Here is a 144,179-nt window from a genome sequence, read left to right as displayed (position 1 = left end):
CCGTGAGATCGTGACCTGGCTGAAGTCGGATGCCCAACCGACTGCGCCACCCAGGCGCCCCAAAGCTCACATTTAAATGTAATGTTAAATTGCAGAAACCTACTTCTCCCGAAATCTTGGTATATTTACCCCCTCCACCTCCTCTATGTGATATGCCCCGATTCGAGAGACCCCCCGAAAACAAACCACCAGAGTCCAGAGTCAAAGCCAAGCGGCAAGGGTCCTTTATTGCAGGTTCGAACCCGGTCCCCCGCGCACTCGTTGCTGGTGACGCTAAGAGGCCCTGAGCAAGGATCTTACAGCTTCTTTTATAGACAGGCACAAACAAGTTAGGGATATTTTTTTAGAGGTTACAGAGCTGTTGTTGGTTGACATTTAAATTTGAACGCTCAGCAGAACTTGATTGGTTCCTGCCTTTATTTCAAACCATTCAGCAGAACTTGATTGGTTCCCGCCTTTATGTCAGACTACAACCGGGCACGCCCTGGCTGGTTTCGGGAATGGCGGGGGAGGGGGGGGGAGGTCTTTTCTTTGCAGTTGTGAGTACACCTGGTAATTTTTCTCTTAGTCTCTCACGCACTATGATATTTCTGTGTAAAATGTTTTCTATTTATAATTTTTAACAACAATAAATGCCATTTGCATAGTGTTCTACAACCTGCTTTTTATTTCATGGCGTTCTACACCCGCTTTTTTTCTGACTGAATAAGTGTCCACATCCTCTTTCTTAGAACAGCTTCATAAGAGATTATGGTTATTAATTTTTTTCAATTCATCCCTTACTAGTGGAATTTTAGTTGCGTTATTATTGTCTAATAAAAACAGTGCTACTGTGGACATTCTGGTACATCATCTTGATGCTCTTTCCCTTTTTATATATTAACTATCTCCACTAGCTCTATTAATATTGTCAAGCACATAATTTATAACTCCTAAAGTCACTGCATCACTGTCTAGTTAGTTTGCTGTATTCAAGCAAGTTTTCTCCACTTTTTGGGTGCGTTGGTTTCCCGGTGCTGGGGGTCTTTGGGCAATACTGATGGAGAACCACTGTTAAGTGTGATATAAATGGTGTTAAGACGGTAAAAACGGTTCAATGGGAAAGTTCATTTCTCATAGAAAATACAAAATTTTTCAAAGCCTAGACTAAACCAGAAATTAGAATTAAGTTAATTAAAATTCTGTTGGGGTGCCTGGGTGGCTCAGTCGGTTAAGCGTCCAACTTTAGCTCAGGTCATCATCTCATGGTTCGTGAGTTCGAGCCCCATGTCAGGCTCCGTGCTGACAGCTCAGAGCCTGGAGCCTGCTTTGGTTTCTGTGTCTCCCATTCTCTCTGCCCCTCTCCTACTTGTGCTCCCTCTCTCTTTCGAAAATAAACATTTAAAAAAAAATTTTTTTTAGATAAAATTCTGTTTAATTATTTTGAAATGGATGCCATTTAGTAGAGCATACTAATAAGAGACTAGGTGGTTATTTATTAGTGATAGGAAATTTTTTTCTGTGTTAAGACAAGCCAAGGTTTTGTATATATATACTACTTTAATGAATGCATTGTTCTAGATACTGTATTAAACAAATATTAAATGAGCTCACACATATATAGTATAGCTCTAATGCAAGCAAGCTCACCATATGTGTCGACTTTTTTAAATGGGTATATTGTAATGGTTAAGGGTGCAATTCTCCGGCTACACCTGAATTCACAGTCTGGCTTCATCATGTAGGGTTCTGTGCTCTTGGGCCAAAGTCCACTCAACTTTATGTTCCTCAATCTTTAATCTGTATATAACAAGAGAATAATGATAGTATATCTCTTAAATCCTTCCTTAAGAATTTAAAGAGTAAATATATGTAAAGTGCTTTAAACAGTGCAATTCTTATTGAGTCCTTACTATGCTATATGCCCTGGGGGAAGTAAATTAGGTAAGACAAAAATCCTTGCCCTCAAGTGGGTTTCTGCAACTTGAGTCTAAAGACATTTGAGAATGGTACGGGTTTATAATTTGGCGTAACTGAGTAGTCATAGGGTACAGTGAAAACATTTAGGGTGGGCCCTAGTTTTGAAGAGTATAAGTTTCCTAGGGGCAGAAATGGCTAAGCTAACACCTGAACAGGAAGGCGAGAGAAAGAAATTTTCAGATGGGCAGAAGAAAGTCCATCTGTTTTAGGTACCTTTGGGAACTGCAAACAGTTTGACAGGGCTGAGTCATAGAGTGATGTGTGGGGAATAGGAGACACAACACTAAATTGATGGGTAGAGGCCAGATGATAGAAACTCTGAGCTGCTATGCAAGAGTTTGGACTTTATCCTGAGGCCAGGGCATAGACATTGAAAGGTTTTGCACAGGAAAATGACATGATCAGATTAGAGTACTAAAAATGATAAATTTGATAAGAGGGGTAATGAGGTGATATCTTTGGCTATTTAAAAAGTAGAATGGACAGAATTTGCTGGCTGCTTGCTTTATGGTGGTAATGTAGCACATGGTTAAGGGTGTGGCCTTCTTGACCAGATGAGCTACGCATCTAACTTTTCCATTTATTGTGTGACCTTAGGCAAATCACTTCAGTGCTCTGAACTTCAGGCTTTATAAGATTGGCTAAGTGTCATCTACCTACAGATTTATCAAGGGAATTAAATGACATAATGAATACAAAGTGAGCGGCACAGTGTGTCTAGTGTATTACTACATCAGTAAATGTATACAATAACAGAATATTACTCAAAAATTTAAAAACCAGCCAGTTATGGTTAAGTGGTCAGGTCTAGTCAGACTCAGGTTTAAATCTCCACTCTGCCATTTACTACCTGTAGGACATTTCCTGTGCCTCAGTTTTAGTATTTGTAAGATGATGAAAATGATAGTGCCTCTCAAAGTGTTTGGTAAGGAAGATATGAGACAGTTGAGGCAAAGTGCCAGCATATTAATTCATTTAAACAGATTATTTATTGAGTATATGTGCCAGGCACTATTCTAGGCCCTGAGAAGAGACAGGCACAGTAGTAAATAAAACAGATGAAAACAGCACATGGAGCTTAACTATATCAAACATCTGGCACATACAAGTGTTAGGTATTCTATCTGTTACAAAGCATTATTCAAAGACAAGTTCTGTGGTCCTAATCTAAATTGTTTCTATAATTTATATTGTAATAAAAGAGTAATATTCCATAAACATTTGTAGTAGTAATAGGAAGACAGAGAGACACAATCCAAGATAACTCAGACATTGTAAAGACGCCAGGTATTGGAAAGGGGAAACACATATTTGAGGAAAGATTTGCTGATAAGACGATGACTGCATTAACACTTTCTTTTTCCCAGGAAAAGCTGGAAGCGCGCGCGGGCACCTGCCTGAAATCTCCCTAAGAAGGTGTGATTATAGCCTATTTGCTTAAACCACGTTAAAACATTTGAGGAACGACTTGGAAGAAAATAAACATTAGTTTCCTTCTTATAAGATAAGGTATGCAAACACCAGAGATTCCAGACATATTTATTTAGTTCAAATGCCTCTACTTACAACAGAATCTCGGGGGTTTGTGCACCGGATGTTTAACAAAGACCTGATTAAGCATGGTGCAGCCTAGAATAGCGAGGCCCTGATCCTCCGTTGCTAAGGCAACCAACTCCGCGCTGGCCCAGAGGAGATGGAACCTGAAACCTCGGTGACCCGGCGGGTGGCCACCTTCCTTTTGTGTGTGTGTGTGTGTGTGTGTGTGTGTGTGTGTGTGTGTGACCTGGGAGGGTAGCCACCTTCCTTCTGTGTGTGTGTGTGTGTGCGCGCGCGTGTGTGTTATGGGTGAGAATAGGCCAGGAATACAACGGTCAATGGGGATGCTAGATACGTTGCCTGCCTCTATTCTCGGTAGAGGGCGCTACAAAAGCAAGTTCCTCTAGAAACAGCAACCCCTCTTTCGCGCCTCACCGCCACAAAAGCGCCCAACACTCCCTTCGCTAGCTTACTTGATTTTGGCCGGAAAAGCCCCGCCCCCAGGGGAGAAAATAGCTCCACCTCCCAATAGCTTCTCGCGATCGTTGCGACGGAGCTAGCTATGGGTAACTTCCGGCCGCGACCGCTTCAGCTCTTCGGCGATTGGCCCATTTCCACCGTCTGCGCTTAACTTCCTGTATGGGTTCCGGGGTTGCATGTGTGGAGAGGCCTAAAGACGCAGCGGGGATTCGGGCTTTGCTGGCGTTTTGGTAATAGTCATTTTCCCGGGGCTGGCAGCGTGCCGTCGTCACTCTTCTCTGGAGTGAGCGCCGCGCAGCTGCAACATGGTGAGCAAGCCTCGTTGTCTCGGGTACGGGGCGCTCTGGTTTTCCAGACGCCTGGCGGCTTCCTCTGGTGCCAGTGGCTACTACGGTCAGGGTTTGGGACGGCTGGCCCAAAGGTGTGGGGAGGCGGCTTGGCGGCCCTGTGCCCCGTATGGGTCACCCTCACCACCCTGGGCATCCTTTGCAGTTTAGAGTGCTTCTCCCACGGCCAGGCCTCCCCGGGGAGTGGAAAGAAGAGAATGGCTTCCCATTTATTCCAAGGGGCCTAAAAAACCCTGTGAACGCAAAACACACAAACGTATCATCCTGTGCTTTCTGCAGTCGGGAGGGGGAGTTGGCTGGTTTCTCCAGACGTTGGAATGCCAGTTGTCTGCTCATCGGGTGTTCTCGGCATAGGCAACTTGTGGGAGAGTCTAAGTTTGGGCCCGAAGCAAGGTGGCTTACTCAACTGGGATGATGCTTTCTCAGTTTAGGAAGTCAGAGTTGGGTAGGGTAATAAGAGTGTAGAAATGATGAATCTTACTGTAGTTGTGCAGTCCTGGTTTCACTTAATAGTTGGTACGCGCCGTGCATAACTTGCTGGAAATGGTCTTCCCCAGATTTTCTGTGGCAGGCTCCTCCTTGTCATTCTGGTTCCACCTGTCCGGGACCTTCTCTGAGCACCCAGTCTAAAGTAACTGTTAGTCATTTGTAAGTTACTGTGTTTTATTTTCTTTACTTGAAATCTTTTTTTACTTATGGTTTGCTTGATAAGAGTAGGGACTGTGACTCTCTCATTGCTGTATCCCCAGAACCCATAACAAGGTTTGGCACAAAGTGCCATCAAATGTTTATCGAAGGAAGGTAAGTACAGATTTTCTCCAACATTGTTGATGTTGCTTACCACAGAAATGTGAGTTTTAAAAATCTGTTGACCCTTTATGTAACTTCCTGAAGGTGCCTATGTGGATTATGGCCTTTTTTATTCTTTTTCAACGGCTTATTCTGATTCCGTTGCTTTGAAGCCTCACAGGAAGAAGAAGCCTTTTATAGAGAAGAAGAAAGCTGTATCTTTTCACCTGGTCCACCGGAGCCAGCGAGATCCTTTAGCTGCGGATGAGACTGCACCCCAGAGGGTTCTATTGCCCACACAGAAAGTAGGTCCTGTTATATAGCCAATAAGTTTGCAGGCAGACTGTCAGATTTTAAATAAATTGTTAACCGCTGCTATTCTCAGACAACTGTGATCTTCTGGGAAACAAAATCTGTGACTTAATTTTCAGTAAATGTGCTGATTTTTACGTCTTGGGTATTTGATTGAGAGGATAAAGCATCTTTATTTGAGATGTTTAAATGAGCAAATGTTATAAAGTAACAGTGGCTATTTACTAAACTAGCTACAGTGCTGCATGATTATTTAGGGCACATCTTTGCTTTCCTGTCATTTCAAAACCACGGACTCCCTTTTGGAGTGATGATAACCTCATCGCTTCTCTCATGAATTAGCTTTAAAAAATGCCAGGAGGGGCGCCTGGGTGGCGCAGTCGGTTAAGCGTCCGACTTCAGCCAGGTCACGATCTCGCGGTCCGTGAGTTCGAGCCCCGCGTCAGGCTCTGGGCTGATGGCTCAGAGCCTGGAGCCTGTTTCCGATTCTGTGTCTCCCTCTCTCTCTGCCCCTCCCCCGTTCATGCTCTGTTTCTCTCTGTCCCAAAAATAAATAAAAACGTTGAAAAAAAAATTAAAAAAAAAAAAATGCCAGGAAACCTTTAAAAAGTTGACTTGATTGTCAGAGTGTAAGTGTTGGTAAATTTGATAGGAAGTCTTGGAGAACATTGACTGTATCTAGCTTTTTAGTAAAGCCTGCTTGTGTTGTATGTTGGGAAGGGTTTTTTTGCATATAAATACAAGAAATTGTACTTACTTTTCAGGACCCTCTGGTCTTTTAACCCTCCAAGTACGTGATAAAATTCTGTGTGTGTGTGTTTCTTGGCCTGAATTTAAAAAAAAAAAATTTTTTTTTAAGTTTTTAAATTAAAAAAATTTTAATGTTTTAAATTAAAAAGTTTTTAACGTTTTTTATTTATCTTTGAGAAAGAGAGAGACAGAGTGCCAGTGTGGGAGGGGCAGAGAGAGAGGGAGACACAGAATCCAAAGCAGGCTCCAGGCTCTGAGCTGTCAGCACAGAGCCCAACACTGGGCTGGAACTCATGAACTGCGAGATCATGACCTCAGCCAAAGTCAGACGCTTAACTGACTGAGCCACCCCGGTGCCCTGGCTGAATTTTTTTAATTGAACTGTAGTTAGACATACAATGTTACATTACTTTCAGGTGTACAGCATAGTGATTTGACAAGTCTGTACGTTAAGCTGTGCTCATCACAAGCATAGTTACCATCTGTCACTGAACAATGCTATTATAGTACCATTGGCCATATTCCCTATGCCGTACCTTTTATTTCCACGACTTAACTCATTCTATAACTGGAAGACTGTATCTCCTGTTCCCCTTCACCCATTTGCTCATCCCCCCACCCTCCCCTTTAGCAGTCATCAGTTTTGTTCTCTGTATTTATGGATCTACTTCTGCTTGGTTTTTTTTTTTCTTTTTTTAGATTCCACACATAAGTAAAATCATATATGTTTGTCTTTCTCTGACTTACTTCGTTTAGCATAATACTCTTTAGGTCTGTCCATGTTGCAGTGGCAAGAACTCACTGTTTTTGTTTTTATGGCAGAGTAATACTCCATTGTGTGTGTATGTGTGTATATATATATATACACACTACATCTTTATCTGTTCCTCTGTCAGTGGACACTTAGGTTGTTTCCATATCTTGGTTGTTGTAAATAATGCTGCAGTCAACATGGGAGTCCATATATTTCTTTCAAATTAGTGTTTTCATTTTCTTTGAGTAAATCATAGTGGAATTACTGGATTATATGATATTCCAATTAATTTTTTGAGGAACTCCATTCTCTTTTCCACAGTGACTTCACCAGTTTATATTCCCACCAACAGTGCACGAGTGTTCCTTTTTCTCCACATTCTCGCCAACACTTCTTTTTTTTCTACCTTGGCGTGAATTGTTGCACAGAAATGTCTAGTAGAAGCAGTAATTGTTTTCATTCCATTTAACTTTTATATAGCACTTGGGTTCAGAATCTCTGTTTTTCCTGAGTTTTCAAGAATTCTTTGTCTCATTCTTATTAGCCACATCTTTCGTGTGCCATCTGCCTCCTATTCTGAAAGCTGTGTTCACTGGAAGGTTCCTGTGGCTTGTGCTTGGAAGAGGTGCTGATTCCATTTTGTTTATTATCCTAGATAAATGACGAAGAACGGCGAGCAGAACAGAGGAAGTACGGTGTGTTCTTTGATGATGGCTATGACTATCTGCAGCACCTGAAGGAACCATCTGGGCCCTCAGAGCTGGTTCTCACAAGTGCCTTCAGTGCACCCAACAGAAGAGACGAAAAAGGAGGAAGTTTAGAAATTTCAGTAAGGCTTTTTATCAATATGTGTGGGAGCGAGTGAAGAAACCACCATTTATAAATCAAGATAACTAGGGCGAGAAATGGTGTCAATCTGAACACAAAAATAAGCCACGCTCTCACTTGAAATCATGTATGTGTGTGTGCATAGGAGACAGTAGGCTTCCTGTTCTCTGGGGGCAGCGGTTGGAAGTTGCAGCCTTTGACGGGGTTAGAACCTTTCATTAATAGATGTAGTCATGTTAGAAAGCACCTTCCAATAGAGGAAAAGCAGCTGACATTCCATGCGTTAACTATTTAGTGTCATAAACTGTCTTCTAAGGTAGAACTTAATTTTTGTGGAATGTTCGGATCTTTAACAGTTGTAAAAAGCTGTAAGCTGACCAGAAGAGAATAGAAGCAATAGATATCATAATGAAGTTTCTGATACTCTTCTCAACAAAAATGCGGTGTACTTTAATTTTTTCTTTAAAGTATAAGCTAGAGCACATATTTCTTTGAAATTAATACTACTAACAAGTTCTGTTTCCTTGTTTATGTTCAGGATACTCGTGTCATACGACTTTATCTTTTTATTTAGTATTAGTGTATAGTAAATTTTCCTGTGAAACTTTTATATCACCTGACACTTAAAAAAAGCTATTTATTTATTGGGTTTGTTGACAAAAAGAAGAGTTAAAAAGGGCACGAATTTCTCCTGCTTCTCATTCTTCAATCCTGTCATGGTCTAGGTATTGTTTTCCTCAGTGAAGTGTGATTATAGCTCCTTCAGTCTATAGCTTGTTGCATTAAGGAGGGGTTGCATTTCAGGGTATCATCCCAAAGGAAGGTAATAACTGCAGCTGCTCTCGTTCACTCCCTAGGTTGTAGCTCTCTTGTAAGGCTGCATAGTCCACTCCACAGCCCTGTCCCACTCCCACTGGGCTGTGTCCCACAGCCCACTCCCACATCTCTGTCCTAACAGAACCAACTTCTGTACTGCTTCTTTCCCAAGGTGATATTACTATCAGGAGTAGGGTAGGTATCTTATTGGCTCACCTCCTTCCATGACCCAGTGAGGGAGGGAAGAGGGTCTGGTAGTGCTTCAACTTTATCATTTTTTTTTTTTTTTTTAACGTTTCTTTATTTTTGGGAGACAGTGAGAGGGAGACACAGAATCCAAAGCAGGCTCCAGGCTCTGAGCTGTCAGCACAGAACCCAATGAAGGGCTCAGATCCATGAACTATGAGATCATGACCAGAGCTAAAGTTGGATGCTTAACCAACTACCCAGGTGCCCCTTGCTTCAACTTTATTTTAGGGAGAAAAGTCTTAATAAAGTTCTTACATTTTTCTGGCTGAATTGTATTGGCTTTTAAAAGATTAGCTTTTTAAGGGGCACCTGGATGGCTCTGTTGGGCTTTGGCTTAGGTCATGATCTTGCGGTTCACGCGTCTCAGCCCCACGTCGGGCTCTGTGTTGACAGCTGCAGAACCCAGAGCCTGCTTCTGATCCTGTGTCTCTCTGCCCCTCCCCCACTCATGCTCTGTCTCTGTCTCTCAAAAATGAATAAATTGTTAAAAAGTTAAAAAAGATTAGCTTTTGAAAGATTAAGTTTTAAATTTTCTTTTTTTTTTTTTTGAACGTTTATTTATTTTTGGGACAGAGAGAGACAGAGCATGAATGGGGGAGGGGCAGAGAGAGAGGGAGACACAGAATCGGAAACAGGCTCCAGGCTCTGAGCCATCAGCCCAGAGCCCGACGCGGGGCTCGAACTCACGGGCCGCGAGATCGTGACCTGGCTGAAGTCGGACGCTTAACCGACTGCGCCACCCAGGCGCCCCGAAAGATTAAGTTTTAATCCTCAGTTAATTTTGGGTAAGAGTAATCACTGTCTAATTGGCTTTGTAAGAGAATAATGCTCTTAAATGGACGCTTCAGTGATATTTACAAGGGTGAGTGAATTCTATTTAAAAACAAAAATGCCATCTGTTTTCTGTAGCATGATGCAAAAATATGGATGAGTCCTTTGTGCTTTTTTGATTTTGAAGTATTTTGTAACAAACTGCCAAAGTTGAGTAAACCAGAAATATTGAATAAACCCTAGAAACAGGAAATGAAGCAGTACAGAAGTAGTCCTGTGTGAGCAGCTCGATTGTCACATGAAGGAAAGGAGGTCCTGCTGTGGTGGAAAGCAGCTGGGCAAACTCAGCAGAGTTCACAACTACTGCAACCAATAAAAACATACACATTTTTTTAAATGTTTACTTTTATTTATTTTGAGAGAGAGTGAGCACGAGCAGGGAGGGGTAGAGAGAGACAGTCCTAAGCAGGCTCTGTGCCATATCAGTGCAGAGCCCGACAAGAGGCTCAGTATCACAAACTGAGATCATCACCTGAGCCGAAATCAAGAGTCATGCGCTTAACCGACTGAGCCAGCTAGGTGCCTCCACCTTTCTTTTTTAAGAACGTAATCCCGGGGCGCCTGGGTGGCGCAGTCGGTTAAGCGTCCGACTTCCGCCAGGTCACGATCTCGCGGTCCGTGAGTTTGAGCCCCGCGTCGGGCTCTGGGCTGATGGCTCAGAGCCTGGAGCCTGTTTCCGATTCTGTGTCTCCCTCTCTCTCTGCCCCTCCCCCATTCATGCTCTGTCTCTCTCTGTCCCAAAAATAAAAATAAACGTTGAAAAAAAAAAATTAAAAAAAAAAAAAAAAAAGAACGTAATCCCTAAACTCTGTGATTGTGATTCTTTGACTGTTTTTCAAAATTCGAAAAATACCTCCAAAGGTGAATTCACTAAACACAAGCTGATCCTCCCTTTTATCTTTTTAAGGTTTATTCATTTTTCAGAGGCAAAGTGTGAGTGGGGGAGGGGCACAAAGAGAAGGAGACAAAGAATCTGAAGCAGAATCCAGGCCTCTGAGGTGTCAACACAGATCCCGACGTGGGGCTCAAACTCATAGACTAGCAAGATCATGACCTGAGGTGAAGTTGGAGGCTTAACGGACTCAGCCACCCAGGTGCCCCTGATCCTTTTTTTTGATCCCACCTTCCAAGAATAACCAGAATATCTTACAAACAAAACAAAACTACATACATATTTTATAATTTTTAAAAATAATTTATCAAAAGTCATTAAATTGTGCACTTTAAGTGGCTGAGTTGTATCATATGTTAATCCTATCTCAGTAAAGCTGTTTTTTCTTTAAAAAAAGAACTCTGTAGCAGAAACCAGATCTTTTCCTGTACTTTATGCCACCAAGAAGCGCCTTTTGGAAGCTAAGTTTGCTTGGTGTGCACTACTCCATAGCTTTTACTCATGCTCCTCAGAGGTTTCCAGTTTCACATGCTCCATGAGCCAGCGAGAGCCAACATCTCAGCTATCTGCCTGCTACTAGACTGAGGATATGGTGGGTGATGAGGTACATGAGACAGATAACATGTGACCCTCACATTGGTAACTATTTGATTGAAAAAAGATCAAACAGAGCATAAGGACCAGTCAGTTATATGTGCCAGCGTAAGTGGAGGTATTTGTGTGGTATGAAGAATGAGAGAGATTTCACTCAAAGGAAAGTTCTGGGAAAGTGATCCAATAAGGCCTTCATGGAGGAGGGAGAAACTGAGCTGGACACTAAAGGGTGGGTCGTATTGAAGAGAGGAAGGAAACATTCCAGTTAGAAGGAGCATAGGTAGTAGTTGGATCAGTGTGTGACATGTGTGCTCCATAAATTACTTTGAATTATCCCATGATGTGAGGAACTGGACCTGAGTTACATGGCAGTCATCTTACCAGAGGTACTGAGTAAAAGTAATTTGGATACGTAGAATAGGCCTGGATTTTACAGACCCTGAAAATCAGGAGTGAAAAATCAAAACCCATTACAAGTTTGAGAAGGGCACCTTATAAAATATTACAGGAGTGTTAATCTGGAAGTGATGTGAAGGTTGGATTAGGTGTGGACTAGCTAAGCAGTGGTGGTAGTAATCTACATCTTGGTTAGCCATGAGCAAGATGGTGCCTGAAAGACTGATGTGAAATCACTTTATACAAGAGAGTTCAAAGGGTTCTAGGGATGGAGAGATGATTTATGACCATCCCAGGATTTAAGATACCCAGTTCAGGGAAATGCTCTGCTATTAACCAGAAATTGGCAGGTTATCTCGGTTTAAGAGGGAAAAGATTAAATTTTTAGACGAGGACAGTGGCATTGCAAAATCTGGATTTGAATCCCAGAACTTCACTTGAGCACTTTGAGGCAGGCATGGCATTTGATCTTTCTTAGCTTTTGTTGACTAAAACATGCTGATATCTCATGAGCATTAAATGGAATACTGGAGAACACTTTGAAGTATTGCTTTGAAGCTGCTTGTTGCTTCAGCTGATGGAATATACATGTTTAAGATATTTAACTGGAGCATAAGTGAGAGACAATGCAGGATATAGTTGTATTAATTTTCCTGGGACTGCCATAGCAAATTACCACACATTACCACTGGGTGGCTTAAAACAACGGAAATGTAATCTGTCACAGCTCTGGAAGTCAGAAGTCCAAAAGTAACCTTTCGGCAGCATTGCTTGCATTGTGGGGGCTCAGGGCAAGAACACTGTCCCACACCTATCTCCTCGCTCTTGGTGGTTACCAGAAATCCTTGGTGTTCCTTGGCTTTCGTAGACCCATTGCTCCAGTCCACTTGAATCTTCACATGGCATTCTCCCCTGTGGCTTCGTGTCATCACATGGCCTTCTTACAGGGACACACACCAGTCTTGATGAATTAGGGCCCACCATAATCTACTGTCACCTCATCTTAACTAATTACATCTGCGAGGATCCTATTTCCAAATGAGGTCACATTCTGAGCTATTGGGTGGACAAGAATTTGGGTGGGGGGAGGACACTTCAACCCAGTTCAGAAGTATTTCTGAATCTAACCATTGTGTAATTTCTCTTTCAAGACCACGGGAATTCAGTTGCCTTCATCAGTATTTGCATCAGAGTTTGAGGAAGATGTTGGATTGTTGAATAAAGCCGCTCCTGTTTCAGGTGTGCTTGATTTCTTGAACTTCTCAAGTGATTTGATCTGTGTTTTACAAACAAAGCATAGTAATGATAGTTTTTCTGTCTCTGATAAAGTGATGAAACAATTTGAGATGTGTGTAAATTCAGATTAGCGGTCATTAGGAAAGGATGAGTGAACAGGATACTTTTCTTTCATTGCCATCAAATTCTTAGTCTTTGAAGTTCCTTTTTGGAGAGGAAAGTAAGAAAACTGTTTTTGGAGATCCAGTAGGGGAATTTTAACCTGGACCTAGCCTCTTGCAGTGGAAACGATGACATTCGGTTAGCCTTAACATGTATATAGACTTGGGGGCGCTTGGGTGGCTTAGTTGGGTGAGCATTCGACTCTTGATTTCGACTAAGGTCATGATCCCAGGGTTGTGGGATTGAGCATGGAACCTGCCTGAGATTCATTCTCCCTCCCTCTCCCCCCTGCTCATGCACTTTCCCTCTCTCTCAAAAACAACAAAACAACCCCCCCAAACATACTTATGATAGACTAAATCTGCTTTCAGAATTTCTCCCAAGAGTGTATTTTGTGGAAGTCCATTTTACCATCTGTTGCAGATACACTGAAAAGTTTTATTTATTTTTACTATCAACATTGTATTTTAGAACAAACAGAAGTGATGTTTGGTATTTTCTGTTGAATTGTCTTAATTGAGTAATATTTGCCTTGTAGCATTCATTCGTTCATTCCACAGATTTTTGAGTTACCACTATATGATGGGCTCTGGGCTTAAACCAGAATAAAGCATAATATCTGACTTCAGGGAATTTATTATGAGTTGGGAAAGATGGATAATAAAGAAGAAATTACAGTTAATTGTGCAAGTGAATAAATGGTTTAGGTAATAGTGGGCAAGTTGTCCTGGAGAAAATGGTGTCTGTTATTTCTTAAGTAGAAGTTAGGCAGGTGGATGAGGAGGGGGGTGGGAAGGAGAGGATATTCTAAACAGGAAGCTGCATGTGCAAAATTGAGAGAACATGAATACAGGAAACCATATTTTAGCATGCCTAGAATGAGGCAAGAATTAGTATGAAATGAGGCTGGAGAGTCCAGCAGGGCCCATGTTATGAGGGGGGGTTGGAATGGAAGCCATGTCAGTTTACAAGTTTGAACTTGAGGTTTTTCATAGACTATTTTTACACACAGAAGACCATAGCTGAAGAAACAGGATTTATTAAACTCTCCTAGGCTAGAAGTTTAACAGGCCACACATACTTAGAGTTACTTTTTTTTAAGCTTATTTATCTTGAGAGAGAGAGCAAGCACACACGCGCCAGGGAGGGACAGAAAGAGAGAGAGAGAGAGAAAATCCCAAGAAGGCTCCATACTGTCAGCGCATAGCCCAATGTGGGACTCCAACCCACAAACTGTGAGATCACCACCTGAGCTGAAATCCAGTTAGACATTTAACCCACTAGTCACCCAGATGTCCCAATTTGAGTTACTTCTTACAGGTGAATTTAAAACCTGATTCTAACTGCAGGTGTATGCTGTGAATTTTATAAGTAGATGAAGTTTAATATAGTCTGTAATGCAAGAGGTTTTATGATTTGAGTACTGAAACCAGAGGTGTTTCCCCATCTCCTCCCATTCAACCCTCTATGTCTGTTCCACACTAGACTGAAAGTTTTTTTAATTTTTTATTTTTAAAAAATTTTTTTCAATGTTCATTTATTTTTGAGAGACAGAGAGCATGAGTGGGGGAGGGGCAGAGAGAGAGGGAGACACAGAATCTGAAGCAGGCTTCAGGCTCTGAGCTGCCGGTGCAGAGCCTGACGCGGGGCTCTAACGCACGAACTGGGAGATCATGACCTGAGCTGAATTGGATGCTTAACCAACTGAGCCACCCAGGTGCCCCTGAGCTTAAAGTTTTTAATCATTTTTTTAATCCTCAATACATTGATAGGTAGAATGTGGCATAGAATAGGTACTCAGATTATGTTACAGAAAGGAATGCTGTTTTCTTGGGAATTAGTGCTCAGTTTTTGTTTTCCTTCTAGGACCTCGACTGGATTTTGATCCGGACATCGTTGCGGCTCTTGATGATGATTTTGACTTTGATAATCCAGACAATCTGCTTGAAGATGATTTTATTCTTCAGGCCAATAAGCCAACAGAGGAAGATGGAATGGATATACAGTACGTGTTGTTTCTTTCAAATTGGGAATGACCTGACTTGGTTCTTCTGTAGGGTGGTATCTATAGAATGTTAAAACTGCAAGAGACCTTTGAGAACATTTAATGTGAGGCTTTTGTATTTTAGAGCAGAAAATGTGAGACTTGAGGTCTTTACAAATTGACGATAGGTGGGGCTAAAGTCCCAAGTTGCCTGATTGCTGGTTCATTACTTTTCCAGCCATACCAGACAGGTCAGGCAGCACAGCTGTTCCTGCCTTAAACAGGAATCCTCCCTGAAATACCCTCAAATTTTACTTGTGTAAAGTCATTTGGTTCTGTTGTTTCTCAAGTTGTTTTGACAGTTAATTTATGACTCTGACTTTAGGAAATCTGAGGCTGAAGATGACAGTGAGTGGGAAGATGTGGATGATGAGAAGGAAAGAGGTAGAGATGACGATAACTATGGCTCTGCGGACTCATCAGATGAGGCCATGTCTGTCCCTGGAAAACCTCCTGGGGCTGTAGAAAATCATTTGTTCTGGGAAGAGGAAACTAAAAGTCGCTTTACTGAGTATTCTATAACATCCTCAGTGATGAGAAGAAATGAACAGCTGACTCTTCATGATGAGAGATTTGAGAAGGTAAGGTTCCCAGATAAGGAACCTTTTGATACTGGTTCCTGGTAAATTTCTTATGACATCGGAACTCAAAGCTAAAACTTTCAACATTAGAAATCGCCTGTCTTATTAAAACAGATCACAAAACCATCCTAGTTTTAATTCTGGAAAGAATGCATATAGATCTGAGACAGCTGATAGAACTTCCTGACTTTCCTTAGAGGTTTGATATTTTGATAATGAGAGTCTGACTCCAATCCCCAAGATTATGCTGTTTTCCTCAAGCATTGGCCTAAGCATAAACAAAATTCCATTACTTTTCTGTTTTTTTGTGTATGTTTGTTCACTGATATAGCCCCAAGTCTAATGTGGTATCTGGCATATGGTAGGAATTCAGACTGTTCAGCAAATGATGAATGGGTGGATGGTTGGTTTCCTTTAGAGTGAATCTTAAAGGTTCTAACTTTGCTACCTTTTCACTAAGTACCAGTAGGTGAACTGTTACTACAGATAACCTCACTCTTCAGGATTCACATCATCCCATTTACTCTTAACAGAGTTTGAATAATACAGTAAACATCTAAACAAGAATGAAATTTGTAACTAAGCCCCCTTAAAGTCTGCATAATCACTGAATTTGAAAGCATCTGTAGAGCCTGAAGTAAAGATTTCTACCTAGCATTGTTCTCTAAGCTGGACAGAGTGATCATCTTTCACTTTCATTAAATGGCAGCCTATTTTCCATCTAAATGTAAGTCTTAAAGTACTGGGTAGAATGTCTTCCACATACCATTGTAATGGTGCTTGTGATCTCATGGTAGTGCTTAAGTAATTGTGTAGAAAGGAAATTAATGTAAAAACCAGGGTGCGTAGCTGATTGAGTTGGTGGAGCCTGCGACTCATGATCTCAGGGTTGCGAGTTCAGGTCCCACCTTGGGTGTAGAGATTACCTTTAAAAAAACTTAAAAAAAAAAAAAGTAACATTTTAAATGCTGTAGTTTTAAAACATTTTTTTTCATGGTATCTTTTCTCTTTATATACAAGTTTTATGAGCAGTATGACGATGATGAAATTGGAGCTCTGGATAATGCTGAATTGGAAGGTTCCATTCAAGTAGACAGCAATCGCTTAGAGGAAGTCTTGAATGACTACTATAAAGAGAAGGCAGAGAAGTACGTGCCTCTTCCTTGTTCACTTACTTTTTTTTCCACTTTCATTTTTCTGCATGTTTTCTTACGGTCTTAATGGATTTCCATCCATCATTAAAATAGTGTTTATTGTCTCAAATGGAGGGTAGACTCAGCTCAAGACAAAATAGTATTTTCTAGCTCTTAGTTCCAAAAAGTTTTTAAAAACCATAGCAGAGATAAAAGATGAAAACCAAAGTATAATTGTTTTGCAAGGGTCAGATCCTTGAGAGAGATGGTCTTTAGATTTCTGAAAACATTATTTTCAAATTGAGGAAATCTATTGGATTCAATAAAGCTGAATTTCTCTAGAGAGTGAGTAGGTAAGGATTCTTTCTGTCTTTATTTCTAATTTTTATAGAAGGAAGGGTGATGATTAGATATTGGGTACCAGAGGACCAGAGTTCTAAGTCCATAGTTGAGAGGATACAAGAATGAAAGGAGCATCTTGGTTATGGGGAACACTGCCCATGTCAAAAGAACATTCTGAGAGCTTTACTTGATAGGATTATTTTATTGAGAGAAACAAAGTGTTAATGAACGAGGAGACTTCATACCTGAAGTTGGTATGGAGCTCGGAGGCATGACAAGCAGGGTGACTTTTCTTTTTTTCATTTTCAAATAAAGTTTTTAGTTCAACATCTGAATCTAGAAAATCACCCAGTCAGAATCTATATTGAGAAAATGGTATGTTTCCTTCAGTGTTGACTCACATTTTGATACTGAGGTTCAGAAGCTGACTGTAACTTTGGGTGGGAACATACTGAGAACCACTTTCTTTATGGCTCTGACCTGAGAGTCAACAATTGAAGGGCTTGAGGGTTAGAGTGGGGAGGTGGAAGATCACATTCCACTTGGAGAATAAGGTGGTGCTTTTAGCCTCCTTGGCTGAAGAATTCTGACTTCTGATTATATATGCTCTTCTCATCTTTCTGAAATGCCAGGCATTCTGAGAAGTTGATTTTTATGGCTCATAGAAAAATAAGAATTTGTCTCTCCAGCCATATTAGTATAACTTTATGGCCAAATATTTGGCAAATCAACATCCATATTGAGGTGATTTTTCTGCGAGAAACTAATGAAGTGTTTACGTCTGCTGGAAGGGTCTCCTTTTCCGTGATCACTATCACTTGCAGATCCTACAGTGGAACAAGGGCTACATATAATGAGTGAATTGTTTGATCACTTTGGAGAGACAGATTGGGTAATAACTTTTCGAGGCTTTAAGAAGACCATGTTTTAGGAAAGCTGCCATCTTGTTTATTGTAACCTTGCAGAGATCTCTTTTCTCTCAGTGGAATGAACATTGGGGCTGGGGAGAGCTGGGATTTTTTTGAAATGCTATTGTTTCTGGGGCGCCTGGGTGGCTCAGTCGGTTGGACGTCCAACTTCGGCTCAGGTCATGATCTCACAGTTTGTGTGTTCGAGCCCCGCGTAGAGCTCTCTGTTGACAGCTCAGAGCCTGGAGCCTGCTTCAGAGCCTATCTCCCCCTCTCTCTGCCCCTTCCCCGCTCTCACTCTGTCTTTCAAAATAAAGGTACACACACACACACAATTTTGAAATACTCTTGTTTCCATAGCTCGTCAAACATCCATACCAGTTTTAGTAACATACAGTATAATAATGGGTGGTCTTTTGTTTTTCCCTCTTTTGCTGCCTTTTTCAAAAACTCAATCAAAAGTTGTGTAAAACTGAATGCTCTGGAACCCTTTGAGGATCAGGACCTGCTAATGAATGAACTGGATGGGTCTGAGGAAGAAGAGATTGTTACTGTAGTTCTTGAAGAAGCTAAAGAGAAGTGGGATTGTGAATCTATTTGTAGTAAGTATTTTGGTGTCTTTTTTACTGATAAAGGTATGGTAGTGATTTTAAAGTATTAAATACATCAGTATTTTGAAAAAGTATGTTTTCTGTGAAAATGATTTAGAAAAAGTAATATTCCTGTTACTAAGTTGCAAAAAATTTCAAAACATCTGTAATAAGAGAGACTGCCATTTTGGCCCCCATGCTATAACAGAGACTTCATTAAAGTATGAAAAGATCAAAGTTGGGAAGATAGTAGGAACTCAGTAATGTTTTCTGAATTGAAAGTGGTTGTATCGATACGTGTTTATTTGTTTTTTTTTAAAGGTACATACTCCAATTTATATAACCATCCGCAAATTATCAAGTATCAACCAAAGGTAAGTCTTGGTGTCCTGAGCTACTTGAAGTATGCAATGCAGAAAACAGTGGATGAATCATTTTTTCACGGTAGCTGTATCCTTTTGTGGCTGGAAACACTATTGGGAAGAGCAACACATGATATGTCATTAGTGAGCTGTGTGTATGTGTGTGAGCTCTTTTTTAATAGGAATGGGAAATGACCTTAGTATGATTTTTGTTTTTATTTCAGCCCAAACAAATCCAAATATCTTCTAAAACAGGAATACCTCTCAATGTCTTACCTAAGAAAGGACTCACAGCAAAGCAAGTTGAAAGAATGCAGATGATTAATGGCAGTGATCTGCCAAAGGTGTCAACCCAACCTCGATCTAAAAACGAAAGCAAAGAAGATAAAAGAACGAGAAAGCAAGCTATAAAAGAGGAACGCAAGGTGAAGTACTTTTCTCAAATGGAAGATTTACAAAGAGCTTATGGGGGCAGTGGTCATAGAGATTTTCTTTTGTAAAATTAGTCTGCGTTTGTTTGAAGATTTGAATAACACTAATGTATTCTTATACAGGAACGGAGAGTGGAGAAGAAAGCTAACAAATTAGCCTTCAAACTGGAGAAAAGAAGGCAGGAAAAGGAGTTGTTGAACTTGAAGAATAATGTTGAGGGTCTCAAGCTATGACAGTAGAACATTTAGGAAAAGGTGCCTTCCCCATTGGGGTTCTTTGTTATGTTCAGTAACGTACAAGGATCTTCAGAGAGACAAAACTATGTAATCTGCCATTTTTACTAGCAGGTATTTATACTACCAAGTTTTCTGTGCCATCTGTCTTGTAAATATTGTAACATTTAAAAAATATTATAAACGTAGAATATGCTCTGAAATAAATGATGTCACAAATGTGAAATGTTTGGATGAGTTGAAGGAAAACATCTTCATAATGTAAATGGAATTGGTGTATTCTTCATTTATTTGTATGATTGTCCCAGCTGTCTTTTGCAGATGTTCTCATATTTCTTTGAAACCTCTCCACTCCTTTTCAGGAGTTAAGTGGTTTAATTTGCTGTATGTAGAAAAGTGACCCCAATAAACCCCATTTTGAAATGCTAAGTGGTAAGAGTTTTCCTGAGAAGATTCCACTGGTAAGAAACTAAGTTTCCCCTGCTGTATGCAAAGGCCTATTTCAAAAGGATGGTAAAACTGAATATTAAGGTTGTTGGGACTCAATTACTGGATGACTGACTTTTGGAATTTAGGAACAGTGAAGACAGGAAGCAGAAGAAGAAATAATCAAGAAAACTTCCTTGGCTTCAGTAAGTACCTGGCTCAAAATCAGAAATATTTACTTCAGTTAAAACTAGAAAGTTTGTCTTTCAAACATTATTTAATGCTTGGAATCGTTCATATTTGATTAAAAGACATAGTTGAAAACTTCCTTGTTTTTTTGGTGAGGTTTTTGTTTTTTGTTTTTTGTTTTTTCGGTTTTTTCCCCTGTAAAACCTCTTCAAGGCTCAAGCAATGACACCATCACAATTGTTAATTATTTGGTAAACTGTGACTTCCTTGCAACAGATGAGTTGTTAGTGACCCTTGTTCCTGTGTCCATGACTAATGTGTTATCTGGACTGTTCTGGGAAAAAAAAAAAAAAAAATCCGTGGACACTGTTGGTCTGAGTTGGGAACAGAATGGCTGAGACAGAAGCATTTTTAGCCGGTGAGCTGCATTTGGTAACTAAATTATTAGAAAGGCTTTTCTATAATTCATTTGATTACAACGTTTCCAAACTTGGTGGGTGTTATTTTGTTCTGTTTGTTTTAAATTGTAAATCTGGGTACTCAAGGATTTTTAAGAGCTGTGAAAACCAGTAGCATTAGGTACTCAACCAGCACTGATACTCAGCAGAAGAGCTTGTCTTTATAGAAATAGACTCTGACTGGGGAGTGTATGTTTAAGTGTCAGTCTGCAGAAGCACAAGGTCAAGTGATGGTTTATGTTAATAACTCTGTGAATGTATTAAATCCTGACAAGATTGACCGTTTATTTTGGTAGCTATCTCAGTTGAAGGTATTAAAACCAGCAAACCATCAAGAATCTTAGACTTGGAATATTATTTTGACTTGGTATTATTCAGATTCCTAAGGAGCCTCTTTTTTTACTATATATATATATATATTTTTTTTTTTTTTTTTTTTTTTAAGTTTGAGAGGGATAGAGAACAAGAGCAGGGGAGGGGCAGAGAGAGAGGGAGACAGAGAATGCATCCCAGCAGACTCTCCGCTGCCAGTGAAGAGCCTGATGCGGGGCTTGAACTCAACTGTGAGATCATGACCTGAGTCGAAACCAAGAGTCAGATACTTAACCCACTGAGCCACCCAGGTGCCCCACCTTAGGAGCTTCTCATATCACTTCACTTGATTCAACACATTTAAATCAGCACATGTTATATTTTGCAGTCAAGGAAAGGTGACTACAAGCCATGAATCTTGCTGACGTATTATTGTGACTTAGGCTGGTTATCCTCCAAATGTAAAGATCATCTTTCTATTCTAGAGAGCAAAATTTACATATTTTGGGTTATTGTGTAAAATTTTGGAGTATTTATTATTTGAGTTATTTATAAACAATGGTTGGGAACTTAACAGAAGGTCCTTGTGAATGTTGAGTCCAGAGCGATAAGGGGGCTTTTGCCTTCAGAGACCACATTATCTGTGGAGGCAGGGTGTGCAGCAGAATCTGACCACACGAAGTCACTGATAAGTACCACTTGAAATGGGGATCTTGGTACTTGCTGTTCCCCTTGAAGGGCTTACCTCAAATAAAGCTTACTTAAGGTTGGTTTTCAGTTGTCACCTCCAACTATAAGCTTTCACCTGACTGTATTTAAAAATAGCAACATCCCTCCCCTGCATTTTTTACGCTCCTTCCCTGCTTTATGGTCTCCATAGCATGTGTTGGCATCTTGTTTTTCATTCTCTCACTATGGCAGGGAATTTTTGCTGCTTTATCTGCATGGTCTAAAACAACTTGTGGCATTTGATAAATGTTCACTAAGGAGTATATAAATGAATGGATAGGGAAGACATTTCACCACTGCTTAAACTTGGAAGGAACGCTAGGACCTAAGCCTCCAGGTTAGCTAGGAGAAAAAAGGCCTGAGGCATCCCAGGTAGAGGGCAAAGTCATGAAGAATTTGCCTGCTGTACTGGAAGCCCCTATTTTGTATGAGCTTACTTTTTACTTGTTATAAAGTCACTTTCAGATACTTCAAAACTGTTGATTTACAAGTTTAAGTATCAAGAGCTATTACCACTTGTGTATATTGTTGTGTGGCCCATTGTATCCATACCTCCATTGTGATGTCATCAAATCATCTCAGGTAAAGGACAGACAGCTCCAGCCAGCTTGTAACTTTACTATTATCAGTACATTTATGTCGCTTTTTCTTGCGCATTGATTAGTATGTTTTATCCACCTTGGTTGTTACAATGAAGAATCAGGATAAGGTAAAAATTCTAACGGCCTTTTTTTTTTTTTTTTTTTTAAGAACTAGAACATAGCCACCTGTGGTTCCATCCTCAATTTCATTCCACTCTTTCCCCTCAGGAACTCTTAAGTACTGTCTAGATTATATTAATCATCACCTGTATGGTATTCCTAAATACAATATCTTGTGTAGTGTAGTTTTGAAACACTAATCTGGCTTTATGAGGGTAGTAGTTACTACCAGTTGATGAAGGCATGCTTGAGCTGAATGGTCTCTGAGCCTGAGTTCCACATCTAGAATTTACAAGAGCCCCAGGTGGAGATGTCACTGAACCAGATGATGAGTGAATCCTAGGGAACACAAGTCCCCTCAGTTGAAACATCTTGGATCTCCTGCATAAATATGCTTCATGGCTGAATGCTCATTTTATATTTTCTGCTTCTAAGGTCACCGTGATCTAAAGATCAATGCAGAACCTTCCTGTGGAGTGAAATGGGTGTCCTCAGCTCATGTAGATGTCAGAATGGGAAGGGAAGAACAAGCACTCCAATGGGACATGGTCAAATAAGCCAAGTATAGAACAGAATGGGAGCCAGATACACTAGGACATCCTGTCCTCCCATTAAAAGGCAATGAATATCTTGCTCACAGCAGCCTTCAACCTGGCAGTTTTTCATTACACGCCTTCAGATATGGACTGGTTGCCTTCTAGTTTTTCCAGCTGTTATCTTGGGAGTTACTTTCCCTCTTGTGTTGAATTGCCTATTTGCTGTATGTTTTACTCACATTGTGGAGCACATCCTCCAGTAATTCTTGAGACAGGGTATGTGGGAAGTCAACTTCTTGAAACCCTGCATGTTGAAAAATACACTCAAGTCTCATATTTGATAAATAGCTCGGCTGGGTATGAAATTATAGGTTGTAGATTATTTTCCCTCTGAAGTTTAGAGGTTTCCCCCCCCCCCCCCATTTTATAAATTTACTATATGGGAATCTGAAGCCATTCTGGTTCCTAATATTTTGTATGTTGTTATTTTTTTCATCTCCGTAGAATTCTGTCTCTAGCATTCTGAAGTTTCACGATGTTACAGATGTATTTTCATCTATTGTGTGGTGTCTTTTCAATGGAGGCTCATGTCCTTTCACTTCTGGAAATCGTTCAAGTTTTTTATTTTCTTCCTTGTGTTTTCTCCTTTTTTTCTCTTGAATTGTTATTTGGAGTAGGACCTGCTGGACCAGAGGTACTCAAATTGCTTGTTTCTCTCCCATCTCTGTGCCGTTTTACTCTACTTTCTGAAAGATTTCCCTAAGTGTATCTTCCAAACTTTGTTGAGTTTTTCATTTTTCCTAGAAGACTTTCAATTTCTAAGAGTTTTAGTTTTTATTTAGATTGCTTTTTTATTTGTTTTGGGCTTACATGCTAGAGTTTTTCTTCAGATCTCTGGAAATTCTTGTCGGCTCATTAAGACTAGAGAAAGGTGACACTGGAAATTCTGAATGGATAAGTGACATTTGATAATTTTGAGCTTTATTGTAGTCTGAGTGAGCTCTTTGGGTATCTTTCCAGTGTGGGTATCTTTAAGTATTTTGTCATGGAATGGTTATATTCTCAGGGAAGTTTTCATTCTGCCTTGAGAGTAAGTCTGGTAGGCAGAGTTCTATGAGCCAGTAGAGGAAGGGGATTTGGAGTATTCTCTGCTTTCAGCATCACTATTCATGAAAGTAATCACTAGGTTAATCATCATATATGCACACATATGTCATCAACCTTGATTAATCGAGTCCCTATTTGCAAATTTGCCTACTTGCTAAAATTTGAAAACCTAGAAACAATATTGTGGTGCTTTCATGGTCATTTGCAGACCTGCACATAGCAGTTAAAAAGTTGAGTCACAGGGCACCTGGGTGGCTCAGTCTAAGGTTAAGTGCCCAGCTTTTGCTCAGGTCATGATCTTGTGGTTTGTGGGTTCAAGCCTGCTTGTGGCTATCTACTGTCCATGCAGAGCCTGCTTCGGATCCTGTGTCACCCACCCACCCACCCTCTCTCTTTCTCTTTCTCTCTCTTTCTCTCTCTTTCTCTCTCTGCCCCTCCTCTGCCAGTGCTCTCTCAAATACAGATATTTAAAAGAAAAAAAGGTGAGTCACCCGACATGCATGTTCCCAGCAAAATTAGAACAAAGTGATGCCCTGACTTCTTGTTTCAGCTCTCATCCTGTAAACAAGTGTCCTTTTCACAGTCTGTGCCACATTTTTCATATTTTTGCAATTTTTCTTGGTGATTTTGCTGTACAAAATGACCCCCAAACACAGTGTTGAAATGTACTCTAGTGTTTCTGAGTACAGGAAGTCTGTGATGTGCCTTATGGAGAAACTATGTCTGTTAGATAAGCTTCATCCAGGCATGAGTTATAGCATTGCTGGCTATTCGTGTTCATGGTTACTGAATCAACAATATATATTTATACAAGGTGTCTTTAAATAGGTTGATAGGTTGATAAAAATAGGGTGACCAGAGGCTCACAGGACCTTGACACTGTATTTCCCCTAGAAGTAGTAAGTCTGTATTTGCCCATTCAGTGCTCACAGAGACTTTATAGAATGTAACTACCACAAATAATCAGGCAACATGAGGCGCTGCTGAAGACATGGGTAGGCAGACCTCCTCTTTCAATCCTTTTGGGAGAGTAGACAGGCTACAGTTGGAGAGGGCAGTCACCCAGAAGGTATGGAGCGCGGGGGGGGGGGGGGGCGCGTCTAGGAATCCACTCTTTTCAGAACTCTTTCATCTTGGCCCTCCATATTTTAGCAGGCTCTACCTCATTTATCTCATCCTAATTCCAGAGATACTTGCTGCTCTGGGGATTCCTACAACTTTGAAGGGTTCTGCAGTGTTGGTTGGGAAGTGGATGTTGATGTAGTTTTAAGTCTTCTGGGTCACTTATGTCTATCAGTTTTCCAGAGTCCAATTTTTTTATTGTCTTCCTTCCTCCATGACCTGTGGCTCTTTTTGTCTCTTTTCCTTTACTGCAGTTTTTTGGGGACTTGGGGGGAAAGCAAAAACTGATTTGGGTGTTCTCTCTGCCATCCTGTCTTAATTCCTCTTTTTTCTTTCAGAACTCATGTTCCTGAGATAAGTTAATAAGTTGTTACCCCCTTCACCATAGGGCCATGGAAGATGTTGATATTGGTAGTAGTTGTATGTTCTGGACTGCAAAGGACAACATGAGAGTTTTTTGATTCGCTGACAACTGAATGAGAAAATATCTTCCTTTTCTTTTTTCTACCATGCCTTTGTAAGGAAGTGTGGATTGGTAGGTGTCTGTACAGAGCATTCTTAACTTCCAGCTCAGAAATAGTAGGTCTAGTCAGAAGTAAAATTTTTTCCAATTTCATTACAGCCATAATCCTCTCCAGGCTTCTCATAAAATTTTTGAACCGAGATCTTTGTGATGCTTATTTTTCATTGTTAACATGCTAAACAAAACTGTTGATGGCTTCCAGATCACTTTATTTTCCTTATTTAAAAAATTGTCTTAAGATTTTGAACCAATGTATAAAAATAATAGCCAATGTGTAAAAACAGTGGCCACTTTAATAGTCTACTAAGTAATACTCCTCTTAGGGTAAAGACAAATAGCTAAGTTGGTACTTACTGTTTTAGAATATTTCCTATCAAATGGTTCTTTTTAAAAATGTCAGTGTTTTAATTTTTAAAACAATAATGAGTATTCTTTGTAGAAAAATTGAAAATGCAGGAAACTAAACGTGCACCTTTATTATCACTTAGGTGTGTGTATCACATATATATGTGTGTGTGTGTGTGTGTGTATCTATACATGTAATGATCTGTTTCCAGTCTTTATTTGTAAATATATGAATAAAAATGTATCATTAACATTTTCCATGTTATTCTCCCACAGATCGTTTTTAATCACTATATTCTCATTCACTGATTGGCAACCTATTTTTTAGTATAAGTTTTGACTTTGTAGGCCATACAGTCTCTGTTAACAACTACTCTACTGTTGTAGTGTGAAAGCAGCAATAGATATTATATAAACAAGCAAATGGGTGTGATTCTTTACTAATAAAGCTTCATGTACAAAAACATACAGTGCCAGATTTGGCCTACTGGCCACAATTTGCTGACCCCTAGATGTTTTTTTAAACTTTTTATTTTGAATAAAATTCGTGCACAAGAATTGCAAAATAGTAGGATCCCATTCACCTTTTACCCAGTTTCCCCAGTTTAAGGTCCAGTTTAACTAACTATAGTACAATATCAAAACCAGGAAACATGCATTGGTGCAATGTGCATTTATAGTTCCAGACCATTTTGTTACATGTATAATAACCACAACCACATTATAGCTACAGAACTATTGCATTACCCAAAGGTCTCCCTCATTGTATCCTGTATAGTCGCAACCACCTCCGTGCCTTCCTTGTTGGCAATCACTATTTTCCATCTCTATAATTTTGTCATTTTGAGATTGTTACACAAATGAAATCATACAGTATGTGACCTTTTGAGATCGGCTTTTCTCAGCATTGAGATCCATCTAGGTGTTGCATATATCAATAGTGTTCTGTTGCTGAACAGTATTCCAGGGTTTGGATGTTAACAGTATAACCATTCACCTGTTGCAAGGCCTTTTGGTTGTTTTATTTTTTTTTATTTATTATTTTTTTTTATTTTTTATTTTTGTTTTAAATTTTTTTTTTTCAACGTTTATTTATTTTTGGGACAGAGAGAGACAGAGCATGAACGGGGGAGGGGCAGAGAGAGAGGGAGACACAGAATCGGAAACAGGCTCCAGGCTCCGAGCCATCAGCCCAGAGCCCGACGCGGGGCTCGAACTCACGGACCGCGAGATCGTGACCTGGCTGAAGTCGGACGCTTAGCCGACTGCGCCACCCAGGCGCCCGCTTTTTGGTTGTTTTAAATTATTTTAAGGTTCTAGTGATCATATATTCTATGTGATTCAGCATTCTGGAACAAGTACTATAGACCTCATTGATCTCCATGTTTGGTTTAAGTGACTTAGGCACGTGTTCCCTTCCTTATAGTCAAGCTTCAGAATGCAGTATTCCAGGTGTTCTGTTGAATATTGTATCTCATTATTTTAAACTCATTGAACTAATTAAAACTCATGGATTTAAATCAGAGGCTATTTATCCTTCAGGGACTTCCATTTGTTTTGCAGGTTAGTACTGACATCTGCACTTATGGTAATGGTTGGATACATAGTCTTAATACTTGTAGAGACAGAGACTCAAGTTTTGAGTCTCAGTGTTACTGCTTACTACCTGTGGTCTCGAGAAGTCCCCCAACTTTCAATCTCTGTTTTCTTATCTGTTAAAAAAAAAGGTGGTACCAACTCTGTCTTGCAGGGCTGCTGTGAGAAGTAAAGGAGATTACATAGGAAAAGCGCTTGGGAAACTGGAAAACACTACACAAACGTCACAGTAATAATCATAAAAATCATCCTTCATTAGCAGTTTAGAAAAAGCAGTTTTGTAATTAAGATGAGTACCTTTTATTCACTAGTAAGTGTGTGGAAGGGTGGAATATTCTTGCTGAAAAAAAAAAAAAAACCCACAATTTTAAGACCCAGTTTTACAGAGTTAGAAGGCCAAAAGAACAGAGAGGAAGAGTAATATTTCTGTATGCTGTAATGGATGACCTGTGTTGCAAATACAATACCATCTGGCAGATGTGAGAAGAAATCATTTAAATCAACAATGTCTGTAATGAGCTACCATCTGATTCCTGTTAATCAGTCCTTCCTTTTTCAAACCTTTTCTTGGTTTCCATGACCCTGTTCTCTCCTGTTTCTCCTTCTGGCTTATCATCCTCATCTTCTTGGCCCTTAAATACGGAGTTCCCTAGGGATCATCCCTGTACTTCTCTTTCCATGACCTCTTCCCTGGCAATATCATGCCTTTACATCACTCTCCAAACAAAGCCTACATCTGTGTCTCTAGCCCTGACCTCCCTCATTTCCATCCTGCTGGCTGGATGACTCTCTCAAACTCAGTCTTTCCAAAGCTGAGGTCATTTTTCTTACTAAGATGGCCCTTCTTTTCAAATTCTGTTTCTGTCCACAGCCCGACCATGTTCTGTGTCCTTCAGCACTGTTCTCTCTTTGCCACTTCCCCACTGCCTCCACAGCTAGTCATGTTGTCAGTTCTTTGAGCCTGGTGTCTCCCATTTCCTCTTTTCTTTCCAGTTCCAGCCTACACCTTTAGCTTTTTAACTGAAATCCCATCTCCCCTCCCACTACCGTCCATTCGGCCCTCCTCACCTTTGTCACATGAACCTTCCACAGCTCTGTTCAGATTCTTCTTCATGTCAGCGATTGTTCCCCTTGTTTGTAGGATAAAGCCCAGATTGTTAACCTAATATAAAGTCCTCTCCATGATCAGCTTTTCTAATCTTTATGTATTCAATCCAGGTGAACTTTAAGTAACATGAAGCAAAATCTTCTCAGAAGTCCATGTTTTCCTTTTCTTTTGACACTTATCTAACTTTAATGTAATTGATGCCCACATTCTTTTCTGTGCCGGACATATGTATGGTTTCTCTCAATATTTCTACAGAGTTGCATGTAGCAGATATTTATTGAATGACTGGTCTTGTGATAGAAACTCAATTCTTGTTTGGCCCATACATTCAACAAGTATTTACTAAGCACCTTACTATGGGGTCAGGTACTTTGAGACATGGGACATATGTGGGTGCAATCTCGTGCCTTTTTTTTTTTTTAATTTGACTTTATTCTTCATTTAACTTTTAAAACACTATAGTTGAACATCAATAACAATAGCAAGTAGTGAGCGTATTGTGATTATAGTCCTTCACTCATTCACAACTGTATGTAAAATGCCAGCAGTGAGTGTTCTTCACTGACCTCAGTAAGAGGTCTGACACCAACACCACCCCTAGGATGATGCTTATCCTCACATGCTTCTCCACTGTAATTGTCCCATCTTTCTTGATTTAGATAGAACTCCTCAGTTCTTTCTACTCGGTCCTTTTCATCAGTATTTTATACTCTCTCTCAGGTAGGAGTTTTTCCCGCAAAACTCTTTGAGAGAGAGAAAGCCATTCTCAGGAAAGTTGACCTTAAATTTGATTATTAGGTGATCTTTTACATATGACCTATGATAAATTGCCATGCCTTCATTTAGCACACACACAGACGTTGCACTCTAGTAGGCATCTCAAAGATGTTACTGTTAGAGAATTTATCACTTTTAAAAAATATTTATTTATTTTGAGAGAGACCGTGCGCACAAGTGAGGGGATGGGCAGAGAGGAGAGAGGGAGAGGATCCCAAGCAGGCTCTGTGCTGTCAGCATGGAACCCAGTGCAGGGCTTAATCCCACAAACCCGTGAGATCATTGACCTGAGCCAAAATCCACAGTCAGACGTTCAACTAGCTGAGCCACCCAGGTGCCCCAGTTAATTTATGACTTTATACTAAAGTATTAACTTTGTACTTCAGTCTAAAGCAAAGCTATCAGGTGCTTAGTTTAGGAGTATATTAAATGTACTCTGGTTGCCTGAAGGATATGGAATTTACCTGTTTAGTGAAGTGAGAAGTCTCTGTTAGAAGAGGAAAATGGGTGAGTTCATGAAATATCTTCCTAAGAGAAGTTGGTGGGGAGGGAAAAGAGTGAGGAGATCAAGCTATTGAGGTCCCCTCCAGTTAGTCATTTCTTCTTGGGCAGGCAGTTCCACGAAACTAACATAATGTGCTTTTGGATCTTATACAGATGGCAATCAGGAGTTACTTCCCTGTGAAGTCTGTGGAAGACGCTTTGCAGCAGATGTTCTGGTAAACATAAAGACATTTTGTAGATGTGTTTCGTTGGAGTTAAATGAACTGTCAAGTCAGTGAGGAGGCTGTAGCGGCAAAGATTAAAGACAGATGTGGAGAGAAAGCGAGGGAAGAGGATAGGATAACCTATGGCTGGCAGGCCCGGAGGACACTGAGGCGGATAGATGCCACCCCATTCAGAAGGGAGTGTAATTAAACATGGTACTCTTAGAAAAAGGATGCCAGATGAAAGTGTTTTGGCACAGCTCATTGTCTCTTGAGAGCTTTTGGCTCTTTTGCCTTTTCTATAAGCATCAAAAATTCAAATTTTAAGGCCAAAGCACCAGGGAAATTAGCTAGTCAAGAGGAATGAACATTGAATTTGGAGCATCTGGAAACTTGGCTTTTAGCCTCAAATTTGTCACTAATTCTGACAAGTCCTTTAACCTCCCTCTGTTTCCTGCTTTGCCACGTATGAAGACAGAACCTTTCAATTTCCAGGGGTTTTATGTAATTTGAACAAAATGGATGTAAGGCCTGTTCCAAGATTTAATTGTTAATCAGATTCAAGCTAACTGCATGTCAAGTCCCCTGATTGATGCCTATAAAGTGGAATAAAAGCTTAATTTATTTAAAAATTGGGGAATCAAACAGGTATTAGACCTCAGTATTCTAAAGAGATGCCCAAGAAAAATGATTAAAAACAAACAAACAACTTAAGGTGATAATACAACTATGAGATTGAACATTTTAGATCAAGGAGACATAAGCAGACTTAAAGGTTTTGGACCATATACCTGACTACATTTGAGGCAAAAGACTATATAATAAGGTTGTAAGTTTTGTTTCTCTGGGGAATTTTAAAAATGAACTACCTGTTCTGATTAACTATAGTTAGCGCTTCCTGAATTTAGAAACAGGAGTTCACAGGGCCTGTTGTGGCCCAGGAATCCACCGGTGTGCTGCTTTTTGCCAAGCCAGGCTTGCACCCCATAAGGATGAGTTGCAGAACTAGGAGGTACCATTCCATTTGAAATGGAATCACTGAATGTCAAATGTGTCTTGGCGTCTTCTTGGTTTTTACTTTCTAGGCCTATCTCCAGGCTACAAAGAGCATTTGATCGAATGATGTGATACCTTTCTTTCCTTTAATTTAAAATGGAGGGGACGCCTGGATGCCTTAGTCAGTTGAGTGTCTGACTCTTGATTTCAGCTCAGGTCATGATCTCATGGTTTGTGGCTTCAAGCCCCCACATCCAGGCTCCGCAGTGCGGAGCCTGCTTTGGAGTCTCTCTTCCTCTCTATCTCTCTCAGAATAAATAAACTTAAAAAAAGATAATAATAAAATGGAGGGCACCTGGTGGGCTCAATCAGTAGAGCATGTGACTCCTGATCTTGGGGTCATGAGTTTGAGCCCTACATGGTGTGTAGAGATTACTTAAATAAAACTTAAAAAAATAAAATGGTATAGCTTGTTTGTAACCAAGTATAGGGATTTTTTATAGAGCCCGTATTTTGTTGGGTCTGGACAAAGGAACTGTGTGTTAACCATTATGAGTTCCATATCCACCAAGGAAGAGGCCATTTAGTGGAAAGTTGTTGGTATAATTCTATAGCAGTGATGCCCTAGCAGATTTTGTAAGGGTGGTACACAGGCAAAGCTCTGTTTGTTGGTGCCGTTTTTTATGTACTAGAAATGTTGACTGCTTAAAGGATTACTTGGCTGGAGTAAAGAATGTTTTCCCTGCCGATTATCTGTTAAATGTTAAATATTGTAACACTTTAAAACTTAATATTAAAAGTTTAGATTTGCTCTGAAATAGATGACTTCATGGATGTGAAATGTTTGGATAAATTAAAAGAAAATATTTTCATAATGTAAATGGAATTGGTGTATTCTTCACTTATTTGTATGGTTGTCCCAGTTGTCTTTTGCAGATGTTCTCAAATATTTCTTTGAAACCTCTCCACTCCTTGAGGAAGTTAAGTAGTTTAACGTGCTCTATGTAGAAAAGTGGCCCCGTTGAATTCAATTTTGAAATTGCTGAGTGGTAAGAAGAGTTTTCTTGAGAAGGTTCCATCGGTAGGAGCTAAGTTTCCCCCTGCTGTATGCAAAGGGCTATCTCAAAAGAATGGTAAAATGGAATATTAGGATTGCTGGGACTCAGATTCCCTGTATGTTACTGGATGCCTTGCTCGTGGAATTTGGAAACCATGGAGGCAGGAAACAGGAGACAGGAAAATTTCCTTGGCTTCAGTGAGTACCTAGCTCAATATCAAAAATATTTATTTCAATTTAAACTAGAATGTTTGCCTTCTCAACGTTATTTAATGCCTGGAATCATTCACGCAGCCCAAGTGGTAGAGTTCAGTGTATAAAACCAAATTCGAAATAAGTCTCTGTGCTGTGGAGGCCTTTTCTTGACCTTGCCCTCACGCAATATCTAGTGATGTGTAACATGGGTGGAGAGAGCCAGATGGATTTGCTCTGCTGTGATTTGAGAGTTAGAGAATGAACTTGGCTCCGAAGGTGAACCCCGTCATTCTAGTGGGGGCTGCCTGAGTACAAACCTTGTGACTATACATGTTAAAAATTTTAATCCCCACTGTTTCTTTTCTAGGAAAGACATGGACCAATATGTAGGAAACTCTTCAACAAAAAGCGTAAACCTTTCAATTCCCTGAAACAAAGATTACAGGGCACTGACATTCTCATTGTGAGAACAGCTCCTCAGTCCAAGGTACTATCAGTATCGTGCTTGTTCTTCTTGATTACATCCTTAAGTACATTAAAGCCCCTTTTTGGCTCTCTGGTTTCATTTTTGCTTGATAGTGCAGTGTAATGTCATGTAAGTATAATCCACCTTTACTGTTTTCTTTTTAATCATGCTCACTTAGATTCCGAAATGTATTTCAGATACTTTCCAGATGTGGCAAAAAAGAATCTCGTTTATGTTTTCATTAGTGTAGCATTAAATCTCGCAATTAACTTGGAAGAAAGTCCCTTTTCATCTTACAGTTAAGTCTTTCTGTAAAGTGTTGTCGTTTGTTTTTCTGATTGTTATTTTGTGTTTTCCCACACTGTTGTGACTTGCAAATTTTATTACTGTATTTTTCCAAATCTCTTTTTGTACTCTTGAAAACAAATTTTCTTTTCCCTCCAAATTTCACAGTCCTATGTCCTGTAAATTTAAATCCCAGCTTAAAATAAAGTTGCAAGGGACAGATGTACAGTCGAGGTTAGTATATATTGGTTTTCTTTTTTATAGCATCAACCTGTGAGGAGATCTAACTGGAGACAACAGCATGAAGATTTCATTAATGCAATCCGTTCAGCCAAGCAGTCTACACTAGCCGTTAAAGAAGGCCGACCTCTCCCACCTCCACCTCCTCCATCCATCAACCCAGGTGTGGGGCCAGTTTGGTTTGCTTTGGGCATTTTATTCTTAACCAGTTGTGCTTGATTTGGGGCCAGATCATCATGCCTTGCTTCCTCCTCTGCATTCTAAAATTAATAATAACAAATTATAAAAGTAATTTTATCATACAATATATCTTATCCTAATTTTATTTTAATTCCGTATAAAGATTCTGTGTTTCTTTCTAACTCTATTTCAAAATAAGACCACTACATAACTCCAGGGGACACCGTTCACATCATGGTCTATGAGAATGGGGCTGTGCAGGATACTTCTCCAATACAGTGTCAGATACCCAAGCTCTGGGTTTGTTTGTTTGTTTGTTTGTTTGTTTTTGGTGGGGAGGGCAGGGGGATAGGGTTTTGTTGTGAGATAAAAATCCCATTATATGAAATTCACTGTCTTAACCATTTTAAGTTGTGCAATTTAGTGGCCTAAAGGCTTTTTACCCTAAACTTTTCATTTTGAAAATTTTCAAATTTACAGAAAAGAGGAAGGTATAGTACAGTAATCACTCATACACCATACCTTCCATTGAAATTTGACAGTTGTTTACATTGTCATGTTTTCTGTCTTATTTTTGGGGGGACAGAACTATTTAACACTAAGTTTCAGACATCATAACACTTTACTTTTAACTGTATCAGTATGCATTTCTGAAGTATGCGTGCATTTTCTTGCATAATATAGGGACTCATATTTTCCCAGTTATCTTAAGAATGTCTTTTAAAGCTCACTCCTTGCTCCCTAATCACAATCCAAGAATCATGCATTTTTTGTTGTTGTCTCTTTTCTTTAATCTTGCACAATACCCTTACTAAGCCAGTAGGCTTTTAGGATATCTTTTAGGACATCTTTTAGGATATCTCTTGTTCTAGATTTGTCTGTTTTTTTTTTACTCAGGCTAATGTTTAACCTGTTCCTCTATCCTCTGTTTTTCTGTAAATTGGAAATTAGGGCTAGAGACTCTATTAGATTAATATTAATATTAATCCCTATCAGATATAAGATTTTCAAGTATTTTCTCCCATTCTGTAGACTTTCTTTTCACTTTTTTTTGTCTTTACACTTTCTTGATGATATCCTTTGATACACAAATTTTTTTAAATTTTGATAAAAGTGCAGTTTATTTTTCTTTTGTTTCCTAGCTTTTGATTGTCAGATCCAAAAAATCATTGCAAAATCCATGTCATGAAGCCTTCCCCATGTGCTTTCTTCTAAGAGTTTTATATTTTCAGCTTTTACAGTTTTGTATTTGAGCCAGGTGGAGTTAATTCTGTATGTGGCATAAGGTAAGATCCCAGCTTCATTGGAAGTTGCATATCTAGTTTTACATGTGGGTATCTAGTTTTCTCAGCACTGTTTGTTGAAAAGACTATCCTTTCCCTATTGAGTGATCTTGGCACCCTTATAAAAAGTCATTTGACCATATATGTGAAGGTTTATTTCTGAGCTACTCTAGTCTGTTTTTCTATATGTCTGTCTTTATGCCAGTAACACCCTGTTTTGATTACTCTAGTAAATTTGTAGTAAGTGTTGAAAGTCCTCCAAGATTGTTTTGGTTATTTGGGGACCTCTGAGATTGTATATGAATTTTTAGGATGGATTTTTTTTGTTGTTGTTTCTGAAAATGCCACTGGGATTTTTATAGGGATTGCATTAAATCTATACATTGCTTTGAGTAGTGTTATCGTCTTAACAAAATTGTTTTCCAGTCCATGAACATGCAATGTCTTTTCATTTATTTATTTTCTTTTTAATTTCTATCATCAACATTTCATTGACTAGGTATAGGAACGTACAAGTCTTTTACCCCTTTGGTTTGATTTATTCCTATTTTATTATTTTTGATGTTATTGTAAATGGAATTGTTAAGTTTATTTTCAGATTGTTCATTGCTAGTATATAGAAATACGACTGATTTGAAGGTATTAATTTTGTATCCTACAACTCAGTTGAATTTTGTTAGCTCTAACAGTTTTTTGGGGTTTTTTTGGTGTGGAATTTTCAGGGTTTTCTACATATAAAATTATGTCATTTGTGAACTGATGTAATTTTACTTCTTCCTCTCCAGTTTGTCTCTTTTATTTCTTTTTCATGTCTAAATCCTCTGGTTAGAACTTCCAATACTATATTGTACAGCAGTGGTGAAAGCAGATATCCTTGTCTTGTTTTCCACTGAGTAAATGTTATCTGAGAGTTATAACTGGCTATTTAAAACATAAATAATAACATATTGTGAGGATTATGCATGTGGAAGTGGTGAAATGTATGAAAACAATACAATAAGGTTAAGTAAGGAAAATGGACATACATTGTTGAAAGTTTTCTGTGTAATAGACATGAATAAGTTTAGTACCCATTATACATGAATAGGTGTAGTATTGTTTGAAGGTAGAATATTATATCTTAAAGATGTCTATTATAAACCCTAAACACACAAAAGTGTTGACATATCAGTAATAAGACAATAGGTGGAGTGGAGATAAAATGGAAGAAAATTCAATCTAAGAGAAGATAGGAAAAGAGGTGGGGGGGACAACAAAGAAAAGATGGGATAAAGACAAATAGCAAGATGGTAAACTTAAACCCAACCATATGGATAGTTGCGTATAAATGACCTAAACCCTTCAGATAAAAAGCAGATTGTCAGACTGAATAATAAAGCAAGGTCCAATTATATTCTTTCCACAAGAAACACACTTTAAATAGAAAGATGTAAATAAATGTGCCAGGCAGGTGAGCAAACAAGGAGGTGACCCAGGTAGGCCTACAGAGACCACACTCTCAGGACAGCTGCTCCTATGTTAGCAGGCTGCTGCCGCCTCAAGGGGACATACACCAGGGTGGCCATATCTAATTTCTCAAAGGATGTCAGAAATGCAGATTTCCTGATTTATAAATACCAGAAACTCAAATGTTTTAGAAACTTCAAGTTTGAACCTCTGAGGTTGGAAGTCAGTCAGCGGTTTTCCTTGGAGGGGTGGGGATGAGCAGGAGTGGACATGAGGAACATTGCTGAGAATGTTCCGTGTCTTGATCCGGGCTGGATTACATGGGTGTGTGCAGCTTGAAAACATTTCGTGGAGACATACATTTACGATCTGTGCCTTCCCTCTTGGATAAAAAGATAAAAGGAGAAATAAACACCAGCAATGTCAAAACAACTATAGACTGGCATGTTAAAAGCATGGGGAAAGATATACATGCAAATAATAATCATAAAACCTGAGTGCTCATATTAATATCAGGCAAAGCAAATGTCAAGTGTTATTAACAAGAGTAACGATTAAACATACATGTTCATCAAGAAGGCCTATCAGTCCTAAATGTTTATGTACCTAGTAACAGAGTTCAGAGAACATAAAACAAAAAATGACAAAACTCTAGACAGATTCACAGTTGTATTTAGAGATTTTAGTGTTCCTTTCTTAGTAGCTAATAAAATAAGCAACAGGAAAATCAGTAAGGACACAGGACATTTTCTAATGTGAACAACAGTATCAACCAGTTTGACCTAATTGATATCTAAAGCTATAATGTGACGTGTAGCAACAGCAGAATATAATTCTTTTTAAGTACACATGGAGCATTTGTCCAGGATGTGTAGGGCCACAAAGTAAGTTTCAGTAAATGTAAAAGGATTGAGATATCATGCAGACTGTTACTTGACAAAGCAGAATTAAGTTGAAATTTATGATGAAAATATATCTAGAAAATTTCCTAATATTTGGAAATTATCAGCTTTTCTTAATGCATGGATTTAAGAAGAAATCGTAAGAGAAATGGGAAAATATTTTGAACTGAATGGTAATGAAAACATCAAAATTTGTGGGATTCAGCTACAACAGCGCAAGGAGGAGGTTTATAGCTTAAAAAAAAAGCTTATAATTAGAAAAGAAAAAAACGTTTAAACCAATTGCTTTATATGTTTCCTCTTTAAAAAGTTTCAAGAACAAATTACACCTCAGTTAAGTAGAGGGAAGAAAATAGTAAATGTAGTTCACCATCTTAACAAAATATTTGTAAAAGCATATGATTATCCCACTAGATACAGGAAAAGCCTGTGACAAAATGCAACCCCTGTACATGTTTATATAAGAAAATTCTTAGAAAAGGTAGAAATAGAAGGGAAACACCTCAATAAAAGGACATTTTTGAGCAATCTGCAGTTAACATTACACTTGATGAAAAACTGAACACTTTCCCACTGAGATGAGAAAAAGCAAGGATGTCTTTTCTGACCACTTCCGTTCAATACTATACTAAAGATGTAGTACCCACCGAAATAAGGAAATAAATTATTGGAGAAGAAGAGGTAAAACTGTCTTTCTTCATAGACAACATAACCATGAATGAGTAAATATAGAAAATCTTAGGAAACTGTAAGAAAGCTACTGGAGTTAAAAGTTCATTTAACACACTTTTCAGGATATAAAGTCAATATACATAAATAATTTATATTTTTATATACTAGGCATAAACAATTAAAAAATGAAATTAAAAATATGTTTACAATTGGGGCGCCTGGGTGGCTCAGTCGGTTAAGCATCTGACTTCGGCTCAGGTCATGATCTCCCTGGGTTTGCGGGTTCGAGCCCTGCGTCAGGCTCTGTGCTGACAGTCCAGAGCCTGGAGCCTCCTTCAGATTCTGTGTCTCCTCCTCTCTCTGCCCCTCCCATGCTCATGCTTTCTCTCTCTCAGTAATAAATAAATGTTAAAAAAAAATACGTTTACAATTATGAGAAAGCATTAGTACTTAGGGGTATGGTTTTTTTTTAAGGTTTTTTACAATTTTTTTTTTAATGTTTATTTATTTTTGGGACAGAGAGAGACAGAGCATGAATGGGGGAGGGTCAGAGAGAGAGGGAGACACAGAATCTGAAGCAGGCTCCAGGCTCTGAGCTGTCAGCACAGAGCCCGACGTGGGGCTCGAACTCACAGACCGTGAGATCATGACCTGAGCCGAACTCGGACGCTTAACTGACTGAGCCACCCAGGTGCCCCTACTTAGGGGTATGTTTAACAAAATACGTGTAAGACTTGAAAAATGAAAACCATGAAACACTGTTCAGAGAAATTTAAAAAAGACCAAAATAAATGGAGAGATTTACCATTTTCATGATTTGAAAGACTCAGTATTATGTTACCATGTCAGTTCTTCCTAAATTGATCTATGGACTCAGTGTAATTCCAGTAAAAACCCCTGCAAGTTTTCTTTGCCACATAGGAATTCACCAGTTGACTTTAAAATTATTTGGAAGTTCAAAGGATCTGGAATAGCCAAGATAGTTTGGAAAAAAGGGAAAAAATTGGAGGACTTACACTACCTGATGTCAAGACTTATTATGATGTTAGAGTTATTCAGTAATTTGATATTGGTGTATCAATTGAACAGAAAAGAGTATCTGGATGTAGATCCATGTATGGGCAATTGATTTTTGACATAAATATCCATTTGGAGAAAATGAGTCATGATCCTTATACAAAAATTGACAAAAATTAACTGACAAAAATTAATTCACAATGGAACATTGACCTTATAAGTGCTACAACAATAAGATTTCTAGAAAAAACAAAAATCTTTGATCTAAGAGTCAACCAAGATTACTTAAGCAGGATATAAAATGTACAGATTTTTAAAAAGGAAATTGATAAATTGGGCTTCACCAAAATTAAAAATTTTAGTCTTGAGAGACACCATTAAGAGAGTGCAAAGGCAAGCCACAGGCTGAGAGATAATGCTCATAATACATACTGACAAAGGACTCATATCAAGAATATAGAAAGAACTCTTGAAATTCAAGAAGACAACCCAGTAAGAAAAAAGGTGAGAGATGTATTTGAACAGATACATCACAGAATAATGGCCAATAAGCACATAAAAAGATACTTAACATCATTTCTGTCAAGGAAATATGAATTACAACTACGGTGAGATACTACCACATACCCACTTGATGGCTAAAATTAAGGACTGACAATACAAATGATAGCGAGGATGTGGAACAGCTGGAAGTCTCCCACTGCTGAAGGGAGTGTAAAATAGGACAGCTACTCTGCACTGGTATTTTCTTAAGTTAAACATATGCTTATTTATAGAGCAATTCTATACCTAGGTATTTTTGCAAAAAACTGGAAACGTGTCCTTAGAAAAGACTTATATGTTAATGTTCATAGTAGCTCTATATAACATAAACTGGGGGAAACCACCCCCCGCAAACATCCATCAGCGAGTAGATACAAAAATTGTGTAATTATTTACAAACCAGAATACAACTCCACAGTAAGAAGAAAGTGCTACTATATAAGCAGCAACATGGGTATTCTCTTATGTGAAACTGTACAACAGATAAAACTTGAGTGGCAGGAAGGGTGCCTGGTGGCTCAGTTGGTTGCATGTTGCACTTTTGATTTCAGCTCAGGTCATGATCCCAGGGTTGTGGGATCAAGCCCCACGTTGGGCTCCACACTGAGCATGGAGCGTGCTTAAGATTCAGTCTCTCTCTCTCTCGCTCTGTCCCTCACCCCCCTCATGTGCTCATGCTGTCTCTCTCTCAAAAACAAAACAAAAAAACCCAAAACTTTAGTGATAGAAAATGGAGTTTTGATTGATTGAGACTGGGTTTGGGGGAATATTGACTGAAAAGGGGCATGAAGGGAACAGTTCTGTGTTTTAAATGAAGTGGTTACACAAATGTGTACGTTTATTAAAACTCACTGGCCGGTATGCTTAAAATAGGTGTATTTTACTTCATGTAAATTAGTTCACATTAGTGATTCGACATTTGTACACATTACAAAATGCTCACCACGTTGAGTGTAATTAACATCTGTCACCGTACAAATTTACTACAATATCATTGACTATATTCTCTACACTATACTTTTTATCCCCATGACTGATTTACTTCTTACTTATTTTTAAGTTTTGAGGGGAAGATGAAACTATTTGGTACTGAAGTGCACAGGAATGTGGAGTAAAGGATAATGTTGGCTATAATAATTTTCCAGTGTGAAAAGAGCTTACCTTGACTATTCTTAACACAGGAGATTATTTCAGTTGCTGAATGAATGAAATTTTAGAGCTCTATGTGAAAAATAAAGTATATTTTACTTGGGCCACTATAATAGTGTTGAGATCGATCATTGTGGGTGTTGTTGGTCTGTTACCCATTGACAGAGCACGTCCTAATTTTCTGTTCTTGTGTTAGTTTTCCTTGATTAATTTAATCTGCCTTTTTCCTTCCTTCCTTCCTGCCTTCCTTCCTTCCTTCCTTCCTTCCTTCCTTCCTTCCTTCCTTCCTAACCAGAGGAAGCAGAAAAGGAGTAGGATAGGATGCTTTCGGTAATGCTTTTTGTATTGCGTCTGGTGTTCGTTTTGTTTTCTAATGTGAGGAAACTTACAGATTCCTTTTATAAAATTAAAAAACATATTTTTTTGGTGAGGTGACCTTTTTTCTTTATCCTTTGTTTAGGATTATTATTTAAGATTCATCCTTTATTGAAAGGGTGATTTACTTATATTGTAACTGGAAGTTTTTACCTCTTAATCCCTTTTACCTATTTTGCCCATCCCCGCACCTCCCTCCCCTGCTGGCAACCACCACTTTGTTTTTTGTATTTATAAGTCTGTTTCTGTTTTTTGTTTGTTCATTTGTTTTTTAGATTACACGTATAAGTGAAATCATACGCTATTTATCTTTCTCTGTTTTATTACCCTCTAGGTCCATCCATGTTAAATTAGTGTTTTCATTTCTTTGGGTAAATATCCAGAAATGGAATTACTGGATTATATGGTCTCTCTCTCTCTCCCTCTCCCCCTCCCTCCCTCTCTCCCTCTCCCTCCCTCCCTCACTCTCCCTCTCTCACTCTTTCTCTCTCCCCCTCCCTCCCTCCTTCACTCTCTATCTCTTTCTCTCCATATATATATATGTTCACTTATTTTTTTTGAGAGTGGAGACTGAGAATCCCAAGTAGGCTCCATGCTCTGTGCTGAGCCCAAGGCGGGGCTTGATTTCACAACCATAACATCATGACCTGAGCCAAACTCAAGAGTTAGCTTGAGCCATCCAGGCGCCCCTGGTATTTATATTTTTAATTTTTATGTTCTTTTACACAGTGGCTGCATCAGTTTCTATTCCCACCAATAGTGCTTGGGGGGTTACCTTTCTCTGCATCTTCACCAACACTTGTTTTTTCCTGTATTTTTTATTCTAGCCCTTCTGACAAGTGTAAAGTAATATTTTATTTTGGTTTTGATTTGCATTTCCCTGATTAGTGATGTTGAGCATCTTTTCATGTGCCTGTTAGCCTTCTGTATGTCTTCTTTGGAAAAATGACTATTCAGGTCTTGAGTTCATTTTTTAATCAGATTTTTTTGGTGTTGAGTTCTGGGAGTTCTTTATATATTTTGGATACTAACCCCTTATCAGATATATCATTTTCAGATATCTTCTCCGATTCAGTAAGTTGTCTTTTTGTCTTGTTCATGGTTTCTTTCATTGTGCAAAATTTTTTAGTTTGATATAGTCCCAGTTTATTTTTGTTTTTGTTGCCCTTGTCTAAGGAGACAGATCCAAAAATATATTACTAACTCCTATGTCCAAGAGTCTATTGCTTGTGTTTTCTTTTAGAACTTTTATGGTTTCAGGTCTTACATTTAGGTTTTTAATTCATTTTGAGTTTATTTTTGTATATGGTGTAAAAAAAAAAAAATGGCCTATTCTCATTCTTTTGTGTGTATCCATCCAGTTTTCCCAGCACCATTTGTTGAAGAGATTGTCTTTTCCCTACTGTATATTCTTGCCTTCTTCTCTCTATTCTGTTCCATTGTGTCTGTTTTTGTGACAGGACTATACTGTTTTGATTATTAGAGCTTTATAATAGAGTTTGAAATCTGGGATTGTGATATCTCTAGCTTTGTTCTTCTTTCTCAAGATTTCTTTGGCTATTCAGGGTCTTTGGTAGTTCCATAAAAATTTTGTTATTTGTTCTAGTTGTGTGAAAATGCTAGATTTATGAAAAATGCTAGTGATAATTTGGTAGGAATTGTATTGAATCTGTAGATTGCTTTGGATATTATAGACATTTTAACAATATTAAATTTTTCAGTCTATGAGCATGGTGTATCTTTCCATTTATTTGTGTTGTCTTCAGTTTCTTTAATCAGTATTTTATAGTTATCAGAGTACAGGTCTTTCACCTTCTTAGTTAAATATATTCCTATTTATTTTATTCTTTTTGATGAAGTTGTAAGTGGGATTGTTTTCTTAATTTCTCTTTCTGTTACTTCATTTAAAGTGCATAGAAATACAACAGATTCCTGCATATTAATTTTGTATCTTGTAACTTTACTGAATTAATTTACTAGTTCTAACAGTCTTTAGGGTTTTCTATGTATATAGTATGTCATCTGCAAATAGTGACAGTTTTGTTTCTTCCTTACCAAGTTATATGTCTCTTACTTCTTTTTCTTGTCTGTTTTCTGTGGCTAGGACTTCTTGTAGTATGTTGAACAAAACTTGTGAGAGTGGACATCTTTGTCTTGTTCCTGATCTAAGGGGAAAAGCTCTCAACCTTTCACCATTGAGTATGATGCTAGCTCTTTGTTTGCCATATATGGCATTTATTATGTTGAGGTATGTTCCCTCTGTACCCATTTTGTTGAGAGTTTTTATTATAAATGGATGTTGAATTTTGTCAAATGCTTTTTCTTCCTCTATTGAAAGGATTATATGAAGGATTTTATCCTTCATTTTTTTAAACATGTTGTATCACATTGATTAATTTGCAGATATTGAACCATCCTTGCATCCCAGGGAATAAGTCCCACTTGATTGTGGTATATGATCTTTTAAACATTTTTTATTTTTATTTAGTTATTTTTATTGATGTAGTTAACATACAATGTTATATTAGTTTCAGGTGTGCAGCATATTGATTCAACAATTCAGTACATTACTCAGTGCTCACCATGGTAAGTGTAGTCACCATCTGTCATCATACAAAATTATTGGTGTTACTGACTATATTCCCTATGCTGTATTTTTCCTCTCTGTGACTTACTTATTTTAATGTGAATTAATTTGAATTTGGTTTGCTAATATTTTGTTGAGGATTTTTGCTTTAAATTTCATTAGAGATATTGGCTTATAATTTTTTTTTTTTTTTTTTTTTTTTTTTTTTGTAGTAGCTTTGGTTTTGGTATCAGGTTGCTGGCCTCTTAGAAGGAATTTGGAAGCATGTCTTTCTCCTCAGTATTTTGGAATGGTTTGAGAAAGGTAGATATTAACTCTTCTTTAAATGTTTGGTAGAATTCACCTGCAAATTCATTTGATCCTGGACTTTTGTTTGTTCAGAGTTTTTGGATTGCTGATTCAATTTTTTTTTTTTAATTTTTTTTTAATGTTTGTTTTTGAGAGACAGAGAGCAAGCAAGTAGATGAAAGGCAGAGAGAGAGGGAGACACAGAATCTGAAGCAGGCTCCAGGCTCTTAGCTGGATGCGGGGCTTGAACTCACAAACTGCAAGATCATGACCTGAGTGGAAGTCAGATGTTCAACTGACTGAGCCACCCACGCGCCCCTGCTGACTCAATTTCATTACTGGTAAATGGTCTGTTCAGATTTTCTATATTTTCATGATTCAGTCTTGGAAGATTTCATGCTTCTAGAAATTTATCCATTTCTTCTAAGTTGTCCAGTTTGTTGGTATATAATTTTCAATAGTAGTTCCTTATAATTCTTTGTATCTTTATATTGTTGGTTGTACCTTCTCCTCTTTCATTTCTAATTTTATTTGAGTTCTCCTTTTTCCTTGATGAGTCTGACTAAAAGTTTGTTCATTTTGTTTATCTCTTCAAAGAATCATCTTTTATTTTCATTGATCTTCTCTATTGCTTTTTTGGTCCTAATTTCATTTATTTCTGCTCTGATTTTTATTATTTCCTTCTATTAACTTGGGCTTTGTTTGTTCTTTCTGTAGTTCCTTTAGGTGTAAGGTTAGATAGCTTATTTGATATTTTTCTTGCTCCTTGAGGTAAGCTATATTGCTGTAAACTTCCTTCTTAGAGCTGCTTTTGCTGCCTCTCAAAGATTTTGAAACATTGTGTTTTCAAATTCATTTGTTTCAGGGTGTGTTTTGATTTCCTTTTTGATTTCTTTGTTGATCCATTGGTTGTTTAGTAGTAGCATGTTGTTGTAGATGTAACTGATTTAACTACTTTTGTGTTTTAACTTTCATACTAGCTTTATAAGTGATTGACCTTTACTATATGTTTGCTTTTACCAGTGAAACTGTTTTTTTCATAATTTTCTTACTTTCTTACTTATGGCCTTTTATTTTACACTTAAGTCCTTTTAACATTTCTTGTAAGGCCAATTTAGTGGTGATGAACTCTAACTTTTGTTTGGGAAACTCTTTATCCGTCCTTTAATTCTGAATGATAACCTTGCCAGGTAGAGTGTTCTTGGTTATAGGTTTTTTTCCTTCCAGCCCTTTGAATATAGATCATGCCACTCCTTTTTAGCTTTCAAAGTTTCTGCAGAATATCTTTAATGACTAAATGACTTTAGTTTTAGCAGAAACTAAAAAATCAGCAGATAGCCTTATGTGGAGGATTCCCTTGTATGTAACTAGTTGCTTTCCTGTTGCTGCTGTTAAGACTCTTCCTTTATCTGTGATTGTTGACATTTTAATTATTACATGTCTTGGTAGACTTCTTTGGGTTCATCTTATTTGGGACTCTGTGATTCCTGGACCTGGATGTCAGTTTTCATCCCAAGGTTAGGGAAGTTTCTTCAATATTATTGAAGAAATTATTCAAAATTATTTATTTCTTCAGTAAATTTTTTGCCCTTTTTTCTTGCTTTCCTCCTTCTGGGCCCCCCATGATACAAATGTAAAATGCTTGATGTTGTCCCAGAAGTTCCTTAACCTATCCTCATTTTTTTTTTTCTTTTGAGAGAGAGAGAGAAAGAAAGAGAGAGAGAGAGAGGCAGAGAGAAAGGGAGAGAGAGAACATTATAGGCTTCACAACCAGCATGGGGCCTGACATGGGGCTCGATCTCATGACTGTGAGATCATGACCTGAGCCAAAATCAAGAGTCAGATGCTTAACTGACTGAACCACCCAGGTGCCCCAACCTATCCTCATTTTTAAAAATTATTTTTTATTTTTGCTGTTCAGTTTGGGTGATTTCCACTACCGTGTCTTCCAGATTGTTGATCCATTCTTCTGCATCCTCTAATCTATGTTGATTCCCTCTAGTGCATTTTTCATTTCGTTATTCTATTCTCTGATTGGTTCTTACATTTTCTTTGTCTTTGTTGAAGTTATCATTGACTTCATCCACTCTTCTCTCAAGTCCAGTGAGCATCCTTGTTAACATCACTTTGAACTTTTTATCAGGGAGATTGCTCATCTCCATTTTGTTTAGTCGTGTGTGTTTTTGAGATTTTGTCTTTTTTTTTTTATTTTTTGTTGTTTGGCATATATTCTCTGTCTTTTTTTTTCTTATTCTCTGTGTTTGTTTCTATGTATTTGGTTGGTCACTTATGTTTCCTGGTCTTGAAGGAAGGTAGATGTCTTGTGTAGAAGGCCTATAGGACCCAGTAGTGCAATCCACCCTGGTCACCAGAACCAGGAGCTCCAGGAGCGTGCTCTCTGTGGGCTGCTTGTGCCCTCTCGTTGTGACTGGGCCGTAACTGCTGTGAGTGCACTGCTGGGCGGGGCTGGCCCTTGGCATAGCTGGCCGAGCAGCTTGGCTGCAGCTGCTGTGGGCGTGCTGGTGGGTGGGATTAGCTCCCAGCGCAGCTGGCTAAGAGGCCTGGCCACAACTGTTGTGGGCGTGCTGGTGTGCCAGAAAATAATCTTAATAATTGCTTCACTTTTGCTGGGTGCTAATGAAAATATAGCTTAAAATAATGTGAAAGTAGAAAGATCTATGGCTGTGATTTTGATAATACTTTGGCAACAAGCCTTATATAACAAAAAAAATCTTTTATGAGCAGTATTTCCTGTTAATAGCAGAAGCTACAGGGTTGATGGCTACTTTATAGTTCTTTAGTCAAATAAACGAAACTATGTCAGCTGTCCTGCTGTGTGGATTTCTCTAATTTCCACATTGGATTTAAAATGTGGGGATTATTGTTTCCTTAAAATAAATAATTCTCTTTGTAAGGTCTCATCACATGTACAATTTCTTTTTCTGCCCTCATGTTCTTATGCTAAAACATAGCTTTATAATTAAATTCTTCCCTGTGCCCTTAGTATAATTTTATGCACCAAACAAAATGATTATCTAAAATAGCACATTTTTCATTACTATTCCATTAGACTATGTGAGGATTTTATATTAGTCCATATATTCTCAGTCTTAAATACTAGAAAACATGTACAGTTATAACTGGGGTTATATATAATGCGGCCTAGTATGCATGAGTTTGCAGATCATTTCCTTGTTTTCTCAGCATGATTCCTGATTTCATGACTCAGTTTTTGTGACATGCGTACATTTATTGTAATTCTTCCTAACTTAAGTAAATGTGCTAATCATTCAACTTTCCAGGATGCTGTGATACTTTATAGGAACAATGGTAGAGAATATTTGCAGTTGAGATTTTCAGTGAGACCTGGGACATTTAGTGCCCATTTCACAGGCTTCATAGACATGGACACTCAACACAATGCTTACATTTTAAAAATGATGCTTGCTGAATGTTTTTGAGATCTGGCCACCTTTCCCATAGTCGTCCTAAGAACCCATCTGTAGTCAGACTTTAAAGATCATTACTTTGGAAATAAATAGCACATAGTGACTTTTATGACACCATTATTATTATTATTTTTTTTAATATTTATTTTTGAGACAGAGAGAGACAGAGCATGAACGGGGGAGGGTCAGAGAGAGAGGGAGACACAGAATCCGAAGCAGGCTCCAGGCTCTGAGCTGTCAGCCCAGCGCAGGGCTCGAACTCACAAACTGCGAGATCGTGACCTGAGCCAAAGTTGGACGCTTAACCTACTAAGCCACCCAGGCGCCCCACGACACCATTATTGATAGAGGAAGAGGGGACTCAGATTGAGATGACGGTGGACCATGTAAACCAGTCATGCTGTGTTCAGATTATTGTTGCAAAACCATTTTTTTTCCATTCTCAGAGTATTTGAAGTTTTCTTCCTCTGCCCCTTTATTATTATTATTATTTTAATGTTTGTTTATTTTTGAGAGAGAGAGAGAGAGACAGCACAAGTGGGGGAGCGGCAGAGAGAGAGAGACACACAGAATCTGCAGCAGGCTCCAGGCTCTGAGCTGTTAGCACAGAGCCCGATGTGGGTCTCGAACTCAGGAGCCGTGAGATCATGACCTGAGTAGAAGTTGGGTGCTTAATCAGCTGAGCCACCCAAGCCACCCCTTCCTCTGCCCCTTTAAGTCTTGGCTTCCTGTCCCTCCTCTGGGCCCCTGGAGGACCCAGTGCTTCCTTAGAAGCTTACATCATGAGTGGCACTTGTCTACTTCTTTGCCTAGCCTTCTAGTTTTCTCTGAGATTTTTGTTGGCAGGGAAATACACCTCAGCTTTGTTGTGTCCCTGATGGCATACAGCGCCACACAGAAGGGTGGCAGTGAATCAATGAACGAACAAGTGGGAATGAAGAAGCCATCCAGTCACTGCCACGATCACTGTCTTTGCACAAACTGAGTAGGGTTTGTGGTAGCAGCATTTCTGACCAAAGCCTTGACTCTCAGCTGGTAAAACTCAAGAAACCACCAAAGCAAGAGAAGAGTTCTTGGTTTGCTTTCTCCATCACCACCATGAATTCTGCACAATAATGGCACTTTCAATTTTACTCTTATAAGCAGTTTCATTCCTGTTTGGTAGTTGGAAACGCAAGCTTGCTGGGCCTGTTTCCTTATAGTAATAGGATGTTCCACCTGCCCACTGTACTGAGCCCTAGTGTGACTTATCTGAGTTAACTTTCACAACAGCCTGATGAAATAGGTGCTGTGTAGGGACTGGGGAAATCGAAGCTTAAGGGATATTGAGTAACTTGCCGATGTTCGCACATGTCGCAGGTGAAGAGCTCAGGTTCAAAACCAGTCAGGCAGGCTGCAGGGCCTTCATCATTTCCCAATGCTGCCCTATTTTATTCTGTTCAAGGGAAAAACCTTTACCACTGTGGGAAAACTTTGTTTCTGCAGAGTCGTTGTGCCCCCAACTATAAACCAGTGCCGGGCACGTAATAGGTGTTCAATACAGATTGAATTGATGATTACATACTGCCTTCTAGGATGTGAAATAAAAGGTTAGGCTAAGTGCTTATCTGTCATATTCCAATTTCTTATATATGCCAATTATTACACTTTACTAGTATTCATTCTAGGAAAGGAAATGATTTGTTCCAACAAAACTCTCCCCAATTGTTTTAGAAGATGCCTTCAAAAAGACTTAATCTTGAAGACATCACTGCTTCAAACAGCCATGCACCCGTGTAGATGTGGATGTGGGTGACCATATACTAATCCAAATTTCCGTACCAAGCGTAAGGTCGGTGCTGTCTCAGATCTTTCCTGGCAGGGGGGAAGGGGAATGTTACTCTCTCCTAGTGCTCCTATCCACTCTGTCATCCCTTACCGGTGCCTAAAACAAAACAAGAAGCAAATCTCACGTTCCCGCGCACGTCAGAGGGGTGGGCTCCAAAATGGCTTTGCCTCGAGCGTCTCCTCATCGACAAAGGCCACGGTTCTGGCACATCCCGTTTCGCTTACTGGTTAGTCGTTGCAAACGAGGGCCAAACGGAGAGCGGTGGGCAGCAGCACAGAGGGTCCTGGTGCCCACAGAGCTGCCCGGGAGGCTCGGACCCTGAAGCTTTCCTACCACTCCTCCTGCTTTCCCCTTTCTCCTTTTTGAACCTCACCTTTTTCTTTTTCCTTTACCTCCCTCCTGAACTTATTATTTGCCTCCTTATTTAGGAGTTGAGTAAAAAAAAAAAATCAATCACTGCAGAGGTAGTGTCTTTTTCTGCCAGCGACACTGACTTCAAATCCCATCCCCCAAACCCCCAAATTTGAGACACCTTCCTCCTTCTATAAAGAGCAAGAGGAGCCCCATAACCTCTCTGGTGACCTTCCGTCCCACCCAGTACCACAGCCTGGGCTTTTTATCTTCTGTGTTCTTCACCGTCATCAATACCAACCGTCTGTGATCCTAGGACTGTTTTCTTCACGTAAGGATTCACTGAATATCTCACTTAATTGAGAAGTGCCTAAATATAATGAGTCTATTGTCTAAGAAAATACCACATATGGGGCACCTGGGTGGCTCAGTCGGTTGAACGTCCGACTTCGGCCCAGGTCATGATCTCGCGGTCCGTGAGTTCGAGCCCCGTATCAGGCTCTGTGCTGACCGCTCAGAGCCTGGAGCCTGTTTCAGATTCTGTGTCTCCCTCTCTCTGACCCTCCCCCGTTCATGCTCTGTCTCTCTCTGTCTCAAAAATAAATAAACGTTAAAAAAAAAAAATTTAAAAATAAAAAAAAAAGAAAATACCACATAAACATTTTATTTTATTTTTTTTTTATTTAAAAAAATTTTTTTTTCAATGTTTATTTATTTTTGGGACAGAGATAGAGCATGAACGGGGGAGGGGCAGAGAGAGAGGGAGACACAGAATCGGAAACAGGCTCCAGGCTCTGAGCCATCAGCCCAGAGCCCGACGTGGGGCTCGAACTCACAGACCGGGAGATCGTGACCTGGCTGAAGTCGGACGCTTAACCGACTGCGCCACCCAGGCGCCCCCCACATAGACATTTTAAAGAGACACATTTAATTGAAATAAATGTATACAGGAGAAAGATGTCTCCCCATGCTCTGTCCTTTATTTCCGCCCTTGTACACCTTTCCCTCGGGCATAACACTGTCTCAAACCATAGTCTGAGACTTTTGCTCTTTTATGTTGGAGCAGAGGTCATATCTCATTTATTTCATTTCATATAGCCCATTCCAGAGTTGCTTTTGAAACATTGATTGCTTTTCGTTGTTATCTTTGCATTTAGATTATATTCAGTGCCCATACTGTATGAGGAGGTTTAATGAAACCGCAGCCAGTCAGCATATTAATTTCTGCAAGGATCAGTCTTCTCGCCGAGTCTTTGATCCAGCCCAGACAGCAGCCAAAATGGCATCCAGGGTGCAGGTAACTATCTCTCCCCAGGTGTTGGCTCTGTGCCCTTGCGTGTTCGGGGTGAGCAGGTAGGGTTTGGTAGGGAACCTAAATTACCCATCCCCAGAAGTATAAGGATCAAGGTCGCTACTCACTGTCATTCATCCTCATGGAAGTTGGCTTCTTTTGAGGCATGCTTTCTAGCTAGCAGCACCTTTGGATATTATAGAAAAAAATATTTCTACAGTGTTTGAAGCTTCTCAGGATGAAGCCTTGAATGTGTAAGTAGTGTTTCTGTAGTGTTACGGTAAAACCCTGTGCATGTATGCAACAGTAACTATCAGCCTTAGTCATCCAGAAAAGCACAGCGAACCTGAAGCGGGGCTGGCCGAGTGGGCAAGCTGTCGTAAGGAAGACCTGTTCTGTAGGTTGTCTGTGTTGTTCTCTGATAGAGGAGGGGTCTGCAGCCTTTTCTTTAAAGCCATAGAATCAGCAAGGTAAAGTAAATGAATGGAAACAGGCTGTTACAAATAGGTACGGGTAAGTAAATGGACGGGCTGATCCGGAAGACGACAGACTAATGAAAACAGAACTGAGGTCCGGCAAACAGCTTCACACACATCAGCGGCCCCAGGGATATAACTTACGATATACTATGGAGACTGTTAGTCTCATAACATGACTCCGATGCCAAGGAAAGATTAAACTGGCCTGAATACTTGAGGGTATGAAACATTGAGAAAGATTTCCACAAAATCCAGTATGTAATAGGGGGTGGGAGCTTGTCCAACAGTAGCATATCCCGCGGACTCTGGACTCTGAGCTCTGTCTCCATACACAGTGGACAGTTACTGAGTGTCTATTCTGTCCCAGACACTGTGCTAGGTGCTGATTGATCAGCATTTGTAATTCAACAGAGGTGGAGGAGGGCTTGGAAACGAGGCAGTCGGAAGCTGTGGGATTTGACCTGTGCAGGAGCGCTATGGAGGAAGAGGCCAGTGTGATCCAGGGGAGCCTTCAAAGAAGAGCAGCATTTCTCCTTGAATATCAGATGGGTTCACCAGCCTGGAGTGGGGGTTGGGGAGGATATTACACACAAAATGTCCAGTTTGTGGCCTGAGGAGTGCCTGTGTGCGAGGGGGAAGGGGCAGGTGAGGGGGCATCAGATCTAGAAGGGCTTCCACTCGAGTCAGTTCAGAGAGGAGGAAAAGAGGAAGTGGCGAGATGCCCTCAAATCTGAGGACCTCACACAGGAACTGGAACGTCCCCCCTGAACCCAGGAAGTCGTCCTCTCCACTTTCTCAACTTGTCCCTTCTTCCTGGCATGCTTCTGCTAGCTCCCCTCTCTGCAGATCGCCTTTCTTAGCTCTCCTGTCTGGTTGTGACCTGCCTCCTGTGTCGTTCTGTGGGCAGTGTCGACGGGTTGAATAGTGCAGACTGGAGTGACACAATTGGTGTTTTAGAAGGATTACCTTTGCCACTAGTGGTCAGATGGATTGGCCATGGTTAGGAGTCCCAGCAACAGATAAAGAATGCGGGCCCAGAGAAAGAGGACTAACGGGTTGTATGCGGAGGAAGAATTTGAGAATGGGGGGTCTGAGACGCCGATTGGATATGGGCTAAAAGAGGATCGGGGTTGACAAGGATTTTAGCTTCGGAGCCTGAGAAGGTAGTATACTATCCATCTAGATAAAGAAACACAGGAAGCAGGAGATAGATGTGTTGGTGGAGCAGGCAGGGTGGTTATGATAAATATAGTTGTAGAGATTCAGTCTTTATACCTGCAATAGCATGGGAGCAGTGCGGCGTGGAAGGAACCCAGATTCTGTAATCACTAGTTAGGGTTTGACTTTCAATTCTTTAATTTATTATCCGTAGGTAAACTTAGACAAATTCTTTGAGACTCACTTTAATCTGTACCTTGCCACATTGTTGCGAGGATTATAGACAACAGAAGCAAAGTGGCTTGCACACAGGTCTCCTCCGCCTTTCCTCTTTCCACGCTGCCCCACCCTCCTCCTCCTCTCTGGCCATCCTCTCTTGTCAGTGGGACAGGCACCACAATCTGGGGGGTATATGATGCTTTGGGCTTGAATTCAACTGAGTTGGAAAAGTTTTCTTTCTTAAAATTTCTTTTTTTTTTTTTTAATTTTTAAAAAGTTTATTCATTTATTTCTGAGAGTGTGAGAGACAGTGAGCGCTAGTGGGGGAGGGGCAGAGAGAGAGAGAGCAAGAGAATCCCAAGCAGGCTGTCAGCACAGAGTCCGACGTGGGGCTTGAACCCACGAACAGTGAGATCATGACCTGAGCCGGGACCAAGAGTCGGATGGATGCTCAACCGACCGAGCCCCCCGGGCACCCCGGAAAAGTTTTCTAAGTGAAACTCTACCTATACCTTCTAAAGCAGGGAAGGGCGCATTACATTTCTTCGAAATGTTCTAACCAGTTCACGAAGTTCGTCACATTAGTGGGGCCAAAGGGAGCCCAGGGAAGCAGCAAACGGAAGTGCTTTTTATTCCTGAAGAAGGCCAGCTGGCCGTCCTGAGTGTAACCAGTGACTTGGCCCTGTTCCTCTCCTTGTTTTCCAGAACTAAGTGGTGATTGGGCGCGCAGAAGAAAAATTAGCTGCTTTCTGAGGAAACTCCCCGTAGAGTGTATCTGAACAGCAGCCCTTGTTTGTCTTCTGCCAGCTTCGCCACTCAGGGGCCGGGCTCATAGTGGGGCCCATTCAGAGTGGAGCAAGACGGGAGGGGTCGTCTTACTGCCGAAGGGCTGTTAACAGCACAGCTGAAATGTGTTTCTATTTTAAACATAATCAACTTTAAAAATGTGTTATAGCCTTCACCAAAAGAGACCAGTACGGGCCTCTGGAAATAGCTGTCTTTGTCTGCATGGGGATGAGCTGCCTGCTGTAGCCCCGCGGCTATCCTTGCCAAGTGAGCTACTCTCACTTGGAGTAGCAGGTTATCTTTATACAGTAGTTGCCATGGAGATGTTGGGACCGGTAGCTAGGTAGGAAGCCCCCGAAGGACCTTCGGGTCCTTATTCTGTATTAATGTAACTGTTCAGCTACCGCTACGCGGCAGGGAGGGGCGTGGTGTGGAGATGATGGAATTCTGTGTTTAAAACATGTGCTGCCTGCCAACGTCTGTTTTTCTTCTCCGTTCGTGGATTTAAAAACAAAATCATCCTCAAGTAAAATGAACAACTAAAATGTTCCATAACTGTCCTTATTGACATTAAGTGATTTCTTATGTCTCCATACAATGAATTTTACAGGATTAACATATCACCACTCCCCTCAGGGGTTGATTATGGAGTGCAAGTGCCAAAACCCAGACGTGACTCTGAGAACCGGCAGGAGGACAGGCGAACGAGGGTACAGGGTGTGCGTGTGTCCCCTCCCCGTGGGTGCAGCATGTCCTGGAGCTGACCCCCATCTGCTACTGGTTAAGTGGCAACAGCTTTACCTCCTGAGTGCTACCTGAGGTTACAGACTTGTTCCCCGTCTCTCTTGCTCTTCCTGTAGGCTAGGGCTCAGATGAGTCCCAAAAAAGAGCCAACTGTAACCAGTGCCGTGAGAGTGTTGCTGCAGAACAGGGCCCTGGGATCCCCGACTGTGGTCCCAGCTAGGCCAGGTGAGTCGGAGCGAGCGAGTCGGCTATCGGATGAGGGACCAGAGGGGAATCGCTTGTTGGCTTTGGGATTTGTTGGCGGTTGAAGAAAGCTGTGACATACAGTGTTGCTTTTGGGTGTAAAGATATGTGGTTTTGTTTGAGGTTAACACTTATTTGCCAAGAAGGAGCGTTTCCGAATTTATCGGGATTTTGATAACTCTGTTGATATACAGAGTCAGATACAGGACGGTCTAGAGCCATCCTTCTCTGGTCTTGTGAAATTGAAAAGAGGTTAAGAATGGGATATAGCAGTGTGTCAGGTATGGTGTGGAAAATAAGAGAAGAAAATGGAAGAGCCAAGACATGGCAACAACCTAAGTGTCTGCTGCTGGATGAAGAGTTAAAGACGTTGCATATAGACATGATGGAATGTCATGTAGCCATAGAAAAGAAGGAAATTCTGCCTTCTGTGACAACACGGACGGACATTAAGATCATTATCCTAAGTGAGATAGTTCAGACAGAGAAAGATAAATACCGTGTGATCACACTGACATATGGAATCTAAAAGAAGCTGAACTCATAAAAACAGGAAGTAGAATGGTGGTTGTCCTAGGTGAAGGTGAGGTTGGGGAAATGATGGTCAAAGGGTACAGACTCCCAGTTGTAAGTGCCGGGGGTCTAATGTACGGCATGGGGACTTTTGTTAAAAATATTGTGTTATATACTTGAAACTTGCTAAGAGAGTAGATCTTAAATATCCTCACCACACACACCCACCAAAAGTAACTATGTGAGGTGATGGATGTGTAAAAATTTTTTGTGGTAGTTATTTTGCAAGATATAGGTGTATCAAACCATCCTGTTGTGCACCTTAAACCCTCACGATGTTCTAATCAATTATATCTCAATAAAGCTGGGAAAGAAAAAAAAAAAAGGGAAATTTTCCTTGCTAGAACTAAACAATTTCTTCCAAGTAGCAGAAAGGCATAACCACCATTAAAGCACTTCCTATGTGCTAGAACCATTTCATTTTATCCTCCTAATAATCTCCCGAATGTTTTAATCTGTGGAAAGGGAAAGAGGCTCGGAGAGGAGAAGTTATTTGTTCAAGGCACACGACCGGTAAACCTACATGTGTTTCCCCTCTGCACTGAGCTGCCTTAATAAATGTGGCATTCTTCTTATGATCAACATTATGCTATGAAGGCAATGTGAATTCACTCAAGGCCATATTGTTGCCTCTGATCAGAAGTCATATTTTGAAGAAGTTCTCAGAATCAGACCAGGAACTGCCAGTCTCAAAGCTTATAAAGTCACCACACCAGAAAGCTTTTGTAGTTTTGAAATTCCTCATGAGTTGTTTATCATGGGCTACAAATGGAATGGGACATTTGAAAAAGATTCCCTACAGGCCTGTAAGCCCAATCCATTCATTTTTTTCCTGATCTGTGAAAACTTAACAATGGGGTTTTAGTTTTCACTTAGAGAAAAATAAATTCAAATTGTATGTGTGTTTATTTGGTAAAACTTGCTATTTTTCTAAACTATAGATTAGTGTCCTTCAGTAGAGACAAATTCTTTCTATTATAGTTTCTTTCCTTATTTTTTCCAAAGATTATATTGCCTCCCTTCCAGTGAAAAGCCCTCTTTTAAGTTTGAGCTTGAACCTTACTTGCCAGGAGGGAATATTTCTAAATTCATCATGATTAGAGAACTCTGACAATGTGCAAAGTCCGGTCTGAGTACCGCAGTGGAGATAGGGCCTTCATTCCTTGGTCTAGTAAATTTGCAAAACGATTGGGAATGGTTCGAGAAGACAGTGTGTCAGGATGAAACAGTGTTGAAAATAAAGGAAGAGGTTTTTTTGGCTTGGGCTAAGTAATTTCTTCAAAGTAGCAGCAAAGCGTAAGTGAAAAAGTCCTAAACTACAACTCAGAAGTCTCATGTCACAGTATGTGACACATCCCATAATGTGTCTTGGGATGTGATATGTCCCAGCACTTGACATTAGGCAGAATGTTATAGACACCATTCTAATATATCAGAAAATAGATTAATAGCCAGTAGGTCTAAGCAAAATAGTATTATGTTATGGTGGTTTATGACCACTGTGATGTTGCTAAGTAAGAGGCACATTTTAAAAAAAAAATTTTTTTTTTCAACGTTTATTTATTTTTGGGACAGAGAGAGACAGAGCATGAATGGGGGAGGGGCAGAGAGAGAGGGAGACACAGAATCGGAAACAGGCTCCAGGCTCTGAGCCATCAGCCCAGAGCCCGACGCGGGGCTCGAACTCCCGGACTGCGAGATCGTGACCTGGCTGAAGTCAGACGCTTAACCGACTGCGCCACCCAGGCACCCCAAAAGGCACATTTTTTAACATGGCTCACACTGGGTTCTATACCACCACCACCTCTGTGTTGTTCTTTAAAAAAAAATTTTTTTTAATGTTTATTTATTTTTGAGAGAGAGTATGAGTGGGGGAAGGGCAGAGAGAGAGGGAGACACAGAATCCAAAGCAGGCTCCAGGCTCCCAGCTGTCATCACAGGGCCCAACGCGGGGCTTGAACTCATAAACTGAGATCGTGAGCTGAGCTGAAGTCGGACACTTAACTGACGGAGTCCCCCAGGCGCCCCTGTGTTGTTCTAGGCGGTAACAGGCCTGCACACTCCTGACCCAGGGCTCTTGTTGCTCCTTTGGCTGAAGACCAAAACAGTCCCCCACTGACCTGCACTGCTCACTCCCTTCAGGTCTTTATTGAGTGTCGTCTTCAGAGTGACCCCCCCCCAACCTCTGTGTTTAAACTTAAACCCTCCATAATTCCCTTTGTAGTCTTTTTAAAAACCTTTTTAGTGTCTATTTATTTATTTTGAAAGAGAGCATGCACGCTCTAGCAAGGGAGGGGCAGAGAGAGAGAGAAGAGAGAGAGAAAAAGTGAATCCCAAGCAGGCTCCGTGCTGCCAGTGCAGAGCCTGACATGGGGCTCGAACTCACAAACCATGAGATCGTGACCTAGGCCAAAACCAAGAGTCAGATGCTTAACCTATTGAGCCACCCATGTGCTCTCCCCCTTTGTAGTTTTTTAATATAGAATTTATTACCATTTAATATTCTGTATATATTTTTCTCCCACCACCAAAAAGGAACTTAAGTTTCAAGAAGGCTAGGATCTGTCTCCTTTGTCTATTTTTAATTCTGCTGCTGTATCTCTACCTGTTGGAACTGTTTAGAGCACATGAGATATTTGAGAAACACTTTTTTGAATGAAATATATGGGAGAAAAGTAGATATCTTGATTCTGTAATTTCCCACTTAAATTATTGGCATGTGAATTAGAATTGTCATGTTAATTAGCTTTAAGAGGTAGTTTTTGTTTTGGTGTGCCTGGGTGGCTCAGTCGGTTGAGCGTCCAACTTCGGCTCAGGTTATGATCTCACAGTTTGTGAGTTCGAGCCCCGCATCAGGCTCTGTGCTGACCGCTTGCTTAGAGCCTGGAGCCTGCTTCGGATTCTGTGTCTTCTTCTCTCTCTGCCCCTTCCCTGCTCATGCTCTGTCTCTTTCTGTTTCTCAAAGATAAATAAATGTTAAAAAAAAAAAAAAAGAGGTAGTTTTTGTTTTATTTCAGGTTTAAGATGCTTTTAAATTTTAATTTCTTGGAGTGTCTGGGTGGCTTAGTCAGTTAAGCCTCTGACTCCTCATTTCAGCTTAGGTCGTGATCTCGCAGCTTGTGAGATCGAGCCCCGTGTTGGGCTCTGTGCTGATGGCCTGGACACTGCTTAGGATTCTCGCTGTCCCTCTCTTTCTCCCCTACCCCATGTGCACAGGCACTCTCTCTCAAAATAAGCATTTAAAAAAAAATTGAATTCCTTGTCTTTTCCTGTAGTGTCACCTGCTTACATTTAAATATAAAGTCTCCGGTTGGTATGCCTTTAAATTAGTTAACATTCATTTGGAGTCATTCTGGGGAGAAAGCATGCTGAACATATAAGAAGTATATTCATCTCAGGGGAGATGAATTCTTAAAAATGTTTAAGGCTTAGAGAAAAACATTGCCTTTCACTAATATAAAGAGGCTCTGATATGAATCAGATCTGCATCTTACTGTCCGTTGTTTCTGTTCAGCTCGGTCTCAGTGTATTTGAGAATAGGAGAATCTTTTAAAAAATTGTGGTTGCTGGGCTTTGCTATTTCTAGATTGATAATCAGTAGTTTAGGCCACTTGGTGTCACTCGCCTTCCACATAAATCCTATTATTGTCTTTCATCTAGCTGGCGGTTAACTCTCTAAAACTCTGGCTTTCATTCTTAACCTCTCTTGAGCAAAATAAACATGTAGTACCTTCCAGGTACAGCATTTTGTTCTAAATTCAGTCAGGGGAGATACGTGTGCAAAAGTCACAATCTTATGAGAAGATAAGCGTGTGCGGGAAGATCTCTGATTCAAGAAAGCATGTGATGTATGAAGTTGACACAGCAGCTGCCGTGGATGTTCAGAGGATTCATTCATTGAACATATTATTATGCATGGTTATTTCTTATGCCCGTAGATTCCTAAAAGTCTTAGAGAAGAGGCAGTTAAAAATTATGTCAAGTATTTAACAATTAGAAGTGGAAGTCCTAAGGGAATACAAGAAAAATCATCTTTGCTCAGGAGGCTTTATGGAGGACGTGTCAGCCTGAGAGAGAGGAAGCTTCATGGGGGCGGAGGCATTCGGGATGAGCTTTCAGGGTGAGCTAGATTTTGACCAGTGGAGAAAAATTGAAGATGGAACAAACAAAGATAAGAAAAGGAAAATGCAGAAGACATACTTCGGAAACAAATGGCCCAAAGCATAGCAACGAGTTGGGGTGTGAGCAGAAAATCAAGTTAGAACGGAAGGCTGGCCCTGGAGCAAGGGAGGGTCATAAATGCTCAGTGAGGCACCCAGACTGGATGTGATAAAGGCAGACGCTGATGTTGCCTCCTCCGTCACTGGTGGCTGCATAAGTTAGGCAATCACGATGGCCTGGGATTTCTCATTTCGAGCTATTTTGTTTGTCTGCAGAAAATTCTTTTGAGGGAGCATTTTTTAAAAAGTATCACGTAGGAAATTAATGCTTAGTGTGGAAAATACTGGAAAATGGAGAAAAAGAAGAAAATAAAAGACACTCATAATTCCATATCCTGACATGACCACTGTCAACATCGATACCGTTTTCCATTTTCCTCTACTTACACTTTCTTTTTTTTTTTCCCTTTTATCAAAGTTTGGGATCATAGCCCCTCTACTCATCCTCACTTTTTTTCACTAACACATTTTGAAGATTTCCCTATGGCAAAAAGAGTTTTGTCTTCGAGCACTGTATCACAGATTACTTATTTAGCTCTTTTTCTGGTAGTGAGCAGCTAGGTTGTATCCACTTTTTTGCTGTGCTAAGTAATTCCCTTCTTCGTGGATGATGGCCCAGACTGATGTCGAGCAGTCCTCTGAGCACGTCATATATCATCTCGTTCACACCTCACAGTAATACAGTGCACACGTAATTGTCCTGTTCCTGGTTTACAGGTGAGGGAAGCACAGAAAGCCTAAGGAACTGGCTCAAGCCACTTCATCGAAAGGGGTAGAGCCGACCAGACCTTTGTCTGCTTTGGGAAAACTGGGTCAAAAATGAAAACATTAAGGAGATAGGCATTGATAATATTGTAATCATTACCTGTAATACTTATGTATGGAAATTGTTGTGGAAAAAGTTATATAGATCTTTTACTCACACGAAGATTCTGATGTTCAGTTGCAAAGTGAGTTTATAGCCTAGTTAGCAAATGTACAACCGGTGGCTATTTGCTCGAGGGTTTGGGTGTAAAAGGGACTGGGTTTCTGAGAAGGTACTGCTGAGCGAAGCTTCTCCAGGACTTTCATACAGAGCAACTAAGATCACTGTGTCAATACAGTTCTGGGCGCTAGACCTATATTGTGTCATGTATTCACTGAATCGTATTGCACGACTTTGTTGGGGTGGGCTCTGCTTTTATTTTTGGATCCAGCGGATTTGATGAAGGTAAGCATCTTCCCTGCACTGGCATCCCCTCCTTACTAATTTAATTATGTAGCAGATGTAACGAGTATCAAGGGGTCAGTTGCCGCGTCTTTGGAAGACCTAAAACTTGTAGGACTTTCAGTAAAAGGAACACTGAAAACTCTTTCTACTCCCATGTCTTTTGATTAGTTTGATTCACGGTGTCCTTGGGTTGTTTGGTAACTCCCCCTTCATAAAACACGGAGTGGAAAGGAGGCCTCTAGGACAGAAGGGGATTGTTCCATTTTACAAAACAAAACAAGAAAAAAAGATTTACCTGAGACTCCTGTCCCATACCATGCAGTACAAAACAGACCATGGTATGGCAGGCTTGTATCTACAAACTCCTCCACCCTGATACCTAATAATGCTGCTGGGCACAAAGGAAAAGAATCCTGTTTATGGAATGAGTCCATCGCTATGAAAATAAGCCCTGGGAGGAAAGGCATCTCATGCTTCCATAAGGCTTATCAAACCCTTTCTGGAATGAGAGCAGGCAAAGAACTGTGAAGACACGATATACTCAGGGAACATTTCGAAAGCCAGGACAGCAGCGGGGAGAGTCGGATTGTATAAGTGGTGGCCCGCCCGAGGTGCTGGTCCCGGAGGGCCCAACCGCGAGAAGCGCCAGGGGCAGAGACAGAGAAGGTGCCTGGGACTGTCCCTGTTTCCCTTATTATTTGGCCCAAGATAGAGACTGATTATTTGTCTATAGCTACAAAACAAAACAGAACAAAACAAAAAGGAAGGAGAGACTTCTGAATCCAATGTGAGGATTTCATCATTCCTTTTTTTTTTCTTGCTAATGTTTGCTTTTACATAATAACAAATCTGTTTATGTCTGCAAAGGATTAGCAGTGGACCCTGCTTCTGGAGCAAAACTCAGACAAGGATTTACTAAATCTTCTAAAAAAGATTAACTCCTAGAGGCCAGGTAAGGGGAAAAAAAAAAAAATTAACCTCTAATCCAGGTGTTGCTAATCATTTAATGTGTAAGATCCTGTTACTGAGCCTTTAAGAGAATGAATCCATAGCAGGCAAACCAAAGAGAAATTTGGGTAAACCCTCCCTTGGATTAACAAAATATATGCTCTTGAAACATACTCTTTTGTTAAACAAAAGTGCACATAGTTTGAAAATGATATTCAGCTTCTGACTGGTAAACCACAGGAAAGGGGAATGAGCCCTCATTTTGACCTGGGAGGCTACAGCCCTGTCCCTTCTTCCACACGCATTTCCCCCAAAAAAGGCCATTTCCCTGAGATTGATACTGAATCGGACTGCTATGGAGACTTTTTTTTTTTTTTTTTTTTTTTTTTGATATTGTGATTTGTGTTGTTAAAACTGTAATGAGGCCTGTATTATTTAACATTCCCAATGTGGAAACAATGAAGTTCTAAAGTAAATGCCTTTTTTTGTTTTCAGACGGTCTCCCCTTATCAGCCTGCGTGGCTGTGTACCCAGGAATGCCACCTAAGGGGGGGGGAAGGCAGACAGCTGTTCCATAAGCCCACGATTCTTCTTGAGACGTCATGTAGAACAAGTAAAAACTAGATTCAGATTTTCTTCTTCTTTACTCCCTTTAAAATTTTCAAAACAGTATCATTAAACAACATATCAGCCTGCGTGAAAGTGGTTGAAGTTTTGGTGGTTTTTTTCGGACATTTAATAGGTCTTTAAAGAAATGTTACTTTGGTGTTAGAACTTTTTGGTGAAACAGTCTTTGGAGTTCTATTTACTGGCATTATTTACTTACTAGGAGAATCGGTTTTTTTATCCAGCTTCAGTCTATATAATGTGAAATCCCATTTTTGATATTTTCTTCTGATAAACTTTAATTAGTAAATATCCTAAGTTTCCATCTGTATACGACAAAGGATTGTCCCACACCAGTGCACACAATTTCGGGGGAAACGCTGCAGTGGAGGAACAAGATACAAGAACCTTCCCGTCCTGTGGGAAGGATGCTCTTAAGAGGCCTCAGGCTGTTTCTCGTGGCCAGGTCAGAAGTCACCTGCTCAGTTTGCCTCCGGTTTCTATGGCTCTGTGGGGAGGTGGTGTCTCAACTCTTCCTTCTCCTTGCCGTCCTCTGGGTGAATACACTCTTTTTGTAAAGTGTTTTGTACTCCTGCTTTTTCATGTAAGAATTTTTATTTAAAAAAATTGTTTTAATGTTTTATTCATCTTTTGGAGACAGAGCAAGACAGAGTGCAAGTAGGGGAGAGGCATAGAGAGAGAGACAAAATCTGAAGCAGGCTCCAGGCGCTGAGCTGTGAGCACAGCTGACACGAACCCCGAACCGTGAGATCATGACCTGAGCTGAAGTCAGGCACTGAACTGACCAAGCCACCCAGGTGCCCCAAGGATTATTTTTAATTAAAGCTTTTATTTATTTTGAGTGGGGGAGGGGCAGAGGAGGGAGAGAGAGAATCCCAAGCAGGTTCCTCGCTGACAGCATGGAGCCCTATGCAGGACTCAGACTCACGAACTGTGAGTTCATGACCTGAGCCAAAACCAAAGTCGGACGCTTAACCCACAAAACCACCCAGTTTTTTTCTTGAACTCAGGGAATTTAAATTAGGAATTAGCCCATTTTTCCTAGATTTATTTTTATTTTTTAAATGCTTATTTTTGAGAGAGAGCATGAGCAGGGGAAGGGCAGAGAGAAGGACACAGAATCCAAAGCAGGCACCAGGCTCTGAGCTGTCAGCACAGAACCCAACTTGGGGCTTGAAACCACGAACTATGACATCATGACCTGAGCCGAGGCCGGACACTTAGCTGATTGAGCCACGCAGGCACCCCTCCTGTCTAAATTTAAATAGGAGAATCCCAAGCTACTCCCACTCGTAGTATAGCAAGTACAACACCTGAACTCTTTTGATCTATATTTTGGGACCAAACGCTATGTTCTGTGCTCAGGTGTATCAAGTATGTGTTCTGGATTGGACTGAAGACTACGAAGCCATGTAAAAGTATTTGTGGAAGGTTCCGTAAGAGGATCTTGGGAGATTTTGCTAAGGTGAACCAGTACTCTCGTCATGCTCTGGCAGATTGCCTTCTCTCAGGTAAGAGTGGAAATAGGAATGGAGATAGGCCTCCCACTGGAGTCTTACTGAAGAAACTTTACCCCTTTTTCTCATTTCCTACCCACAGCTTAAACTGTACTTTAAGGATCCACCATGTTGGTTCCCCATACTGCAGCCAAGCCCTGGGTCACTTGGTGCCCTGTGTTCATCAGCATCACCATTAAGGGCTACGGGCCAGGGTCTCTCACATTGGCTAACAGGCTTCTTTGACGGACAAAGGTTCTCACGGCTTCCTTTTCTCGGCCCACCCCGCAACCCCATCCTAATCAGAGACAAAGCAGAAATAGGCTTTTCAGATTCAAGGGATCCTAATACTTTCTGAAGAAATCCCAACAAGGAATAGGCAAATCTCTAATCTGTACTAGAAATTAATGGTAAGGACCATTGTAAAACTGGAACATGGTCGTCCAGGATAGACTACACTTCAGTAGCTAGTACTCTGACATCCGCATCAGAAATAAATTACATAATATTATGGCAGAATTCAAAATGTTTTATCAGTAATTTTTAGAAATAAAGTCACAGTGGTGGGAACTTAACTGAAGCATTTAAGCTTCCACCTTAAATCCTAATTTACTCCAAGAGTAGTTTCTAACAGATGCTGAATAGAAGTCACAATAGTAGTTTCTGTGGGGGGAGTAATGGCCAGGAGGGGGCATGAGGGAGCCAGCTAGGGAGCTGGAAATGTTTTATATCCCAATCTGGATGGTTACACGCGTGTAGTTTGTAAAAAAAAAAATCAGTCAAGTCTGCAGGATTTGTAGAGTTTATTATATGTAAGATATATCTTCATATAGAAAGCCTCTAAACACAAAAGACAAAGGAGCTTTAAAAAAAAAGGTTAGGTTTTATATTCTTAAACTCATTAGATACCAAATTCAAGACATAGATTATAGTTACATTGCAAATGTTATCCTTTTGAAAAAAACTAATATTGACTTAAATGATGAATTTAAATGCATTTATTGGTGATTAAAAATAATACTTAAGCAGAGTAGTATTTTAAGCCAGACAGAGCAAAGAAAATTCTTGTTTAATATATATATATATTTTAAAATTCCAGTAATATTTTCTTAAATTCCTGTTAAAAATATAATCAATATTAAAGTCAGCAAAATGCTTTCTTTTGACTGACGCCTGGATTATTTTACCACTTAACCTGGTTACGCAGTGATTTTTTTTTTTCTGTCAGATGTAACTGACAACCAGTTTAGTCTTTTAAGATACATGAAGTGATAACTCACATTGTAGCATCTTGTGGAAAATATTCAAACTACATTTAAAATGCTTTTTTAAAATGGAGACGTCTATTATTCCACAAGAAATTGTTTCTGTAAAACTACAGGTTGGCTATGGCAATAGTAACTAAACTACATCCAACCCTGAAGGTAGAAAAATCCCTGAAAAGAAATACACAGCCTAGTTATAATATGCAATATAAAGGTTATTTTGTATTTTAAAAATTCTCCCATTTTGGAGAAAGCCAAACCTTCCCATAGTTCCCTTTACTAGGCAGTGCCACATAAAATTAGTTAACGTTATTATGATCATGGCTTACGATTAAATTCAATTTGACAAACACCTATATATAGCAGCCCTCGTTTGGATGTCGGTTCTGACAATATTTGCAGTTCCATTAAAGGATACTTGCTTATCAAATTTGGTACAAAGCATGAACACGCAGGACAGTTGGCACGATACATGCAGTTCGAGAACTCTCTTATCTCAAGCCAGTCGTCACTGAATTAGCCGTATTTCCAGTCCCGCTTTCCAAATCTCTCCTCGTAGCATAACTGATGCTTACATGCTCCTTAAAACACATCTTCCAGAATAAGAAAAGGACGCTTTAAAAACCAGTCATCTGAATGCATGATGGAAATGAGGCAGGATAGCAGAGCCGGTGCCAGCTGGGAAAACATGGGGGATGGGGGGCAGGGGGAGCTGGCCCAGGCTCATAGTGCTCATGGCTAGTGAGGGATCTTGTTGCTGCTGCCCCAGACAGCTTAACCTGTGGGGCAGAGACTCCCCAGGCCCCAAGGTGAGAGTGCCATTCCCAAAGGCGTTTTGGGTGGCGGGGGGGGGCAGCTGCCAGAAGCCCAACAGGGGGGAAATGTCCAAAGAGGCAGGTATCGTTAGGTTCACAGCATCTGCAGGTAGCTCCTTGGGCAGGCTCACTTTACCAGCGCTTCCCTTAGCCGGATCGAAACCTGGGTTGAGCTTGTGAGGTGACTGAGGCTCTTGCAGAGGCAAGTCCTCAAGCAAATTGATATTGCAAAATCCTTTAGTATCTGCTTTGAGGGGCAGGCTTGCAAGTGGGGAGTATGAGGTAGAACTGGTGTTGTACTTGTGATTCTGGAGGGGCGCGGGAGGGGAGCTGGGAGAGGTTACGGGGTGGAGGGGGGCCAGGGGCTCCGGCGGCGCCTGTACAGGCTGGGAGGCTGGATCCGAGGGGTTGTGGGCGTGGCCGTGTACCTCAGCGGGCAGGCCGCTGGCGAGCCCGTTCTGCGCGTGCGCGGGAGCCCCCAGAGGGAAGGGAGACAGCGGGGCGGCCTTCAGCTGAAACTGGGGAGAGATGGAGTGGAAGGTGCTCAGAAGGTCTCCAGACTGCAGACTCTCTTTCATCAGCTCCTGCGAGTGTGTCTTCTTGGTATGTCGCGTGAGGTGGTCTTTGCGCCCAAATCTCTGGGCACAAAACTGGCACAGGAAGTCCTTGCAGCCTGTGTGGACCACCAGGTGGCGCCGCACGTCCTTCCGGGTGTAGAAGCATCTCTCACAGTGGTCGCACTGGTGCTTCTTCTCCTTGGTGCCGCTGGGGGGCTTTTCTTCCGCGTGGGCTTTGAGGTGGTCCAGCAGCACCTCGGTGCTCCCCAGCTCTAGGGCGCAGACCCCGCAGGTGAGGTCGCCACTGCTGGCCGCGTGGAGGGCCAGGTGCCTCTTGTAGCCCAGCATGGTGTTGTACTTCTTCCCACACTCCTCACACCCAAAGGCCATTTTGTTGGGGTCATGCGTTTGGAGGTGGTTTTTTAGGTGATCTTTCCGGTTGAACGTCTTCTCACAGTGAGCACACTGGTGAGATTTCTGGGGCGAATGGGTAGCCATGTGCCTAGGAACAGAAGGAAAAAAAATTGAGTCCCTTCTGAAATTTCAACAGTCAAAGGTGTAGGAAAAATATTAAAATGTTAATAGTTTTCTCTAGGTGCAGGCGTAAGAAATTATTTTCGTTAAAAAAAAATAACTTTTCCATGACTTTCCGGATTCTACAAATATATAACTCTGTGATAAAAAAAAAAAAAATAGGCACCACTAAAGGCATCATACAATTTTCATACCTGTAAAAAAATACTCTTTGAGAACCTATTTTCCTCATATAGGCAAAGATTTCTAAGCAAATACGAATATTTAAAAATATGTCATTTTCAGGAAGGGGTTCAATGGATGTTCTATACTCTCCGGAAATTACTCAATTTTCAAAAGTGACCCAATTAACCTTCTACACAGAACCCCATGCGCCCCCTCACACCCTCTTCCCAGATTTTAGGTTTTTATCCTATGTACAATTCCTGCTTGGTTTTCATTAATTGAGGCAAAAAGTTCAGGCCGTAGAAATAACACGAAAAGTCTATCCTTGACCTCAGAGAGTGTTCACTTGGACCCAAAACCCAGAATGCCACCCCACCACCTGTGCTGTGAGCCTGAGCCTCATGCTCAAGTCTCGGCCCCCCATTTAAGATTTTCTATCAGCTGTCATCTCAGAGGTGTGCAGCCCCTGTCTCCAGAGGCTCGAACGACAACATTTGTGAAGCAGCCTAGGTTGTACTTCAAGCCACAAGCTGCAATTAAGGATGCTGTTCTGGAAGTACAAGTAACATACAGGACCTGGCGTTTCACAGCATACACTCAGTTATTAAAATGAACCTTTTTAAAGTTTTAAGGATGACAAACAGGATTTCCTCATCGAGGTTGTTTTGTTTTTTAAAACCAACAGAGTTTAGGGGTAGATTCTCGTGATGTATATACTGTATGTTAGCCAACTTGACAATAAATTATATTTAAAAAACAATAATAAAAATTAAAAAACCAACAGAGTTTAGATTTTAGGAGCTCAGTGGAACTACAACAAATGGAATTGTGATGGTTTTCCAAAATGGATTTGTGCTTTACAAGTATAATACAGGTATTTTGATGTTTCAGACCGACTAAGAGGACTATGGCTTGTCCCTGAAGCTCAAAGGAAAACTTTTTTTTTTTTTTAACATTTTTTTATTTTGAGAGAGAGCGTGAGCAGAGAGAGAGAGAGAGCGTGAGCAGAGAGAGAGAATCCCAAGCAAGCTCCACACAGGCTTGAACTCACAAACCATGAGAGCATGAGCTGAGCTGAAATCAAGAGTCGGATGCTCCACCGACTGAGCCACCCAGGCGCGCCCCTCAAAGGAAAACGTTGAACTGTTGTAGAAGCTTAGTCCTTCTAGAAAAAGCCCTTTTGAATTTTGCCAATGAAATTACCAGTGACCTTCACGAAGCAGGCTGAGGGTGTCTCAGTGGGATCTTGAAGAACTGGAGACGGGCTGCACGCCTCTGAGATGCAATTGAACTTGTGGCTTTGGGTACAAAAGAATTTCTAACAACTCATTCTGTAAAAAAAGAATTTCTTTAAAGACCATATGTTGAAGTCAAAAGTATACTCATCATACCTTTCACCCAACCTTCTAACCTACATTGTCCACTCCTGATCCTTTTCTAGAATTGGTAAGGGGTCTATAGTAGCCGCTGTTGGGAAGCCAGTTCAAAAACATAAAGGTGATTTGAGTCTAATTGTCATTTTCTTAAAATAAAGCAAAACCTTAGGTCACCTCCCTTTCTCCTTTAAAAACAAAAAGCCAACTAAGTGCAGGGGATAGAAGGAAAAGGAAGTTCCTTCCGTCCCTTCCCTCCAGGACACCAGAGCTCAGCGTACACAGGGAAACGTATAATGGTACAGACAGTTGTGGAGAGACAGGAGCCAGTGCGACAGGCACCTGGGACATGCAGAAGTGTGTCCCCAAGTTCTGCATGTATTGAAACAGACTGCAGAAAGGGTTTTGCAAGCCAAGTTATACAAGGCTTATACCCCATTCTTACACAAGATATCCACAGATACATCATCAGCAATAGATGTGAGGGGGAACTGTTTGCAAACTTGGCATTTAAACAGTTTTCAATGTGGTCTAGTACTAGTGAACAGGACCCCCTGAGCTCTGCCCTGGCTCTTCTTTCTTGCCTCTCTCCCTTTTATTCTTTGTGGAGGACTTTGATCAGATTAGATTTGTCACCCATGGGTAGGTCAGCGCCAAGTTAACGACTCTGGACTGTCTTACTCCTGACTACCTGTGAGAAAGGCACAGGTTGACAAAACCCTACTTGAGCAACAATCCCACTTTTCACATTTTACCAGCTGCCATTCCTCCGAATTTTTTGACTCTTTCCTTTGCCTGGTATCCAGCCCTTCCCCTTTTAATTGATCCCTTACTCACTCATGCAATAGTCCCAATCTAGAACACGATCATCTTATAGCTGAAATTACTTCAACAAGTGGTTTCCTTCCCTCAACTTCTCGTCTTGCCTCACAGTCCACGACACCATCAGTTTCAGCCTGCTACAGGCAGCACCAAGTGTAACTGCTTACAGTAAGACTTCCCACCAGGAATTCTGACCGGCCTTGCCGAATCCTCTTTTCTTCTTGCCTTTTGCTGTTTCCACCTGCGTCCCCCGTTGGCTGTACTGGGGCCCACATTCTCTTTTCTACTTAAGCAAGTTCTTTTCTCCAACCTCTGCTTCTAAAACAGAGCTTATGTTGAAGCTGTGGGAAATGGGATGGAATGCTACCCCCACCATAAAAACGAAAACCACAAAACCTAAAGCGTCCCCTCATCTTGCCACTCTTTACTCTCCTTCAGGCCAGAGAGGTGTGAGGTGCGGGGGGCCGTGCAGGGCGGGCGGTTCTTGCATAAAGCCCGTTGCTTCCCGTTTTGGCCACAGTTTGCCCCCTTCGCCCAGCAAGCTGTTTCCCTTGCTTGAAACGACCACCTCCCAAATATTGCTTAAGGCAACCTCCTCAGCTCGGTTTACCACAGTAATCCCACCTAATTCCTGTCATTCCAATAATCTGTTAGCCCCAGTCTTTTTCAAATATTTACCTCATGTATTGTGTTTTGATCTTTATTCACAGCCTAATTATCATCACTGTGGGTTTTAACTGCAGCAAATGCTGCTTTCAGTGTTTGGGAAGAACAATCACTGTGCACACATAAGAAGCTTGTTGCAAAACAGGAGGGCTTTGCAACAAAATTGATGCACACAATAGGCACTCGGTACTTATATATTTCTGGCAACTAAAGACTGGCCTGTGTACAGAACCCATTTGAGTTTTAAAATACCTAAGCGTTTATAGGCTTATTTTAAACCCGATTCTATTACATTATGACAGTGGTATACTGAGGGGCCAGGAGCATAATGTAGATCTTTTTAAAACTTTCAGGTGCCTCTCTTCAAGGGCACTCCAAGATGTAATAATAATGTGGTCCATGTTCATGCCACTCAGATGGACATCCTCTCTTGCCAAATTTCGACTCTCGCCTGTGCATTTATAGGTGAGTAGTCTGAAAGTTGAAGCTCTAATGTTCATTTCATGGAGATGAAAGGCAAATAAGTTTCCCTTAACCAGGTGTCAAAAGATGCACACAACAGCACAGATTCTGCGTGTGGACCACATCCATAGCACATGTGGCCTTTGTTCTCAACAGTTCTCGAGACTACTGTGCAATTTAGCAACTTTGTGTGTGTGTGTGTGTGTGTGTGTGTGTGTGTGTGTATTTTATCTTTTCTAGGATGTGAAAATCCTTTAGAGGGAGAAGCTTCAACTTGTATATTCGTTTCCCTTGCAGAAGTGAGGACCTAATAGGCATTCAAAAAATAATTCAGACTAAATATACTTTTTTTTTTTTTTAAATAACGGTTTTTATCCTTTGGTGTATCATGGATGCCTTTGAAAATCTGATTAAATGCACATACTCAACACCTGTATTCCCAACAGAATTCCACTTGGGAGGTTGGACAAACTCCTCGCAAGTTGAGAAACTGCTCTGAAAGCTGGCACTTGGGAGATGTTCCCTCCCCTCCATCTTTACTGTCAGGACGCGAACACATGCTCCGTATTTCATACTGGACTATTACTTCACACCTCCCCCCTCAGTCTACTTGCCTCTTCTCTCGCCTCCGAATTACTACCACAGTCCTCTAACACCCTGATCAAAACCACCTTTTCCACTGCTCAGACTCATTACAATAAACAGACCCTTCAGGACAGAGGCTAAGGCCAGTTACGAGCTGCTTTCCTTTTTTGCCTCGACTTTGAGCCTCACCTGTTCCTCCTCCACCACTACCCTTTAGACTTGTGCGCCTTAAGGCCAAGGCTTCGGGCTTCCCCAGAACCTCATCTCTGTCCGCCTCCTGGTCCAGCGTATGGCTGGGTCTTTCTGAGAAGCCCTACCGACGCTCCTCATCAAGCAGCGGAGAACAGCTTCCTCCACCTGCACACCTCTGTCCAAGCACCTGCACTGCATTTTAATTGTGTTTGCATGACTATCTCCCCAGCACGGGTCTTTTCATCTTTGTGTTTTTATGCCTGGCATATTGTAGGACCACAGGAAATACTCACTGAATGAACGAACTGACACTACATGCAAAACTGTCACAGAAAACCGCATTAAACCCTGCAGTGTGCAAGGCTAATGTGCATCCACATTCTGCATCCATTTTCCCTTGCGGTCTCTGGTCAGAGGGCTAGCAAAGCCACTTAAAGGTATGTGTCAAAGTACATACCTTTTCTAGAGCCTCTCACCTCATTAATTTATATCTGGAAATGAAGGCTTTGCCACAGTCTGGCTGCAAGCACTTGTAAGGTCGCTCCCTGGAGTGGGAATAATTGTGGATAGTGAACTTCTCCAGGGTGAGGAACGTCTTGCCACATAATTGGCAGGGATAGGTGGCCATGGGCTTTACTTCTCACACCTTCCTTTTCAGATGCGCTGACCAAATGCTGTGCCATTTAAGCACAAATGGAAGGATGGTGCTGAGCACATGAGCAGAGCCACGGCAGCCTGAACTCCAGACCAGGGGAGAGGCAGCGTCGTGGTCCTGGGCCTGGTTCTACCCAGACATGGGCCTCTCAGTTACCATGAGCTTTGCTTCCTGCTTTCCCACATCCCAATTTATAGATGCAGTCTCAGGCTGGGAGAATGTCGGAGGCACAGATGAGGTTCCAGGAGCATCACCAGAGCTGGGGCATCTTCTGGATCGCCAGACTGGCTGTGGAGAGAACAACAGTGTTCTTGTATTAGCTTGTATTGGACAAGAGTGCTCTTCCTCTCCTCCCAGCTCAGCATCGACTACCCAGAATCCACATATTACTTTCAATGGCTCCAATGCAGCACCCGCGTCTCTGTCCTCCCTCATGTGCTTCGGGAGGTCCTTCTGCACATAAATCCTCCCAAGTGGCGAGGAGGCAAGCACACAGTGTTCTGATGGTAGGTGAAGCACACTTTCCTTTTGACAGAGACAGCTCTTTCCATCGACTAAGGTGTGTGTTACCTACTTCAGATCATGACTTCAGGTCAGTGTGAGGCTCAGCCAACCAATTCAAAGGAAAAAAAAACAAAAATCTCCCCCATGTGTTAGAGTGTTTTATCGGTACAGAAATAAAAGTCATCTCTGCTTATTCAAACCTTGGGCTGTCTTCACCCATGGTTAGCATAACATACGTTGTTTATCACACCTGTTTAAACTTCCAGGGGAGGAGATGAAATAATTTGTATACATCCAAGTTAATTTGTTTATAAGGTTACCATGCTGAAGATCTCAACAGCGTGATGTAAACAAAATGTGAATAAAATCAGTTTAGTTCACTCATGTGCCTTTGAGGGTAGACAGAATATTCCCACGGAAACAAAAATGATGGCTCAGGCTGCAGTCAGAGGTGTAGGTAGCATCCTCTTGTAAACTGTTCTACTGATCTCTTCCCCTTTTGTTCCTGGGGACCTTTCCTCATTCCCCAGCCCCACTCTGGAGGGCCAACTACTCGTTAGTAAGGCCACTTCTAGAAGGTGGGCCTGCTGCCTCAACCTGTCTCAAACCAACCTTCCAACCCAGGCAAAGTCACCCAAATCCATGCTCTTCTTCTTCTACCAATGCACCACCATTTGAGGAGACTTAAGAGTCTCCGGCAGTCATGAACAATGCAGAAAAAACCCTGGCTCCCTAGAATCCTGTGCTTTTCTAGAGAGAGTAATTCTCAGGCAAGTGGATGCTAACCTTTCAGTTGCCATACTTAAAAAAAAAAAAAAGTACTATATGTTTACATTAAACACACTGGAGTAGCTTGTATGCAGGCCAGTCTTTTCTGAGCTTTGCCAAGTAAGCAGGGCACCCGCAGCAAAGTGGCCAATCACAGCAGGTCCTCAAGGGCCCGTTTCCTGCATGCATTCATTTACTGCCCAGTCTTTAGAGATGCTCCTTGTTGTTAAAAGTTTTTACTTACCTTTTCACAGTTACTTTCATGTAAGAAGGCTGGAGTCTAGCTAGGTCAAATTTATTATAACAACAGTCTAAGCATCTTTAAACCTACCAGCTCACAGCACACATACACAGAAAGAGAGATACTCCTTTTCCAGCGGACAAAACCTAGAGCAGACTTCTTGTGTCCCTCATCAGCTAGCTCGGATGTTTGCAGACACTGCTCAGAGCTCGGCAGGAGCCAGCACCAGGCAGAGAGCCCTCCCCCTGTGCCCCGCCTGCTCGGAACCCTCAGAGCTGACACGCAGGCTTTGAGCCGAAGCTTCAGCGCTGATCCAAAACTGGGGACGCGGGCGCTCTCAGCCAGCATCTTGGCACCAAAACTTCCTTCTGATGGCAGCACGCACACGCCTTGTTCCTCTGTCACCAAGTGTGACTTGAACTGAGCCCCTCTTCCCCAACTCCTTGTTCCCGCACAGTACCCCAACTCCTTGTTCCCGCAGCTCATGCCTGAGGCCCTACTCTGAGGCATCCCCAATGAGCGTGGCCACAGACAAAATGATTCCTTCCAGGAATGCCATCCTGCGTGGCCGAGTTTTTGCTGCCAGGTCTCATGACGTGTCCCACTTCCCATCTAGCCAAAGTCTGGCTGCAATACTGGCCCAGCTATAAGAGGCATAGAATTTATCATCACCATTAAATGTCCTCATTCATTTGAAATTTCTGTGTTCCAAGGCTATCAAAAAAGATTAAAATGTAAACATAATATGAAGTTTGAAATTCATCTTTTCCTTGTTCTCATGACGGCTGAACTCAAAATAGCGCCAGTCCCTCAGGAGGAAAGCCGGTGTGGTGGAGGGATTTGCTCGCTCTCTCTCCCCCGCCAATCCCCTGCATGTACACTAAATTCATTCTCCACATTCTTTCTGAGAGATGACCAGTACGTCCAAGAGAACTTTCTGTGATGATGGAAGTGTCTCATATATGTCGGCTACTGAACACTCAAAACGTGACTCTGAGAAACCGAAATTTTTGTTTAAATGTAAATAGCCCCATGTGGCTAGTGGCTGCTGTATGAGACAGCACAACTCAGTTCCACACTTGAGAGCGAGAAAGGCAAGGTTCTGCTTTCCTTCAGACACAACTGTGCTGATTCACCCTCAGGTGTTTCCTTGAAGTGTGGGAGCGATTCGTGTAGATCCAGCCACTTGTTCTATGAATACAGTGGAAAGATTCCCCAGTTCAAATTCTAGCTTGTCCACTTGTCATTACATCTTGAGTCTGTTTCCTTATTTGTGATACCACCTGATGCATATAATGGGCTGCTGGGGACAACCAACTGGAACAACAGGGATCTGAAATATGCAGTAATCTAAAAACATACCACACAAGTATAAGTTGTTTATGAAACACTGGGATTAAGAGCAGAAGCCATCAGCTGCACAAGTGGCACAGGGTTCTAGCCACTCAGCTACGGCCATGATAGAAAAACTCACGTTCTCTCCCTCTGTGTGACCCACCATCCGCTATTCACAGTGGGAGGAACCAGTAGTCTGGATAACACAACATGCTCACACACGCAGAAAGACCTATGACCTTGGCAAGTCAAAATCGGCATTCTTTGTTCCTCAACAGATACCAACTTTGACTGATGGCTTACCAACAGACCAAGAATATGAAGGAAAAGTAGTATTTATTCCATTTAGACTTAACAAAAAGTGCCTGCCCTTTAGCACTAAATAAAATTTTCCCAGATCAACTTTCCAGCCACTTCCCTAGATTCCAAAGTCCAACAGTCATGGACATCATTACCTACATTTCCCTTGGGCCTTTGAAGACAGTGGGTATATAATCAGGGATTTACAGACACAGCAGATTTTATTTAAATGTGACATACATTTCCTCACTTTGTTCCACGTGGAACTTTCAAACAATAACAAACATCACTTAAACATTTTTATACACATTTAACTTATTTCATGAGTGTCTCTTCACAATCCCTGATGTGTTTTTAGGTCCATGTGTTAAATACGCCTAGCCCAACACTAACTGGCCTTCAAATGTCGAACTGAATTAATTATACTATAATTAACATTCTTTAAGTCTTTTTGAATGAATTCAAAATTCACAAATGGTTTTAACATTTCTTTCACCATAACTGTATATTTCATTAATGTGGACCTTCAAATATAAATATTTACACTGTGTTCATGATACTATCACAAACTCCTATAAAAATAGTCTTTCTCAACAGACTATAAATTCATTGTGGCCGAGGATCAAAGCCTAGCTATTTTTAAAAAAATAAACCGTGTGGATAATACAGCGTCCCCCATCACCATGTACTTGACCAGTACGGGCTGGCTGCCGCTGATTCCAATCTTTGGTTGAAACCTGATGCGCTTTCTGGCCACATCCTTGAAACAGACTCGTGATTAACTTTCTATTATCTGGCAAACCACCAACAATCCTAACAGAACTGACAAAGAGATGGTCCTGATGATAATCAGTCTATATTCTGTGACCTGAAATACAGATGGCATTTGAGTCTTAAATACGGTAATATTTCAACACCTGTCGCCCTGGAAAGATAGTAAGTCTTCCCCCAAAACATCTCAGGACATAATTTTCAATCCCCTTGATTCTAAAAATACTGCGTGAGTGATACAGATCTGCCACTATGCCAAAGAAGGCTTGTGCCATCTGCTTCATTCTGTTCATGCTGATTATTTTGGGGAGGAGTGAGGATCAGATTGGAATAAGAACATATATATATGGCAACAGCTAGGAAAGACTGTGTTCCCTGAGAGCGAGTGGTATACTACAGTAGAGGTCAGAGCACAAGTGTAGTTCTAGGATGTCCCCAGTGCTGCGTAACACAAGCATCTAATAGGGGACGACAAATGTTCTACAACATTCTCAAAATAAACTATGACTTCTGGCTTCTATTTCCATTGTCCCCAGTGACACAATGCAAGACCCATTTCTGAGAGGAAACTGAATTTCCATTTTTAATCTTCTAACATGGGTACTCCAAGCTCTTTTTTTGACTCCATTCATCATCACTCCTTGTGGATAAGAAGGTTCTGCTCCAAACATTTCCCTGTGTCTCATACACCCCTAACTTGGGATTGTTTTTATACAAATGAGTTAAAACCAGTTTTAGAAGGGCTTCTATAAAAGTTCTCTTTTCTTTTTATACACGCAAAACATGAAAACAGCCCATCATGGAGCAGGGTAAGTGGAACTTCATTGCTTGTTTGAGCTCTAAGAGTCCTCTGTAGAGAGTGCGCTTCTCTTAGTATCAGTTCTTTGAAGGACTTTGGTAGTGAGTTTCTAACCTCAATGAACAAAACTATCCATAAACATCAACAAGATAAAGAAGATTCTCAGAACCTCTGGGTAGTCGTTAATTGCTTATTACGCACATGCACTGTAGAATTTGTTAGGTACTGTATCTGAGCAAGCACGACAGAAGAGTTGGGGCTCAGTATATGTCTAATCAGCAAAACAGGTGCTCACGGGGCAGGACTAACTTGGTTGAGGATGACAGATGTGAGGCCTTGATAAGTACCTCACCACATGGCTGTGGCTGGGTTTTCACTCTTAACCTAGAGCAGGGGGTTATAAGTGGCTCTGAATTCTCTGAAATTCTGTATAAAATTAGGAGGCATGTACGCTGGAGTTCTTATGGGGGGAGGGGCCATGGCTTTCTTCAGATATTCTAAGGGGTCCTAGATTCAAATAGGTTAAAGGTCACTGACTTAGATGAAAACAGAGGAAATCCCTCTTGGTGCTATCAATTCAGTTTATTCATAAAGTCATTGATATTTCCTAATCCGTGGGCCATATATTTTGTGCCTCAATCACTGCATGTTATCAGGTTAATGTAAAAAAAAACAAAAACAAAACAAACCCAAAAAGGTCCTATAATAATGTTCTTCTGAAATTCAAGCAGTAAACAACTTGTATAAATTTCATTTCAAATATGGCCTCAGGGGCACCTGGCTGGCTCAGTAAAGCACGTGACTCTGGATCTTGGGGCTGTGAGTTTGAGCCCCATGTTGGGCAAAGAGATTACTTAAGAAATAAAAAAATTAAAAAAACAAATAGGTGAAAAAAAACAAATATGGCTACAGATGATAAATTCAACTATCACGTAAGACAGGGCTACATTTTGAATACAGGGCAGACTACCCTCAAAATTATAGGGGTTCATTTGTCAGCATCTCTAAAAATCTTTTATATAAAAAATATGTGTATTTATCTTCATTAATGTTGTAATATATTATCACTAAAATCCGCTAACACCTGAGCTGCCAGCACATGGAATGAACTCATAAGGAGGATCCACAGGCTTGTCACCCCCTTGTGTGTGCACCTCTCTCCCACAGTGGCCCAATGGCTACCGGGACTGCAGGTCGATTCACATGCTATTTCATTAGCGTGCCCCGTTCTGTCACGTTTCTGTGTTTTCCACACGATGCCCCTTCCTAGAATGGTCCTCCCACCCCCTGCCCACCTGGCACCTGGCAAACTCTTCCTTCTCCCTGTCACTCCCAGGCAGAGGAATGAGCTCCTTTCCTACATAGGGAGATGGTGGACCTGAGAGGAACGGATTTGAAGGTCCAGCTGAAACCCTACAGACTTGGGCTCAGGAGGTTGCGGTGGAGAGAAAAGCAGATCACTGAAAACCATGGCTAACTGAGAGCAAAATCTGTTTGGTGAGAACCTACCTCCACAAAAAGTTCTTCTGTGTACTTCCAGAATTACATATTCAACAGTGTATTAGATATTAGACATCTCCACCTTAACACATTGGAAACCATTTGTTCTCATCTGGTGGGAAGCACCCACTGACTGACCTTGCCCCTCTGTTCTGTTCTGGGAGCACCACCGGCCACCTGCTGAACAATCAAGTTTGCTACCTACTGACTTTTAAACTGCTACCTTGAGAGACTTAGCTTTGTTAACTCAATGACTCAGCTCTTATTTTCTTAGAAACAAGGCCTAAAATAAGAAAGCCAAAGTGACTTATTTAATATTCAGAGAGAAAAAAAAACGAGAAAGCTCTCTGGTCGACTATACCACAGCTTTAGAACATCAAATCTATGCACTAGACTTAGAAAATGTCAATAAGGGGCTCCTGGGTGGCTCAGTGGGTTAAGTGTCAGACTTCGGCTCAGGTCATGATCTCACGGTTCGTGGGTTCGAGCCCCCGTTAGGGTTCTGTGCTGACAGCTCAGAGCCTGGAGCCTGCTTCAGATTCTGTGTGTGTGTGTGTGTGTGTGTGTGTGTTTGTGTGTCTGCCCCTCCCCTGCTCGCTCTCTGTCTCTCAAAAATAATAAACATTAACAAAAAAAGAAGAAAATATCAATAAGGACAGGGTGCTAACTTTCTATTTACAGATAGCTGGGAAAAATCCAGTGGAAGATGGCAAACTGAATAAAAGTATGTAGTTCTAGTCTCTCCTGAAACGCTACTAAAACAGTATTAGATTTTTTCAAATACAGCCTAAGATAACAGGAAAGGAGAAAACTACCACAAAATATGGGAAGCTGGAAAGCAGGTAAACCAGCAGTAACTGGCTTTGCAGTCATAAGAAAGCTCAGTGCTAAGCCAGTCATGAAAAGCTGTGAAGCAACTTGATTGACCCTGCAGAACCCATTAAGAGTCTCAGAAATGTGGGCACTAGGGAACTCTGGAGGTGGGGATGAGAGTGGGTGTACAAACACAAAGAGTGGGAACGTCTGTGGGGAAGCATGCAGCACTCTGACCCCCTCCCGGTAGAGGGCATGGGGGTGGGACACTCTGCGGAAACAGGGAATGAAGGGAAGTTTGTATATTTGCCCTATTTGGCGACCAGGCCCATCCCCTCCAGGGTAGGAGACTGAAGGAGTCTTCTCTGGGAAAGCTGACCGGCCCAAGAGAAAAGAGATAATTACAAGGACAAATGGCAGGCCCCGGGTTTACCTGCATTAACCTACAACAAGCCCTAGTGAAGTACACAAAGCTTCCATCAGCTTTTTAATGGCTCCACTCATAAATCAGCAGGCAGCTGAGGATCACCAGAAACCAGAAGAAAGCATCTAATAAGAAAAACTGACAGAATAAATAGAAAAAAGCAGCTGGGATGAAGACGATGACTCTACGGGGAAAAGAAAACTTAAAAAACAACTATCAATACCTGAGAGAGGGAGAGAGATCCCTAAAAGAAGAAATACACATACACAGATACAAACACATTGTTTTAAGAAAACAAAAGAAAAGGCAGTAGCAAGAGCAGACAGGGGCAGGGATTTGAGTCAAACTTGCTAGGGGAGCATCTGAGAATCTGCAGAAACTCCTCTGATATCTTTATGTTTGCCAGTGTGGCTTATCTTGAGGGTACCTGCTATTTTTACATTTGCTCCTCCTAATGCTCACTAGTGATTAACACCATGAAGCAACCTTTTATAAGCCAGCTAATATAACCCAGAGACTAATTAACAGTAAAACCATTCATAGGCTAAATAGTTGAAATATGCACTGTTAAACTTAGAAACAGTAAAGAGGAGGTAATTTTTAAGTTAATGAAACAGCTGATTATCTTCATTATATGATAAATACCTATTAAACACTGCACCTTGTTAAACATTTGTACTAGAAGTGGACCTATAATAAAGCTATAAAAAGAGATGACAGGTGTAAAATTGGAATGGAGTAAAATCCTTCATTATTTATAGATGACTGTCTACATAGATTCCAAAGAATCCATACACAGAATAGAATTAGAAAGCTTGGCAAGATACTCAGTTATAAAAAATCCAAATACAAAAGGAACTATTTCTAAATGCCAGCAAACAAAAATAAAATTAAAAATACCATATACATTTGCCACAAAACAAAGATCTAGGAATAAATCTAATCACAAGTGTACCATATATTTATGGAGCAATTATAAAGCTATACTGAAAGACATTACAGAAGAGCTAAATAAATGGAGAAATATACCATGTTCATGAATAGGGAAATATAGATAGAATTATTGTAACATCAGTTCTTTCCATATTATTAATTCGAAGAAGTGCTAATAAAAATTCAACAGGATTCTTTGTTAGAACTCTTACCATTTTAAATTTTATATGGAAAAAGAAAAGTCCAAGAACAGCCAAGAACTTCCCAGTCCTACTGGATCATACTCATCAACATATAAACAGACCACGGTATCTCCCAAAGAAGAAAAAGGTAGGAGATAACAAATACAACAAATGGAAGTTTTTTTTTTTTTTTTTTTTTTTTAAAGCTACCATAATTAAGGCAGGATGACCTACTAAGGCACAGAATTAGACAAGTGGACCAATAGAGTAGAATGAATAGCCGAGAAACAGACCCACCCTTGTATGGAAACAATATATTACAGGGCTGGGACTGCAATCACTGGGGAGAGAATAGACTACTTAATAACTGGTTATCCATAGGAAAAATAAGGAAATCGGATTCCTATCATACATCATATATAAAAAGTCTTGACAGGTTATAAGCTTAATGTTTAAACAAAACTTTAAAACTGCAATCAGGAATGAAAAATAAGGGGTGCCTGGGTGTCTCAGTCAGTTAAGCATCCAACTTCGGCTCAGGTCATGATCTCGGAGTTCCTTAGTTTGAGCCCCCCATAGGGCTCTGTGCTAAAAAAACAGCTCAGAGCCTAAAGCTGCTTAAGATTCTGTGTCTCTCTCCCTCTCTCTCCTACCCTCCCCCACTCACACTCACAACGGGAAGGGCAGAAGTATAGGAATCTAAGTTTCAAGAAGACCAAGAGGAGCCAAACCACAAGAAGCAAGGACAACCCAGGGCTGATACCAGGGGGCTGAGCAACAGGAACCCATTATAAGCAGTGGACTTGTCATCAGATCATATTTTGTGACAATAATAATGGCAGAGATATGGAAGATCTATTGGAGACTGGTGAGACCAGGAGTAGTGAGGCCATTTTAGCTTCTGCCGCATCTCAGAAGAGATAACAGTCACCTGGAAAGAAGAGAGGGTAGGTTGAAATGACAGTAAACAGACTGGTTAGATTAGGATTTAGGTGAGGTCATCAGAGGAAAGAGGTGACTGTGGCGGTGGTGAGGGAAAGGAAGGAGGAGTCCCAGAAGAAAAGCCCAGCAAAACATATGCGCCAGAAATTTAGTTTTGGACATGTTATCCTTAGTATTAGACATGCTAATCTTCTCTGTATCACTCCAATTTTAGTATATGTGCTGAAGTGAGCACTGGTTTCAAACATCTTGAATCTCCTGGTGCCTAATGGGCATTCAGGCTCGTGAGGAGACCTAGGACATGAAGGAGGAGCTGAGGCACTTTTCTAGACCAAATTAACAGCAAATGACACCCTTTGGCTACTGGCTTCTGTAAGGACCCCAATAGCTCAAGTCTTTGGTTGCCCAGTGTACTAAAAGAAAGTAGGTTCTTTACAGGTGGGAACCTTTCCTTGTTATATTGTGTTTGGCAGATTGAAAATCTATCTAACCTATTTAACAGTCAAGGCTAACCCTTCTGAGTCTACATGGAATGGGGTGAAGAAGGTGGGAAGAGAAGGTGTAGAAGTAAGTAGAAAATGCCACTCGAACTCGGTCTCAGCTGGACTAGGAGGAAGCCCCAAGCAGCAATGGAAAAGGCAGAAGCCTAGGAACATGAGCCTCAAAGAGCCACAGAAGATGAAGAGAAGCCACACTACCATGGGGAAAAGGACTGATGACCAGGGAGCCAGGATCCATCACTGCAGAGGCCCCTCTCTGAAGCTGGGGCAGGGCAAGTGAAGGGGCGGGGGAAGGGCGGGGGGAAAGGGGGCTTGCACAGCTCGGGATTCCCCAGACAGGGCCAAAGCACTTCCCCAGAATGGGTCACTGTGCATGGTACTTAAATCTTCCACTCCCTTCCTCTCCCCACCACATACATGATATTTTTAAATTCAAACATTTAGGAAGAAACATCAAATGTCCACAAACAAGCAGAACAGGCATGTGTATACAGAGAGACAGTGTGAGGTCCAGGGATGGTTCTCAAGCATAGATGGAACAGACCTGATTTCACAAAGACTACTAACGAACTCCAGGTAGCATGGTAGGGATGAGAAGCGGACAGCAGTCCTGAAATCCAGACGAGAGCTTCTGGGATTAGGAGAAGATTTTCTAGTCATTAAAGTCAGCGGTGGGGACTATTCTTTTTTGACAGCTGAAAATAGATCCCCCTCCTCCCTCCCAACCACCCTTTGCGCCAGGCCGCTAGGCCTTTTTAGGGTATGCTTCTACAGCTGACAGCCAGTGATCTCTTTTCCTGGGTCTCTAAGAGGAGGGCGCAGAGGAACCAAAACTTACCTAATTAGCAGCAGGGCCTATTGTCCTAATACGGTTACCATTCTAGGGAAAAGAAAAGCCTGGTCCCTTCCCAGGAAGTGTGTGAGGGTAAAGGCTTACACTGAGAAAAGAAAGAAGAAAAGCATACTAGTCACACTGATGACGGGAAGCCAGATCCATGAGTTAAAAATCTCTTGAGGGCAACATAAAAGCTACAGGAGGTCTGGAAAAGATGCTCATGACCTAGGTGGACTATTTGATCCTGAAACAGCACTATCTCTAAATAAACAGAAAAAGGCCTGCAAACAGGTACCTACGTGTCAACAAAGTATCTCTGGGTGGCAGACTTAGACATGGCTTCAGTTCATTCTTTCTGAAAGTCTGTACTTGCTAAATTTTGATACTGGCCAGTCAGGCGAACCTAGGAGCACATGAGGAGGGCGAGGTGGCCTTTAGACAGAGGGAAGAACACTAAGCAGAGGCCTGCAGCAGCACAGGGGCAGCCTAGCCCGAAGTCCGGCAGGAAGGCAGGTGTGAGGATAAAGGGAGGAGGCAGTGCCCTGAGCAGCAGGCAGAGGAACAACAGGGGCTGTCCTAGAAGGAGCTGGGGGCCGGTGAAAGTGAGGATGTTTCCATCAGCAGATTCCTTCACACAGGAAAAGCCTCACAAGTACTCACTTATTCCTCTCCACCAGGGGCAACTCCCTTACCCTGGGGGAACAGCAGAGTTAAAAGTACTATTCGGAAATTCTACCTGGCTCTTTTTACACACAATGAGCCTGGGACCAAATGTGATTACCCAAATGGACACAAATGTAAAGCACCCTGCTTACAATGCAGTTGACAAATGACAGCATACAGTCTTTTTCCCCCTAAGCTTTTTCAACAAATGAGCATCCAGAACTCACTTTACTGTGACCTGTCTTCATACTTAAGGGAAAAAGGTAAAATCGCCACACCTCTTCCGGAGCTCACTCCTCCTTCTAGAAGGGTGTCTGCCCACCTGTGAGGACAGATGCCCTATATTTATCAGACAGAATGACCCCACAATGCCAGAGTGAGAATTTTCTCTTTCCCTTTCCATATCACATCCAAAAGATCCAAACAATGCAGAGCAAACTGTTCATCCAGAAATACTTAATTTGAAATGTAAAAAAATGTATCACTGGCCCTTTAAAATGATTCCAGTTGTTGACTTTTTTCTTTTTAAGATGATACACATTTCATCGGGTTTCCATTCTAAAAGGCGCGGGCTCTGGACAGACAAGGCAACTTGTCCCAGTTCTTGCACTGGCCTCTCTGAAAGGGAGAAAGGAATGTCGGGGGAAATGGGGGCGAAAGCTTCAGAAGAGAGGAACACTGGCAAGCAGGGCCGCCTCTCCTTTTCACCTTAAGTCTTTTCTCTCCCCCCATTCACAGCTTTAGGTCCTTTGTTTGTTTAACAAACCATTACAATCATACCCAGTTCAATGGGGAGGAATGTGAACTCTCTAAGTAGCTGTCCTCGTAATCCACATGTGTGGTCCAGCCCACAGCCCATCCCAGGGGCTTCAGTGTGCGGTTCTGTGCTCCCGGCCCCTGGAGGCCAGGCACCTTGCTCACAATGAGCCCAATTTCCCCGGCCGCATGCTTGCTGCTCCTTCCCAGTAGCCTGTAGCGATGTCCCAAGTTGTTCCTCCTTTCCCCCTTGCCTAGCGACTGTACTGGCCGTCCTGTCCGGGCTTGTCCAGGTCAGCCTGAGACAGGCACTGCCTGGTGTGGGAGCCACCCCCTACCTTCTTCAGCCCACAGACTCATCACCGACACAGAGCCCACACATTCCAGGGTCTTCCTGGTCATCACGCCCAACTTCCAACCCAGCCCTCCGACGTCAATCACACGGTATACAGAAGACACAACGGCAAGAGTCCCCCTCCCCGCCCTTGCTGGAACTGTTAGTGCCTTGCTCAGTTCCTAGTAGATATATTGGTCACGTTGGGATGAATTTCAATGTCTTGGCCAATAAGTCAAAATAGCATTCAGTCAGATTATATTTCAAAGGGAACCAAAATACTACCTAGCAGAACGATATTCTAGGTCAAACTCCTAAAGCCCTCTGTCAGCCCTGCTAGATAGAAGGGCACCTTTATACCCATCCAACAGATGAAGAAACTGAGGTTTAGAGACTTACACTGTTTGTCCATAGGCCCTGACAAGATACTGCAAGTAATGTTCTGTACCAAGCAGAGTGCCTAGCACAGAGTGAGTGTCCCAGAAGTGTTAGCTTCCCTCAATACCATTATTGACAATAATGACGAGGATGACCAGAGGCCAAACCCAGATGGTCTGAGCTAAGCTGAGTGTTCTTCCTACTCATACCTCGCCATCCTTCCTAGTTACACTGTCTGCATGAGCAGCGGACTTCAGCATTTTACTACAGCATTTCCAAGTAAAGCCTTGTTATCTGTGACTGGATCCCCTGGTGCCACTGGTATGTGACCAGCATTGTCCTCAAGCTAATCAGTTAACATGTTCCACAAAGAGGACTTTTCTCAGGTACACAAGTTAGGGCAAGGTACCTTTAAAACTTTTGAGCTCACAAGGCGCCCCGCAGAAAACTCCACAGATTTGTATGTATTACCACAGTCCGTGGATGGGGGACAGTAGAGGATATGAAAAGTTGCTGACTGCATCATCTGATTCCCTGAATTGTACAGCATACTAATGCTCCTCAAAAAACAAAAGGTTAGAAGAATTCTGTTCTAAGGTATTTGGCAGTTTGAGGCAGAAATGTATTTATTCCCTACCAGAAAGTTTAAAAACAAAAAATGTTTCTTTGTTTTTGAAAGAAAGAGAGAGACAGAGAGAGAGAGAGAGAGAGAGAGAGACAGAGAGAAGGAGAATCCCAAGCAGGCTCCGCGCTGTCAGCACAGAGCCTCACATTGTGCTCAATCCCACGAACCATGAGATCATGACCTGAGTCGAAATCAAGAAACAAATGCTTAACCAACCCAGGCACCTCTATACTAGAAGCTTTTTGAAGTACCTTGAGTCTCCTTGACTGATTTTACTATGTGTTTCCAAGTAATTGTTAATAAACATGCCCAGGCAGAAATAATTTGAAGAAGCTTTCATTGTTTGCATACCTACTCGGTGACAGGAAACACCAGCTTCCAGGTGGTCATGGAGTCCCCTCGGAAGTTTGTCTGACGACTCAAACCTGTAAGAAGAGATCTTGCACACCTTCAGTGAATGAAGCTAGGAAAACATTTCCCCCCATCATGTTGCAGCTTGAGCCTGACTTCAAGAGCACATACACACAATTGATGACTGACAGAGATTTCTGACTGCCCTTTCACGCATTTTCATTCACAGATCAATTTTAAGTGTTAAAATCCTGTAGTAGGATACCTCAACAGACACACAACCATTAATTTTTAAATGTCTCAGATCGACCATCTGGCCAAAGTCTTAAACATTTAGCTCATCTGACATATTTTAAAGGTATGATGAAGTTCATAATGCTGTAACTTAAAGGATTTTCAATCGTATATTACCTTGACCAAGATCTTTAAGTATTTATATTACAATTGGGTTAGAAAAACCCTGGAGTTTTCCCCTACTTTCTGCAAGTAGGGAAAATAACAAAACAAAACATGAAATTGTTTACATCAAATATTCAAAAGAGCACAGAGAGGAAATGGTATTTTTTTTTAAAGCAACAGTATTAGAATACTATAAAACAGGTATGCAAATCTATGCAATAACAGAACCGGAAACAAATTGTGAACTGAAAAAAGCAATAACCAGCAGGCATTCATTTTCAACAAAATCTTCAAATAAACATATAGATTCATCAGATGGTGAAAAGGCTGACGTCTCCAAATTGAATACACAATTCAGTGGTTACCAAACCTGGCTATGCATTAGAATTGCCAGAGACATCTTTTAAAAATACAGATTCCAAGGCCACAGCACAAAGCAGCACAGAATGCTGTAACATCACTTTGGCACTGGGCATTCACGTTTTCACCAAGTTCTCCAGAGCCAAGTCCATGGCCAGCTTTGTACCACTGATCTCTGGTGAGCATTCGGAAACCAGTATCTCTATTCACCAATTAATTACAAAACTTGGCTTCTTCCAATTTAGGACTATTCCAACCAGTCAATTCTCATAGGGGGAAAGCTTTTTAGGATTTTCTTAACCAGCACAAAGGTAAGCTTACTATGAAACAAAGCCAATTATATCCTACCTATGTGGTTTATTCACTTGGTCGTCGGTTCTCTTAGTTTGATTAAAAAAAAAAAAAAAAGCTATGTCTGTTTATTTTGTAGGAGAGCATTCCTTTTAAGTTAAAAATGGAAAAATGAAGATCATTTTTAGACAACCAAATTTGAAAAATAACCCATCACAATTCAGGAAAAAACCAGGGGTGAGTAGGACCTCTGAATTATCCAGAGAATTTGTTTTAAATGTATTCCTCACTTTGCATGTATAAACACTTCAACACATCATCTCATGGCCCATCTCTCTTCTCAAAATACCCACCATTTATCATGGTGATTTAATTGGGTGGTCTACAAAGGCCTGTATTAATTTTTTTTTTTTTTAAGAGCTTTAAAAAAACACTGAGCAAGAGAGTAAAATTCTTCTGGAGGATTCTTCCTTTGCTTCTACTCATCTCACCAACGGACAATACCAATTTACAAATTCAGAGAGGCGAGGGCTCTCTTCTTCCCAAGGAAGGGCGCACATGACACGAGGTACGCAAACCAGGCAGTGGAGTGGCTTAGCTTCATTGTCGAAATATTCAAATGATCACTAAAAGAAAGCGATTCCTTTCTGAATCCAACAATACTCCTTGGCCTCCGAGGGCTCACATAGGAGCTTATTCTTAAGCTGTTCAATGTAAGCAGCACTAGTGAAAGAGGAGAACTCTGGCGGGGAGGAGGCCAAGTTCCTCTGCCTCTCCCACCTGCCATCTTGGCACCAGCCAAACGCTTAAATAGTTAACAATGCAACAGAGAACCCGAAAGCATGCGTGGCCCTGGGGAAAAATCGTGCGCGGTGTGTGACAGTTTAATAAAGCAGAGAAGAGACAGGAAAAATAACACATCTAAGTTTGACAGGATGCTCCTTGCAGACTGCTTTTCAGGTCAGAACTTAGATTTCAAATCTGACAAAAGGGCTTTAATCATTCATATATGTATATATGTATATATATATATGTATATACGTATATATACACATGTATATATAATCTTTTAATATATAATATGTAAATATATATTTAAAGTATATGGTAAAAACACTCCTAAATATACATGTTTCTGGGCTCCAAAGTAACAAGGAAAGTCACAGTTTTCTAGGAATGAAATCGGCACACAGTAAACAGATCATTGTTTTAAATAAAAGGGAAAATGTTTTTTTGGAAAATGATCTGTTTACATCTGCTTACTCAGATGTTTCGATGACAAAAAGTAAAATTTCCTGAATACAGAACATATGATTGGTAGAATAACTTTTTGCTGGCACGGTAGGTCTTTCTAGGCGTTTGCCTCTGAGAGCATTTAAGAACATGCCCTTTTCTCTATGAATGTCCTGGTTTAGCTGCCTGCTGAGCCTGCACTGAAACCCCCATGAAACAAAGGGATTCTCCTCCACTTTCAGCTCATTCACTTCCGGCTACTCCTGATTTTTCATAAGTCAATTCTTCAAACTGACTCTTTTATTTCTAATGATTTGAGTGGGAAAGAATTGGGAAAGCCCCAAACACTGGGAATTGTCTTAGTTTTCAGTGAAAGCCAGCTCTCAATTGAAGATTGCAAGGTTTGTTTTTGAAAAGCTTTTCAAAAAAGGTGTGTCCGTGTGTGTTTTTCTAAACACTGTAATTCCAGATAGAAAGGAGCCCACCCAATATGGGAGATTACAGACAACTAACTTGTATTTCACGGAGCAAACAATGAGATTATACCTCTGAAGCAAAGACCCTAAACGGGATATTCATGTTCATCTCAAAACAATGAAGTCAGTTTAAAGATGACATAGGGGGGCGATGTCTGAATACATTTGTGGGCCTGACACCTGCCCCTCTACCTTCTTGCACCATTTCTGGGGGACCACATTCATACCCCAAGGTGTCAACTACTCCTTGGAGGCAAAGGTCTCCCAAATATGTCTACAATCCCGAGCTTTCTTTCCAAGTCCAGATGAATCCATCTACCACCTCTCAGCCTGGCTATCTCACAGCCCCGAGGGTCACCTGCCCTAAAGCAGGGGCTCCTCCTCTAGTATTACAGATTTTAGCTACTGGCACCACCACATAATAATAGCTAACATTTACTGGATGCTCAGAAGGTCATGACCATTTTAGTCATGCTCACAACCATATGAGTATGCAGTATTAGCCCCATTTTACTTATGGGGAAACTGAGGCTTAAAAGTTGCACTAATTTGCTCATGCTCACATGACCAGCAGGCAGTGGAGCTGAGACCTGCATCCAGAGTGTGTGGTGTGAGTCCACATTATCAACAGGTCAGTCTCTTTACTGTGTTACTTCCTGGTCTCTCTGAAGTCAGAAACTCTGGAGTCATACTAGATTTTTCTCACTGACTAAGCTATACAGATTCTGCAAGCTTACTGTCTCTCAAATCTGTTTCCTTCTCTTAATTTCCATAGTTACCACTGTTTGGGCGATGTTTTGCCTTCATTACAGCCTCCAAATCAGCACGGCAGGACAACTCTGGAATTTCGTTTTGTTTGTCCTCCCAACAGCTTTTCTTTCTAGCTCATTTAAAACAGGTGGCAGGCTCTGTAATTCCTTGTATTTTAGCCCAGATGACGGCACAGGCAGTTTGTCTTTGTTAACCTCTAAACCCAATGAGGAGATTCTGCCTGACTCCTGAGACTGGAGAAGCAGAGGGCACATACAAGGGTGAGAAAAAGACCCTCTCTCTCCCTCCACCCCCCACCCCAGGGCCTGTAAAAGAGAAGGAGATCTGTCAGCACCAGCCAGGCGTCCCTTGCACAGCTCTGTTCCCCAGGGCGGTGAGCAGAGCCCTCAAGAGTGTGGGATGTGCTCTGGGAGACCAGACCCGTGGCACGGTTTCCAGCCTCTACTCAGTCCTGAGGCAGATACACAAAAGGTCAGAGGCCAGTCCCTTACCTACCAGGTGCCATGGTAATCTCTGGGTTCTAGAACACACCCCATGGGAGAAGGAGAGACACCTAAAAATGACTGAGATGAAATTTCCCTGTAGGTTAGCAGATTGGGGGCTGGAGTCTGAATTAGTTACAGGGAATAAAAAAAAAAAAAAAAAAAAAAAAGGAAGATTTCCTGCATACTTGAAGTTGTGCAGGGAGATTCAGACTCGCGGGGTGCCTGCATAAGGCGCCAAGAACCTTAGACTCATACGTATCTGCGCTATCGACTAGCCTCAATTGCTAAAACTGGAGCCAGAATGTTTTTTTTAAAAAAGGCCACCCCCTGTTGCAGACAGGAGTGTGGTCTCTGCAAAGGCACTGGTGACCTGGGGGCAGTCCTGTGCTTTAGAATCCTGGGGCGGATAGAGAAAGAAGGAAGGAAGGAAACTGTGCAGATGTTGAGAGTTTACTCACAAGATTAACTCCTCTGATTCCTATGCAAATACCTAGAAAGGGAGAGGCAGAGAAAGTTGTCTTTAAGGCCTTTATCTTAAACTCTGAATTGCTTAAAAACCAAAGGAAGTAACAATGTCAACCAGGAAGAGGAAAGAGACAGCCCAGTGCTGTTGGTCTCGAAGCACAGGACATCCCTGCTTCCCAAGCCTGGCCATGCCTCCCACCCAGGTCAGCAAGTGGGACAGGAGAAGGATGGCTGATTTCCATAGGATGGAAATGAGACTGTGTGGCAAACTGAGGAGTTTTCGGGAGAGGAGATTTCCCCCCCGGGGGAAAGGCTATAAGTTCTTAATGTAACAAATTTGCTGATTCAAACATGTTGGGGTACTGTGACACCAAGTGAAACGTCTAAGAGGGGTTCAGACTCTGAAACTAGTCACACATTCTCAAAGCACATTCCATCCATTTCAGTTCTGTGGCTGAATATCTGAGACCTTCAGAAGAGGTTTCCGAAAGCCCTGATGAAAACTGGAGAGGATTCTAGATAAGCCAAGATATACCATCCATCCTGCAGAGATCAGAGTTTTTAGAACAAAGAGCCCTGGCTGGAAGAACTTCAGATGAACAAGAATCAGCAACCAGGGAGCCCCATATTCCTGCCACCCAGATGCCCACTAAGTCTGCCGAGAACGTGGGGCACAGACGGTGGGAAGACGGAACTGGGAGAGGGGGAGTTGCCTAGGGACCAAGTGCTCTGTCATAGATGCAGAGTGTGCCAAGACAGTGCCCCCTCCTGGCTTTGGTTGTAAGGAAGGGGAAAATTTCATATTAAATTGTACCTAAGAAGAGAACTCACAGGAAACATGGAAGCTAGGTATGTTGAGCCAGCAGGCAGAGGGTTGGAAAAGCAAAGCAACCACAGCATGGGGCCACTCTGGCCTCTGCTGACAATTGCTTCCCTTCTCACACCAGATAGGTGAGGCCCAGAAGAGAAGAGAGTAACAAGCAGTTCATGAACATTCACATGACCTATCCCCAACCCCCATCACCCAGTGTGGGCAACCACATACAGAAGACTGCTTTCCAAACTGTGGTGCCTAAAAACCTGGTAGGAGGAAGGTGGGGAGATATGCTGGAGAATGGAGGACTAGACCATTTTATGGGCCCAAACTCAACTTTCATGTGGCTCCCTTAAACTCGCTACCAGTCTGGTGAGTAAAGAGCTTGAGCAGCTAGGTCAGTGCAAAGGGACATTTCTGCATGCTAGAGATCTAGGTCCGTTCGGGCTCCTGTCTCTGTTTTTGGAGTGGCCCCCTTCATTCTAATCACAATGCTGCTGCTAGAGTGATTCTTCTAGCACGCAAATACACGACATGACTTGGCTATTTGGAATTCTTCAAAGGTCCCATTAGTTTCCGTCAGTTAAAACCAAGAGTCCTGACTAATCAGAATCACTGAAAGTTTTTAATTAGGAAAGCAGTATGCTCGGGCTTATGTTCTCCAAAGAGACCTCAGACAGATGTACAGATTATGCTCCTGGATTTAACCATCATATACACTAAAATCAATATAATAGTAATTCCCTTGGGGGAAAAGAAACCCAAAACCCAAAAAATGTGCACAGAAAGAATAAACGCAATAACTGCACACTGAAGTTGCTCTATAAAGCCGTTCACAGGGACTTCTAAGTCTTCCGTGAATCAGAACTAACAACACCGTCACAGCACTCTGAGTTGAACATACAGGGCAAATGAGAACCATTTTAGGGAAACAACATAAAATGATGATCATCTTAATGTGGTTCTAATTTACATGTTGATTGTGTGTGTGTGTGTGTGTGTGTGTGTGTGTGTGTGTGTCTGTTTTATGAATCACTTTTAATTCCTGTGTTCAAACGAAAAGGAAAAAATTACCTTGGTAAATGCCACATAATGGACCAATTAAATTATTCCCCCAATAAAGTACACTTTGTTAAAGTATAAACATGCATAACTCCTAGAGCTATTTTAAACATACTGATAAACTGTGCTTTATTTACTATTTTTATATTTAATACTATCCTATATTATGACCACCCCCCAACTCCCTTCATCTCTGAACTGCCTTAATTTTAACCTTTTGTTTGTCCAAGGAGTCAGAAAACAAAGAAATTTTAATAATTCTTAGATAACTTTTCTTACCTAAAAGTGGTACAATAATGTATTTTAACCACTCCTCCCTTATTCTACTGTGTCAGCAGCATACTCTACTTAACATGAGGATGTGTTCCTACAGTTAGTTAAAAAAAAAAAAAAAGGGTCAATTAAATGATGGTATTCATCTAGATACAACATAGAAAAATGGTGTGGTATAACGCAAAGACCAGGTGATGACTGGCTCTGCTACCTGCCAGGTATGGAATCCCACGCAAGTTCCCTAACTTCCCTTTTTGGCGACATCTATGTACTTTCCAGAGCTGTTACAAGATCACATATTATGTATGTACCTACAGAAGCACAGAGACTCATACAGAGTCTAAAGTGTATGTGCAAAAGAGATGGGTGGCCTGTTGTAAGTTTCAAGAAGGACTTTACACACTGAGTAAATTCACGATTAGGAAACATTAGTAACTTGTTTCAGAATGCAATATATGTGACAGAATAAAAATTATTGATTCACTTCCATAACCTTTCCTTCATTTGGACCATCATGACATGATTTCATTTCCTAACATGTGCTTGTAAAATAAATTTCTATTATTTCCTGCACACTACAAAGTTTTGTGTAGATTTTGTGTACTTTTGAAAGATTCCTGAATTCTTAAGCAGTGTGATATTACTGCTGTGCTTTAAATGGTAATATCATGTTTAACTAGAGAAAACCATTATAATTGGCATGAATTGGTTGTACAGGTACTATAAAGTCACTTAAGGATATACAGAAGTGATTCTGGCATTTTTGGATTTTGCTAAATTGTTCTTTTTGAATGTGTTGGTGGGGAAGTGGACTGGTTTCAGTAAGAATCATTTGGAGAACAGGAATTTAAACACACACACACACACACACACACACACACACACACACACATCTAACATTCTCTTCACTCTGGCCTTCCACCTCAGGCAGCTGTGGATAACCTTCTAGAAGTTAGCCCCAAGAGCAAAATAAATTGGGAAGTGACTTATCTAGTGAGGGGTTTAGGGAAAAAAAAAAAAGTGTAAGATGTAATGTAAGAAAACTTACAAAGAACACTGGAATAAAAAAAATATGGCATATTACAGTCAAGGACATTTTGCAAAAAAAAAAAAAAACAAACACACACACAAAAAAAGTGTGGACAGAGGCCAAGAATTATGGTTAAACAACACTGTTAGCACCAAAGCTACAAAACAGTGAGTGGGTAGCGTTGGGGGGGAAGGCAATGGGCTCACACGGAAAATTAATACATGTTACAGGGAAAAACCATCAAAATGTTGGATATGAAATTTAAGGCTGCAATTAGAGGTTGCTATTTTGAAATAGGTGGTTAGAACAAATTATAATCTCCATATGTATGATGGGGAATGATAAGAAATAAAAACACCTGATAAATACTGAGGATCCTGCCAACCATAAGTTCTCTCAAATAAACACTGGATTTAGTAGCACACTTATTTCATAACTTAGGGAATCCAGACAAAATAGATGCAAATGGAGAATCACCTCATATTATGGTTTTAAGAGCATGATTTAGAAACTGAATTGTAATAAAGGCAACAGATTAAGTATGATTCTACATGAAGGCTAACACACCAAATTCTCCCCCCCATATGTATTTGTCTGTTTTTAAGATAATTTTAAAACATCTTTTGAAAATGTCAGAGAGGGAGATCACAAATTTCTAGTAAGCAAGTCATGATAAATAAAAAAAATTGTATAATATCCCTTATTTCTAAATTAATATGAGTATCAATGATAGTTCTTGGCATATTCTCCTGATTTTTTTCTAAACAGTGAAAAATAGGTTTTCATATCCCTCAACCTTATTTTTCCCTCAAAGCCTCAAGTTCCTCAAGTGCAAATTCTCTGAGAGCAAGCATTTTCGGGAACATAACCCCCTCTACCGTGGAAAAAGCAGAAGGCTTTGGTGTGTGCTCTACCATAGGAAAGAACGAGAATACAGACTCACGACTGACCATGGGAGAGCAGACTGGGCAGAAGTCCGAGGGCTTAGCAGAGACATACTTACCTTTTTAAGTCTGAGGTACAGAGAAGTTTTAGATGTGACATGAAACAGAGGCCACATCAGACGTGAGAGCAAGCCTCGACCGGGGGTGGGGGGAGAGAGGAGAAATCAAAAGGTTAGGGAAAAAAAAAAAAGCATGGAGAAAAACCACACTGGTACTAAGTAAGCAGACATTTATATACAGAATATTAGTCCAGGTATGCCAAGATCAAACATGTCTCTTCGTCAACACGCCACAGTGCCATATTCCAGCCTTCCAGAGACACGTGTGCCTTTAAGTTTTACAGGAGTCTTACTTTTAGAGAGGCAGTGCAGTGATGTGGTTAGGAGCATGGGCTCTGGTGTCAGAATGCCTAGATTCAAATCCTTGTGCCACCGGAGCCACTTAGAAACCTCATGCAATTTGTTTAGTCTCTCCCTGCCTCGTCCTCCTCGCCTGTACAATGGAGACTATAACCGTACCTACGGCACAAGAGCCTTTTGAGGATTAGATGAATTAATTTGAGTAGTGCTTAACAGTACTGCCTGGTAAGCAAGGAGCAAGCATGTATTTGCAACTATATTCCAGAGGCCTCAGTTCAAGTGAAAATACCTCACAGCCTCAGGCAGAAATTAGACAATAATCAGAACCTTTTAAAAAGTATCACACGTGAACCCTATCCTTTGGGAAAAGGAAACCAGCCCCTGAGCAGGACTGAAGGTGAAGTAGGGAGGAGAGGAGAATATTCTAAGGAGCAAGGAAAGATCATTAAAAGGCCCAAAACAAGCACAGGCAAACAAAAACCAAAAACACCAAAAACCAAACCAAACCAAAACAAACCAAAACAAACAAAAAAACCCCAAAAACAAAACAAACAAAACTCCTTTCCTTGATTCCATTTTTACCCCCTGAAGACAAGGCTGCTGTGAGAAGAGAGGCCTGAAAGGCGGAATTTGTTGACAGTAAGCATACCCAATGAAGGTAATTTTAAATCTGTATTTCAGAACAGTCTTTCCTGTAATTCAATCTAATGAAGAAGGAGGATGTTTCCCTTTCAATGACTAGATAAGCCTGTATTAGGGCTGCTTTATTTGGTCAGTCTCGATGGACAGGAAGCCATCTAAGAGGGAAGTATCTGGTGTCTTTCTACAAGGAAGTTGGCTTATGGAGATAAACACACACGCGCAAATACAAACACCTAATATGTGTTGATCCCCAAACCTATTTTGGAGGTTTGACTCACATTATTTGAAATTATTCTTCTCAGACATTATAGCATTCTTCAGCCCTGAGAAAAGGCGCTTTTATGGAGGATCATGTAGTTGGAGTTACCTGATTCTATAGACCTAGCTAGAACACAATTCTTACTGAAATTATTTCCTTGGCCTGTAAGTAGTTCTATCAATGTGGACAAAGATATGCCTCACTGCTAAAATGAAAAAGTGTGGTTTGATTTCCTATGTTTCCTTCCACCCTCTACCCCTCCCTACTTTGGTATGATGTCACATGAAATTACTTCCAGAAACAGAGGGTAGAGCAGCCAAGTTATAAAACCTAAGTGCTATGCTTACTGCTTTCTTATCTACAAGTTAATACTTATGGGGGCGAGAGTCTATCGATGATCAAGGCCATGGTAATTTTCCTATTTGGTAAGAAATCTGAAATCTCAGCAGAATCACAAACTGCTGAGTCCACCACATTCGTATGACCCATACAAATACCCATTCCTCTACAAGATTCCTACCGCAACTCGCCCATTTGCAAACCTGTTTAAACTTCACCCTTACCTTTAATCAAAAACAGACAACCAAATAGATTTCTTTAAAAAATAATCTTGGTGGTAAAAACAAAAATATCACGGAGAGTAAAATATTAGCCAGTTACCGTACTTCTGTGATGACTTACCACCCCCCATCCCCATTTACTAAATTTTTCCATTACGATTTTAAGATGTTGTTTCCCAAAGAATGTTGACAACTATTTCCCACTTAAAGCTGTGGTTTAAAAAGAAATAGGTTTTAACTTGCGAAGAGCTCAGAATTGGGCTTGTTCTAGGGTCCCTGTGAAATCATAGCAGTTAGTCCTTTAGACTCAAAATTTCCCTTACACTTTTCACTGACAAATGAAGGTGTTGGCTTCCTTTGATAAGGGGTTCATAACATACAGCAGTGGTAAATCTGGTTAAATAAACTGTCAAAGGATGGTTTGTTTTGCATTATTTAACATTACATCATAGAATTAAATCATGTAAAATGGAAGCTTTATCCATCTCCATCACTAAATGTGGTCAAGTGGAAGTCTACAAAACTCGAAATTAAAAGCTTTTTCATTATACTGAAAATACATAAACCCTGTGTTGAGATTTAATTTTAGGAAAGAATATTAGACAACAGAGCTTAGACTTAAAAAGGACAATGCCATCCACTTTTTTAATGCTTCCTGTTCAGAGGCTGATGGACTGCTCAACAAACTTGCCAAATCAAAAAAGTGTTTAATGAAATTCTCCATAGAGCACAGATTTTAAAAAGCCATAGCACCAATCAGGTAACAATAGATCAATCAAGTTTTCCTAAAACGTAGTATTTGCAGTTGAAGCCTGGATAAGTAATTACATTCAAACTAACGTACGGGGAGCTATCAATCCCCATTCATGCAGCTCGCATTCACTGAGCCAAGAGCTTTGCTGGGCTTGGAGATATAAAAATGAATCCGACACAGCTGCTTTACTTCCAGCTAAAAGAATACACCTAAACAAAGAGCTACAGGGCAATGTGTTAAGTGCGAGAATAGAGGTGTGCACAAAGGGCTCAGGGCCAAAGGAAGACGCCATAAATTCTTCCTGGGAAATCAAGCAAGCGAGGGGAGATGTAAAAGAAGGTATGGTGATGTTTCCTTGTGATAAACTCAAGATTTTTTCCTTGCTGTGTTCTCAAAAGTTAGGTAGTAATTTTAGGATTTATGAAATGCGTTAATTGCAAGTGCTAATAGTGGTCTATTAGTTTCATTTATGCTTTGCATAGACTTTCAGTTACAATATTCAAATAGAAGTTTTTAAAAATAAATGTATTTCCACACAACGCACACTATCCAGAGCAGCAGGAATGGGCAGCATGAGTGAAATTTAGATACAAAGTTCAAAGATGTTCTGGAACATAAATGAATGACATTCTTTATACTCAGTAATATTACATTAATGCTGATTTCAAGTGTCAGTTTTTTTCTTCTTCTTCTGAATGCAAAAATAAAAGAATTACTCGATTATATCATGGGTAATATTTGTCTTTCTCTACTTCTGTGTTTAAAATAGAAGGAGGGTGTTGAATCAACTTCTACTTAACATCATTTATTATGCATACCATATTCCTACTTATAACACAGTTGTGACAGAACCTCCATTGTTCATTACACACTAGCCCCAAACTCGAGTAATTCTAATGTAAGCATGAGAAACCACCGTCTCCTTTGGGGTGAATTTCCAAATTCCTCTGTGTTAAATTGAGGTCTAATTTTCCCTGCGCCTGGTTTTCACAAGAAGGTCCATCCCACCCCATGTGCTCCTTTTCAGCTGTCAATAAACAGAGGCAGTGAATTCCCCCACAGCTTCACAAAGCTAGTTAGGCAGAGCCATTCATTCCTTCAGGAAAACAGGGCATTGATTTCAGCGAGTTCCCAGGGAGCAGCTGCAACAAAGAGATCAAAGGCCCACCTCTCTTTCCCTCCACTGCTTCCATCAGGCCAGGCCCAGACAAACAGCGACAGGTTTCCTTGAGACAAGGAGAGGGCCCGGCAGACCACCTCATGGTTCAATTCAAATTCATCCGTTTCCTACATTCCAGTGACAGTCCAGAATGCTAACCATGACAAACCAGCACAATCGCCCGGCATAATATACTGCTCGCTAGTTCATCCAAGGTCAGAGGGAGAAAACAAGCACCGAGGGAAGTCCTCCACTTCTAGGGCCTGCTGAGCCTCAATGGCCCCCTGACATTCCATAAATAAACTTCGCCTGCTCACTCTCCCTTTCTTTTTCCATCCTGCAACCCCACAAGCAATGGTCTCACTTAATCTGCAATTTCTTTCGTGTCACTGTACCCAAACTATTGGGACATTTTATTCTCAACCTAATAGTTCTAATGATGATAGGAACATGGCTTTGTGGGCAGCCCTTCTCGGTTCACACCTAGTAAACTACCACCACAGGGTGAATTTACAGCTGTAATTACTAGGGCTTCCTTCAAGGCCTCATTTCCAGTGAAGGCCACACAACCTAAAGAGTCAGTTTGCGTAAATTCTGTTTGCGAAACAAAAAACGTGAACAGAGACAGAAGGGTTAGCTTTTGATGTGAATGGAGTAATCACCCAAACCGCTAATCCAAACCCCTATGTGACAGTCTGTGTGTGAATGAGCCCTGTGCAGCTCTGTGGGAGTGAGAGGACTGGGGGTAGGGGGTGGCGGGGGTAAGAGGGGCTAGAGGAAGATGGGTTCTCCTGATTGGTTATCTCTGTTGAACAGATTTGATTAAAAGGTTTCTAAAGTCCCCACTGAATTCTGAGCCGCTTCTTTGACACAACCTCCACGAAAGCCTGTAACAAAATGCATTCGTTTTGTTGCACCCCCTTCCATTTCTGTCACTAATCCCGAGGAAACATGGGAGTGGATGGGTTAAATTTGAAAATTCCTAAACCAAAAAGAAAATAAACAATATTGGAATGAAAGGTATGGAGAACTCATTCCTTGACACAGAACACAACCTTCCCACGTGCCCATCTTATGAGCTTCAGTGTGACCGGGGGGGATCCGTTCACTGATTATTCATTTGACTGCCAAAGATGCCATTTTGTACATGGTACTGAACAGCCCTCCAAGAGAAGACTTTCACTTTCTCTCAAGCTGGGACAGAAATGAGCTTAGAAAATACAGAAGTCTAAATGGCGCAGAAAAGGTAGCTTCCTAGTAGGCACAGTGTGACAGTTATATTAGGAACCTCAAAGCTGACTCTGGCACTGATCTACTTTGGGCCTCTTTGTCTTTCTACTCTTCCAAAATGGAGACAGAAATATCCGTCAAGAATTACATTACGAGGTATTGTGAAATAACCATTCCTCAAAAACAAAGTATCTCATCGAAGAACGCTAGTCTTTTGAGTAGAACTTCCTTATGTAATCACTCTAAATTCAATAGAGCTGCTCTGGAAACTCACTAAGTTCCTATAAATCAAATTATTTTTTAAAAGCACTCAGAAAATTTACTACTTAAATGAAAGTCTATAGCAAATGACAAAATACACCCATCAATTCATTTGTATACCCTTTCAAAAGCATTGAAAGCACCTACAAACATCAATTTGCTCTTCATCACAACCACCTGAGATAGGTGGTTTTATTAGTTTCTATTTTTCAGTGAGGAAAACAGGCTTAAGAAAGGTAATAAATTGACTTGCCAAAGTCACAGAGCTGGTAAGGTGAAGAGTCACTGTGAAGTATCCAGTTTCTCAATCGCACGCAGTTTCCACCGCATGTAGCTACCATATGTGCATACAACTGCTCACCGAACTTCTCTCACAATAACTATATTAAATAATCACAATCTACTCCTAAGCCCAAAGCACTGGCCCACTCATTCAAGGACGCAGTGCTTGAGTATGGATTATGGTGTCAGATCCATATTTAAATTTTAGTGTCACCTTTTAGTAACTGTGTAAATTAAGCACTTAGTATTTGCACACTCAGTTTCCTCATCTGTAAGACATAAATAATATCTTCTGATAGGGTTTGTGAAGGATCAAATAACTAGTATAAAGCCCCTAAAGCAGTGTTAGCATATAATAAATGCTTAATAACGGTACCTATTATCAATGGTGCTGAAAATCAAACCAATGTAAAACTTGTCAAAAGAGAAAAACATGTCTCCTTTTCAATAAAAAGACATAAAATTTAACTTACAGCTTCTGGATTACATAGCTCTCTTTAGCACTAAAAATTTACCACTCGCATCTAATATTTTAAGGTGGCCAACTAATAAACCCAGATCAAACTGTCATAAAAGATAAGCTACTACACAAAATAGAAGCACTAATTGAATTGTGTTTTAAAAAGCTGATTGAAGAAAATCCCTGGCTGTTATAAAGCAGCAATGTGGTTTTTTTGTACAATCAGCTTTACTTCTTGCCATTTAACTATTTTAAGCAAGAATGTATTGGTGCTAGGCAGAAATGCAGACAGTCGCCACATGAAGAGAAAAATACATAATAGGAATATTTGTTACACAGAGCTAGTGCTTTACAGTTTTCAAAGAATACGTATATTATTTCATTTGACCCTCACACTGCTCTGCTCACTAGAAGAAAACAGATGGACTTTTTAAGCACAGGCAAAGACTGCCAATGATAAACGGTAAACTTTTTTTTTTTTTTTTTTAAACTCTTGGTCTCATTTTTCATAACACCTTATCGATAGTTGGTAGTATGTAGATGTTACAGTACAGAGTGTACAGAATACTGTGGCCACTAAGTCTGGTAGAGCCAGAAAAGGCTGTGGAGAGAAGTGACATTTATCCAACATTTTACCTAGTACAAAATCACATCTAGAATGTTAGTGATTGTCCCTGAGCTTGATGAAATTTTCTCTGAACTCTGAATATGCCTTTCAGTACCTTAGTTCTCATGCACTGCTTTTGTTTATTTGCAAACTTAAATGCATTTCCCTTTAAAAAAAATTTTTTTTTTAATATATTAAAAGAGGCAGGGAGTTGAGGCCACTGCTGTTTGACTAAACACCACTTAAGGCTCTAATTCTACAGTTCTGTGATTTTTAAAATTACTGGTCATTCTTATATTACCTACTATACATCAGTTTGAATGTGCATGTTAATGTATAGCCTATTAACATTGAGAAATATATATGCTTTTTTACTTCACTACCATTTATCTCAGAAATTAATAGTTGGGAAGAGCTTTTAAGAATATCTAAGGGAGGGACACCTGGCTCAGTTGATATACATGTGACTTTGAGCCCCACCCAGGGATTACTTACAAAAAAAAAAAAAAATTAGAGTATATCTAAGGGAACATGCCTCATTAAAGAAACTCAGCTCCCAGCAGGGGAAGTCTAATGGTTATTGCTTCCCTATGAAGGGCCAAGAGTTGCCTTTTTATAACCACCAGTATTGTCTCCTCCAACATGAAACAAACATGTTTAATAAAAGACATCCACAAATTTTAAGACAATTTTGACAATCCCTTACCTTCAGCCATTACTTTGAGACTGTTCTTTTCTAACATGGGCACATAGTGCTATAAATTTCCCTCTAAGCACTGCTATAGTTGCATCCTAGTTATTTGGAAATATGTTTTCATTCCAATTCCATTGAAAATACTTTCCAATTTCCTTTTTCATTTTTTGTCACATGGGTTATTTGGCAAAAGTCACCAGCCCAACCATTTGGGCCAGGTGCATTTTCTTTTCTGGAAAGTTGTGGGGTTTTTTGTTTTTTGGTTTTTCCCATTTCATCTGTTATCAAATTTGTAGGCAGAGACTGATTGTAGTATTCCCTTATTCGCCCTATAATATCATGAGATCAGTAGTCATGAACCCTCTTTCATTACTGACACTGGTAATCTAGGTCTTCTTTTTTTCTTTGGCCAATCTGGTTATAGTTTTATTTTTTGATCTTGTTGAGAGAACCATTTTTTGTTTTGATTTTCTCTCGTTTTCCTATTTTTCAACTCTATTGACTTCCCTAATTTTTATTTATTTTCTTCTACTTGCTTTCAGTTTAATTTGCTCTTCTTTCTCTAGCTTCATAAAGTGGAAATTTAGGTTATTGATTTTAGATATTATTTCTTTTTTTTTTTTTCAACGTTTATTTATTTTTGGGACAGAGAGAGACAGAGCATGAACGGGGGAGGGGCAGAGAGAGAGGGAGACACAGAACTGGAAACAGGCTCCAGGCTCTGAGCCATCAGCCCAGAGCCCGACGCGGGGCTCGAACTCACGGACCGCGAGATCGTGACCTGGCTGAAGTCGGACGCTTAACCGACTGCTCCACCCAGGCGCCCCTTAGATATTATTTCTAATACATGCATTTAATACTATAAATTTCCCTCTAAGCACTGTTTTAGCTTCCTCCCCTACCCCCAATTTTTATAAGCTGTATTTTCTTTTAGATTAAAATATTTTTAAGGTTTCATGAGGCTTCTCTGAACTATGGATTATTTAGAAGTGTGCTATTTATTGGAGAAGTGTTTTATTGGAGAATTTTCCAGCTATTGTTCTGTTATTAACTTGCAGTTTAATTCTGTTGTAGTCTGAGAACATACTTTGTATAATTTCTATTCTTTTAAACTTAAAGTATCTTGTATGGCCTAGAATGTGCTCCTGGGTTGTTTGGAAGTGTGTTGTTACATTCGAAAATATTTTTCCAGATACCTTTCTGTACTAATTCCTTTATGGGCAGGAGATATTCTTTGTATGACTAGAATTTAAAAAAAAATTAATTTACTCATTTTCTTACCTAGAATATGGTCCATCTTAATAAATGTTCTGGGTGTACTTAAACGTGGTGGGTAGAGTACTCTATAAATGTCAATTAGGTCAAGTTGGTTGACAGCGCTGTTCAAGTCTTCTCTATCCTTACTGATTTTCTATCTAGTTGATCTATCATCTATTGAGAAGGGTATTGAGATCTGACTGTAATTGTGGATTTATCTATTTCTCTTTATGTATAGTAAAACTTTATTATTAGGTATATAAACAGTTAAGATTATGTCTTCAGTTTAGCACTTTATCATTATGAAAATCATCTTTATACCTGGCAGTATTTTTTGCTCTCATTTCTACTTAGAGGTTTTAAGTCAAGGCTTAAAAAAAGGTTAGTATTGGGGCGCCTGGGTGGCGCAGTCGGTTAAGCGTCCGACTTCAGCCAGGTCACGATCTTGCAGTCCGTGAGTTCGAGCCCCGCGTCGGGCTCTGGGCTGATAGCTCAGAGCCTGGAGCCTGTTTCTGATTCTGTGTCTCCCTCTCTCTCTGCCCCTCCCCCGTTCATGCTCTGTCTCTCTCTGTCCCAAAAATAAAAAAAATAAAAAAAAAAGGGTTAGTATTATTGTTTTGTATCCTTTACATTATAACCTAATTGTGTCTTTAGCTATATGGAGTACATTGTTTTGCAGACAGCATATAGTTAATTCATTTTCTTTAAAAAAAAAAAAATCTAAGCTGACATTCACTGTCTTTTAACTAGAGTGTTTAAACCATTTATACTTAATATGATTATTGATATAGGTAGGCTGAAATGTTCATCTTGCTGTTTGTTTTGTATTTGTCCTATCTGTTCTCCATTTCCCCTTTCCTTTGCTTTTCTGTCTTCTTTTGGACTATTTTTTTCTGATTTAATTTTATCTCCTTTAGCTTATAACTCTTTTGAAGTTTTAGTGGTTGATTTAGGGTTTACAGTCATATCCTTAACACAATGTACCTTCAAGGGATATTATACCTCTTCACATAGAGTATAAAAGGTTTGTATTACATTTCAATTTTTCCAATTCTGACCTTTGTGCAATTGTTGTCAATACATTTTACATGTTATAAACCTCAACTACATTGTTACTATTTTTGGTTAAAACAATCTTTTTAAAAAATATTTAAGTTGAAAAAATCTATATTTTTACTCATTTCTGATGTTCTTTGTTTTAATATAGTATTACTTTCCTTCTTCCTTATGGCTTCCTGTAACATTTCTTATAGTGTGGGTATAGTAGCAGTGAATTCTTTCAGCTTTTACAGGACTAAAACAGTCTTTTACTACCTTTCTTTCATTACTTAAATTATGTTGTTCCACTGTCTTCTGGCTTGCATTGCTTTTGGTGAAAAGTCTACTGTCGTTCTTTGTTCCTCTAAATGTATAGTGTCCTGTTCTCTCCTTTGAAATCTTTATTATTGGTTTTAAAGTATTTGATTGTGGTGTACTCTGATGTAATTTTCTTCCTTTTTTTTTGGTAACTGCTGGTATTCACCAAACCTCTAAGATTTGTGGGCTTATCATTTCCATAAAATTTAGCAAACTTTCAGCCATTATTTCTTTAAATATTTTTTCTATTACCTTCCTCCTTTGGAGACTCCACTTATACATACATTTGACTGACTGAAGTTGTCCCAAAGCTCACTGATGTGGTGTTTTCAGTGTGTTTTATTTTGTATAATTTCTAATGCTTTTTATCTTCAAGTTCACAAAGTCTTTCTTCAGTGTCTGGTCTGCTATTACTCCTATCCAGTGTATATCCCATTTCAGATGTTTATGTTGCCTCTAGAAGTTCAACTTGTATTTTTGTTTTTATAGATTTTGTATCTCTCCTTAAACCAGTTCTGTCCTCTACAATCTTGAGCATATGTATAAAATAACTATTTTAATATCTTTGTTTAGTAAAGCTGTTTACTAAATCTTTAAAAATCTGTTTAATATCTTTATTAAAATCTATCATCTCTGAGTCTATTTGTATTGACTTATTTTTCTCTTCACCAATGAATTTTCCTGTTTCTTGACATATCTAGTAAATTTTGATTGAATACTAGATACTGCACACTTTACCTTTTTAGGTGCCAGATATTTTGTATTTCTTTAAATATTCTTGAGCTTTGTTCTGGGATGAAGTTAAACTACTAAAAACAATTTGACCTTTAAGAATGGAGAGTCTGCAAATTGTGGCCCACAGGCCAAATCTGGCCCACAGCCTATTTCTGTAAATGAAGTTTTACTAGAATTTGGCCATCCTTATTCACTTATGTATTGTCTATGGCTGCTTTAACATTACAATGGCAGAGCTTAGTAGCTGCAACAGAGATCATATGGCCTGTAAAGCCTAAAATATTTTCTATCTTTTCCTTTACCAAAAAACTTTTATGATTCCTCTTTAATGCTTTACTTTCAGGATTTTTTTTTTAAAGAAAGGATCAAAGCAACCTTTACTCTAGAGCTAATTTTCCCTTACTACTGAGGCAATACCCTTCTGAGTACTCCACTTTATGCCACTTATACTACAAAGGGTTTTCTACTCTGCTGGGACACATTCTTCCCTACGCTGTGAACTACATTTGCCTTCCTAGTGGTTCTTTTCTCAGCCTTGGGTATTTCTCTTACATGCATGCACTAATCAGCACTCAGCTAAAGACTCCAGTGTTCCGTGTTCTCTTTGTGCAACTCTCTTTTCTGGCACTCTGTCCTACAAATTCTAGCGGCACCTGCCTCCCTGAATTCCCAACTCTATTACTTCAATTCATGGTGACCACTGAGCTGTGTTTGGTTTCCTCTTCTTACACTGTGGCCGTGGGCACATCGTTTGTTTTCCTTCTCTCAGCGTTCATGATAGTATACAGCTAGTTGCCCAATGTGTGAAAACCTATTTTAAATTTTTATGGGCTTTTATTGGTTCCATTTTGTTTTTTGGTTGTTTAAGGCTGGAAAATGAATCAAGTTCCTGTTACTACCTCATGGCTGGAAGTCATGAAAGTCCCCTCAGTTTGAAGTTCCAATTGCTTACATTTGTATTAGTGCTTTATATTTACAAATTAAGTACTGAAAAATCTGCATTACCTCATTTCATCCTCTCCACATCACTAAGATATAGATATTACCAAAAAGCTCAGAAACTACAAAAAGTGACTTGTCTGGGGTCACATTACAGAGCAGCCCATGTCTCTTAGTCATTTTCTCTTCCACAGAAATAGAGAAGTTTTCAAAATTTGGGATATAAATAATAAGAGGCTGCCTTCTCTATAAAGTACATTGTAAAATAATTACTAGTATCTCAAATTATAATACTGAAAAATATAGAATTAAAGGATTGTTACTGAATGTTGCTAATGACCAGGTCTATCACCTCAATTAATCCTCATAATCCTCATAGCTATTATTATTTCAGTTTTATAAAAGACAACTTGTGACTAAGAAAGGTTAACTTGCTCACAATCATGTACTTACTGACATTACAGCTAGAATTCAAGCCAGGTTACACTCATTCTAAAATTTGTGCTCTCCATGCTGTCTGCTCTCTAATTTACAGCTCTTAAAAAAAAAGGGGAGCTTTTGGAACTAAATTATGATAGAACACTCCAAGTCCTCAGTAACAAAATGGTATTATGAGCCATTTATTAAAAGTATCAAGATCTATTCATTTTTACCTAAGAGCTTTTAATCAAACCATTGAAAAAGAAAATGAAGTATGTTCTTAGAAGAAATTTCAAACCTAGTTTTTCTCCCTGTAATACTTAGAAACATATAGATGATTGAGATTTTGGATGCTTTTTAATCATGTTTCATCTAACTGAAGTTCTCAAATCAAGCATTTAAAATTCCCTTACTGAGTTATCTGGGAAAGCCTACAACTAAACAAAACTCAGTTGAGCTTGAGCTCCTGCAACAGAATTTTCTTACCTCTAAATACTGAAAATATATTCAGCTTTCTTAAGATCTTACTACTTATTTTCTGGTAACAAAGCTACATATACTTACTGTAGGAAATTCTGAAAATACACATTTTTTATTTGCATTATTCTCAGTATGTCAGTTTCTTGCTAGCCTTAAGAAATGAACCTATTATCTTAAGCTTCCAATTATTGCCACTAAATGTATACGTATCATCTCTACTTTATGTAATTGCATTAATTCTAAAAGTTTCATAATTCACTTTCAGAACTGTATAGGTCTATCATCATATTGCCTACAGATTTTAGCGTTATCTCCTCTTCTAATAACTATACTTGTTACTTGTCTGTCTCACTGACTGGCTAGAACTTCTACTACCCATGTTAGCAGACATCATGTCACTACTCTTGATTTTGATGGAAATGTTTGTGACCTTTGCTATTAATAAATGTGTTAAGATTCAAAACAAATATTTTATATCCAAAATAAGAAAGTACTATTCCTAAGGGATGACCAGAAATGGGTGTTTAATGTTGTCAAATGTCCCACAAAACTCTAAGTTCACATTTAAAAAAATTATTAATATGGTGTAGTTTTTCCAGAAGATTCCCAAATACTGAATCATTTTTGTACTCAGGGCAAGTCCAATTGGTTAGAGTAGACAGTTCATTTTAAAATCTTATTTGTAGACTTTACATTTATTCTCCTAACAATATTTCAAAAGTTTTGTGTTGGCCATTACATTTTAACGACGGTTATATAAATCAATATATCTATTTTACCTTTCTGAGCTGTGGAAGTTATGTAGCATGGAAGTAACTATTACATGAACATTAGGAAGAATCAATCTGACAGGCAAACCATGTCAAAATAACCTTTAGCATCTTAATCACTAAAAGTTTTAAAGCTAATTTATATAGAACTTTATATCATGTTCACTTAAACTTTTCTTATTTTCCTCTCTATTTCTCTGATATATATACACACATTTTGGTAACCTAGTATATGGGCAATTTTTGTAAGTCTTCCAAAGGTATTATAGTGTATGGCTGTACTTATCTTTCGTCTAATGGTTTGTTAACAGTTAAGGGGATCCATGACAAGATATGAATTATTTATTTATTGCCACTTCCAGCAGAAAAAAATCCAAATCCCATGGAAAAATTCCAGTTGGCCTGGCTTGGATCACATGCCCATCCTAGGACTAGAAAAGCAGAAGGACAAGATACAAAAACTGCCTCGATGCGAGTCACTTACCCATCTTTGTGAGTCAGGAGGCAACAACAGAAGGGCATATTAGACAAAGTCAGTAACTACTACATAATCCCTTTCCCCTGTTCCACTTGTGGAGTTCATCTTTGAATGAAGGGAAGACAAATAAAATATATATTAGATGGTGATTAAAAACTAAAGTACTTAAGAGATAAAAGACCATTAAGAGAGTAAAGGGAGGGAGAAATAACGGCAATTCAAAATAGGCTGGGGCACCTAAATAGCTTGGTTGGTTAAGCATCCAACTCTTGATTTCAGCTCAGGTCATGATCTCATGGTTTGTGAAATCGAGCCCCATGTCAGGCTCTGTGCTGACTGCAAGAAGCCTGCTTGGGATTCTCTCTCTCCTTCTCCCTCCCTGCCCCCACCCCAAATAAATAAATAAACTTAAAAAATGTTTAACAAAACAAAAACAAAACAGGCTGGTCAGGGAAGGCCTACGTGAGGAGATGACAATTTAGCAAATACCTGAAGGAGGTAAAGAAGCAAGTCTTATGGCTTCTTGTGGCAACAATAACTGCAAAACCCTAACTTGGAAAAAGAATACTGATATGGGTAAAGCAGTGAGTGAGGGGGAGCAGTAGAAGGTTAGGTCAGAGGTAATGGGGGCCCATATCACGTAGAAGATGATAAACCTCTATAAAGGGAGGCACTGAGGCATTGGAGCAGAAAAGTAACGTGACCAGACTTAGAGTTTTAAATAATTTATCTGGCTGCTCTTTGGAAAATGGATTATAAGAGAAAAAGTATGAAAGCAGAAAGACCATGGAGTGCCTGGCTGAGCAGGTTAAGCATCGGCTCTTGATTTTGGCTCGGGTCATGATCTCACAGTTGTGAGACTGAGCCCCGCATAGGGCTCCTCACTGAGTGTGGAGCCTGCTTGAGATTCTCTCTCCCTCTCTCCACTTGCCCTTCCCCCCTTGAGCTCTCTCTCTCTCAAAAAAAAAAAAAAAAAAAAAAAAAAAGGCAGGGAGAACAGTAAGGAGCCTATTTTAATAAAAAGATGATGAATGATGATGGTTCGGACCAGTATGAGAGTGGAAGAAATGGTGAGAAGCAGTCATCTTCTGGATATATCTAAGGTAGAGCTAACAGTATTTCCTGACAGCTAGATAAACAGAAGGTGAGATAAAGAAGAAATGACAATGGTGTCAAAGAGTGTGGTGTGAGAAAATAGAGTAACAGAGTTAATATTTATGAGTGATAGAGTTGCCATTTACAGAGATGAAAAAGACTAAGGAAGAGGAAAGTTTAGTTGAGAGTGGAGAGGAACTTAACTGCAGACATATTAGGTTTGGCATGCCTGTTAGACATTCAGCAATTGGGTATTTAAATTTGGAGTTCAGGAGAGAGGTTCACAATGGAGATATAAATTTGGTAGATATCAGCATATATGTGTAGTTAAAGCCATGAAACTGAACCAGCTTAGCTAGGAGTAAGTGTAGGCAGAGAAACAGTGTAGGAACTGTCCTGGGTCACCCAGTGTCTGGAAGTCAGGGCAATGAAGAGATATCTGCAAGGAAGACTGATACGAGTGGTCATAGTAACTGGAAGGCAGCTGGGAAAGTGTGGAGACTCAGAACGCTAGGGAGGTCCATGATTGACAGGGTCAACGATACTGGTAGGTCAGGTAAAATGAGGGCTGAGAACTGTGAGATTTGCAACATGGAGGTCACTGGTGACATTTAAGACAGTTTTGGTAGAATGATGAGAATCAGTCCAGACTGAAATGGGATCAAGACAGAATGGACAGAAAGACTGAAAGATTGTGTAGAAGAAAATGGAAATGAAATGGATTGGTAACTAGGGAGAATGGGAAGTAAATAATTTTTTTTAAGTAAAAGAGGCAGGAAATCCATAACTCAGGGGGGTGAAGGGACAACTGCTACAGCAATATCCTTGAGTAGGTGAAAGGAAATAGAATATAAGAACATAAGTAGAAGAGTAAGCTTTAGATTGGATTTGGGCAGTTCACCCAGAGAGGAAGAAGAGAATGCAGAATATATGGTGTGGGTAGTAGGGGTATATGTGACGACGGGCACTTATGGAAGTTCTCTTTTGAGTATTTCTATTTTATCAGTGATAAAGAAAACAGAGTCATCAGGTGAAAGGGAAAACAGAAGAAGAGGAACTGCAAGTTTATAGAGAAATAGGTTTTAAATGTCTTCCTAGGAATTAATTGTCCAAATTGCCTGAAAACATTAGGGGACCACTGAGGTTAATAATCAAAATAGTTAAAATAAGACTAGTGAGCATGGCTGATCACTTTTCTCCAGCTAGGACTAGCTGTGCAGCCGAAGGCATGGAAGAGACAAAGTCTTTGGGGTTTAGATAGCAAAGTATCTAAAAAGTAAAGCAAGAAGGAGGGATAAGAGAAGGGGGTAAAGTAAAGCAAAGAAGGAAGGATAAGAGAAGGGGATAAACAGGTAATTTTAATGACAGGGTAGAGGCTATTTACACTGAATAAGCAAATATCTAGATGGAATTAAAAATTTGGGAGCAGGGACTGGTGGAGAATGGGATTCTTGAACTCAAGATCATGGAGGGAAACAGTTATTGCTAATGACTAAGTTTGCAATATCACCATGGGGAGGGAGGACAGGACCAAAGTAGTCTGGGAGACAAGATCACTGAAAGAGAGAAAGTTAAGGAACTGAGAAATCAAGGTATTGGAAGGACCCCAAAGTGGCCATAAAATCACCAAGAATTAGGACACAAGAGTCTTGGAGAGGAGGACAGTGAGCCAGGAGCTAAATCCTCAAGGAATGAGAAAGAGTAATGTGGGAATTAGGTGACTACAACAAGGAAAAATACATATTTTTACTTTCAAGATTTTTAGAAATTATGTTTTATAACTATATTTATAATTATTTACGGTTAATTGTATGTCAACTGTTTTAAGATACTTCAACAGTCTTTTTATGTTCTATTTCTTCTATTCTAGCTCAAATGTCCTTATTCTCTTCCGCTATCATTGTGAAAAATGTACAATAGATCCTGTCATTGTTATCAATTTCCTAAATTTTAAAGCACTATTTCCTCAAAAATGTTTCATGGAGCCCCAATTCTACAGTATATATGGAGTTATATTGGGAAATACGTTTTAAAAACAACACAGACCATAGGCTCTTTTAGATAATCAGTTCTTGGAAGTAAGTCTAATTTTTACTAAGGTTTTTTTTCCCCTGAATTTACATGACTATAGGTCCCTTTCCCATATAACATCCAAAGGAATGAGTATACTAAGGCATATACTTTGGGGAAAACTGTATTAAGAGGTGTGTGTCTTCCTAGTGGCCTGAAAATAGGTGAAACAACTTGTTAGAACAAGATTCAAACTAATTTAGACACCGTCTGAGAATGCAAATCCCCAGTATGTTACCTTGCAACAATATCATCCTCCACTGCTAACATTATGAAAAACGAAATCATCTTCACACAATGTTTCTCAAAGAGGTCTTTAAAATTAGTTTAACATATTTCAGTTCTTCATCAAAATGACAACATGCATAAATCAAAACTATTGATTGCACATTATGGTTCATAACCTTATTTTTCCATACTGGCAACACAGTCTCTTTTCTAAGAAATTGGCCAAGTAAAACCCATTTAATAATGTCAAATGTTTTCTGTGACACAGAGAATAATTTCTTTTCCAGGTTAAAAATGTTTATTCAAATTTTCCTATTTCAAATGTTTGCATTTCATGGAATTAAAAAAACCCAAAAACCTACCATCATAACAGGAGCTCTCAATTTTTTTTTCCAATACACAACAAAGAAAAAGTTATAGAACAGCAAGAGAGCTACTTCAAACGATAAAATAGGAATAAAGTCATATTCTCAGATTCCCAGTCTAGAATCCTGCCCTCATTTAATCGAATTGCCAGATTTTCACAGGTAAATGAAGCAGAATTTATTTTTCCTCACTAGTCAAACCACTTACACTTGTGGCTTTCTCCCAGGGTGCTGTGCCCCTCTTATCATCTGCCACAAAGATGTTCTGGGTGCAGGCTGTGATGTCTAATGGGAGACATGTACATACAACCTCAACTCCACAGATGGCACTTTACTCCTTCTAATCATAACCCTGATAGGAAATCACTCCAAAGACACAGAAGGCCCTAGCCCAAGATGTGTAATGCAAACTTCCTCAAAATAACTATCACCTAATGGTATCAGAAAAAGTGAAACAGCCCTTAAAATAATATAAGAACCAAATGATAAAGTTTTGCTCCAGGTTCTCTAGAAAAGTACTCTTATAATCAGAAAATACAGAATGTTGAGGGTGGAGAATGCATAAATTAAAATGTCAACTTACAAAGCCAATGATGACTTATCAACGAGGCAGAAACCTAAAAACAAAAAAATAAATAAATAAAAGTCATTTATTAGTTGTATGTAACAGTTGTACATGCATTTTTAATTTTACTGTGGTAACTACAGATTCCCACATGAATTTTAAGAGAGATTTGAGTCCTTTTACTGTTTCCCCCAATGATAACATTTCACAAAGCTAAAGCAGAATATCACAATCACTACATATTTGTATTAATACAATCCACTGATCTTTTGAGATTTCCCCAGATTCATTATACTTATTTGTGTACGTATTTGGTTCTACAGAACTTTATTACCTTAGGCTCATGCATATGTCACCATACAAGATACCGAACAGTTCCATCACCACAAGGATCCCTCATGTCCTTTTATAAGCACACCCCACCTCCTTTTTCACAACCCCCTTATGTCCTCAACCTCTTGTATATCCTTTTGCTTCTCCCTTGGGAGAGAGAAAGAATGTTCGCAAGGGCACACATGCAAGCAGGGGAGGGGAAGAGAGAGGAGGAGAGAGAATCCCAAGCAGGCTTCACATCCAGTGCAGAGCTCAAAGGGGGGCTCAATCTCATGGCCAATGAGATCATGACCTGAGCTGACATCAAGAGTCTGATACCTAACCAACTAAGCCACCCAGGCACCCCAAACCTCTTACACATCTACTTTTTAACATTAAAAATAAACAACATCCATTTGTGAGTGATAAGTATTTTACTCATTGTGCATAAGAGACTACTACCCAGTTATATGTCAAATCATAAATAAAGAATTCTATTTTTCTACATGAAAGAATAAGATTTAAAGCAACAAATTCTCTGGAGAGAAAATTTTGTTTGCTTGTTGTTACCATGACATAAACTACTCGCTTCAAAAATCAAAAGGTGAAAGGTAAGAGTGTTGTCTGAACTCAGATTCCATATTTTCAACAATATATTTTAAAAGGCTTTATTCTTTTAGAGCAGTTCTAGGTTCACAGCAAAATTGAGGGGAAGATGTTTTTAGTTTCACACTCCATTTGTTCAACTGCTGCCATATAGGAAAGCAATGCACTTTCATATATTAGCCTTATAGTCTGTAACCTTGCTATTACTCATTTATTAGTCCCAGGTTTTTTTATTTTATTTTTTTTGGATTTTCTATATAGATGATTGTACCATGTGTGAAAAAAGATAGTTTTTTTCTTCCCAATCTGAATACCTTTTATTCCTTGTCTTATTGCATTAGCTAGGAATTCCAGTATTATACTGAAAAGGAATGATAAGAGACTATCTTGCCTGTTTTCGATCTTAATGGGAAAGCTTTTACTTTCTCACCATTAAGTATGATGTTAGCTGCAGGCTTTTGCAGATATTCTTTATCAAGTTGAGGAAGTTCCCCACTATTCCTAATTTGCTGGATGTGTGTGTGTGTGTGTTGATCATAATGGGTATTGGATATTGTCAAATGCTTTTTCTGCATCTACTGATAAATCATCTGCTTTTTCTTCTTTAGCTTGTTCATGTGATGGATTACATTAATTGATTTTCTCAAATGTTGAACCAATTTTGCATACCTGGGATAATCCCCTTTTAGTCATGGTATATGACTTTTTAAGGATTGTTGGTTTGGGGCACTTGGGTTTAATGTCCGACTCTTGATTTTGGCTCAGGTCATGATCCTAGGATTGTGGGATCGAGCCCTGCTTTGAGCTCCACACTGGGCATGGAGTCTACTTCAGACTTCTCTCTTTCTCTCTCTCTCTGTCTCTCCTTCTGCCCCTTTCCCCTGCTCATGCTCTTTCTCTAAAATTTAAAAAAAAAAAAAAAAAAAAAAGGATTGTTGGATTTGATTTGCTAAGGATTTCTGAATCTATGTTCACGAGAGATACTGATCTGTAGTTTTTGTGTAATGTCTTTGTCTGGTTTTGATATTAGATTAATGCTGGCCTCACAGAATAAATTAGTAAATATTCCCTCTGCTTCTATCCTCTGAATGTGATTGTAGAGAATGGCATAATTTCTCCCTTAAATGTTTGGCAGAACTCACAAGTAAATCCATCTTGGCATGTTTTGAAATGCAATTATTTTATTTCTTTAATAGTATAGGCGTGGGCATTGAGTTCAAAGTATTCCTTTATTATTCAATGTCCAAAGGATGTGAAGTGATACCTCTTTTTTGTGATATTAAGAATTTGTATCCTCCTCCTCCTTTTCTCAGCCTCACTAAAGGCTTATCAATTTTATAGATCTTTCAAAGAACTAGATTTTGGTTTCATTACTTTTCTCTGATATATATCTTTTCAATTTCACTGATTTCTGCTTTTTAAAGTTAAAACCATTTTTTTAAATTTATTTGTGAGAGAGAGAGAGAGAGAGCGCGCACACAAGTGGGAGAGGGGCAGAGAGAGAGAGAGGGAGACAAAGAATCCAGAGCAGGCTCCAGGCTCTGAGCTGTCAGCACAGAGCCTGATGCAGGGCTCAAACTCATGAACCGTGAGATCATAACCTGAGCCGAAGTTGGCGCTTAACCTACTAAGCCACCCAGGTGCCCCTCTGTTTTTTAATGATTTTTTAAAGTAATTTCTATACCCAACATGGGACTCGAACCCATAACCCCAAGATCAAGACTTGCATGCTCCACAGACCAAGCCAGCTAGGCACCCTTTTTCCTGCTCTAATTCTCATTACTGCTTTACTTTTGTTTACTTCAGATTTAGTTTGCTCTCCTTTTTTTCTGGTTTCCTAACATGGAAATTTAGATTATTGAGGTCAGGACTTTCTTCTTTTCTATATATGCATTCAGTACTATATATTTTCCTTTAAGCAACACTGTGTCTGCATCTGACATTTTGATGTCATGTTTTCATTTAGCTCAAAGTATTTTAAATTTTCTACGGATATACTTTTTTGACCTATTATTTATAAATTGTGTTGCATAAGGCAAACCATAAGAGACTCTTAAATACAGGGAAAAAACTGAGGGTTGATGGGGGGTGGGGGAGAGGAGAAGGTGGGTGATGGACACTGAGCAGGGCACTTGTTGGGATAAGCACTGGCTGTTGTATGGAAGCCAAATTGACAATTATATACAAAAAAAAAAAAAAAAAGAAAAGAAACCACTAAAAAAAATTAAATTGTGTTGTATAACCTCTAATTTGAAATTTCCTACTTGTCTTTATGTTATTGATTTCTAAGTTAAATTCCATGGTGGCTTGAGAGCAAACAATGTATGATCTGTATTCTTTTAAATTTGTTGTGTTTTATGGTCCAGAATGTGGTCTTAGTGAATGTTCTACGTGAGCTTGAGAAGAATATATACTCTATTGTGGATAAAGTGATCTAAAGATGTCAATTACATCTAGTTGACTGATGGGATATTACGTTCAACTATGTCTTTATTGATTTTCTGCCTAATGGAGCTATCTATTTATTATAGAAAGTATATAACATTTTCTTTTTTCTTTTTTTTTTTTTTTAGAGTATATTATAATATTTTCTAACCAGCAACCTGAGTGCTTACCATAGCATGATCTAGGCATTTTAACCATTTTCTCATTTAATCCTCCTAACAACCCTATGAGGGATGTACCATATTATCCCTTTTGGGCCCATAGGAAAACTCAGGCACCAAAAGTTTTAGTAATTTGCCCAAGGTCACACAATTAGCAAACAGCTGATCTGGACACCCGAGTCCAGACTTTTAGCATCTAGGCTACAGGGTCCCTCAAAGAAACCTAGGATGATGAAATCAAGGCATTTTGTGTTACCATTAATTTCTATGATGAACAATGAAAATTTTCCTAGTAAGTCTTGGCAACAGTAATTACTCCTAAGCACTAATGTCCCTTTTACTCACTGTTGCTAAACACGCTTACATTGGCAGACACAGTATAAGCACAATATTTATGGTTTTTCATTCTAAAACATTCCACAAAATTGAGTGAAATATTACATCTATTTTGCTTGCATGTCACCAGAGCAATAACATTTATATTCATATTCACTGTTTTTCTAAAATTGTTAAATTCTTAATGGATAGAGACTATACCTGTACAAGTAGGTTTGTAAATAGCTATACACAAACATCCAAGAAAAGCCTTTGATGAACACAATCATAAGCACAAAGACAACGTCAGGTTAGCTCTACTCCACCAGAGTTTCTGGTTTCTAGAAACCTGGACTCTGACATGGAAAGGGAGTCAAGACCTTCACTGGAAGGTAGGACCCTGCATCAGAGAATACAGTGGGCACTTTCCTTTAAACTTCATTTACCAGCTAGAAATATGATGTAACTTATTAACCTAAAGTTTTAAAAATTCTAGGATGCAAAAAACTAACCATGCCATTCTTAGCTCAGGTAACAAAGTACCATGGACTTGATGATTTAAACAGTAAATATTTATTTCTCTCAGTTCTGGAGGCTGGAAGTCCTAGACCATGGTGCCGCATGGATGGGCTCTGGTGAAAATCCTCTTCATAGACTACCAACTGCTCACCGTATTCTCAGATGGTGGAAAAAAGAGCAAACTAGCTAGCTCTTTGGTCTCTTCTTATAAGGGCACTGATTTCATTCGTGAAGGCTCTGCCTTCATCGTCTAATTACCTCCCCAAAGCCCCACCTTTAAATATCACATTGGGGTTAAGATTTCAACATATGAATTTTGGGGGACATAAACACTCAATCCGTTGCAAGGACCTTATATGGAGATGAAGATAATACAGTCATCTCGTAAAAACCTCTTGCAGAATCTCACACCTAGGGGAAAAAATAGGGATAGACTACTTAAAACCTATGCAATTCTGTAATCAAATGGTATCTTGCTGCTAATCTGGACAGCCCAGGTAGGCATCAGTGTGACTGGAGAGGGCCTCAGGGGATACTAAAAATGCACAGAAACAATAGAGTGGAAAAGCTACTGCAGTAGAGATGGAGATGGAGGGTTCTCACAAACAAGGAGAGTGACTTCACTCACTCTGTCAACTCCAGAGTTCTAAAGTCCGGCTACAACTCCAGAACTCTTCCCTGCCCGTTATCTTCCAGTTGGTGTTTTCACTCCCGACACTTGCACATACACATATGTCTCTGCTAACACCCCCACTTCATGCTCCACTGAGGGAAGAAAAAAAAAAAAGCTACTGGATACAGCATTTCATCTTTTCAATGCTAACGCTACAAACTTCCCTTCTAGCACCACAGCAATCTCACTTCTCCATTCAAAACTTCCTTCGCATTGTCATTTTCTCCCTTTCTACTAGAGATACTGCTCCCCAAGATACACCCATGATCTGGTATTTCTCAACCTATAATAAACAAAACTTTCATTAACCTTGCACTGCCCTCCAGCTCCCACTATATTCCCAGACTATCTTTCTCAAATTTCTGAAAAAGATTTAAAAAGTAGATAATCCCCATTTCCTCACCTATTCACTTTCCAACCCATTCCCCTGGCTCTGATCTCCACCACTCTATCAAAAGATCCTTATCAAGGTCATCAAAGCAATTCTTATTATCCTCATTTTAAAAATCAGGGCACTGAAGCTCAAGAGAGATTACTAGGTTGAGATAGTAAAGACATATCTTCCCTTAGAGATAAGCAAGAGCCCAGAGCTGCCCCAAAGCTCTCTTTTCATGATATTAGACTAAGGACTTCATCTTCCAGGGACCCCACCTCCTTCTTCTGTTAGGTCATCTTCCCTGCATTAAATCTCAGACTTAGGCTCCAACATACCTCATTGTTTTAAATCATTTTTCATTGAGAAAGAATTTTGCTTGATCTATGAATATTTTCTGTAGATCACTTGGTATATATTATTTTATTTTATTGAAAATAGGTAGTTCTATTCCCTTTGTACAAATAAGAAAACATTGAAACAGAAACCTTTCTCAATATCAGACACCTGAAAAGTATCAGAGCCAGCATTTGACCTCATCACCTAGATTTTGCACCCCAGGCTGCCTGGCCTTCATGATGGTTAGATCTCACAGCTTACCAGTCGTTCCTATTACACGGTAACAAGGGAAGAGCATCACTCAGAAGTGTGCCATACCCCGATATTTCCATCAAGTCAGATACCGTGGGGTTGAGGCAAATTTGCTATGAGCAAACATGTAAGAAACTGATTTATATATCATAATTGGACTTTATAATAGAATCACAGTTGTTAACACAGGATACTCAACTTTGGTGACTACAGCATCTTCCCTCCATAGCTCTATCTAAGAAGTGAATTCAGTAAGCGTGAGGTAGGATACAGATTTGTATGCTCACCCATATCCTATTCTTTTTCTAAGCACATAGACATTACACTTGCTCAGTATTGCCCTTAAGGTTGGACATGAGGGGTTCCCAGTAAACCCTTCCCTCGAGAGCAAGAAGGCCAAGGGTCTAAGGGGACATATCCACTCAGGCCCAGACTCCCCCTCCTAGACCATACCGTAGGTTTCTGGAACAAAGGGATTTCTTGTCCAAAGAACTCCAACCCTGCTAGCAGGGACTGTGAAAGCCTCTTTCCCAGACCTGTGTTTATGAGGATAGATTGTGCCACTGTGTATTCAGCCCTAGGCTCCAAGAAGTGGCCAATGGGTAGCTATCTGCAAGGGTGTGGACATAGGTTCGACGTGTGCCCTCCATCATGCAGAATTGGGCCTGAAACATGAAGAGAAGGGAAAATGGGCCAGCATTCCTACGCTGCCATGTTCTCGAGGCGAAGAAACCTCAAGACTCCAAAAATTCCACATTCAAATCTAGTTTTCCAGGTCACAGAAGATAAATGTGCACAAGAATGATATACTATATGTTTTACAGTTAATTATTAGCTTAACTTACAACTTTTAACTATTCAGATATATGATACAATTCCTTCTAATATTTCTGCTTTAACTTCTCTACCTCCTTACAGTTAGGCACAGCCACGTAAATAGTTCTAGACCGTGAATTAAACAGTTAGTTACTGGTACAAGACCATTTAATATTCTCTTTTCCTCCATGACAATCAAGAAGGTCAGGTGTTCCATAAAGCATACAAGATGGAGGTGCACCCACAGTCCTTAGCCTGAGTGTATAGGGCAGAGTCTCCCAGAAATCCACAATGGATTTTTAACAGGAGAAGAAATCATCTGTTCTTCACTAAAGCCACTGAGGTTTGGGGACAGCTTGTCAGCAACAGTGTAAGTTTAACCCATCCTAACTAGAAATTGGTACCAGAAGTAGGATGCTTCTCTAGCAAAAACTTAAAATATATTTAGTGGTCAGGAAGCAGTGAGGAAATTAATCTTAAGGGCTGGAAAGACAAGTATTATATTTATACAATGACAAAGTATTTTACAACACCCCTAGTATAAATTATAATACTAGTATTTTATAATACTCCTATTATAAATTATAATACTCCCAGTACCTCACAAGACATATTACCTAATAAACTTGCAGCTCTAAAAGAGAGAAGAAAACGGAACACTTGAAGTGTGAATTCATTATTTTTGGCTGCATATGGCAAGTATTCAAGGGATAAGCTGAGAAAAGGACTATCCAGTTTTCAATAATAAGTGAAAAGTAAGAGAGATTCCAGACATTTTCAATTTGCAATGTTATATGGACTAACTACTTCCCATACTAACAGAGACATTGAATGAAGGTCATAGGCTCAGGAAAACATAAAAAAAAAAAAATTAAACTGCCTCAGGGAAAGGACAGATTAACATGTTCATTAAATCATTTTAGTTGGATAAGACGAGGAAAAAGATCAGATTAAGGGTATGGTTTTCCCATAGAAGTCAGTCAGTCAGTCCTCAAATAACTTTCTTTTGGTCTAGAAAGAACTATACAGGTGAGAACTCAAATCAATGCAGCAGAGCTGAGAACCAGGTACCACAACAAAAGAAAAAAAAAAAAAACACAGATGTAATTACCAGCATATAGAACAAACAAACAGAAATCTTTTAGATTTTGGAGAGAATTGTGCTGCCAAAGAGAACCAGTCTATCAGCTAAAGTCTGAAAATGACCCTTTGGCTCCTTCTATATGGAAGCAGTGGGAAGAAAGGGTTGCTCAGTTCCAAGCAGAGCAAATCCTCCACTCTCCATTTCATACGGAGCCAAGGAAGAGAAAAGGAAGAACTACTCAGAGGAAAACACCAGAGCCTCATGAAAACAATGAACAAGAAGATAAAATCAGGCCAGCAAATTTTGTTCCTCCAGGGTGTCCCAATATCCATCATGAGGGATTTCAGAATTGCTATGGACCAGTAATTCCAGTGTGCCTATGTTACCTTTTTCTAGATGGGATAGTCTACTACATTTAACTGCCCCATCCTACCCTTATATGTATCAGGTATATATACAAGTGAGGTGTGTGCGCGCACGCACACACACACACACACACGCACGCACAGAGGGAAGGCCATGTGAGGACACAGCAAGAAGGCAGCCATCTGCAAGGCAGGAAGTGAGGCCTCCGCGGAAACTGAATTTGCTGGCACCTTGATCTTGGACTTCTAGTTTCCAGAACTGTGAGAAAACACCCTTGTGTTGTTTAAGCCACCCAGTATGGCGTTCTGCTATAGCAGTCCAAACTACAGATACATGTTTGGTACTGTGAAATGGAATGTTGCTGTAACAAATGCCTAAAAATGTGGAAGCAGCTTTGGAACTGAGTAGAGGCTGGATGAGTTTTGAGGTGCATTCTAGAAAAAGCCAAGACTGCCTTGAAGAAATAGGAAGTCAAAGGTGACTGGTGAGAACTCAGATGTAAATGAGAATGTGCTATTGGAAATAGAGAAAAGATGATCCTGCCTATAGACTGGTAAAGAACCAGCTGTTCTAGGGTTCAGTGGAAGGAAGAGCTTGTAAGTCACGGATGTTTAGCTAAAGAGATTTTTCTTTTAAGTTTACTTGAAAGAGAGAGCAAGTGAGTGCGAGAGGGGTAGAGAGAGGGGGAGAGAGACAACCCCAAGCACCCTCCACACTTATCAGTGTAGAGCCCAAACTCACGAATCCATGAGATCATGACCTGAGTAATTCAGGTGTCCCTTAGCTGAAGAGATATCTAATCGAAGTATAGAGTGTGGCCTGGGCTATCCTTATTGCTTTAGTAGAATGCAAGAAGAGAGATAAATTGAAGGAATCATTAAGTGAAAGAGAGAGAGAGAGAAAGAGAAAACTTGAAGATCTGGAAAAATTCTCAGCCTATCCATATTGCAAAAAATGAGAAAGTATGTCCAGGAGAAAACACCAACGGTGTGGCTGGACAATAGCTCCATGAGGAGATTATCCTTGGAGTTATTAGTCAGCCTGATCAACAGAAACCAGGAATAGAGATGGGATTAACCAACAGAGACACAGACAGTTTGGCCCAAACAGAATACAGTTAGGATGAAATAAAGGAAGGCTTTTGGACTTCTGAGATTGAACAGGACTAGACATTGAACTATTTGGCTGCAAACATGTTTTATTTCTCATGAAAAGGAAAGAACCCCAGGGCAGTTTAGACATCCTCACTTCTACTCCCACTACAGAGAGAAAGGCTGCTTCCTCCCTTCGTTTCAGAGGGTGGTGCTCCCATCCCTGGTTTCGGTGGGTCAGGCTGCCCCCACCCAGTGCCTCAGGGGTGGAGCCATTGCCTAGGGCTACCAGGCCAGAGGGCAGATCTCGCAGCCAAAGAGGATTATTCTTAAGCCTTAAAATCAAATAGAGTTTGCCTGGCTAGATGTTAGTCTTCTTTGGGGTCCAACATTCCCGTGACCTTTCTGCTTTCTCCCTTTTGGAATGCGAATATCTATCCTATTTCCATCCCACCACTGTATTTCGGAACCACCTAACCAGTTTAGTTTCACAGGTTCACTGCTGGAGAGGGATTCTGCTTCAAGACGAATCATACCTTGAGTCTCATACATACCTAATTTAGAGGATTTTTAAGTAGGCTCCACACCCAATGTGGGGCTCAAACTTATGACCCCAAGATCAAGAGTCACAGGCTCTACTGACTGAACCAGCCAGGTGCCCCATGATATTCAGGTAAGACTTTGGAATGTAGAACTCTGAGTTGATGCTGGGACGGGTTAAGACTCTTGGACCTGTTGAGATGGGATGAATGTATTTTGCATGCAAGAAGGACATCAATTTAAGGGGGCTAGAGAGCATAACGTTATAGGTTGAACTGTGTCCCTCCAAAATTCTTATGTTGAAGCCCTCATCTTCAACATGATTGTATTTGGTGACAGGGCCTTTAAAAAGGAAGTAACTAAGACTGAATACGAATGGGACTTGTGTCCTTACAAGAAGAGAAAGAGACATCAGAGACTACCCTCTCTCCACACATGACAGAGGAGAGGCTGTGTGATGACACAGCAAGGCAGCGGCAATCTATAAGCCAGGAAAAGAAGCCTTACCAGAAAACAAAATTGCTGGCACTTTGATCTTGGACTTCTAGACTCCAGAACTGTAAGTAAATCTGTTGTTTAATCCAACCCAGTCTGTACCATTTTGTTATGGCAGACTAGTCAAGCAGACTAACACATCTACCCTTCTTGGATATTTCCAAGTATCTCTCCCAGGGAAGGACATGAAAAGGGAAGGACATTTAACACTGGGCTGGCCCAAACCATCAGAGACCTTTTGTTTCAAGGTCTAGAAATACTAAATAAATCCTTTGAAATGAAAAATCTATACCAACTAACTGCACTAATGGCAGCCAACAAGAAAATCAAAACAAATAAAACTGGAACCTAGACCTCTACGTTTTCTTTTCCAAAATGTAAAGTATAAGGGGACATTTAGAAGACCCACAGATGTTTCACTGGTCTCCCTCCCACCATAGTCCACACTATTATCAGACCTACTAAGCCATCTCTTTCTTTAGACTTTCCTGATTTAGGCTTTTATTCCCTTCCAGCTGTTTTGATGGCACCAATACCATATAAAGAAATACTGGGTGATTTGAGATGAACTTTAACAAGACATGGACATGTGTCTCACTAGAAAGCAGCTGATTCTATTACTACTCGGTACACTTCTTGTTAAGTAGTTCTGGGAGAGTTTTCTATCAGGGCTGTGACATCTGCACGCTTATGAGGTTCCTATGAGGGGTAGGTAGTCAAATAAAATGTTTATTAAACACACCCACAAAGTGCTCCAAACAGAAGTTACGGCACAGACTACAAATGTTTCCTGATATCCATTCCTCCACTCTTCCTTTGTGATATAATCTGAATTTTATTTTTTTTTTTAATTTTATTTTATTTTTACATTTTATTTATTTTTGAGAGACAGAAAGAGACAGAGCACAAGCGGGGAGGGGCAGAGAGAGAGGGAGACACAGAATCGGAAGCAGGCTCCAGGCTCGAGCTGTCAGCCCAGAGCCCGATGCGGGGCTCGAACTCACAAACCGCGAGATCATGACCTGAGCCAAAGTCAGATGCTCAACCGACAGAGCCACCCGGGCGCCCCTAATCTCTGAATTTTAAAAGGACACAAGGGCACCCAGAATAAGGACATTTCCCAATGTTCCTTGAAGACAAGAGTTGTCATATTACTGACAAACAAGATGTAGGCATTTTAACTGTTACATGCAAATTCTGAAAATAGCATACTCTGAGAAGGAGCATACTCTTATTTTCCCCTCCTTCTTGGCTGAAATACTGACATGATAGAGCTTGGCTAGCCATCTTTAACCATGAGGCAGACAAAAAGAACAATGGTAAAAAACAGTTTAGAAATGGACCCACACAAGTGGATGGAAACTAGGTTTTCACCACTGCAATTCAATGAAGGAAATTCTTTTCAAAAAATGATTCTAGAGCACGTGGATTTCTATAATGAAAAACAAAAAGTAATCTAGATTCTTATCTCACATCATACAAAAACTATTGAGATAAATCACAGAATGGAACACAGATCTAAATGTGAAGGATAATTAGTATCTTCATGACTGTGGAGTAGGCAAAGATTTCTTAAACAGGACACAAAACACAGTATTCAAAAAAATTATAAACTGGATTTAAGAAATTCTGCTTGTCAAAAGACATCATTAAAAGAGAAAACAATAAAGTCACAGACTGAGAAGCTATGTGTAATACACATATTCAACAAAGGACTCTTATCCAGAATATAAGGAATTCCTACAAATCAATAAGATGAAAAACAACCCAATAAAAATATGCAGAAGACATGAAAAAGTACTGCCTAAAAAAAGGAATCCAAATTATCTGAAACATTTGAAAGGGTGCTCGACATTATTAACAATGAGGGAATGGAAAAGAAAACGATGAGATACCACCTCACATCCACCAGAGGGCTTAAAATGAAAAGGAACAATATCAAGTCCTGCTGAAAATGTGGAACTGTTACAACTCTTAGATTTACTCACTCACCGATGGTTGACCTGGCAGAATTTATTGAAACTAAACACATGGCTACCCCATGACTTTAAAATCCTAGTTTTAGATATATTCCCAAACAAAACACTGCAACTGTCACTAAAAGATCGTGTATGACTATTCATGGCAGCTTTTTTTTCTCAGTAAAATTTTATTCTGTAGTTACTTCCAAAGTTGACAGAGAAATGGATCAAATGTCCCAATTAGTTGCACTGATTGTGCAGAAAATGTTCATGACCACTTCATAGAAATTATAGTTTCTCCTAAGTTAACAGAATATTTGCGATGGACACATCATGTCTAAATAGTTTAACCTGTAAGCATAGAGGATTAACAGCCAGAGGCAGACTGAGCTGTCGAGTATTTTATTGAAACAGGACCTGCATGGTACTATCACCATCCAGTCACCTCCCTCACCTGCCAAGGTGCTCGTGGGTGCAGGAAAAGGCCTAAGGCCCCAGTTGAGTCCAGATCCAACAGCATCAGAGGTACAGGACTCTGGACTGACAAACTGGTTATCAAAGCAAGAGCCCAGATGAAGAGAATCTTTAGTTGACAAATATTGAAGTGACAAAAAGGTTTTAAGAAATGAGAAGAATGTATGACAAGAAGTTCTGAATAGAAGCACTGGCAGCCCCTCTTCCTCAGAGCCCCTCGTGCCTGATGGGCATTGCTGACAAGCCTCAAGGGGCTTACATGGCCAACTGTGGTCATGACCAAAGGCCCCCATGAGGACTGCCCGTGGTCCCCACAGACAGCGTTGGTGAGGCCTCCTCCTGGTAGACAATGCAGAAAATCCCGAGATAGCAATCAGGATGCTCTGCTCAGAACGACTCCTTTTTCCATCCTGGGCCTGAAGTATGGACTGAAATGCCACATTTTAGATTCTTTAGGTGTTCATATTTTTCATTCTCCTCCTTGAGAAATGCAGTGTTAACTGTGCTGTGCAGCCTGTGGAGAGAAGACGGGAAGGAGCTGTGCTTTTGGTGGCACCCGCTGGAGCCAGGCTGGGGGTGAAGAAGAGCCGGTCCTGTAGGCAGCCCTCAGGAGCAGGAGATCTCATCCAGAGGCATGAACCCCGTGTCCCCGAGGGTCCTGAGTAGCACTGGCCATGACGCAGGACTACCAGGTGGGCGATGCTGCCATTGCTGAGAAAGAGGTGGAGCCAGCCTTCTGGAGGGAACTACCCTGCCCAGTACCATGTAGCAGACGATGTTGGCACGGCAGATGAAGATCTAACTGTCCTCCTGCTGCTTGGCATCTGCCCAGTGGTTGTAGTTCTGGAAGGCGGTCTTGATCCGGGCTCTATCTTTGTAATACAGTGTTCCAGTGGAACACAGGCAGGTCGGGCTTGATGGGCAGACCCTTAGTAGGTCTGTGCTGACCTTGCAGATGCCTGGAAGATATTTGCTTACCATATTGGTGGTTTCTTTTGCATGGGTCATGGACAAATAAGCAAGTTGGAGCCCAGTTAGTTCAGCTTGTTCATGACCCAGGGACGTTAGTGTGCGGTCTTTTCCAGGGAGGCATTCACATGGTTGTGGGAATGCCTGATGAGGAAGATGGGTCACATGGCCTTGGCTTTGTGGTGGTCCAGCCCAGATGACCATTCTCCAGATTCTAGGTTCTTCTTCCGTAGGTTGTCTCCTGTCCCAGCTGGGGTCACAAATGCCCAGCCAATGGCATGTGGCCCCCGCAACCATGCCCACACCTTGAGCAGGTACGTCTCCATGTCCCTACCCACACGGGGCTTCCCCAACATCATGGTCGAAAACAGCATGGCTGCTGAGACCCTTACCATGGCACCTGTTGGCATGCCACACCCACTCGACCTGTACTGGCCCTGTGCTCATAGCAGTTTTATTTGTAGTAGCCAAAATTAGAAGATAACTCAAACATCTATTAACAGAATGAATATACTATGGTATGTTGATACAATGGAATGTTTTAGAAAAATATGAGAAAACATATACACACATGCATTAATATGGATGAATTTCAAAAAATAGGCTATTATGAAAGAAGTCAGACAAAGGAATGCATATTATCTGGCTACCCTTACAGTCCAACAATAGACAAAACTAATCTGTAGAAATGGAAATCAGTACCTCTAGGGGAGGTACTAGGTGGGAGGAGCATGGAAATTTTCTCTTTCTGGATGGATGTAATATGGTCTTTCTTGATCTAGTGGCTATACAGGTATACATACAGAAAATTCACCAAGCTGTATATTTAAGATGGACATGCTTTCTATGCTTTACCCCTATGTATTTAATACCTCAGTACAAAGAGAAAAAGTACTTCATAAAAGATAACCAGACTATTTTTACCTTATCAGTTGCCTAGTAAATGTTATTAGGCAAATGCAAAACTATCTACTTAAAAACAAAGACCAAGCAAATTGTGCTTAGGTCTCTGTTTCACTGACCCCCAAAAAAGTCAAAATCAACCTTATCCATTAGTATCAATAAAAACTTAGAAGAAAAATCTGAAGAAAGTAGGAGTGTATCAGGTAGTCCATAGCAGCTACCTTAGTTACTGAAGTGAAGACTCTACGTAGCATATTGGCAATCTATGTGAAGCAATTTTAGTAGTGTTTTTCCATAAATACACCTATTTAATAATTTTAACTATTTTTAGTACCAAGGTAGTATGTCATAAAAGAAATAGCAAGAGCTTTTGAATCAGACAAACCAGTTTTGCCACTTACTAACTATACAGCATTGGGCAAGTTTCTTAATCTCTTTGATACCGAGTTTCTTCACAATTTAAAACAGACAATAATACTTACTTTGCAAAACTGTAGCACAATTATAGTAGGTATTTAAGAGTGGTAGCTATTTAGCAATAGCTCTTTGTATGCAAAGTATCATGGTAGGTACTGGAACTCTATCTCTAAGAACCCGACCAACTGGAAATGACATTTAGATATAAAGATTGGTGATGAAAGGTAAGAATTTAACAAGGGCTATAGATTACAAATTACAGGGTTCCTATCCAGCTAGGAGGATTGTGGAGTGAGCATCCTCTCAACAGAGCCTGGAAAATTTTTGGAAAATCCACTTAAAGCAGAGGAAATGGCATGAATAAAAAAAGCATAGCCTCAAAAACAATACAGTGACTTCAGGTTCTAATTAGTTGACTAACTAATGACTAACTGTGCCACTGGACTAAATCTAAGGAGAAAGACTACAAGGCTAGGAAAGCAAGCTGGGACTAGACAGAAAAGGACCAGTCAGGCTAAGAAGTCAAGGACCTGTTTTCTCAAGTCCTGGAATGTCACAGAAAGGTTCTTTTCAGGAACCAACCCCAGTGGTCACTGTACAGGAAAGGAAGGGAAGGAAAATCTCAATACAGGGAAAAATAGCATAGAATGATAAGGGCCTAACTCAAGATGCTGACAGGAAAGGGGAGGGGGGGACCAGGAAAAATATTAGAGTTCAATTTTATGAACTTTAAAAAAACGAACATTGAGTTTCCCTGAATATTCAAGTAGGCTTGCCTTCAACTTTTAAATGACTGACTGGCTTATAAGAGCAAAGAAGTATCCAAAAGCAGCAAAACGTATTTCCAGGCACATAGAAAGTGCCCATACATACTGCTAGCAAATGAATCATTTAAAAAATTTCAAATATTGAAACCTCTACAATAATACAGTGTTCATGGTGAAACATGCAAAAGGGCTATAATTTTTTCCTTCCTGTTGAGTGACCATTCTTTTACAATACATGCCAAGTTTCGAATTTGCTCAGTTCAATATTTTAAAAGACTCATTTGCAAGAGCTATCTCTGTCTCTACAGAAGACTCTGATATAAATCACTCTAGAAAGTTGGGAATATTGCCACTTCAGTTGCTAAGCTCTTGTGTAATTTTTTTTAAGGACTCTATCATTCATTGTCTTTTGCCATAGCAAAAAAAAAAAAAAGCCACTATGAGTCATGAATATTACATGAAAAAAATTTAAAAAGTTAATCCAGATCACATAAATATATGTAAGATTTACCCAACAGTACATGACAATTTAATAATTTATACAATTGTTAAAATAATTAAAATGAGAATAACCTACCACATTAAGGAACAAAGAAATGGGTGCTTCCTAGGGGCTAAGCATAATTGTTAGCCCTTTCTATGTATTAGCTCTCTTAATCCTCTCCACAACCTTCTATGGTAGACACTTGTTATCCACACCGTGTAGTGAGAAAATCCAAATATACAGAAGTAACTGTCAAAGATTACACTATATAAAAAGGGAGAGGCAGAACTAGGAATTGAACCCAGGCAGTCTAGCTCCAGAGTCAGAAAATGCCAGTTAATAAGTGTAGAAAGAACGAAAGAAATGGAGGGGCCCCTGGGTGGCTCAGTTTGGTTGAGCATCTGACTCTTGATTTTGGTGGAGGTCATAATCTATCATTTGTAAGATCGAGCCCCGCATTGGGCTCTGTGCTGACAGTGTAGGGCCTACTTGGGGTTTTCTCTCTCTCTCTGCCCCTCCCCTGCTTGTGTGTGTGCTTGCTCTCTCTCAAAACAAACATTTAAAAAGAAAGAAGGAAGGAAATGGAAAATCATCATTAGAATACCACAATAATAACTGCTGCAGGCAAGATCAGTTGAATGCTAAAATTAGTGGGCTACACTTTGAGAAATAGCACATTTGCACAACTTCAAAACATTTATTAATTACCATGGTAGTTTTAACATATCCACAAATCATTTGATACTTTTCCCTCTCATCCCTTTGAGTGCAGACTTCCTTAAACAAAATAAAGTATAAGAAGTGAAAAGTAGTAATGTGTTACAATGGAGAAACCTGGCAAACACTGCCTAAACTATGTGATTAACATGTTGATGTGGAGATCCCGTGCCCCCAGATATGATGCAAAAAAGAGCACAACATTCCTCTGGTATTCTTTCCCCAAAGTCCATAACCTCAGTCCAATTGTGAGACTACACTGGACAAACCCAAAATGAGGGACACTGAATAAAATACAAAAGTGGCAATGTCTGAAAGACTAAAATGTTTTCACAGATTGGAGCAGACTAGAAAGACTTGATAACTAAATGCCATGTGGTATATGGATCAGATCATGGAACAGAAAAAGGACACTGGTGGAAAAACTGGGGAAATCTGAATAAAATATGTCATTCAATTAATAGTATTGCACCAATGTCAATTTCTTAACTTTGGTAAATGTATCATGGTTATGGAAGATGTTAACATTAGAGGAAGCTAGGTGAAGGGTATACAGGAACACTCTATACTGTCTTTGCAAATATTCTATAAATCTAAAAGCATTTTATAAATAAAAGATTTAAAAGTTCAATACCCATTTGTGAAAACAAATGTCAGTAAACCAGGAATAAAAGAAAGTTTCCTCAATCTGGTAAAAGGCATCTATAAAAAAAAAAGTATACTAAATATCTTTTAAAATTTTGAGACAGCGTGTGTGTGCACATGTGCAAGAGAGAGGGGGGAGAGAGCAGGTGAGGGGTGGTGAGGGGCAAAGAGGGTGGGGGAGAGAGAGGGGAGGGGAGAGAATCCCAAGCAGACTCTGCATCTTCAGTGTTGTGGAGCCTGATGCAGGGCTTGAACTCACAAACTGCAAGACCATGACCTGAGCCAAAATCAAGAGTCGACGTTTCACCAACTGAGCCACCCAGGCACCCCTTTAGTGTCATAACCTTAATAGTGAAGAATTGAGGTATCCTCCTTTAAGATCAGGGGAAAGCAAGGGTACTTTTGTTGTTGTTATTGTTGTTGTTTTTTGAGAGAGACAGAGAGCGAGAGTGAGCATGAGTGGGGCAGGGACAGAGGGAAAGAGAGAATCTTAAGCTCCATGCTGGGCATGGAGGCTGACTCAGGGCTCAGTCTTATTATGACTGTGAGATCATGACCTGAGCCAAAATCAAGAGTCAGATGCTTAATCAACTGAACCACTCAGGAGCCCCAAGGCTGTCTATTTTAACACTTTTGTTAAATACTATTCTGCTATTCCCAGCCAGTGCAATAAGGCAACAAAAATAAAAAAGTAATAGAGATTAGAAAGACAAAGTTAGAGGAGCCTGGGTGGCTCAGTTGGTTAAGCATCCAACTCTTAGTTTTGGCTCAGGTCATGGTCTCACAGTTTATGAATTCAAGCCCCAAGTCAGGCTTTGCACTGGCACTGTGGATGGAGCCTCTTTGGGATTCTCTCTCTCCCTCTCTCTCTGCCCCTGCCCTGCTTGCATGCTCTCTCTCTCTCTCAAAATAAATTAAAAAAAAAAAAAAAAAGAAGGCAAAGTGAAACTTTTTCTTTTTTTGCAGATGACATGATTGTGCATTTAGGAAATCTCCAACAACCTAGAAACTACCAGAACTGAAAAGTGCATTTAGTGAAATTATAGAATACAAGCTCAAAATACAAAAATCAACTGTATTTCTAGATACTAGCAAGAGGACTGGAAACAGAATTGAAAAAAGAGACCATTTACAACAGCATCCAAAAAAACCTCAAACGCCTAGAATTAAGTTTAATAATATATAAGTCCCTTACACTAAAAAAACAAGACAATGCTAAGAGTACCTGAAAAACTTATTCAATAGAGAGATATACCATGTTCATATATTGGAAGATTCCCTTAAGATGTCATTCTTCTAAAATTATTCTGTAGAGGCAATGCAATCCCAGTCAAAAGTCTGGTAGCCTTTTTTTTTTTTTTTTAAATAGATGTTGACAAGCTGATTCCAAAATTTATAGAGAAATGAATAACACTTAAATATCCAACAAATCCTTAAAAAGAAAAAAAATTGTGGAGGGTTTACACTACTTTACGTCAAGACTTACTATAAACTACAATAATTAAGAAAGTATGATACTGACAGAAGAACTGATATAGTCCAAATAGAACAGAACAGAGTTCAAAAACACATCCAAATGTATGATCATTCATTTTTTTTATTTTTGAATTTAATTAGTTAATTTACTTTTGGGGAGAGAGAACAGAAGCAGGGGAGGGGGCAGAGGGAGAGGGAAATAGAGAATCTTAAGCAAGCTCCACACTCCATGCTGGGACCCTGAGATCATGACCAGAGCCAAAATCAAGAGTGGGACACTCAACTGATTGAACCACCCAGGCACCCCTATGATCATTCATTTACAACAAAGGGATGACTGCAAGTCAATGGAAAAAGAAAGGTATTTTGTTTTTTTGTTGAGAGAGAGAGAGAGAGACAGAGCATTAAGCAGGGGATGGTGGGGGGTAGGGGTGGGGGGAATCTTAAGCAGGCTCCATGCTCAGCATAGAGCCCAACACAAGCCAGGGCTCAATCCCACATCCCTGGGATCATGACCTGAGCTGAAATTGAGAGCTGTTTGCTTAACCAACTGAATCACTCAGGTGTCCCATGAGAGGGTTTTTCAATAAATGCGTAGAGCAATTGAATGTCCATATGGGAAACCTTGATATTCCTCACCTCATACGATACACAAAAATCAACTGGCGATAAATCAAAGACCCAACCGTGAGGACTGAACTTTAGTTTCTGGAGGAAATCACAGAAAAATTTTTTTAGGTCTTTGGGGGTAGGAAAAAACGAGCATGGGTAAAAAAAAAAAAAAAAAAAATCTGTGGGAAGGGTACAAGAAACATCACTAGACTTCATAACAGTTAAGTCTGCTCATCCAAAGGCAACAATTAAAAGAATAAGTATGCAAACTTTAGACAGGTAGAAAATACTTGCAAACATATACCTGATAAAGATTTCTCATCCAGAATATATAAAGAACTAAAATCATGAACAAGAGATAACCCACTAAAAAAAGTAGGCAAAAGATTTGAATAGCACTTCACAAAAGAAATCTCAATGGCCGATAAATATAAAAAGATAGTTCAACATTATTAATATTCATGGGAATGCAATCAACTTACCCTAAAACCATCAATTTAGCACTTTGGTATATATCCATAAAATAGGAATATATGTCTGCCAGCAGCAATTTCAAGAACATCTGCAGAAATGGGACTTAGAATGACCAAAAACTGAAAACAAATCAAATGGTCATCAACAAAAGAATAGATAAATGAACTGCAGTCCCACACGCATAATGCAATACTATGGAAGAGGGGTCACCAAACTTTTTCTGCAAAGGGCTAAACAGTAAATAGTTTAGTCTTCGTAAGTCATATGGTCTCTGTTTTAACTACTCAACCCTGATACATGGACATATTTATGTTCAACAAAATTTTATATATCAAAATATGTTGTTGGCCCACAGGTCATAGTTTACCACCCTTTGCTATAAAGCCAACAACAAAAAATTACCTATACATGCAACCTGGACAAATGTCAAAAATATCCTGTGAACAAAAGGAAACACACACAAACATTATAGGATTCCATTGATATGAAGTTCAAGAACACCTGAAAATAATTCATAGTGATAGAAGTCAGGACAGGAGTTGACTGATAGAGAGGAGTGGCTCCACTGTGTGGAAGACACAGGAGGGAACTTTTACAGGGATGAAAATGTGTTCTATCTTTATCCGAGTGGTGATCATACAGGCATACACATATGTAAATTTCATAAAGCCATACACTTTATTTTTGTGCTTTTACTATACATAAATTATAGCTCATTTTGGAGAAAACAAAACTGGACAAAAGTCAAAATAAAGACCTGAAGAAATTATCTAGAATTCAACATGAACAAGAAATATATAATATATATAAAAGATAGATTAAAAGAAATGGATAGACTGAGCAAGTCTAACCAAAGTGTAAGCAGAGTCTTGAAAGAAAGAATAGGAAAAAAAATGGAGGAAAAACTACACGGAAAGAAAAAAGAAGAAACTTTTGGGAACTGATGAAAGCCCAACCTTAGAGACAGGAAACAATCAATCCAGGATAAACGAAATGTCCACACCTAGATACACTGTCATAAAACTGTAGACCACAAAAGATAAGATCTTAAAGTAGGCAAAAAAAACCCCAAAACAAACAAAAAAACAAAAACAAAGATTAACAACAAATAAGTTATTAGAACTAATGGTAACATTGAAAGCAGAAGTCAATGAAATGATACGTCCAAAAGACTGAGAAAGAAACTGTCAACCTGGAACTGCATACCAGACAAACCCATCATTCAAAAGTGTAAAAGATATTTTCAGATAAAGTTCACTGTCAACATTCCTTTAATAAACAAGCTTCTGAAACATATTTGACAAAGAAAGATGTGAGATGCAAGAAGGAATGACAAAGGATGCATAAAAAGAAAAAAAATCACGATGTCGAATTTATAGAAGGAAAAAAACCAAGGTGTTAACTAAAACTCCAGATGAGAACATGTAATTAACTGGTGTCAAAGCAACCTAGGTTTCTTGAATTATTTGCAAGTAGAATTAATAAACTTTAGATTAAGCTGTACATTAAAAAATTTTAAACTACTAAAAGAAATAAAACATTTTCATACTAGTTAAAAGGGAAGAAAACAGAGTATGAAAAAATCCAAAAGGTGGCAAAGAGAAAAAAAACCACAAAGAAAACAATAAAAACAACCATAAAACAGAATGTTAGCTTTAATCCTAAATATATCATTAATTATACTTTATCTAATTAGACTGAGAGCTCCATTAAAAGACAAAGATTGTCAGAGCAGAACAGGGAAAAAAAAATCAGATTTCATCTGTGCTAAAGAGATCTTCTAAACAAATGTTAACTGAAAAGGTGTAACTAGAGTATTCTAAAAATTGATTTTAAGGTAATAGGCATTTGGTGGGGAGGCATAGGGCATCACTGTAGAATGACAAAAGGTCCAATCCACAGATTTCAAAATACAGCAATTCCAAACTCGTATATACTGTACTTTCAACTTTTACAAAGTGACAGAATTACAAGAAGAAATGAGAAAATTCATTATTTTACTGTGATCTTTTTATTACACCTATCTCAGTCGTTGATAGATCAAACAAACCAAAAAACTAGTAAGGTTAAAATGATTTGAACATCACAATTCTTGTGCTTGATCTAAGACACATGCGTGTGTGTGCGCGCACGTGTATTTATGTTTTTATACCTACCTTGCCCCAAAAGTCTGAGTACATATTCTTCTCAATCATTCAAGGCGCAGTTGAAAAACTAACCATGAGGCCACAAAGCAATTCTCAAATTTCAAAGAATGGGTAACACAGAGCCCTCATTTGCTGACTACAGTGCAAGTTAGATATCAATAACAAAAGGATAACTCACAAAACCTTCCACATTTAGAACTAGAGCATACTTCTAAAAAACTCATGGGGAAGGGAAAAAAAATCCTAATGAAAAAATTTTTAATTCTTAGAATTGAAAAAATAGACTACGTAGAAAGCAACAGTAAATAAAAAAACGTGTAGTATTCGTGGAGACAAATCCATGACCAGAGTGAAGAGCCCAGAAATGAGTCCAAGCATATCTGGGAAGATGTGTATGATAGAGCTCGTACTGGTGTGGGGTTCACTGCCACTCCACACAGAAAAAAGAGAATGAATTCGTCCTGATCTCACAACATAAATTTAAAAAATACATATCTATACAGCTGCAAGGCAGGTAAGTTAAAGAACTAATTGTGTAAAAGAACAGAAACTTTAAAACTTAGAAAAAACTTCTAAGTACATTTCCCTAATGGAGGAGAATATCTTAAGACACGAAAACACAAAGAAAAGATGGTCTGCGGTTTACATAACCAACAAAGGATTTGCACCTTGAACAAGGTTTTCCAATAGAAATTGCTGCAATGATGGAAGTGTTTTGTTATATAATATAATACAGTATAATATAAAATAATACAGTAAAATATAATAGCCACTAGTCATATGTAACTATTGAGCACTTGGAATGTGGCCTAAAGTGACGGAGGAATTGAAACTGTTGAAGTGCACAGGACAGCATGTTAACATTTAAAAATCCTCGATGAGGGTCCGTGAAGGTCCGTTAGGTTTTTTATATATTTTTTAGTATTTAAATTTTTCATAAAAGAACTTGATTTTAGCTTATGTTACTGTATAAAATATAATTTCGATTTTATAAAAAAATACCTAACAGTCACTTTTCGGAAAGCAAACACACCAAATGTTCAAAATGTTATCTATGAATTTTATTTTTCTTCTATTTAAAAAAATTAAATATAAAAGCATATAAACAATTCAATGAACATGGACGTATCCACCCTACAAGTTATGAAATAAAACATTACGGATATTGTGTAAATTCCCTAGATACCTATCCCTGATCACAACTTTTCTCTTTTTAAAGAAAAGCTAGGAAATATGAATAGACTAGAGCCCTGGATTCAGGCTTCATTTCGCAACACCCATATTTTAATAGATTTGGGGGGATACTTTGTAATACGTAGACATTACATATATCATTTAACAAAGAGTAATAAAGCAAACACTGATGTAACCATTGCCCAGGTCAGGAGATAAAGCATGTCCAGCATCCAAAAGTCCTTAGTATGTCCCTTCTCAATCCCCCCCACTTCCGCCTTGATCCCCCCAGGAGAAAACCACCAGCTTGACTTTTAGGGTATCAATTTATTCACAACTACTCCTTACTTTTCATGCCTATATATGAATCTCTAAACAACAGCTTTATTTCACCAGGTTCTGAATTTCTCATAGAATACTGAATGATATCCTCTTCAACAACCTGAGGTTTTTTTTGTCTGCTGTTTTGTTTTTTGTTTTTTGTTTTTTTTTTTTTTTTTTTTTTTTTTGGTTGGCTCAACATTATTGAGACACATTTATGTTGAAACACAAAACTACTTCATTCACCACTGTTCTGGGTAGGTTCCATTTTATGAATATAATTTACTGTTCTCCTTCAGATAGACAACAAGGCATCCAGCTTTGGAGTATTACAAATAACACCAGAGTAAACCTCATACATGTCTGCTTGTGTATATGTATGAAAATTTATCTAGGGCAGTGGCTTTCAAACTTTTTTGACCATGACTCATACTAAGGAATGACGTTTTACATCATGACACACATCTGTGTGTGTATAAAACTGAGGGGGGGGGGTGAGTTTCATGAAGCAAATACCCGATGACCTGAGACATAGTCTGTTATTTTCTATTCTGTGTTAATTCGTGTTTTACAAATTCTGATCATTATCCACTTAACTGATTTCACGACTCACTAAAATGGGCTTCCAACTTTGAAAAACATCGCTCTAGAGGATAAACACCTAGGGGTGGGACTGTTCAGGATGTGTAACACGGACATCGGACAGGGGCAACTTTTCTAGATCCTTAACTTTTAAATAAGTGTTTTTTTATCTGAGTGTATATAAATATGCCTATGTGTAATTTTAGAGCCAAAACTTTAAAACATCAGACCGTTTTATCTCTTCCTTCGGTCATAAAACAGTACTAATCACTTACCATGTGCTATGTATCCACTGGACTCCGAGCGAGACTGATGGGTTAATACACAGGGGGGTGGGGAGGACATAAGGGACCCGGACCTCAGTGAGGCCCCAGAAAGCTCACAGGAGGGGCCTCCGATCCTGCCTGGGGAGGGAGGGGTTAGGGAAGGATTCCTGGAAGAAGGAGGACCTAAGCTGAGTGCTTCTATTTTTAATTTTTATTGGTTTCCTAAAACATAAAAGTAACACGTTTGTTGGGGGAAAAAAGTCAAAATTACAGAAGTATATTTATTAAGAAGTAAAAATCCCCACCACCGTCTTTAAAGTTTAATGCTGGGACTAAATAACCAAAGTTGCATTATCAGTTATCCCAATGTAGTAAATTTTTAGGAGCCCCCACTCTTAAACAGTTTTAAGAGTATATCTGACAGAGTCCGTAATATCGAAGGATAAAACGAATCACATTTTCCATAATGAACATGAATGCAGACGTTTCATGTTTAGTCACGTTACTACTTTTAAGAGACTTTTTTCTTCTCTTTTCTTTTTTTCCTTTTTGGCCTTTTGGCAAGGTTAGCGTGCCAGGTTTCAAAAGTCGAGTCTATTTACTGCATACCAAATATACACAAATGCTTCAAAAAGCGGCATTAAAAACGGCCAGCTGAAAGAATGTTTTGTTCAAGTCAACTTGGCTTGGCCGGTGACAATTTGTCGGAGTTTCACACTTCGTCCCGAGGAGCCCCGGACCCCGTCACGTACGCGGCGCGTCGGCACCGGCACACCCTCCCCAGCGCGGCACGGAGCCCAGGACGGTCCTCGCTCCGCGGCAATGCCGCCGCCCCGCCGCCCCCCAGGCCCGCAGCGGGCCCCACCGCCACCGAGCCGGGCCACGAGCACCCCAACCACCTACCCTGCGGGGTCAAGAGCCCCCCGGAACTCAGGCGAGGCAGCTCGGGCGCGCCGCCTCCGCGGCCATGACGGCGACCCGGGGAAGCACCCCGCGCGCCAAGGCCCGCGGTCCGCCGGGCTGGGAGGAGAGCCGCCCCGTCCGTTCGTCCGTCCGTCCGCCAGGAGAGTGAGGCCAGAATACGCCCCAGACGTGTCTAAATCAAGGCTCGGGGCGGTACCGACGGGCTGAATGACAAATGGCAGATGCCGTGGGCTTTGCCGCCCTCGGCAGCCGCGAGGATGGCTGCGCCGAGGAGGCCGCGCACAGGCGGAGCCCGGGAGCCGGAACGGCGCGTCCGCGAGGAGGGCGCTGGGGCCCCTGGCGGGGGCGTCACGTGGCAGGAGGAGGCCCCGCTGGGGAGCCAGGGGGTCGGCGGCCTGGGCGGAGGAAGAGGACAGGCGCCCAGACGCCTGGCCGATTGAGTCATCCGTGTGGGCTAAGCCAAGGTCGCCCAGGTGCAGAGCTGGCGCAGGTAGACCCGAACCAGCCCGAAGCCCCGTACGGTATCGAAGACTGTTCACTTAAGTCACCACCAGGATGAGCCGCCCCGAGCCAAATCATAAACGAGAAACACGACAGATGCTAGGAGAACGCTGCACTAAGCCGGATTCACTTACCTCCTATCCGTGCAGTGTTGAAATAATGGCAGCCTAACTGTGACCACTAATTGTGAGCCAGGCACGGTTCTAAGCGCTTCGCAGGTAAATAAAGTAGTCCTCGTGACTACCCTGGGAGAAGCACTTCTACTCCCGTCTTTCACATGAGGATCCTAAGGCACAGAAAGATTAGACGGAAATGATTGTATGGTTCTGGAATCCTACTATGTACGCTTTAAGTAATTCAAAAATATTCAGTGCTATTTGAATTTAAGAAAAAGAAACGGAAGCAAATCTCCAGCAGTTGCTTTCTTTCCTACACGATATACATTCCTAAAAGAGGCCTATAAACGTGAAGCAAAATGAAAGGCATGAAGAGTTCACTGCAGATTTCAGTCTCCTAGCTTTGAGTTAGAGGTTAAGCGCATCTTACAATTCTACCCACCTTCATTGCAATCTTCCAGTTTCCACTGCTTGCATTACTCTTGACTTACTGGCTCTTAGAACATTCACAAGTTCTTATTGGCCCACCTTATGCTCCCAGATGTTCAGTCTTAATTCTGTATTTGAACGAATTCAATATTCATCATAATGTATGCATTCCTAAATTCCCTATTTTTATTTCTTAATGGCCTGCCCTCTTTTCCAAGTAGTTTCCTTAAGGAAGGTTTATAGAATACCTTAAGGTTTTATCTGCTTTTTAGCTCTACACATAAAAACTGAGCAGGGTAAATATTTTGGATTCACACCTTTCTTCAAACCTAACAGAACAAAATGGCAATCGCTTCATTGATTTTTGACACCAGATTTTTGTGGAGAGATCTGAATCCTTGTGATTTTCTCCCTGGGAGGTAATCTGATTTTTCTACTTGAATGCCTGAAGAGTATTTTTTTTTTTTTTTTAAATCATTAAAACCAGATCCCTATCTGGGCTATGTCTCAGTGGCAATTATTCTCTATCAGCATTCCCCTCCCAGTATATAGTGTGATCTTTCAGTTTATGGATTCCATTCTCCTTTTCTTAGTATAGCATCCCATTCATATTATACATCTGAGTAAGTTTATCTTTCATCGGTTGGATTTTTTACTACAGAGTCACCAGTTGTTCTTATACCTGATTTTTGTCCTTCCGCATCCATCTTCTTGTGATTTGCACGTACTCTGATTCTCTCAAAATATTCTGTTCACTTATTTTTCTAGTTTACTGGATTTTAAAATCATGGTTTTAAACCTCAATTTTCTTAGCTATGCAATTTCCCTTTTCATCACATTCTCATCTTATACTCTCCTTAGCTGTTCTTTCTGTGTTCTTTTTTTTCCTGTAGTGTGAAACACATATAAAGAATACAAATTTCTGCTCATGAGTTATGTTTTCTTCCAGCCTTAGTTTCTTGTCTTTTACAGGCTATTTTCCTTTCTTCCCACTCCCATGTTATAGCATGTTTGCATAATAGCTATGTCACTATCTCTTATCTTGTTTATCCTTAAAAGTTGATACCAGACCGTGTATTTGCACTCATATGCTGGGAGTGAATTCCTGGTGCACTTTTCTCTTCACCTGAGCTGTGTTGGTCTTTTCTAACCTGAGCTTCAGTTTTAGGGTTGAGTGTTGTTGCTGTCTACCCTTTCTGCCACCCGAGGGTTTAAGGATGACAGGAAGGGCAATGGGGGATTGAAGAACTCAGCTTGAAATGGAGCATAGAGCTTGCTGGGAGAAGTCAGCCATCACTTCTGAAATTCCTTAAATCCTCACCAGCCCTCCTTCAAGCCAGGCAAGGAGTAGCCCATGCCTGTGAACTTCAGTTCATTTGCCCAGTTTAACATAGTACCCCAGAAGGTGGCGAACTTTCCTGCTTCCAGCAAAAATCAACAGTGGCTCATAAAGATTCCTAGACGTTTTATGGGGAGGCCACCGACTTCTTTCCCAATTGGAGGACATTTGTGAAGATTCTCAAAATTTGGTCTGATCATCTTTTTCCTCAGTATGTCTTGTGGGGAGAGGGGTGGAAGGTTGTAGACATATATCACATTAGTGGAATCTCTGGTTTCTTCGCTTTCCCATCACTTCTCACATTTTACATTATACATTATGTTACATTATAAGGTACTTCTTTCTTTGGTGGCAGGTGAGCTGTTTTACTTTGTGTGGTTTAGGGTTTAAATTTTGATTTTCTTAGTGTTTTCTTTGTGCCGTGTTTATCCATAAGTCAGTTAACCAGACTCCCTTATTGGTAATGAATTGTATGAAAATCCTTTTTTAAGTTATTCCCACAAAGTTCTTCAAACATCTATATGTTGACTTGGTAACTGTAATACCCTCCTTTTCCCTAAGCCTTCCCTCAATGACCCGTGCCTTTGGATGACAGTGTGCCCCAACAAAGGTTCTGGAGCAGAGATTACAGACTCCAATCTCTATGAAGTTTAAAACAATGAGGAATGAGATTGTAGTAAAGTGAAAAGAACATTCTTTGTGCAAGGGGCAGATGCTGTACAGCTCAAGCCAATTGCCGCCATGTTGGAATTCAGGGCACTATTGCCAAATCTCTATAATTCAGGACAAGCTTGGTATCTGGCCTTTAAATATAAAATTTCCTAATTTTGGAAATGGTATGGAGGCCAAATGAAGTATCTCTCAAGGCCAAACTGGACCCATGGGTTACGAGTGTGGTCCCAGTTATAGAGAAGCACTCAGCATAAATTCCATGATCTGTTTTATTTTTGTAAGCATTTTGAGATACAGGCTTATTCTTCAGACTCTCTTCAATGACTTCTTAAAATGTCTTTGGCAAATATAAAGCAAGAAGATTCATGCTGACATATTTACAATTTGATACAGCATGTTAGGACCCAGCACTTTTCAGGAACAGATGTTACCAGGGGTAACAGCTATGACTGGGCTAAAATCAATACCATGTGAGCAGAGTGTTTACATAGATATGACAACCTTAAAAATAGCAGGAAAAAATATTTTCCATTGATGCAGAAAACACCTTTGACAAAATCCAACACCCATTCTTGAAAAAAAAAAAAAACAGGAAAGAAAAGAAACTTCTTCAAGTTGATAATGGACGTATTTGTTTCCTATAGCTGCTGCAATAAATTACCACAAGTTTGTGGCTAAAACAAGAAATTTATTCTCTCTCAGTCCTGGAGGCCAGAAGTACAAAATCACCGTGTCAGTGGGGCTTCACTCCCTCTAGTGGCTCTAGAGTAGAATCCTTCCTCTTGCCTCTTCCAGCTTTTGGAGGCTGTTTCCTTCCTTCTCTGGTTTCCTTGGCTTCCTTGGCTTCTGGCCACATCACCCTTGGCATCTGGCCTCCCACCTCTGTCTCCATTTTCACATCGTCTTATCTTCTGTGTGTTGTGTGTTTTCTCTTCTGTAGGTCTATCTCACCAGACACTTGCCATTGGATTTAGAACACACCTGAATTACTTGGGATGACCTCATCTCAAGATCATTAACTACATCTACAAAACCCCTTTTTTTCCAAATGACGTAACATTCTCAGTTTGGGGGATTAGGACATAGGCATATCTCACGGTGGGGCCCCCCCCCCCCCACACCTTTCAACCTTCTATAATGGGCAAAATCCCAATTGGCTTTGCTGTGGAAATTGACAAGCTGATTCTAAACTTCATATGGAAATGAAAAGAATCTAGGATAGCAAAACAGAAAAAGAGGTTAAAAGTTGGGAGAATTACACTACTTGTTTTTAAGGCCTATAAAGCTACAATAATCAAGTCAGGATGGTATTGGCATAAGGATAAATGGAGCAGTATATGGAGTCCTGATATAGAGCCACACAATATGATCTATTGATTGTGGACAAAGGTACAACATAATTCTACTGGAAAAAGGTAAATGGTGTGAAAACTGGTTTGTATGGAGAAAAAAACCCAGCTTATATTTATACTTCACATCATATACAAAAATAAAATCAAATTAGATCACAGACCTAAATAAAAAACAAAGACAATAAAACTTTTAGAACTGTCCTGTCCAATAAGGTAGTCACTAGCCATGCTATTTACCACTTAAAATGTGGCTATTCCAAACTGAAATGTGCTATAAGTATAAACTGCAGTCTAGCTTTTGAAGACTTATGATAAGAATATAAAATATCTCAGTAATTTTTATATTGATTACCTGTTGAAATAATATTTTGGACATATTGGTTTAAATAGAATATATAATTGAAATTAACTTCAACTTTTTTTTTTAATGTTGCTACTTAAATCTTAAAGTTATATATGTGACTCATAATGGTTTTGTTTGACAGGACTGTTCTAGAAGAAAAATCTAGGAATAGCAAAGACTGCTTGGGTTGGATATAAAAAGCAACAACCATGGAAGAATAAATTGGTAACCGGACTTTACCAGAAATAAAACCTCCTGTTATTCAAAAGGAATTAAGAAGCCACGCCACATACTGAGAAAAAAATATATTCACAATACATAGATCTGACATAGGACTTATATTAGAATATTTAAAGAATGCATACAAGTCACTAATACAATAAATGCAATAGAAATGGGCAAAGACTTAAAAAGATACTTCATCAAAGAAGATATCTGAATGACCAATAAGTGCATAAGTGACACTTGATGTCACTTCCCCAGTGACCATTACAAATTAAAATCATAGGGGCGCCTGGGTGGCGCAGTCGGTTAAGCGTCCGACTTCAGCCAGGTCACGATCTCGCGGTCCGTGAGTTCGAGCCCCGCGTCGGGCTCTGGGCTGATGGCTCAGAGCCTGGAGCCTGTTTCCCATTCTGTGTCTCCTTCTCTCTCTGCCCCTCCCCCGTTCATGCTCTGTCTCTCTCTATCCCCAAAATAAATAAACGTTGAAAAAAAAACAAATTAAAATCACAGTGAAATACCACTGTATACCCACTGGAATGGTTAAAAATTCAAAGACTGACAATACCAAGTGTTCTAAACAACGTGGGAAATCTAGAATTCTCATACACTGATGGTGGGAATATAAAATAGTACAACCTTTCTGAAAAACTGAAAGTTTCTTATAATGGTAAACACATACTTATACTATATACCCAGTAATCCCACTCCCAGGTATTTATCAAAGAGAAATAATAACTTATCTACACAAAGACTTCTACACAAATATTCACATTAGCCCCAATCTGGAAACAAACGGTAAGAAAATGAGCAAACAGGGCACCTGGGTGGCTCAGTAGGTTAAGCGTCCGACTTCGGCTCAGGTCATGAGCTCACAGTTTGTGAGTTCGAGCCCTCATCGGGCTCTGTGCTGACAGCTCAGAGCCTGGAGCCTGCTTTGGATTCTGTGTCTCCTTCTATCTCTGCCCCTCCCCCCACTTGTGCTCTGTCTCTGTCTCCCAAAAATAAATGTAAAAAAAAATTTTTTTTAATAAAAAAAAAATGAGCAGATGATCATCTCATAGATGAATCTAAAAAACATTATGCTGAGTAAAAGAAGCCACACATAAGAGAAGACCTGCTATATAATTTCATTTATAGGAAATTTTAGTGGGGGTGAATCTAATCTATAGGAATAAAAACCAGATCAGTGTTTTCCTAGGGTGGATGGAGATGAGGCATGAGGGAACTCTGTGGGGTAATGGAAATGTCCTAAATCTTGATCAATGAGATAACTACATGGATCTATATATTTGTCAGACTTTGCCAAATACTATGCTTCCAATGAGTACATTTTGT

At 40.1% G+C, this 144,179-nt stretch overlaps 3 protein-coding genes, 1 non-coding gene and 1 pseudogene across 17 annotated transcripts; 2 read left to right on the top strand and 3 right to left on the bottom strand.

Moving 5' to 3' along the window:
• Positions 1–4,120: 4,120 nt before the first annotated feature.
• Positions 4,121–19,985, top strand: LTV1 (LTV1 ribosome biogenesis factor). The gene is made up of 11 exons (XM_040448978.1): positions 4,121–4,283; positions 5,285–5,416; positions 7,583–7,756; positions 12,685–12,772; positions 14,798–14,936; positions 15,301–15,556; positions 16,577–16,704; positions 18,402–18,541; positions 18,851–18,903; positions 19,116–19,316; positions 19,446–19,985. Exons 1-11 carry the CDS (start codon positions 4,281–4,283, stop codon positions 19,554–19,556), a joined length of 1,425 nt encoding a protein of 474 aa, XP_040304912.1. The 5' UTR covers positions 4,121–4,280; the 3' UTR covers positions 19,557–19,985.
• Positions 19,986–20,394: 409 nt separating this feature from the next.
• Positions 20,395–62,077, top strand: ZC2HC1B (zinc finger C2HC-type containing 1B). 2 transcript variants are annotated; one of them, XM_040448981.1, is made up of 8 exons: positions 20,395–20,589; positions 30,143–30,204; positions 32,808–32,927; positions 33,456–33,594; positions 50,659–50,798; positions 54,295–54,403; positions 61,292–61,376; positions 61,868–62,077. In XM_040448981.1, the coding sequence occupies exons 1-7, from the start codon at positions 20,562–20,564 to the stop codon at positions 61,360–61,362; spliced, it is 669 nt and encodes a 222-aa protein (XP_040304915.1). In that variant the 5' UTR covers positions 20,395–20,561; the 3' UTR covers positions 61,363–61,376; positions 61,868–62,077. The 2 variants fall into 2 exon arrangements, with proteins under 2 accessions (XP_040304915.1, XP_040304914.1); XM_040448980.1 differs by lacking the exon at positions 61,292–61,376.
• Positions 62,078–64,636: 2,559 nt separating this feature from the next.
• Positions 64,637–138,620, bottom strand: PLAGL1 (PLAG1 like zinc finger 1). Of its 13 annotated transcripts, XM_040448971.1 has the most exons (8): positions 137,847–137,955; positions 112,187–112,220; positions 94,203–94,276; positions 92,176–92,263; positions 90,014–90,045; positions 85,541–85,614; positions 71,408–71,874; positions 64,674–66,634 (listed from the first exon to the last, which is right to left on the bottom strand). In XM_040448971.1, exons 7-8 carry the CDS (start codon positions 71,557–71,559, stop codon positions 65,389–65,391), a joined length of 1,398 nt encoding a protein of 465 aa, XP_040304905.1. In that variant the 5' UTR covers positions 71,560–71,874; positions 85,541–85,614; positions 90,014–90,045; positions 92,176–92,263; positions 94,203–94,276; positions 112,187–112,220; positions 137,847–137,955; the 3' UTR covers positions 64,674–65,388. The 13 variants fall into 13 exon arrangements, with proteins under 13 accessions (XP_040304900.1, XP_040304898.1, XP_040304911.1 ...); XM_040448972.1 differs by lacking the exon at positions 90,014–90,045; XM_040448969.1 differs by lacking the exon at positions 92,176–92,263 and having other exon boundaries at positions 85,541–85,628.
• On the bottom strand, positions 81,228–81,333 carry LOC121013514 (U6 spliceosomal RNA). Its single transcript, XR_005782753.1, has one exon. It is a non-coding gene; the product is annotated as a U6 spliceosomal RNA (small nuclear RNA).
• Positions 124,406–126,971, bottom strand: LOC121013357 (serine/threonine-protein phosphatase PGAM5, mitochondrial-like; annotated as a pseudogene).
• Positions 138,621–144,179: the final 5,559 nt, after the last annotated feature.

The sequence above is a fragment of the Herpailurus yagouaroundi genome, unplaced genomic scaffold (assembly GCF_014898765.1).
Source record: "Herpailurus yagouaroundi ecotype Mexico unplaced genomic scaffold, PumYag 198, whole genome shotgun sequence".
Classification (NCBI taxonomy): domain Eukaryota; kingdom Metazoa; phylum Chordata; class Mammalia; order Carnivora; family Felidae; genus Herpailurus; species Herpailurus yagouaroundi.
The sequence above is the reverse complement of the archived record's forward strand: the minus strand, read 5'-3'. Positions and strand labels throughout refer to the sequence as shown.

What these genes read in the sequence shown, in the direction of transcription:
- LTV1 (XM_040448978.1), top strand. An exon ending in GAGGAAGTTTAGAAATTTCA is followed by an intron (nt 7,757 to 12,684) that starts GTAAGGCTTTTT and finishes TTCTCTTTCAAG; the next exon opens with ACCACGGGAATTCAGTTGCC. An exon ending in GGATTGTGAATCTATTTGTA is followed by an intron (nt 18,542 to 18,850) that starts GTAAGTATTTTG and finishes TTTTTTTTAAAG; the next exon opens with GTACATACTCCAATTTATAT.
- ZC2HC1B (XM_040448980.1), top strand. Translation starts at nt 20,562, where the DNA reads ATGGCTGAGACAGAAGCATTTTTAGCCG. An exon ending in GACAGAAGCATTTTTAGCCG is followed by an intron (nt 20,590 to 30,142) that starts GTGAGCTGCATT and finishes GATCTTATACAG; the next exon opens with ATGGCAATCAGGAGTTACTT. An exon ending in GAACAGCTCCTCAGTCCAAG is followed by an intron (nt 32,928 to 33,455) that starts GTACTATCAGTA and finishes TCTTTTTTATAG; the next exon opens with CATCAACCTGTGAGGAGATC.
- PLAGL1 (XM_040448966.1), bottom strand. Translation starts at nt 71,559, where the DNA reads ATGGCCACCTATCCCTGCCAATTATGTGGCAAGACGTTCCTCACCCTG. An exon ending in TCCAGATATAAATTAATGAG is followed by an intron (nt 66,635 to 71,407) that starts GTGAGAGGCTCT and finishes TTCTGTTCCTAG; the next exon opens with GCACATGGCTACCCATTCGC.